General features: G+C 35.6%; 2 protein-coding genes and 3 pseudogenes across 2 annotated transcripts; all 5 read right to left on the reverse strand.

Annotated features, from left to right (window-relative positions):
• Nucleotides 1–170: 170 nt before the first annotated feature.
• On the reverse strand, nt 171–1,130 carry LOC101425253 (olfactory receptor 2T11-like). Its single transcript, XM_004481219.1, has one exon. The coding sequence runs from the start codon at nt 1,128–1,130 to the stop codon at nt 171–173; it is 960 nt and encodes a 319-aa protein (XP_004481276.1).
• Nucleotides 1,131–13,433: 12,303 nt separating this feature from the next.
• On the reverse strand, nt 13,434–69,194 carry LOC101424813 (olfactory receptor 2T2). Its single transcript, XM_004481218.3, has 3 exons — nt 69,104–69,194; nt 65,260–65,354; nt 13,434–14,483 (listed from the first exon to the last, which is right to left on the reverse strand). The coding sequence occupies exons 1-3, from the start codon at nt 69,192–69,194 to the stop codon at nt 13,497–13,499; spliced, it is 1,173 nt and encodes a 390-aa protein (XP_004481275.2). The 3' UTR covers nt 13,434–13,496.
• Nucleotides 69,195–79,079: 9,885 nt separating this feature from the next.
• On the reverse strand, nt 79,080–83,993 carry LOC139436173 (inhibitor of Bruton tyrosine kinase-like; annotated as a pseudogene).
• Nucleotides 83,994–84,040: 47 nt separating this feature from the next.
• On the reverse strand, nt 84,041–89,468 carry LOC101424363 (inhibitor of Bruton tyrosine kinase-like; annotated as a pseudogene).
• Nucleotides 89,469–102,975: 13,507 nt separating this feature from the next.
• Nucleotides 102,976–103,725, reverse strand: LOC101423917 (peptidyl-prolyl cis-trans isomerase A pseudogene; annotated as a pseudogene).
• Nucleotides 103,726–144,179: the final 40,454 nt, after the last annotated feature.

Below are 144,179 nucleotides of genomic sequence, written 5' to 3' on the forward strand. Positions count from 1 at the left end.
TGACCCATGCTCTGGAACAAGAATATATACAGAATGAACATTTTTGATTGCCTATTTTCAGTATTCTTTAATAGTTGACCAACTATTCTATAATGAAAACGGACACTCATGAGGTTCTTTGAGAAAATATTCATGGTGGAAAATTTCTCCATCACTTGCATAGTGGACTTCTAAGCAGCACTTGTTGCTTCTTTTTGAGTAGATGAGCATCGTGTGAATATCTTTTTAAATGCTCCCATGACATCCTTGTTTCTGAGGCTGTAGATGAGAGGATTCAGCATGGGTGTGATGATGGTATAGAATGCTGACACTACCTTGTCCTGCTCAGGGGTGTGGAAAGACTGGGGTAGAACATAAGTATAGAAAGCAGCTCCATAAAAGATGCTGACTACACTCAAGTGAGAGGAACATGTAGTCAAGGCCTTTTTCCGACCTTCGGCAGAGCGCATGCGGTGGACAGTCAACAGGATTAGAGTGTAGGAGGCTGAGATGATAGAGATGGGTATGAGCAACATGATTACACAGCAGATGTACATCAGGGTTTCATACAAGGATGTGTCTGAACAAGCCAATTTAAGAAGTGCAGGAATTTCACAGGAAAAATGATTGATATTGTGGGAGCCACAGTAGGGGACATTCATGGTGATGGGGGTAAGCAGAAATCCATCCAGGGAGCCGCCAAACCAGGCACCAACAGCCATAAGAAGACAGACCTTGTGGTTCATCAGGACTGGATACCTGAGAGGGTTACAGACGGCCACATAGCGGTCATAGGCCATGAGGCCCAGAAGAAAGAACTCTGAACCTATCATGGTCATGTAGAGGAAGATCTGGACACCACAGGCCACAAAGGAAATGGTCTTTTCTCCAGATACCATGCCAACCAGGAGCTTTGGGACAGTGGTACAGATAAAAAGGGTGTCCATGATGGACAACTGGCTGAGCAAGAAGTACATGGGAGTGTGGAGGCGGGAGTCCACCTGAATCAAAATTATCATGACCAAATTTGCAGTTACAGCCACCAAGAAGATAACAAGGATAACTGTGAAGACAATGCCCGTAACCCTGCTGTTCTGCAGAAGCCCCAGCAAGATAAAGCCTGAAGGTGAAGTTCTGTTTTTCATTGCCATTGCCTATGGCAGATCCAGGGAAGCAGGAAGCCACAGAGATGAAAAAGGGAAGTGTGAGATAGCACATTCAATATGGGAGAAACATATAAGGGAGACACCACCACAGAAGGTACTGTTCAGGATGAAATTTTCCAGGAAAGATTCCTGGAAGTAAAACAAACAGAGCTAAAACTAGTCACATCATAAAGCAGAGATGATGGTTCTAGCTTTCCCTTTGGCAAAACGTCCTTTTTTAATCTTCCTTCCAAATGTAGTTATGGTAATTGCATAATAATAATACATTTGGCATTTGCTGTAAAAGGAATAGGGTTTTCCCCCTATCCTTATGCTGTTTGCCCTGTATTTTTTTTAAATTGAGAAAAGCATGTTTTATTCAACTGTGTTTTTTTCTCTTTATTTTTTTAAATGTTACATTCAAAAAATATAAGAGGTCTCCATATACCTCCAGCCCTCTCACCCCACTCCTCCCACATTCTTTTAAGTATTTTTTCCCTACTCTAATCCATATTTTATTTTATTTTTAAATTGTCTTTTCTAATGTTAATAGAACACACAATAGGTTACATCAAAAAACATAAGAGGTTCCCATATTCCCCACTCCCCACCTTGCCCAACCAACAAATTAACTAAGTTAAGACTAGTTGGAGAAAAGGATCATTGATTTGTTGATTGACTGACTGAATGACTGGAGTTGAGCACAATGAGTAAACTAGGTAATGAAGTTTTCATACTTTGTTGGGTCTTCATGAACATTCCCTATCTCTCTTTTCTTTCTCATTGCTTCTGCTTAAATGTAGGTCTCTATGCATTTGCTTGAACTTCATTGTGATGCACCTAAAATTATTTCTTTTAATAGTTTCTTTATTCCTTAACTCCTCCTCAATAGAGTTTTAGGTTTAAAATCTGTAAACAACAAATTATGACAGTCAGTCCCTTCTTTAATTATGTAGCTCCACATTGCAACTCTGGATTTGTGGAAGAGGGTGACATGGTAAAAAGAAAATAACGGCAACTTGAAATCTTCTCACCAATAAACATGTAGGAGTAAATACTTAATCAAGCAAGATTCTTTCCATTTATTTTCCTATACTTTGAGGCCACAGTTAACTGCAGGATTAAGAAATTGTAGGACAGGTATATAAGAAGTAAAATTATATAAGAATATTACAGCAACAGGAAAAAACTTGGAAAAATAATTTATATCCTTAACTCAAACCAGATGAATTAAAATTTTAAATGTTAAAAAATAAGAGAAAATTCCATGGAAATGTTAAAGCACTTTCAAAAGGTAGACTTTAGTTTAGTGAGCATCTAAAACTCATCACTGTAAAAACCAAAGTTCAATTAAAAGTATAGCCCAGGCTTGCAATGCAATTTTCTTATTTGTGGCATTCCTTGGAATACTGACAGGTACCACAAGCCCTATTATCTAAGGTAGTCCATTTAGCAAGTAAATACTGGATGCCAGTTAAATGTGACTTTCAGAAAAATATGTGGTTTTTTTTTTGTATAAGCATGTCTCATACAATAATTATTATATTCTTTTAATAAAGAAATATTTGGATGTTTTTCTGTAATTCAAATTTATCTTTTATCATGAATAGTAATGATAAGGAAAAATGACCAATAGACTCAAAAAATATAACCAATAATTATCAGTACCTATCATTCAATTGATATAATAACTAACATCAAAAATAAATTGCCTCACTCTAGAAATCCCTCTGAATGATCTATCCAATACTCTGAAAATAGATCAAATCAATTGTCTAGTTTATCAGGCCTCTCAAAAATACCCATTGGATGAAACTCTAATATCTATTAGCAATGTGTTTATGCTCTTTATCTGACCTCAAGGTCTATTAACTTAAGTTCCATTCAACACCCCATGGACAAATGAGACAGTTTTCTAAAAATAAATTCATAGTTAATTTAAACTTCATGTTATTGTAGTCTCCCCAAACTTCTTAATAAAATAATCCATACCAAGGGAAATTTTCCCTTTATCAGGTAAAGTTTATTCAGACATTTTACACAAAAAGTGTAAAATCGTTCCAATTACATATATCCACATTTCTTACCACCTCCATGATTAGTAATATCAGGTTTAAGCCATTATTTTATTTTATTTCACTTAGGTTATTCCAGTAACTTCCCCACTATTTCCCAGCTTTTTATATATAATCTTTTAGTACTAACAAAACATTCAAAGTGGGCTTTAGAATCTTAGATCAGACCATGGCGATCTCTAAATTCCTGCAATAATGGTTTCATATCTTACTGTAAGTCCCTTTTTGTTTTAGTCGTTTACCCTATGGAATCATCCCATCCCCCTTCCATCCACTTGCCCCAGTGCTGTATCTCCAGCAGCCTCTTTGCTGATACTCTGATCCTTTTCCTCTGCTGCTCCCTCTGCTTGGGGTGTCCTCTCTATATCTGTTCATGGTTGCCCCTTCTGTCCTTCAGTGTTTGCTGAAAATCATCTTCTCATAGGGGGTTACTCTGTTCATTTCATTTAAAATAGCAACCTCAGTACATTTGACAATGTTTTAGATTAAATATTTCTTCAAATTTCTTAACATGACCTAGCATATATAAGTACATATGTGTTTGTCATCTGCCAATAAGAAGTAAGCTCTTGGTAAGCAAAGATTTATCTATTTAATTTAATATGTGTTCTCACCATCTTAAAGAATGTCTGGAACATAGTAAATATTTGTTGAATAATTAAAAGGAAGAGTTATTAAACAATAAACAATAGAAGCCACAAAAACTCAAATAGCTCAATATCTATACTTTTTAAGAAGATATACTTCTAGTAGAATTCCTATAAAGTATGTCTAGTTAGGTTCTATAAAATATGTAAAAAGGACACGCATTTCTTCTACAAAGGCCAGGCCTTTGTGCTTATCTAAATCCAAATAAATTGGCCATAAAATACTGTCCACTTAAATTTATCAATAGTAAACTTAATCTTAGGAAGTAGAAATATATCAAATATTTATAATATCAAATGGTAATACAATTTGTACATTTAATCACTGAGGCTTTATATCTACAATTTTAAGAGAATTACTAATCAAAAATTAAATGCAATATAGTACCTTGTAGAAAGTAATAAAAATCAGCATAATTTATAAAATAACAAAGGGTTCATTGCTTCCTTTTTCATCTGAATGTACCTTTGTTATGATAATTCTTCACCGAGTTCTTTTTTACAAGATACATGTAGCTTAAGCTATTGTTATCTATCTAGAAATTTTACTGAAAATTTTGATTAGTGTTACTATTAACAGATAAAAACAAAGAAAAGTATTTACTTAGCACTAAATATTCTTACTACATGAAATATTGCCTTTTATAGGCTTATTATTTCATGATTTTATAAAATTTAATATTTTTGTGTTAGGCTTGCCTTAGTGTTAAATTAAAAACACCGTGTTAGGCTGAATATTGGTTCCTCTAAGGTATCCATGTTCTAGTCCCTGATAACAATGACTATGTTCCCTTATATGGGTAAAAGGCATTGAAATATTTCATGGTGAAAAAGTTTGAAATGAGGAGATTATTACAGATTATCTAGATAGACCCAATGTAATCACATGATCCTGATTTAAGTAAAGAGAGAGGCAGAAAAAGAGATGTGATGATGGAGCAGAACTTGAAATTATGGGATTGCTGGAATGAGGCCATGAACCATGTAATGTGAACAGCTTCTAGAAGTGGAAGTGGCAAGGACTATATTATCCCCAAAAACTGTCATAGGGAATGCAGTCTTTAGGATATATTGATTTGTATCCAGTAAGACCCATATTGGACTTTTCACCTTTAGAACAGTAACATGATAAATTCGCATTTATTTAAGTCGCTAAAATTTAGGTAATTAGGCAGCAATAAGAAACTATGTATCAATAAATAGTTTTTTAAAATAATTGAAACAAGTTGCTAATAGTAAATCACACAGTACTCATGCGGTGCTTACTGTGTGCCAGGTTACCTTCTACATGCTCCAATATTTTGGCATAGTCACTCTTCAAAACACCCCTATCACCATTTATAGTAGGAGCTATTGAGGTATAAATAGGTGGATTGGGGGAGAGTTTAGCCTAGGCTCAAGGAATCTGATTTTGTCTTCCATGATTTCAGCCACTGTGCTCACTTACCCCATGAAGAAATGATGCTTCTTTAAGTATCAACTAACATTTCAATCAGCTGAGACAAGTAAAAGGAAATAAGGCATGAGGACATGATCACACTCCAGAAAAAATTTGCATATCTGATTAAAGTTGTTAAAAATTAATAAGATAACAAAATAAAGTTTGTTATTTCTATAAGCAACTCCAAATATTTCCTCACATTTGGGCAATCCTAGTTATCACATGCCAGCTGGAGCATGACTTCATATTGAGGTTCAAGGGAAAAAAAATCTCTCACTGAAGTTACATCGAAAAAATCTCTAAGAACACAGACACCACATCTGCTGAGGAATCAGGAAAGCCAGATCCAAAAATCCTATTGTTGAAAGTGCCACATCCACTCCCAATGGCAACTGCGTGTTATCCTAAACAGGCATAGGAATGTTCCAAACAATGTTCATGCCTCAATATCCTCACAGAGCTTCACCATTACATAACCAGCTCAGCAGAGGTGATACTCACATTCCTCTTGGAGATCTGATATTTGAAAGAAATACTCTTTCATGTGTGAGAGTTCATTAAAGAATAAATAGTCCTTAAGTACACAGCTATTATTTACAATAAGTGAACAATAGAAAACAATGATGTTTATAAAAACGGCCCAGGGGTGTGTACCCAATTTATATCCTCTTGGAATAAAGAGAAATGTCTCTAGACCAATCCTATCAACCATATACCAAACTAAAACTTTAAGAGTTAAATTATTATTATGTTTTGGTTAACATAATTGCCTTTCTTTACTATAGTTTACTAGATAGAGGTACTCCCAAATAGTTGAAGGAGTCGTTTTTTTAAAACAGTATTTTAAAACATGCCAATAAAATGTTCTCTCTGTAATTAGGCTTCCTTATCCTTATGCTTATTTTAATTTCTCATTGAAACACAGTATACCATGATTTATGGGAAATCATAAATATCCTAGGTCTCCTTTTTTACACTAGATGTTCTCCTCTTGAATTTCCTGGATGAATCCATGAAAATAACTCCATCTACATCCTCCACTGGGTATAGCTCCATCACTCCAAACTAGATGCCACATTCAACTAATTTTTGTACAATGTATGATGAAATGTGAAGGCATTGGTCTGATTGCATTTAGCTGGTAGCATTGTATGGCCAAAAGCCGAAGGTTAAAACGTAGTTTAAATTGAACATTTTTTCTCCCCTATAGTACAAAAATAATAAACTCTTCTCAACAGGCTTGATACTTGAGAGAATCATCACTTTTCTTCAGCAAAAGCCACATAGTGCAAAAATGGGTTTCAGCCAATCTTACTCAATTTGATTCTCTAGATGATTGCTGGGTTGTATCGATATTTGAGTATTTTGAATGCTTCTCAAAAATTACTGGTGGGAAAGGAAACAGGTATCTCTTTTATTTCAGAGAGAACCAAGACAATATCAAGAGCCTTAAAAAAATGTGTGCAAATTTCCATTCCTAGAAAATAACCAGAGGAATGGACAATTTTAATCTGCAAATCTTATTCATTGTTTGGAATGGTTAAAAAGCTGAGATTTCTAATTGGAGCATTTACTAATTGGAGACCCCATTGATACATTTAATAAAAATGGAATTACAATAAGTATTTGAAAAATAAGGTGGATTTATGTTCATTAATATATGATGCCAGTGTCATTGTACTCTTGAATGAAAGGTTTCACATTTCAGTTTCCTCATTATTAATTTAATATATATAAAGTGAAAATAATTATAAAGTTAATAAAACTTTTAATTGTTGGTGGTGTTTCAAGTGACATTCATTATTTTCTTGTCTATAATTTCTGTTTTTATAAATTTTTATAAATTTCATATTTAAAAATATTCAATTATTACAATCTTATTTTAGGCTATTAAAAACATGGAGAATAAAACATAATGCTTTCCACATTTCAATATTTCAACCTTTGGATGATGCCTGGGCTGGCAAGAATTTAAACCAGGAATCCCATTAAGGATTCACACTCAGAGACTCAGACAAATATTTCAGATTCCTTGAAGCATAATCTTTCTATGAAACATGCTGGAGCATTCTGTGATGAGAGAACATACCCTATTGCCCAGTTATGCACCTGTATCCCAGAGAATAATTCACTTGATTCTTCCCCAAACTATAAGCCTTATTGCACAAAACCTGAAATAAGTGTTTGAATTCTTAACTGATGGACTTTGGCCATTTTAGATGAGATGTCAATCAAAAAGTACCTTTACTCATGAACTAATAGAGTTACTCAGGAAGTATGAAATAAAATAGAAAAAATCAGATATAATAGAAATGTGAAATAATTCTTCACATTATTGTGAACTGGGGGAGAGTGTAAACTATAATGTGGACCATTGACCATGTGGTGCAGCAGTGCTCAGAGATATAGTCTCCAAGTGCGATGACTGTCCCATGATGATATAGGAGGTTGTAGTTGCAGGAGGAGTGGGGTGAGGGGGTGGGGGGTATATGGGGACCTCATATTTTTTTAATGTAACATTTAAAAAATAAAGAGAAAAAAAGAGAGAAGGGAAATGCATGCCAAAGAATTCCTTCAAACAGTGGAGAATTACCCCTTGGAATAAAGCAGTTCTAGGTGGTAAGTTAAATCTTCCAATTTTCTGCAGTATATTCACACTCTAAGGTATCACTTTACCCTTTACTCCTGAGGCAGTTCAGTGTGTTGCTAAAGTGCACAGAATCTGGACACAAAATTCCTGGAGTCTGCTGCTTATTAGTCATAAAACACTGTGCAGGTCAAGTCACTCCTCCATTTCCTAATTTGCAATGGGCACAACAGAACCTTCCTCAGTACCATTGTAAGGATTAAATGAAATAATCCATGTCATGCCTCTCAGAACAGTACCTGGCACGACATAATATTAAAGAAATGTAGGTTGTAATTTTTAAGATCTCCCTTCTTTTGCAATAAATATTTCTCCACTTTTATTAAACAATGGAAATACAAGAACCTGAAGTATAAGAAAAATTGAGTTAACTTCTGAATTCAAAACTGACGAGTATAGTATATATAAGTGTATTTTCATCATCTTAATGCCTTATCTAGCATTCCCAGTACATAAAGAAGGCGTCATAGGAAATATTATATGAAAAGATTATGAAATCATTCCTTGTCACACACACGCAAACACAAAGCAAACAAAACCCGGGTATTGGCCCAGTTCTCCTCCTTTAGATGGAAAGCCCCAACACTTGCACAGTATATGTAACATAATTGTTTCTAAAATCAACTTGAAGATAAAGATATTTTCAATCTTCCAAAGTCCCTTTCAAATAAGAAATTACCATGATTTGTAGTCAGTTTTGCCTTAGGTCAAAATAATATTATCCTATCTCTTTTAGAAGCTTGGTCTGGATGGGCAGTCAAGTAGTTGGTTCCATTTCTGTCTTCATTAGTTCTCAGACAGGTGAGGTCCAGAGATGTGGTTGTAGCTGTAGTCAAAATTTTCCTAGTGGCACCTTTCTAAATTTATTGGATAATGTATTAAAATCCCTAGTCATTTCAGTTAAGCGTTTTGGAAATTCAGGCAATGCATAGTTTTAGTGATGTAAACAGACTTATTTAATACTGGCTTTGTTCTCACATCCAAACTTTCTGTCAATATGGAAGAAGATATCATTCTTTTCACCACTAGAATAAGCAAATGCCTACATATTGGACTTACCTCATGCTTACAAAAGAGAAAGAATATTCAAGACGAATCTATCAAAAGCCAGAGACGTTTCTTCTCCTAAACAAAAGTTTTCCCATAATTAGTTGAAACTGGGATGAATTGGTGAGGTTGGAAAAAATTTAAGTACTGTTGTCTTACTCCTAAATCTCCCTTGCCTTGCAATTATGTCTGATCTTGTAAAACTCACCTAATTTCTTTGAACATCAGATTACACTGCAAATCTTACAACCTGGAATATGTAGAAAATTTAAAAAAAATACATAAATTTTTAAAAATTATATTTTATAGTGAAAAAAGACTTCTAAATTGAAATGACTTTTGTTCAATTATATAACTAATTATTCTTGAGCATGTACTATATATATCAGGCAGTCTTCTAGTTTCTTGGCAAGCATCATAGAACAAAATAAATCCCTACCTTGCTAAGGTGATGAATAAAATCTATTTAGTTAAGATTAAATTGCTAAGGAAAGTAAAATAAAATAATATATGTCAACCACATATGATTGTCCAGGCATTGGCACATCACATATATTCTTAGCAAATCGCAGAAATCCAATGAATGTAGTGGAGAAAGAAATATTTAAAATTCTCCTCATCTTTTAGTATTTGGGAGTTTGAAGGAAGCACACACACACAGATGTTTGATAAATGTGTGACAAGATCAAGATAGACATTCAGGTTTAAAAAAATATTAATGTCAACACAATCCCAAATGAATAGTGTTTTCAAAACTTCTGATCTTAGTCAATTATATATTTATGAATCAGTCTGTTTTTTTTCCCTGACAACCCTGTTCACTGCCATGAAATTATCTATTATTACAATTACTCTGCCATGTCTAAAAAGCTGCTCTATAACGTCAGAAATTGATGTTACACATATTTTGTTGTCACATTGTTTACAGATATTTTAGCAAGATTTGACTTCTCTCAAAGTATACAGAGGTTTGGAATGCAATCTCTTCTCCAAATAAAATAGTAGTCTAAATAGCTTCAATTTTACCTATCTTTTTTTTTCTGAAATCTTCCTGAGTATTTAATAAATTATATAAGTATGTTTTATGCTATACAGTATTATAAACTTTGTATTTTTATGAAATAAATGTGTAGCCACAAAGGATTAGCTAATGTAAGGTTCATATCCCTCACCTGAAGAAAGACCTCACTGGGGTCATCTGGCCACACCTTATCATGGAATATTAGGTACTTGGTAGACCAGCCAAGCTGGTGTCCTTCAGAAAATGAACATCAGCTTTATTTGTATTTACTCCCTCAGGAACACTCATCCTCAGGTCATTATTAGCATTAACAACCTGGCAGCTGTACGTTGTACAGCATCCTCCCTGCCTGTGGAAAACTTCTGTCAATTAATCGCAATGCTATGGTTTGGCACCTAATCACTGAATGAGGATAAGGATATGATTCTGATGCTCCCATTTGTCTGTTGCTTGGGAATTGTGCAATACCATGTAAGACTCTGTAAATATCAGAATCCAAGCCAGATAAAGTAGCTGAATATGCCATGAAAAATGAGGACAGTTTTCACACTATCTCTTGCCCAACTCTAGAAGTGTTTGGCATATTGTGGGTAAAATGAATATCATATTAATTTTATTAAAATTTATAATTTTCATAACCAAGTTAATGTTTCATATTATTTTTAATGAAGAAAAAAATCTATGGCCATAAAGTTCCATTTATATGAATTTAGTCAGAAGCCTGGGGGAACCTATCCTATATATAAGGAGGAGTAGGCATCCAGGATATATATGATGTCACTTTTTAATTTTAAATTATATTAAGATATAGCATAATAGAAGTGCACACTATCTAACTGTTGAGTGTAATAAAATATCATAAAATGAATGCACCATTTAAGCACCACTGAGGTCAAAGAATAGTCTGTTAATAACATCCCAGAAATTCCCTACATATAACTCCTATGATATTCCTCGGAACTCACCCAAATAAAACATCTTGCTTGATTTTTTCCAGGTATTTTGGAAATATTTATTAATGTTTGTGTTAAGTGCTTTAGTTAATTGTGCAATTTATATTGGGCATTTAAGAAGAAACTTATTTATATATATAGCAACTTGTCCTAAGTAGGATCCTGAGGAAACGGCAATAAAAGACAAAACAAAAAACAAAAAAAACCCAGAGTAGAGGGAAAATCTGCAGCGCAAAATTATTTTGTAGATGGAAAACCCAGGAGGGGCACCAGGTAGAGTGGGGTGTAAAAGAGAGTAGGGATTAGATCAAGTACAGAGAAAATGTGTTCACCAAATGTAATAAATGTGCCACAATGATGTAAGAGGTTGTTGATATGGGAAGAGTGGGGGGTGGGGGTATATGGGAACTTCTTATATTTTTTAATTTAACATTTTTTTGTGATCTATGTGCCTTCAAAAATACAATTAAAAATGATGGGGTTGGGGAGGTGGGGAATGGGGTATATGAGAACCTCTTATGTTTCTTAATGTACCACTTTGTATGATCTATTTACTTAAAAAAAGATAACTAAAAAATTAAATTAAATTAAAAAAAACAAAACTAACTGAAAAGAGAATTGCACTGAAATAATGTCACATTGAATTATTTTTGTAACTGAACACTGATCCATTTTTCCCGTTTAAGAAATTCAGACACCTGGACTTTTTTTTCCATCTCTTTCCTCTGCTGTTTTATTGTTGTTTGCTTGTTTTATTAAGAGGAAAGATTTAGTTATTAGAAACTTTCGAGATAAAACTAACCTTATAATTAGCATACTGAAGGGAATATTTTTAATCAACATCAGCAGTTACGGAGGAAATATTTTCTCTTCTAAATTTACAGTAGAAGAAATCTCTTTATTCCTAGAATAAATATTGCATGAATAATATTCCATAAAAAATTACTCAATTTGTCCACCATTTACTCTTTTCTAAGCCTTCCAATGATAAGGAAAATATACTACAGGTAAATAAAAACAATTTTATTCACAATATCAGAAACCCCTTACTAGAAAAAGATAGATAAGTTTAAGTAAATGGATAGTGTAAAGTTCAGTGTGTCCTCTGCTCAGGTTATATTTTAGGCCTTTGCATACAGATTCACAATTACTTTTAAAGCACCATGCCTAGGTTAAAAGGGAAATGTTTATCTACAAACATATGAAATGAGAAAGTTGAGATGATGAAAATTGAGCACCTTCACTCAAGGGTGTTAAATTAGTTAAGTGAATTTTCTTATTCTTTTCCTCCTACATTTATCTATTACCATTTATTAAAGTATACATGGAAAACTATTGCAGGTTGTAGCAACTTTATGATCTTAATTGAAGAAATCAAATTTCAATCAATCATAGAATGTTTGTTGACTGCAAAGCATGGATTAAGCTTTATTTGGGATAAAGTCCACTTTATACTATATTTTAATTTCAGTGGTAAGAGAATACATTTTATACATTTTAAATTCATTGGTAAGAAGAAAATGACTAAAAATAGAGTCCCAAAGTACAATCAAATCATATTTACAAAAGTTTCCCAAATAAATAACACTGTTAGGCTATTATCATCAGAAAGTATTTTACTTGTGCTGCCTTTTAAAAATTAGCTCATCAGTGACTCATGGCAAGTGTGCCTAGCCACTTTCCAGTGAACAGTAGATTAGCAATAGATACATGAAGGACACCTGAGCTCCCGTAATACAGTTTGGGTAATTGATGGTGATGACAGTAGCACAATTTTGTTAATACAATTAATGCCATTGAATTGAACATTTGAAAGTGATTAAAACAGAAAACTCTGAGTTGTATTTATGTTATTACATTGAAACCTTAAAAAAAAAAATTCCAAATGGTTGACAACATCAGAATTATTTAGGAACTATGTCAGTCAATCCATAAAGGCACATCTGAAATATTGAGTTACTTACTGCCCTCAGTTATAATTCTTATATGATGGAGGTAACCGAATGAATTTTTTCTGAGAATATCTCCAGATTACGAAAAAGATGATAAGCATTTTTCCAAAGCAAGAATATGTTTTCTTAAAAGACTATATATGTGGTGGTTTAGAGTCAACATCTTAAATTTAATCCATTCCTGTGACTGTGAGTCCCTTTTAAGTAGGACATTTTATGACGATACTTTAGTTAAGAATTCCTATGGCTGAAGTCCTTTGTAAGATGAATAAAAGTCACGTGGAGAGAGAAAGCCACAGAGGGAGCAGCCAGATGCTCAATATCAAAGAAAGAAACCAGGAGACTCCTCCATTTGCCAAGACAAATGGCAAGTTAAGGACCAAGGATCGCTGGCAAGCAGTCAGTGAATGCCAGTCTTTGGGGAAAAAGCATCGTCCTGATGGTGCCTTGATTTGAATTTTCTTTTAGTCATATGACTGTGAGAAAATAGATTCCCATTATTTAAGACAACTCATTGTATGGTATTTGCTTGAGGAGCCAAGAAATGAAAACAAGGTGGGCTGTTGGTACCCAGGGCCTGGAATCCCTACTATTTCCTGGTCACCTCACCTGCTCTGATTCTATGAGAGGAGCAACATTTCCCCATGACCTTTCTTAAAGCTGCTGCCACATCTTTATTCCTCAAACTGTAGATGAGTGGGTTGAGCATGGGGGTGAGGATGGTGTAGAAGGCAGACACTACCTTGTCTTTTTCTGGGGTGTGGTATGAATGGGGTAGAACATTGGTGTAGAAGGCTGCCCCATAGAAAATGCTCACCACCATGATATGGGAGGAACAGGTAGTAAAGGCTTTGCGCCGGCCCTCAGGAGAGTTCATGCGATGAACAGTTATCAAAATCCGTGTGTAGGAGACAGAGATGACAGATATGGGGATTAGCAACATCAGCACACAGCAGGCATACATCAGCGTCTCATAGAGGGAGGTGTCAACACATGACAGCTTCAGCACAGCTGGGATCTCACAGAAAAAGTGATTGATTTCTCGGGACCCACAGTAAGGGAAACTCATAGTGAAGGGAGTCAGCATAAAACCATCCAAGGAGCCACCCACCCAGGAGCCCACCACCATAAACAAGCAAATCCTGCGATTCATGAGGAGAGGGTATCGGAGGGGGTTGCAGACAGCTACAAACCGGTCATAGGCCATGAGGCCCAGCAAAAAGAATTCCCCTCCAATCAGGGTCAGGTAGAGGAATATCTGAACTGCACAGCCTAGGAAGGAGATGGTCTTTTCCTTGGACAGAAGGTCTTGCAGCATCTTGGGGACAGTGATGCAGATATACACTGTATCCATGATGGAGAGCTGACTGAGTAAGAAGTACATGGGTGTGTGGAGACGTGAGTCCATGTGTATGAGCAGGATCATGACCACATTGGCTGTTACAGCCACCACAAAGATGGAGAAAACCACTGCAAAGATAAGCCCAGGAAATACAGGATGGGTGATGAGTCCCAAGAGGATGAAGTCAGTGGAGTTCTTAATAATGGCTTCCATGTCTATTTCACATAACAGCTCCTAGGATTTTAAAGGCAGAAAGTTGTTTACTTAGCAATCCAGAGTCTAAGGAGGACCCACCATAAATAGTATTGGCAGAGCAGTGTGGACTAAAAGATAGAAGAGGGACTTCAGATTCATAATTTTGAATCTTAATTCCTAGATTAACTGTGTGTTACATGTTAGAGTGACTAATCCCAAAACAGTATCATCATCAGTGAAAAGTTCATATAAAGTATATATTGTTATCGGCTGGAAAAGAAATATAAATAAAAAATTCATAAAATACCAGTTTTAGAGTCTATTTTAGTTTTATTCTACCAGTATTTTCTAATGTATTTGCTTAGGTTGAACATTTTCTGAGATTGGTAGCTGTGAACATCCCCCATATTTCCTTGCAATCAGTATCCATATGGAAATTGAATTCAAATAGTTCTTCATTGTTAAGAGGATTATATTGTCAGGATCATTCCAAGTCATCAATTGGTGCTTTAATAAATTGATAGAAAAATAAATGAGGAACCAATCACTATCGGTAATTTTACCTTTTTTTTTTTTGCCTATTCTTATTTTTAAGTGTTGTGACTGTTTGAAACATCAAGAATTTACAAACAAGGACTGCTCACTTCATTTGAAGATCACGGGCCACTGCTGTTTAAGGTCAACTGCTGGGATTCAAAGGAAGCTTATGTTTTAAACCTGGATCACATTATTTAATTGATTATCTTTCCTAAAAGAATATCTTGAGTGTCATAAATTTTGAATGAGGACCTCAAGGAACTTTGTTCAACAAGCAGGTCTTAGAATTGATCATTGTGGAATGTATTCTGGTTAATAACCTGGAGCCTGCCTAAATTGTATGATTTACTACCACGTTATATCATTCAGTAATGGCCTAAACTTCATAAAGTATTGTTCTATCAAAAGCTTAGGACAATTTCTCTTAAAGAGTGGCATTCTGAACATATCACTATATAATATATTATCCTAGTAGTTCATTCTAAGTGATAATATCTTTCATTATATTTATTTTCTTACCACGGTGTCTATCCTTCATATTTGTAAGTAAAGGTAACTCTAGATGAAATGAAATTCTTCACTTAAGAGAACGTATTAGAGAATGGTGGAAAAAAAAATTGAAATGTGTTTTCTTTCATTTTTATCCTTGAGGAATATAAATGACCATATCTTTGATATATTTGGGAATATTGAGGGATAAATTGTCAGTTTTATTTCCATTCTGTCAGTACTTAACATAGTGTTGTTCTCAGAGTTTCAATGAGAGGATTACTGAAGAAGCCTATTTCTGTAAAATACATTAACCACAAAAAATGTGAATATTCCTGAATCCTTTGGTTCACAATAGACAAATGTACGGTCTCTGAGGGCTCCAGAAGGAATTCCCCTTTAAGTTGAAACTATAATTATGGAAAAATAAATGGACTTCTGCATCCCTTCTGAGTGTCAAAAATGAGTATGAATAATGTCATCTTTCCAAGCAAAAATGAAACAAAATATAAAATACAACTCCCCCAGGAAGCTCCAGTTTCTCTTGGTCTAAGCTCCAGTTTCTCTTGGTCTACGCTGAAATAGAATTGCTTCATCTCTTGCCAGTTGAAGAAAAAAAGAAAGAAAGAAAGAAATTTCTACATATCTAAGAAACCATTCCTAAATGTTAAAGATTAACATTTGATAAATTTGGTGAAAATCAGCAAATTTTGATTTCTTTAATGTATAAGAAATTTCCCCATAACAGCCACAGGTCTGAATCATAGGTCAAGAGACGGACTATAAAGTTTTACAACTAAACTTATGTTCAAGAGGGCTTCTGCAATAATTGCTTGAAAATTAAAATAATTTTTCCAGCAAGTAATATTTTATTTTGACATAAATCACTTAATTTTTTTCACTTAGATACATACACAGAATTTGTATATAACCTGATAGTGTCACATCAACTTCTAACCATCCATTCATAAGTACACATTGAAAAACAGAAATGGGCAAGAAAGTGACAAATCAATCAAGCTAAAATCACTTAAGAAAATTAACTATGTTGCTTGAAAATGAGCCAGTGAATTTTGTTTCATAAAACCATTCAGTTTGCACCCCATAGGGTTTCAAATGAGGAGGTAATATCTCATTACTTCATGTAATTTGTTTAAGTGATAAAAAGTTTTCCAATTCATAGATCCTATTTTAGAGTAGACTCTAAGTTAATGGAAAATTAAAAATTTGAAAACTGTAATTTAAGTCAACTAATTTACTTTTTTAAGACTCAGAGATGCAGAGAGTAAAATAACTACAAATTGGTTCCAGTTCATACATGTGTGTGCTCATATATGCTCATGTATGTGTGTGAAGGGAAAACACCATCCTAAAGGTAGAGCAACATACGAAACAGATGTAGAACAAAGAAGCATATTTTACTTTTCTCAGTGAATCAAATATATACAACAAAACACAGTAAAAGAGTCCTTCTGGTGAGGTCAGTTTACATTTTACCAGAAGAAAATGATCTGCCCAAGATCAAGATCTTCTTGACCAATGCTTTGTGAGACTTTTCTAAGGAATCTATCATGATTAACTTTGAGAAGAAAGTTGTCAGTGTACTTGTTGAACACTGTAGTAATAATGCTGTTAACCAGAAATGATTTCCTCCATCTCACACTTCCTTCAAATACTTACAATGCCTTCAAAAGGCATTTTTTCCATTCATTTCTTAGAGAGAAAAATGCCTCCAGGGTAAACACAATCTATATTCAAGGCACTGTTACAAGTATTGATTAACACCTCCCACTATGATTAAGGAGTATATTAAAGAATTGAGAAATACAACACACCTAAAATAATGGTTAAAAAGCTTATTATAAGCCTAAAAGGGAGATTTCTAGGGAGGACAAAAATACATTACACTGGGAAGATTTGAAGTCTTTTAGCAGAACTAACTAGTTTGGTAGCAACCCATTTAGCTACCTTTGTGGAACCATCTCATTAGACCCAGAGATGACATGCCCAAAGGTGCTAAAGCATTCTTTTGTCAAAGGCCCTACAGAAGCTGTTTACTTTTTACAAGCTGAATTACTTCTCCAGCTGTCTGCTCTCTGAAGGTATAAAGAAGGGATTACTCTGGCCAGCTAACAAGGAAGTGAAGGTCAACCACCACACCAGGGAGCCAAGAGTGCCTACAACTACAGGCAGGAGAATTTCATCCATCATCCATCATCCATGTGGAATCTAAGTCTCTTCTTTAAATAGAGGTGGAGTGGACATAACCATTCCAGGGTCCACAGGATGGAGAAATAGAGTATGAATTAAAGTGCCTACTGATATTCTACTATGGAACTATTGTGATTAGTAATGGAAAAAACTATAGCATTGATGTGAAGAAAGTGGCCACGGTAGCTACTGAGGGTAGAGAGAGGGAAGAAGAGATATGATGTAGGGGCGCTTTGAGGACTTGGAGTTGTCCTGGATAGTACTGCAGGGACAGATGCTGGACATTGTATGTCCTGCCATGGCCCACTGGGGGGCTGGGGAAAAGTGTAAACCACAATGTAGTTTACTATCCATGTGGTGCAGCAGTGCTCCAAAATGTATTCACCAAATGCAATGAATGTCCCACAATGATGAAAGAGGTTGTTGATGTGGGAGGAGTAGGGTGAGAGGAGTGGGGGGTATATGGGGACCTCATATTTTTTGAATGTAACATTTAAAAAAATGCAGAGATAAAAAATGGGTTTATACCATTAGTCAAAAATACCATACAGCTCAAACATTTAACAGTTTATTTGTTGCTGCATGAGGAAAATGTGGTCAAGGGATGTATACTGGGGCATATCTACTTTGGGATTATTTGTCATGAGAAGCCAAATATATATGTGGAAGGCATCAAGTGAGGTAGGAGGATAAAAAAGAGACTGTATTGTAACCAAACCCAGACAGAGCAAATAGAGCTTGCCTTGTACCAGTCAGATTTTACATATTTTCCAAGTACACAATTTTCAGAATAAACAATCATTTACCAAAAGACTTTGTGCTATGGACTGAGTAATTTATATCAGAGTCTTTACTTCAAGGAACATACATTATAGTTGGAAACTGAAATATACTGAAAGCATGGAACACTTAAAGAACACTTAAATGTTACCTGCTTGGGAAATAGTAGTGATACAATAAGAAACAAGACAAGACTGGGGTCAGCTTCATTAGAACAAAGACTATGAAGACAGAGATTAAAATTGTTCTGACTTTAAAATTTGAGATAAAAAAACCGGGAGGACAGAATCGTGGATGGTTTTAACCCATGTCAGGAAAACCTCTCAGGTAGAACTAGCAGGCCACATGTGTGGAGGCAGTGATGGAGGGTCTGGTCTATCTGAAGCAGAAAATTGCCTTGGAAAGATGATGTGTGCAGTGTAGGTTGAATTGAATCATAATGGGTTGGAAAAGTGAAGACAAGATTTTTGACCCAAAGAATCTGGAAATAGGATGAAATAATGAACTGTTTCAATAGGAAAATTACATGATGAAACCTTTGAAGAAATACATGACTAAAGATATAATTGGCAGTTTTAATCAGGGCAGTCTTTACAGCAAAATGATTAATATTAATTAGTATTAGTATTTTGTATTGATGCTACAATGGACTGCAATCACAGAGCTCCTTGTCTTTGTATTCCTTGTTTGTGTCTACAAAACCTGTAATTTATTTCTACTCTGATAAATCAGGAAAACATTTGAACATTGTTTCCCCTTCTCCCCATGGCAAATTGAAATTCAACTGATGTATTTTAGTTTTCATTGTCTCAAATCTCCATTATTATATATTTCCTTCGTCATCCCTTTCACCTGTTTTTTTCCTCCATTAGATTCCTTAAAAGTGCAATGGGAATGTATCTACTACTTCTTCCCATCAATTCTCTGTCAATTTGGGATTATTCAAAGTGGAAAATTAACATAAACCAGCAAAGATAAAAGAGCCTTCCCTTACTTTTAAAAACTAAAAATAATGGCATAATGGAATGTAGATATATTGAAAACTAACTGTATCATGAAGTAGTAATGTTAGAAAGACTTGAATTCAACTTCTGATAATTAATTTATCTCAAAAATAATGATAAGTATATTAGTATTGATATAAAAAAAGTACAGGTAGGCTCTTATAGTATTTGGTAAATGTTCTAAATTCCAAGCTCCACTGCCAGAAAGATAGCTACTATTTTTACCCACAGACATATCTTTCTGAGCAGTCCTGTCAGACAGTTTGTTTTGTGACAAATATTAATAATTTAGTCCACGTTCTAATACAATAGAAGAATAAGTGGAGACTGAAGAAAAGAGCAACTACCCAAGACCTGAATTAGTAGTGTGGTTATTGAGAGGACAAGACTTGCTACACTAAACATAGTAAATTCATTATGTCACCATATAATCTACTTATGTGATATATAAATAAACTAATTTCTTTCAATCAATCAGCCCAGGAGCCTTTTATATACCCAAGCTGGGATTATTTTCAGGGGAGTTCTTTAAGGACTATTACCTGTCTTTATATTTTTAAAAAGTTTGGTTTTTGATATTCTGATAGCATGTGTGAATGGGATAAGAAAAGAAGAACGTACTTAAAAATCAGAAGTATAAAAGAAAATATTCAATAATTTTTATCTACTTCAGAGCATGCAGAAAACCTTTACCATACAAAGACCATGACACTTGCCTTAAAACTATTTAGAGGAAATCCCAGGTTTCTCTCTTAATAATTCACATGCTTATACCCCACATATTAATATGTTAAAATTCCTTAAGCGGATACTGTGTATTTTTCCAAACAATAGCACTTGCTTTTCCTTGTCATTTCCAATAAATCCATGCCCTTACAAAGTATTACAAAATGTCCCTTAACTTTCTATGTTTCAATCTAAATTATCCCTTTTCCCATATTCAGGTTGTCAGAAAGTGAATGTATTTACTTATTTATCCATCTTATTCTTGAAGAGACTATTACCTCTGTAGTAAACAGATAAGGTCATAGCATGTTGAACTTTTTAATAGAGTGATGTCTAAAGAAAACATCCCCTCTTAGGGAGATGGACAATCTGGTTTCCACAAAAACTAAGATCCTACCTCAGATCAGCTGAGTCCAAGCCTTAGTCAGTGAAATTATAGACTTCTTAAGTACTTGATTATGGAGGAGCTGTTTGGTCAAAAGACTGATATTTCTTCCTCTCTCAGGAGGAAAACCCAAGTTAGCAATTAATTCAAGTTTTCTTGGTTTACCTTATGCCTTAGAGGAAGGTCAACCAAAATCTTTCCCCTTTTGTCAGAGGGAAAATTTTTTCCCAAGTGAAAGGCTGTAATTACTTCTTGATATTTCATCATATAACCGTTTGTCTAATTCTGATATCTCTCTGGAGTAATAAAAAATGTGATTTGGGAATGAGGGATAGGCACTGAAAAATACTGAACATTTCTAAGGGGGACTATGGCAATGAACTAAGAGTCTGTACCAAACTGATGTAAATTTCTCTTCCCTGTCATTGGCCTATATTGCTTGGGGAAAAACTTATTAAAGGATGTGTGTTTTACACTCATGGATGTTAAGCAGTTTTATACTTATTCATCAAATGGGTATCAGAGAAGAAATTCAAAATCAGCATAGAAGTCAAGAGACATGAGAATGAGAGAAGAGAAAAAGGAAATAGAGGAGAAAGAACAAATTAAAGTGTGGAGGGAGAAGGAAAGAGACAGGAAAAGAAAAAAAAGAAGTGATGGAGTAAAGTAGGAAAAAGTCATTTTTTTTCTGAAAATTCTTTTGCTTAGGTGTATTTGTCAGGGTTCTCTGGGGAAGCAGAACCTACCAGAGATATCTGTAAATAGTATGAGATTTTATAAAATTGCCTCATATAACCATTGGGATGCACAAGTCCAAATTCTGTAGGGCAAGCTGCAAACCAGGGGCTCCAAAGAATTTCCTTGATGAATTCCCCAGAAGACACTGACTGTCTGAATTAGAGATGTGATTTTCTCTGAATGGTGAAATCACTTCCCATTTTAAGGCCTTCAACTGATTGGATAAAACACCACTCATTGCAGAGGACAAGCTCCTCAGTTGATTGTAGTTGTTACCAGCCATCAATGCAATTAACTCACTGTTGATTAAAATGTAGAAAATGTCCTTGTATTACAATTAACCCAGTGCTTTCTTGACCAAACAACTAGGTGCCATTACCTGGCCTAATTGGTACGTTAGCTTAACCATCACAATAAGTATTATAAGATATTTAAATATGAAGGAAACTGAATTTTCTAATTCTTAAATACATTTTTATCTCTAAACAGTAAAAGAAAGAAGGAAGTGGTTGTGGATGAGGAGAGCAACTGAAGTAACAACACCTCAACAACAACATCATTGCCAACTGTTTCTCCTACATAGTCATGTTAACATGCACATTACTAATGTGATTTTTAAATATGCAAAACTATCAGATATAGGCCATATGCCTACTACAGTATAGATGAAGAGAGAACATATTTCCAAACATTACAAATGCTATTATGCAATGAATTCTTCCTATGTAATATTTATAGGAAGCATCAACAAATGCAATATTTCTTCAAGGAGATATTGATTCAATTTAAATATGTTTCCATCCAGGTTGAAGTGACTTACTACAGAGCCAGACAGGGGTTATAACCATATATTGACCTTTACAGACCTTAATTGGACTGGTAGAGCCTGAGATGGATAAAGGCACCAATGGGTTGGTTTTTGTGTCAGCAGCAACCTCTATTTATCCCAATGTCCCATATGATTACCATTGACTTTGGTTTCCATGCCATTTTGGATAATTGTAATGTGCTCCTATAACAATTAGATCAGGCTGCTATAATTATTATCAACAAGTTGGTTAAGGAAAATAGCTCAAATATAAATATTACATGGATCAGTCTATGTTTCTGATTCATATATTACTATTTTTTCTTACAAAGTTGAATTTAGCTAACTTGCTTGAAATTGAAAAGAGTCCAAATTATTTATAATATATAGATATTGTGTGACTCCTCAATCTGTTTTCCCATGGATCTCATTCATTTTCTTTTTAACCTCCTTCCTTGCCCTGCAGCTCTTCCATCACTTTTCCAGTTGTATTTAACATAATAGAGGTAGAAGTAGAAGTGATCCCTACAATCTAAAATGGTGTTTCCCAAAGTTTGGGAGGTTAGCTTATCAGTCTTTAGACTGATTTTAAATAATTTGGTTAGATTTTAAATAATTCTGTCTGAAAAGTGCAATTAATGAACTTTCCACAATTCAGAGTAAATAAATTCTCATTTGAAAAAGTCTGTTATTTATCACATTAAAATGTAAGTTAATTTTTACTAGAAAGTACTTTCTAAATTTTTAAAATGTATCTCTTTGCTCTTGTCCCAAGAAGAAAGAGACACATATCAATGGATCCCAGCTGGAGATGCAGACTTACAATAATAATGCAAAAGAAATGACAGAAAGATGGATGAAAACAAATCACAGCTGAAAGAATATTGAATCCAGAAGATACTTCTGAAGTTATATAAAGAAATCATCTACTTTTGGGGATTGCTAACAAGGCAGAACCACATTAGGAAAGTGCTAAGAGATTTACTGAACTTGGGATAATTATATCTGGGTTGCAGCTATAGGGGGTCATTTCTCTTCTATCTTTGGGCATAAAAAGCACATATTTTCCATGAGTTAAATAATGTTTCACACAGTCCTCTCTGAGGTTGATTCATGCTCCAGTATTCTATAAAGTTGAGTTTAAATGAGGTTTCCTTTATTCTTAATATCTTATTGTTTCATGATGATTACATAATATGAAGGAATCTTATTCCTGTTGCCAATGTGCACTTAAAATATTTATTCATTTAAAAAAATCCAGTGAAGGAAATCATGTTTATAATGTTTCTCTTGAAACTATAGAACGTGACTTGGAACACTACAAAAGACAGGAATCACTGAACTAAGAATCAGTATTGTAAGACAAATGATGTTGATATCAGCAGTGAAGTAACATGCATAAAAACCCAACAATTGAGTCTCCCCAAAGCACATGTGAAGTGATCAGACATCTGAAATAGAGAATGCTATCATGAGTTTGAATCAGGTGTGTGGCCCCATTTGAACAGAAAATTCTCCCCAGTATTCTTTTTTATGGAGCATTTAAAATCTGAATACTGGGGGAATTCCATGATATTTCAGATTAAAATTTATATCAGGATATTAGAAACAAAGTGACCTATTGAACATTAAAATGAGAAAGCAGCTATATCTTTTCCTACATTTTTCATTTTGCAAAATCTTCACTGGACCAGAACCTGAGTAGATATGTACTTCTGATCAAGAAAGACAAATTTACAATGAATAAGTTTCTGCTTTAACTCTCTCTAATTTGGCTCCATCTCCTTTACCTGTCACACCATTACAAATACAGAGTAGAAACCCATTTTAAAAGATGCCAAAATTTCCCTGTTCCTTGATATTCTGATAACTTAAAATAATGAACATTATCACTTAGCTCTGGGAAGAATATCACTACAGATCCATGAGTGGGTCCTGGAGCATAATCAAAGTAATAGAAAAGGAGGGAGTAGACAAACTGTGAGAGAAGAGGTGAGAAACAGAAATGAGAACAGAAGATTTGGAAGCAGAAGGTAAGTGTAATTAAACGGGAAAGAAAGAGGAATAGAAATAAGGGGAAGATAAAGAAGAATGGGAAGAAAGAAAGGCAGTTAAAAAAAATGGGCTAAACTGGGGAGTCATAGAGCCCACTAATGCACATGTGCAGTCTATTGCTAACACTACTCTAAAGATAGATAATATGCAGATGTTAAGGAAAATAGTGTTCCAGAATTTTATTTTTATTATATTCATTCTATTATATGAGAATCAAGTCTGTGCCAGAAACTTAAACAAATATGGAGGAAACATTAAGTCTGGAGGCATGTGATTACTTTTTTTGCACTGAGTTGGTGAGGGTGTGGGGGTGTAAGGCCAAATTTTACAGAGTTGGTTGAGGAGTTTCCTTGCAAGATAAATAATTCATATTATTGTGATTTGGCCTATTTTATTTAATTTCTGAAGTTAGGGTAAAATCAATGTCAAGTAACTTTGTGACTTTGCAGTCACCATTTAAATATTAGTGAGGTAATTATTATATTTATTCATTTGAAAAAAAAGTTGAAGTATATCATTCAATACATGAACAAACATATAGAATTATTTTATGGTTAACATAGTGAATTTACAAAACAAACAAGCATATCATCACACAGAACTCACATACATCACCCCACCACCAACATCTTTCATTGTTGTGAAACGTTTTTTACAAACTATGAAAGAGCATCATCAAAATGTCACAACTAACTATAGCCCATATCTTACAGTTGGCGTATTTCCCTCCAAATCACCCCATTTTTAACACCCTGAATTAGTATTATATATTTTTAATATAAAGAGTATGTTCCCTTTTTTTCTGTTAAAAATGCATTTCACCATAGGATTCACTGTGTTATATAGTCCCATGTTTTGTACAATCCAAAATGTACACTCAGTGGCCCTCATTTTCATCACAGAGTTGTGCTGTGATCACCTCAGTCAATTATAGAACTTTTTCCCATATCCCCATATACTTCCTATTGTTGTCTCTTAGAATATAATATCTTCTGTTCCATGGCTACAAAAATATTATAATATTACTGTTAACTATTGTTCATTAGTTACATTAGTTGTAATTATCCTGTGTATCACTGTATTCATAACACTATGTAAAAGAACATTCTTACATTTATACTATTAAACACGATCTACATCCACCTCCAAATCATTGTTATAGTTCTTAGATTATGCTTTAGCTTTCTTTCATTTGACATTTGCATGCACAGAATACCCCTTTCAGCCACAATCACATTTATAAATCAGAAGCGTTATTTATACTCACCATAATGTGTTATCATCAACTCTATTTATTTCCATACATTTAAAATAAGCCTACTTAAAATTTCTCAATCCACACTCTATAGCCTAGTAACTTATACTCCAGGATGTACCTGAGTTAACTCATTGTATTTTGTTCATCTTAATGCAACTATACAATATGTTTCTTTTGTGCCTGGCTAATTTCATTCAACACGAGTCCTCCAAGTTCATCCATCTTATAAAATGCATCCCAATTGTGTTTCTTCTTACAGCTGAATAGTAATCCATTGTATATCTATCTATCTATCTATCTATCTATCTATCTATCTATCTATCTATCTATCTATCTATCTATCTATATCTATCTATCTATCTATCTATCTCACATATTGTTTATCGATTCATCTGTTGATGGACACTTGGGTTGTTTCCACACTTTAGCAATTGTGAATAATGATGCTATAACTTGGGCTTGTAAATGTCATTTCACATACTTGCTTTCAGTTTTCCTGAATATGTTCCTTATAACAGGATTGCAGGATATTGCAGCAGCTCTACATTCAACTTCTTTAAGTACCATCAAACTGTCTTCCACAGAGGCTACACCCATCTACATTCCCACCAACTGTGTAGATATTGTTCTATTCCTCCACATCCTCTCAAGCAATTTCAATTTTCTTCATTTTAGTCTTGGTCATTTAATAATTGAAGTGATGTCTCATTGTAGTTTTGATCTGTATTTCACTAATAGCTAGTGCTGTAAACATTTTTTCATGTGCTCATTTGTATTTCCTCTTAGGAAAAATATATATTCAAATTTTGGTCTATCTCTAATTGGTTTGCTTATTTTTTGTTTAAATTATATGAATGCTTTACATAACATTGATATCAAACCATTATCAGATATATGGTCTACAAATATTTTCTCTCATTGAGTAAGTTGTCTTTTTAAATGTCTTAACAAAATATTTTAAAGAAAAAAATTGTTTAAATTTGTGTGGATCCCAATTCTGTAATTTTTTTTTTCATTTCTAGTGCTTTGGTGTAAGTTGCAGAAACTACTACCTACCACAATATTTGAAGGTTTCCCTCTAGGACTTTCATGATTTTAGCTTTATATTTAGATCCTTGATTCATTTTGTATTCATTTTTAGATAAGTTGTGAGAGAGGTGTCCTCTTCATTTTGAATATGGGTGTTCAGTTCTCCCAGCATCTTTTGTTGAATAGACTGTTCTACCCCAGCTTGATAGCTGTGTCAAAATCACTTAACTGCGTCTATGTCTGAGTTCTCTATTTGGTTCCATGTTCAAAATGTTAATCTTTTTGCCAGTGTCATTCTGTTTTTATCAGTGTATCTTTGATTTTAACTTTTTCATTTTTTTAAATGTAAACTTTCAGGGCTGTAAAGTTCCCTGTCACCACTGCTTTTGCTATATCCCATATATTTTGATATGTTGTTGCAGCAGCTTGAAATTATTTTATGAATACCAATAAGAGAATATTATGTTTTAAACTAATCCATTCCTATGGGTGTGAGAACAATTTGACTGTAATATGTCAATGAATTATGGCTCAGGGAAGTTTCTGCACCCTTGCTGGGTCTGATATAAATGGACTCACAAAGATACAGACAGGAAAATAAATCCAGCACATTTGATTCTGCAGGGTGAGAGAGAGGACTACAGGAAATGAAAAGTCCACAAGAGGCTGGAAGAAAGAAGGGGAGAGGGAGGAAGGCGGGGAGGAGAGAGAATGAGACTGAGAGAGAGAGAGAGAGAGAGAGAGAGAGAGAGAGAGAGAGAGCCATTTGCCTGATAGCTTACAATGGAAACTGCAAAAAAGTAGAGTAGTCAAGTCTGAGAGGAGTCCAGTAAGAAACAAGGCCTCTGATTGCCCTTAGCTGAGCTGCAGAAGTCAGTACAGCCCAGTGGGGAAGGCAGAGACCAGGCAGAGATTGTGCACCACATAGTTTCAACTTGTGGCAGCTGACTTTTTTGAGAAAGTACTTCTTTTGATACCTTGAGTTTGACTTTTGACAGCTTTGGAAATGTAAGTTTTACCCCAAATAAATACTCCTTATAAAAGCCAACACATTTCTGGTGCTTTATATTGGCAATCCTTTGTGATCTAAAGCAGTTGTGTTATCATTTTCGTTCAACATGAGATGTGATTTCTCTTGCAATTTTCTTCTTTGAACCATTGATTATTTAAAAGTTTTTTGTTTAATCCCATATATTTATGAACTTTCCCTTTTTCTTTCCATTGTTGATTTCCAGCTTCATTCCATTATGATCAAAGAAAGTCCTTTGTATCATTACAATCTTCTTAAATTTATTAAGGCTTGTCTTGATATGCACCATTTGATCTCTCATCAAAATGTATCCATGAGGACTTGAGAAGAATGGATATCCTGCTGTGTTGATGTGTAATGCTCTATAAATGTCTGCTAGGTCCAGTTCATTTATCATTTTATTTATGCTCCTTTTCTTATTCATGTTCTGTCCAGATTTTCTAGACAATCCTAGTTGTGGTGTATTGTGTATTGAAATATCCAAAAATTATTGTGGAGATGTCTATTTCTCCCTTCAGTTTTCCCAGGGTGTTCCTCATGTATCCTGGAACACACTGATGAGCTTCACAAATTTCATTATATTTATTTCTTCTTGGTGAATTGCCCTTTTAATTAATATATAATTAATTAACAGTTTTGAATTAAAAATCTATTTTGCCCACTATTAGTTTCACTACACTAGATCTTTTTTAGGTTACTGTTTGAATGGAATGTCTTTTTCCAACCCTTAACTTTCAAACTTATTTTGTCCTTATATCTGAAGTGATTTCCTTTTGGACAACATTTGGATGGCTCATTTATTATTTTTTTTTAAAATACATTCTCTTAGTCTATGTTTTTTGATTGGGAAGTTCCATCCATTAATATTCAATGTTATTACTGTAAAGGCATTACTTACTTCATCCAATTTATCTTTTGGTTTTCTGTTGACATAATCCACTGTTATCTTTCTTTTTAGTCTTTTAGTTACTCTTACCAGTAATCTTCATTCCTATGCACTTTTCTAAACCTCTCACACGTGTCTTTTCCTTTCAAACTGTAGCACTCCCTCATTATTTCTTATAAGCCCTATCTTTTGGTAACATATTCTCTCAATTTTTGTTTGACTGTGAACAATTTAAACTCATCCTCATTTTTGAATGACAATTTTCTTTGATACAGAATTCTTGGCTGGCAGTTTTTCTTGGTCAGTTCCTTAAATACATCATACACTTTCTTCTCTCCTCCATGGTTTCTGATGAAAGCTCAGCGCTTATTCTTATTGTTGTTCTCTTGCATGTGATGTGTTGTTTTTTGCTTGCTGCCTTCAGAACCTTCAGTTTATCTCTGGTATTTGTCATTCTGAGTAGTATATGTTTCAAAGTAGGTTTATATGGAATTACTCTGATTTGGGTGTGTTGTCAATTACAAATATTGATATGATTTTCATGAGGATTGTGAAGTTTTTGGTCATTATTTCCTCAAATATTCTTTCTGGCCACTTTCATTGTCTTTCCCTTTTTGAACCCTGATAAACCACATGATTGTGCATTTTATTAAATTCCCTGAGAGCCTGTTCCATTATTTTCATGTTTGTCTCTTTCTAATCAGCTACCTTTTCAACCTCAGATTGTGAGTTCTTCAGTTCACTAATTTTCTCCTCCATCAGTTCAAAATTTCTGTTACATGCTTCTTATATATATATTTGGGTTCCTAGACACTGGAGATTGAAGCTGGAATCTTTTATGTTTGAAGCTAGTACTCAACAACTGAAACACATTGGCCCACTGAATTGGTTTCCTCGTTTGTTTTGATGTTTTTTGTTGTTTTTTGCTTGTTTATTTTTTTTTATGAGATATCAGGAACGAAAAAAAGGTATTTCCCATATGGCAAGTGAGCTCTCAATCACTTGAACCACATTTGTTACCCTCTAATATATATATATTTTTCTTTTCCTTTTTTATTGTCTTTTTTAAAAGAAACATAGATCACAAAAAATGTTAAATTAAAAAATATAAGAGTTTCCCATATACCCCACTCTGCACACTCCTCCCACATCAACAACTTCTTTCTTCACTATGGCACAATCATTGCATTTGTGAATACATTTTTGAGCACTGCTGAACTGCATGGATTATAGTTTACATTGTAGGTTCCACTCTCCCCCAGCACATTCAGTGGGTTATGGCAGGATATATAATGACCAATATCTGTCTCTGCTATATCATTTAGAACAACCCCAAGTCCCCAAAATGACCCCACATCACATCTCTTCTTCCCTCTCCCTGCCCTCAGCAACTACTGTGGCCACTGTCTCTGCATCAATGATAGAATTTCTTCCATTGCTGGAGTCATAATAGTTCTATAGTAGAGTACCAGAAAATCCACTCTAATCCATATTTTATTCCTCCATCATATGGATCTTGGGATGGTGATGTCCACTGCATCTTGAAATCAAGAGGGGGCTTAGAACCCACATGGCTGATGGATGTGATTTTCCTGCTTGTAGTTGTAGGCACTCTCAATTCCCTAGTGTGGGCTTGACCAGCATCACCTCCTCATTAGCTGACCTGAGTAAGTGCAATGAACCATAGAGAAGGTTTTGCAACTCAGATGAGGCTCAGGTCCCAGGTGGCACATGGTCAGTTCTGAGATTCAAGTCTCCTGAGTATACACCAACCCCAGTGCCAATCACAGATTAAGTAAAAGTGACAGAAGAAGCATAGGTAAAAAGGTCACATCAGAATCCACTCCATCACACTCAGGAACGCAAATTTCAAAGTAGGGCCCACTGACAATACACTGAATTCCAGGGCTACCTGCCATGACTGTAGAACCTATGTCTCTGTAATGCTCAGGAGCACCAATACCTGGGGTTGTATCTAGTTTGGCTGTCTCCAGGATCCTGTTGAGTTGTGCATATGTGCAACCCCTCTGATGACCTCCTGATTCATTTTAAAGTCTCATAGCCATATAAACTCATTTGTCTTTACCATTTTTCCCTGTTTTTCATGAACTTTTTATAGTTGCATTAAAACCTGGTGATTGGTAGTAATCCCCTGGCACCAGGGAGGCTCATTCCCTGCAGTTATGTCCCACATGGCAGAAAGGTAATACATTTATGTGCTGAGTTTGGCTTAGAGATTAGCCATATTTGAGCAACATGGAGTATCTCAGGAGGTAACTCTTAGGCACCCTGCAACTCTAGGCCTAGTTCAAATTTCAGGCACACAGGTTCATGAGCATAGTTACCAGTATTATGGGCCCATCATTGGATCATCCATATTCACTGGTCTTTGCCCTTGCAAATAGGGACTTGTTGCTGTTCCTTTGGGGAATGTGACAGAGCTCCCTTGGCTAGAAACTCCACACTCCCTCAGTTGTTATTTGCAACTCTACCTACTATGACAATATCCAATGAATATCTGAACATTTTTAAATACCCTATGTACATGCTCTGGAGAACTCCCTCCCAACCATTTGCCCCCCATCAATAACATCTCACAACAGTGTTCCTCCCCTGCCATAGTTGTATCCCTCTGTGGTTCAAACTTCATAAAAAATGAAGCCTAATATATTGCCAAAATCAGTAGGAAAATGAAATAGTAATGATAGGATTAAAGATTAGAAATGGAACACATACTAATTAAGAAAAACTAAAATAAAGTAAAAAATAATTTGGGGTATTAAAAAAATAAAAAAATATCATAAAACTTTGTTTTTGACATTTTGTCTTTCATCTCTATAATAAGTGTTGCACTGTATGTATAGTGGCAAGGCAATCTCTTTCATTCCTTCCTCACAGTCTACATCATTTGTTAAAAATTTTAATATTTCTTCAAAAAAGTTTTAGATCACAATAATGGCACATATACAATATAGGGGACTCCCATATATCCAAAATCAAACCCTTTTCCCCCTTCCCCAGCAATGAATATTTTACATGTTCATGTTATATTTGTCACAGCTGATGTATAGATATTGATACATAGTTACTAACTATGGTTCCATTTTGATTTACATTATGGTTTATATAACAGACTGTACACTTTTCTAAATTTTTGGTTATATTATGGTTTACATTATAGTTTACATTTTAAACTATGCACTTTTATAAATTTTTGGTGAAATTTAACATGTCCTGTATCCATCATTGCATGATTTTTGGAACACTTCCATTGCCCCATTTACCCTCACTTCCATCTATTCTATTCCTCTCTCCACCTCCCCTCAGTGTATACAGTGACAATAAAGCTTCACAGCTTGAAGGACCAGATTTACAGATACTTGCGACAATGCTGAGGGCTAAACACACTAGATTGTCCTCCTCCATTGGGAGTCACTAATGCTCTCAAGAGACACCCTTCCCTCTCTTTGAGAACATCAGGCCTCCCCAGGATGGGAGTACACCTTCCCACTCACTGTACGGGTCTCCACCCAATGCTGTAACCCAATATGACAAGAGGAGCACTCACACACTCCCTAGAAGCCTGCACCTCTACCAGATGCCCCCCATTAAGCATCTTAAACAAGTAACGCTTCCTTATTATATTTTCTGATGAGTTTCCTCAACATTATAGTTTCAAAAATATACCCATCAATCTTCTATGTTCATCTCTTCTCCCCTAAACTCCCCTGAATTCCTTGGACCATCGGACCCATCCTTCCAAACCTAGCCACCCTCAAGCCTGTAAAGCTGCAGTGAATATTATCCCTATGCCCTCATCTTATACCCTCCCTGCACAACAATTTACCACCACTTTTTCATAGATTTCACCAATGTAGGCATCTGCTCACAATCTTCTTCCCCCCAATTTCCATTGTATGTATATACCACAATTTGTTAATCCATTCCTCTGTGGGTTTATTTCAACTTTTGGCAATAGTGAATAATGCTGCCATGAATTTTGGTGTGTATATATTGTTTTGTGTCCTATATTTCTGTACTTTTGTGTATATATCCAGCAGATGGATTACTGGGTCATATGGTAAATCTATAGCTAGTTTTTTGAGGAAATGCCAAATTGTCCTCCAGAATGAATGGTTCTTTCTGCATTCCCATCAGCAGTGGACGATTATTCCCATTCTGCCACATCCTCTCCAACACTTTTCATCTTCTGTTTTTTTAATAGCTACCAGTCTAATGGAAGTAAGTTGGTATCTCATTGTAACTTTGAATTGCATTTTCTAAAAGTTAGTGATTTTGATAATTTTTTATGTGGTTTTTACCCATTTGTATTTCTTCTTTAGAGAAGTGTCTGTTCAAATCTCTTGCCCATTTTTTTAAATGGGTTGTTTGTCTTTTTATTGTGGAGTATAGGATTTCTTTATATATGCAGGGTATTAATCTGCTATCAGATATATGGTTACCAAATATTTCTCCCACTGGGTAGGCTGTCTTTTCACTTTCTTGACAGACACTTTTGAGGTGCAGAAGGCTTTAATTTTGAGGAGGTCACATTTATCTATATGTTCTCTTGCTGCTCATGCTTTGTGAATTTCATGAAGCTATTTCCTATTACAATGACCTAAGATGCTTCCCTAATGTTTTTCTAATGTCTTTATGGTCTTCATTCTTATATTTAGGTGTTTGATGCATCTTGAGTTGATTTTTGCATAAGATGAGAGGAGATAATCCTCTTTCATTCTTCTGTATATGGATATCCAATTCCAAGAACCATTTGTTGAAGAGGCCATTCTCTCCTTGTTTAGTGGGCTTTGTGGCCCTGTCAAATATCAGATGACTGTATATGTGAGGATCTATATTAGAAGTCTCAGTTTGGTTCCATTGGTCAGTATGTCTATCCTTGTGCCAATATCATGCCATTTTGACCACTGTATCTTTGTAACATACTTGAAAGTCAGGTAGTGTGATTCCTTCAATTTCATTTTTCTTTTTCAGTATGTCTTTAGCTATTCAGAGTTTTCTTTCCCTTCCAAATAAAATTCATAGTTTTCTAGTTCATTTTAAAATATTGTGTTTATGTTTATTGGGATTGCATTAAATCTGCAGATCAGTTTGAGTAGGGTAGACATCATAATTATAATCTTCTTATCCATGAACAGGACATATTCTTCCATTTATTTAAGTTTTCTACAATTTCCTTTAACAGTTTTTGCTGTTTTCTGTGTATAATTGATTTACATCTTTAATTAAATTTATTCATAGGTATTTGATTTTTTATTTATTATTGGAAATGGTATTTGTTTCTTGATTTCCTCCTCAGATTGCTCATTATTGTTGTACAGAAATGCTACTGATTTTTGCACATTGATCTTATAACCTGTGATGTTACTAAACTCATTTATAAGTTCTAGAGTATTTGTGGCAGTTTTCTCAGGGTTTTCTATGTATATAATCATGCAATCTGCAAATAGTGAAATTTTTACTTCTTCCTTTCCATTTTGGATGCCTTTTACATCAGGTTCTTGCCTCAGTGCTTGAACAAGTACTTCTAACCCAATGTTAAATAAGGGTGGTGTTAGTTGGTTTCCTGTTCCTGACCTTAGAAGGAAAGATTTTAGGATTTCACTATTGTAAATGATGATAGCTATGGGTTTTTCATATATACCCTTTATCATGTTCAGAAATTTTCCTTCTAGTCCTATCTTTTGCAGTGTTTTTTATCATGAGATGGTGCTATATCTTGTCAAATGCTTTTTCTGCATCTTTAGATATGATCATGTGATTTTTTTCCTTTGATCTGTTTATATGTTGTATTTCATTGATTTATTTTCTTATTTTTAACCATCTTTGCACACCATGGATGAAACCCACTTAGTTATTGTGTATAATTCATTTGATATGTTGTTGAATATGATTAGCAATTATTTTCTTGAAGGTTTTAACATCGAGGTTCATTAGAGAGATTGGTGTGTAATTTTCCTTTCTTGTGGTGTTTTTGTTTGGCTTTGGTATTAGGGTAATGGTATCATAGAATGAGTTAGGAAATGCTCCTTCTATTTTGATTTTTTGAAATAGTTTAAGCAATTGGCGATAGGTCTTTCCAGAATGTTTGGTAGAATTCACCTATGAAGCTGTCTGGCCTAGTGCTCTTCTTAGTTGGAGGTTTTTAATAACTGATTCTATCTTTTTAATTGTGATTGGTTTGTTGGGGTCATCAATTTCTTTTTGTGTGTGTGTAGGTTGTTTATGTTTTTCTAGGAAATTGTCCATTTCCTCTAAATTGTCCTTCTCATTGGCATATAGTTTTGCAAAGTATCATCTTATGATAGACTTTATTTCTGTGGGGTCAGGGGTGATATCCCCTTTCTCATTTCTTATTTTGTATATTTGCATTTTTTCTCTTTTTTTCTTTGTTAGTCTAACTAAAGCTTTGTCAATTTTATTGATCTTCTCAAAGAACCAGCTCTTTGTTTTGTTGATTTTTTCTAGTTCTTTTTTATTTCCTATTTCATTAAGTTCTGCTCTTGTCTTTGTATTTCTTTCTTTCTTCTTCCTTTGGTGTTTTAATTTATTAATTTAATTTTTTCCCTAATTCATTAAATGTGTAGTTAGGTCTTCAATTTTATCTCTTTCTTCTTTTTTGACATATTAGTTTATGACTATGAAGCTCCCTCTCAGTACAACTTTTGCTACATTCCTTAAGTTTTGATATGTTGTGTTGTCATTTTCATTTGTTTCAAAGTAGTTACTGATTTATTTTGTGATTTCCTCCTTGACCCGCTTTTTATCTAAGAGTGTGTTGTTTAACTTCCATAATGCTAATGTGAGAATTAGATTAAAATATCATAATCTTATACATGGAGTAACAGGAGACAATGTTACATTATTTTGTTCAGTTTGACACAGTAAACTTATCTATAGTGAGATCTTAGTGATGAGAAAGTCTCTCTATAATGCTAGTCTAATTTTTTAATATCACATTGCTTTGTTATACAAAATCCATGTAAAAAGCTTAATCACTCTTTCTAAATCAGAAAATAACCAATAATTCTTTTCCTGATTGTATTCACTCTCCCCATGTCACAGATGGAAAAAAAAATACATCTCACAGAGGGTGAGTGATTTGGCTGAGGAATCCTGGGACATTAGGGAAGGACAGAGGCTTGACTCCCCAACTTCTGATTCCAAACTTGATAATATTGAGGGATAAAGGATCAGATGCCTATAATTAACAGTAAGAGGCAATGCTATCTTCAACCCTAAGTGCTCTTTGAAAATTCAGGATAGAAATATAATGTGCCTTTTAAAGCCATTTAGTAGAGAAATTGATTCTTTTCTTTTTTAATGTATAGAAGCTTTGGTTTTCCTGAAACATATGTTAATGCCTAGTTGAATCGTCCACCCATGTTTAAATCATGCAAATATATATACATTAGAAACTTATCTTGTGGCTAAGTTTATTTTGTTCTTTATAAAGTAAAATATTTCCATCTTGGATACTAAAATATAGGATAATTATGTTCCATGATGTTGAATTAGAGGAATGTAAAATTGTAGTCTTAAAATTGAGTATTAATGTAAAGAAGAGAAAGGAAAAGATGAGATAAAAGTAATTTTATCCAATATTGTAAAAATACTAGTTAATATACAACAAATTATTAACATTGTTATTTACATAGGCAAGAGTAAAATACAATACAAAATAGAAAACAGTGAGGAATGTGAATTAATATCCAAAAGAAAAAAAAACAAACTTTATCTTCAAGAGATTCCCATTCATTTTCAAGAATATATTCCAAAAATAAGCACAGTGAACTATCAGTCAATTTAAATTTATTGAAAAATATATCATTTGAAGCTGTCATGTGGATACTATTAAATGATAACATTAAGACATAAGTGGTTATAAGGGATAGAAAATGTAGGAATTATTATTTTTTTAACCAATGCTTTACAGTTACATTTTTTCCAAACATTAAGTTCATTGTTCTGAAATGATTTTTGTAAAATGTTTTAACAAAATAATGATAAAATTTTCACTGGTTTTCTCATTAAATGTTCTCATTACATGTTCTATCATGTAAGCAAGCTATGCCAATCAAATTAATCTAAGAAATTAATTGAATATAGACAGATCAATTTTTTCAACAATAATGATGCCAACAGTGATGTGGGCTATGGGTGGGAGGCTCATTGTCTCTTCAGAGATAACATAAGCTATCTGACTTGTGGGTGTGAGATGATAAGAGGCTGCAGTCATGCCTTTGGTAACAATGGCAATGACTCCAGTCCCAGGAAACTGTTTAACAATGCAAGGTCTATAAACTTTAAGTATTTAGGGGAAATGCAAACCAAATATGCTAAAAGCTTATCTAGAATGTATGAAGTTCATGCTAAAAGCTTACCTAAGATGTGAAAGATATATATGCTAATTGAAGCCTACTGAGAACTGAAACAAAGGGACCATTTGGCCTTTCCTCTCTGTATAAAAGGGATTCAAAAATCTTGTTCAGGGCTTGGGATTGAAACAGAAAGCTCCCGAGTCTGGCCAGCCATCAATAAACCATTTTTCCTTCTCAAAATCATTCCTGAGTTCTGGCCTCTCTATACACAAGTAATTGAACCTCTCTCAAATTCTATAACATTTTAGGTGACCCAGATGGGACTGCAAATGTAGGCCAGAGATGGTAGCATTTTGCTGCCCCTTCCAAATCCCCGAGGAAGCTGGCTGGGAGGACTCAGGTGAACCCCAAATCTGGGTGCCCCTGGATTAAATTTAATCCAGGAAAGATGTGGGCTCCACCAGAATCTTCCTGACAAAAATTGAGGGCAATGGAAAGTCTGAAGAGAAAGATTCTGGGAACGAAAAAGAACTCCGAACATGGAAGAAGGTAAAACTCCCTGGGTGAGCACAGTCTGGAAAGCCCTAGCTTTAATTGCTAGGAAGGGGAGGCTGATCACCTCCTGAGAGAACCCTAGTAGCCCCAGAAAACTGGGGGGAAGCGGTTCTCTCTAGGCCTGGGAAAAGGAGAAAAACTGGGGAAAAGCCCTGGTGTTTTAGGTTTGTCTAACTGCATGTTAAAAGCTGGTACTGGTCTCACATCCACTGAAAGAGTGGAGTCTTGATTTTAATAGGAAGGGCTATTTATAGGTTTGAGTCCTAATGTCCTGGAGAAAAACTGGGAAAAAGCCCTGGTGTTTTGGGTTTGTCTAACTGCATGTTGGAATCTGGTACTGGTCTTATATCCACTAAAGGAGTGCAGGCTTGATTTTAATAGGAAGGGCTGTTTATAGTTTGGAGCCCTAACATCCTGGAAATTGGTCTGGATTAAAAAAAAAATCAAAAAAAAAAAACTTGGTTACAGGAAAATGGATCAGCTTTTCTAGTGGAGCTTGGTCTGGGTGTAAAGTTAAACAGTGGAAAAAGCCCAGCTGAAATCTTTTGTTATGGTGCTAAATTGTGAATGAATTCACTTTATACCAAATGTTATGTGTTCCGAGGTTTGTGATGGCTGTGGGGGCAGCCATGCTGAAAATATATATATATAGATCTTGTGGTTCAGATTAGTGACCTTTGTGCTTCTGTCTGTGTCAGCTCAATGCTAGTGTTGGAGTTGTGTGGTTATGTAAAGTAGAATTCAATTCAGCTGGAGCTGTCCCTTGCCATTGGCAAGGGGGTGAAATGATTATGGGACAAAACTGAGGAGTCTGGATGTTTGTGGAGTCTAGATGTTCATGCATGCTCTGCTGTCTTGTCTCTGGTCTGTCCCTTTGCCAGGGCTTGGAAGCCATCTGTGTACGAGCCACACACCCAAGTTTGTTGGGGCTGCCCCAGTCAGGGTGGCTGGGTTCCTGGGAGAGTCGCCGAATTTGAGTAGGTTCTGTCTGCCCATTTTGGCTGAAAGCTGGAAAAAGGGGAGCGGCTTGCCCCTTTCCAGTGAGTCCACGCCTTCTATTCATAAGCCGCATTCCTGTTTGATTGTTGTGCACCCAACTGCCTAGAAGGAGGTGGAAGTTAAGGGGGTGAGAAGCAGAATCAGAATAAATGCAGTAAAGTTCCCTCCATAGGGTGTCAAAGCCAAAATACGTTTGGATCTGCCCAGGTTCTTAGAAGGTATTGTAGTACCTTTAAGTAAGAGAATGTGTTCTGTGAAGGTAAAATTTGCCTTAGAGGTATAAATAATTATAAAAGTTTAACAAAGCATTGTTTAAATTAAGTTATTTAAATTGCTAATTGCAGGAAGTCATTATTAAACAAAAACTGAATTGATAATAATAATAATAAAAGGTAATTTTGTAACAAGAAAACCTTTCTTTGGTAGCCAGCCTCCCCTGCCAACTTGCTTCCAAAAAACTGTTTCTGGTATTACATGCTACTAAGTATTTAAAGTGAAGAAAAGTTCATTATTTTAACAAGCTTGTTTAGTATTAATGGCAATTACATGTTGTAAGAAGTTTGCCTGGTAACTTAGTATGTGGGATATATGGAATGTGTTTTTATTAAGGAAACAGAAGATGATTTTGTCCTAAGATAAAATGATTGATTATTGGAAAGAGTAGAGTGTGGGAAAAAACCTGAAGGAATACTGAAAGTGTAGAAGGTTTGTGGAAGGAAAAATTTTATGATTAAAATTGAGTATAATCAGTATACAAAGAAAATCCGTTTTATCAAAAAAGCTTCTTGTGCCCTTTAACCTCATCATTTCCTCAGTGTTTGAAGAAGAGTCTTACCTCTTTTAAAAGAACATTATGTTCTAGAAATCAAATCCTGAAAAGTAGCTTTTTATTTCAAACTAACTGCAAGAGATTTATTCTTTTACCTTAAAAGAAAAAGTAATGGTTAAGTTCATTTAATAGGTTATAAGTCAAATGAAAGGTGTTTAAAAGTGTTATAAAATTAACAGGTTTTTAAAAAAATAATAAAAAGTGTAACTAAGTTAAAATCATTTATAAGTGCATTTATATTATACAACAGTGAAAAGATAATAACTGAAATTATAGCTGGGTGAATTTAGCATGAAACTATTATTTAAGTGTAAATTCTAAACTAAACTTTCCTTTTTTTATGGTTACTTCAAGCCTAACCTCACCCCTTGTCTTTGCCTATGGTTATTTCATAATAGCTTCTGCCCCTACAGGCCAGAGAAGAGCAGGGACATCACTTTCTCTTGTCCTGGTATTAGTAACCCTTTCTCTCATGAATTCAATTGTAAACTAAATAAATTGCTGCCTGACGGAATAAGGTTAAATGACCACTGGAGTTTTATTATCTCCAAAATCAAAAAGGAGGGTGGAGGGGGAGAAGTCTCCTGCCTTGAAGGTCAGTGTTCCTAAGAGTGGCAATTCATGACAGAAACCAGTCTGTCTCCCTGAGGCTTCAAATGGCCTCAGTAAATATATATAAAATTAATCTTGTTGCTTATCCAAAATTCTGCTAAATTCAAAGTAAAATATGAAGTTCTGAAACAACAAATAGTGCTAAAGCATTGAGAACATTTTGGTTACAATCCATTAATTAAGAAAGAAAATTCTTGTGTAAAACTGCATGGTCATAGTGTAAGACTGCACAGTCATAGTGCAAATTAAGAAAAGTTTCAGGAGTCTTTAAAATGTTTTGCAGTCACACTTGTTTTGTAAAAATTAGAAATTTAAAGTAACTAAAGTTATGTTTTTGTGTCAAACTTCATGTCTGCCTATTTGCTCAAATTGTTGAGGTTAAATATGCAGTTATATAAGTAATATATATTTCTGGACCCCAAATTAAGCTAAACAGTATATAAAATAATGCAAATTATAAGTAATATCAATGAGTTGTGTTTCTGTTTCTAACTCTTTGTGTCTGCCCATTTGCTCAATGTATGTCTTCATACATCAGGATAATAATATCAAATTAACAAATGAAAATTCTTAAAAGAGCTCTAATCAAATTGTTAAAAATTAAATATGAAGTTATATATGTAAATAAATATTCGTAAAGCCCAAATTAAACTAAGTAGGATGAAAAGGTTATATAGAAATCTGATTACAGAAACAATTGGGAAAGGGCCTCCTCTTTGCAAGAGCTTTAAAGGCAAGACTAGGTGTGGCAGATTAAACCTATCTATGAGGCTAGGGAATTAAGAATCAGTTTGCCCAGTAATTTCCCAGTTTAAACCTTTTCTCAGCTATAAAATGTAAAAAAAAAAAAACAAAGATTAGGTTAGTTTTCACATAAAGGAAAAAAATAAATTGATTGGTATAACTTGGCAGCCTGCTGCCTCAGTCTCCTACTCCTGGGTTGGACAGCAGTGGAGGAGACCAGCTTAGGCCAGTCCTATGGGCAGTGGAAGGATGCCCAAGAAGGTGCTAAAGTCGGTTCCATTTCAGCACTAAATTCTATTCCTTATTTGACAAAGGGGAGCAGGTAAAAACTAAAATGGTTGGAATGTGATAGAGGAAGCAGTTAAATCACAAACTTTTGCACGGGAAAGTTAGATCTCAGATAAGATGTAACTTCTTAAGTATCCAATCTATGGAAAAACAGAGGAAGAGCTTGTGTGATAGGCTTAGGGGTATAAATTGTGTCATTTTTCTTTGTTCAGGGCACCAGCCATATCTGCAGCCATATCTGGCTCTGCGCCCCTTATTGCAAGATTGAGAATAAATTCTTTTCTTCTCCACAATCTGGTGAGCCTTATTTTCTTCCAGAAGATTTCTTTCCAACAAAATAAAGGTAATTAGTGGCTCTATTAACAAACTTCAGTAAGTAAAGTCCATAAAAATTATGGAGAGATCTTTCTTGGGTTATGATTAAACAAATTAAGTAATTGTATAATGTGTTTTAAAACCTGGTAGTCAGTATGCTTTTAAATTATTCATTTCCATAACTTAAACAAAGAAAAGAAGTTTTTAGCTTCCTGTATGGGAAAAAGAGAACATTCCTTGCATAAACTATAATGGTTTCAATTTTATTTAACTTGAGTGTAATCTCCCATAGTTAATTTTTAAACTAAATTAACATTATATGTACAAAATCTTTAGAGTAATAAAAACTGTAAGTTCACATTGGTGAAATTAGGCTAAAGGAAAAAGATTGTAGATATGCTCTCTTAAATAAATAAATATCTTTGGTTGGTAATTGTAATTTAATATCTTTGGTTGGTAATTGTAATTTAATAAGTTTATTTAAACATGAGGTGGCTAATCAATGTGGTTATAGTCAATTATAAAGAGTTTGTAAAACATCTTTCAAACTGAAAACATTTAAATACTTCTAGTTCTAGAAGTCATTGTTAACTAAAAACTTAGATTGGTATTGGTAGCAGAAATAACTTTATAATAATAAAACCTGTCTGAAGGCCACTGCAAAAACATAATTAAGTAAATGGTAATAAAAAGTTATCTTGATTCTATTGGAAATGTTCTGTTTTCATTTTAACAATGAAAAATAATTTATTCCCTCTATTACTAAAGTACCTACTGTTATCTTCATAGTAAAATTGTGTAAGTAAATAGTCATTTGATATATGTGTTGCATTAAATTATTTAAAATATATATAAAAGCAAGGAATAAACTTTAACATTGTCAAACTCTTGTGCATTCAAACCAGGCTTTGAATACATTACAGGTGGCCTCTCCATGTGCGTTATTTGTTAGGCTGGTCACTGACCCCTCAATTAAAAATATTTGCTATATCAGCCTCTGGTTCTGCTCCTGAAGTTGATGGAAACTACGTTGCAGTTTCAATCTCCTGCAGCAGCCGATAATGACTTGGTATAGCCAAGTGTACAATGGATATCGCCTCCAGACTGGCACTGTTCCATAGTGCCAAAGAGCACTATGCACCAGGCTAGTAGAATACTGAAAAATCTCTCTAAGATCAAGGATGCTGTGACTTGCTCACTGCGTTGAAGAACATGCTAAGTGGAGCCATGATACCAGGATACTGTAAGTGAAATTTAAACACAATTGGCATTATGGCTTGCTCTCATGGAGAGATAACATGTAAAGTATTACAAACCTGAAATTTAACACTATTAATTGCAACTCTAAATCCTTTGCATTAAGTAATAATACATTTATTAATATTAAGTGCTGTACTCTTATCCTGTGCTAAATGTATGCCTAATAATTATAACGTTATCTTTTCTGTTTTGGATCAAGTGTGAAAGTATATTGGACATGTTAAATTCCTAGTGAATTCATTTTCTAAACAGTTAATAAACATGTCTGTAGAATGGGGTGGCAGTCTCAGCCAGGCTCAGTAAACTTACGATATTCTACTGTACTCTACTGTGTAGTAAGGGTGAGGCTTGCTTGCTGATGGTGAGTCACCTGTTGAACAAATCAAAATTGCTAGAAATTGTACAATTAAAACCAAGGTGTAAAAAAAACCTTTATTCTGTAGTTCTGATCACTCCCACAGCTGAAAACTAAGGGAATTTCCAACTTGGTATTCTAATCCTGAATGAAGCCCATTGCCCAGGGAGTGTCAGTTCACCAGGAGCATCTGACAGAGCGAATGAGTGCCAATCATTGAACAGCTTGGAATGTGTCTTCAGACAAAACTAAGTGTCTGTTGCAATTTCTCTCTAAAGATAAATAACTTAAAAAAGAATATATATGCTGTTCCCACCAGCTTTAAGAAGGAGTGCCATCTTTCTAATCACCTGGCCTTGTCTGCCTCTGTGGTCCAGTGTCCGCTCTTTTAGAAACAGGTATTCCAAATTTTTTATTAAGTTTGTTTCTTTCAGAATGAACATCTTATTAATCATATGAAGACTTCATCCAACTTCATACAGAATGCCAGATCCATCTTCCTCCAGTTAAAATAAAATAAGAGTTTTACACCTTATTAGGCAATGACTACAGCCCATGGCCAGCAGGAAGCAGTTACAGAAAAGAGATCATCTCCCTTCAGCACCCCTTTTAGATTAAAGGTGTAAACTCTTTAAGAGTAAAATAAAATTAATAGATGGATCTGGAATCTGACCGGAAATCCACATGAGCGCTGGTCGCCACAAGATGACTGCAGGAGGCCCCCGTCCCAGGATTCTGCTGTCCAGAATGAAAAGTTCTAAACTTCTAAAAACAGTCCTGGATGCTACACTAAAGATTGATAAATAATCAATCAAAACAACAGACAGCCATCCACCTCATAGCTCCAACAATAATTATGCCAAAGCTTAGCAAGTTAAACTTTGGCAAAGGGGGGAAATTATGTGGGCTGTGGTGGCAGGCTCTTTGTCTCTTCAGAGATAACATAAGCTATCTGACTTGTGGGTGTGAGATGATAAGAGGCTGCAGTCCTGCCTTTGGTAACAATGGCAATGACTCCAGTCCCAGGAAACTGTTTAACAATGCAAGGTCTATAAACTTTAAGTATTTAGGGGAAATGCAAACCAAATATGCTAAAAGCTTATCTAGAATGTATGAAGTTCATGCTAAAAGCTTACCTAAGATGTGAAAGATATATATGCTAATTGAAGCCTACTGAGAACTGAAGCAAAGGGACCATTTGGCCTTTCCTCTCTGTATAAAAGGGATTCAAAAATCTTGTTCAGGGCTCAGGATTGAAACAGAAAGCTCCTGAGTCTGGAAGGCTGTCAATAAACCATTTTCCCTTCTCAAAATCATTCCTGCATCTTGGCCTCTCTATATGCAAATAATTGAACCTCTCTCAAATTCTACAACACCAGTAGCTTGATTTAGTTAAATATGTCTGTCTATGGAAGACTTGTAGAAAAACCAAGTAGACATTGAAATAAAAGTTGAAGTTAAATGAAAATATTATTAGACAAGTAGATTTTAATAAGTTGACCAGAAAGCAATGTATAAGTTGAAAGATTAGTGAGAAGTTATAGGAACAACTAAAGTTGTTATTCTCTTAAATTGACCAAATATAGCTCAAAGCAAGAGTGCCAGAGGCTTCTGCATTGTTTCTAATTGAGTGTTTGCTTTGACAAAAGATGAACTGACTACTGAAACCCCAGCTTTATTCCCACTCCATCCAATGTTGCTCATTACACAGAAACTGAGTACCTTTCAAAAAATATCACATCATTCAAAATTTCACAGCCATCTTTCCAAATCCAGAGAATGTTGCACAATCCCTAGCATGTGGGTGACTTTTTAAATTTCTAGGAAGATATTACTTGAATTCGAAGTGATGATAGATTGCTGTTTCCTTATTTTCAACCCTCTTTTAGCTGTTATGTTCCTTACAATGCATTTACCTTCTTGGGAAGAAACATAAACCATGGAACCTTCTAGAGGACTTCGGTGACATGCTTACTCCTGAGGCAGTAGATGAATAGGAGGAACAGGTGAACCCCTGACAAAGTCAAGAGGAAAGGCAGCTGCCACAGCAAATGGCTAATTGTCCCACTAACTAGTCAACCAGCATTTTGAGCCTAATGGCACATATGTAAGTATGTCTCTCAGAGATATTTGGCTATTCCAGAAGTACATGGGGGTGTGGAGGTGGATGCCCACTTGGATGACAATGATGGTGTGGCTGTGATAGAACGCATAATAATTAGAAGGATAAGGGCAAAAAGGGTCCAGGAGAAGCAGGTTTTGCCAAACAAGATGAGGAGGACAAATTAAACATACCTGGAATAATTGACCCACTCCGTAACTCTTACATAAAATAAATAGTATTATGGTTGTTTGGAGCTGTGTACCCCAGGAAAAAAACATGTTCATAAATTTAATCCATTCCCCTCTGTGTGACCTCATTGTAAGTAGGGTCTTTCAATGAGGTTACTTCAGTTAAGGAGGTGTAGCAGTTTGATATCATTGATGAATTCCAAAAATAAATATTTGATTATACTTGTAAACTGATATTTTCCTCTGACCATATTAAATTATATTGGATTCAGAGGTTTACTTTATTAAATAATGATTAAGGTCTTGATTGGGCTGTGTTACTAGGATGTTGCATCCCTGTCCCCTTGGAGAATAGGGTCTCACAGAGAAAAGACATGGCAGATGGCAGAGTTGGAGTTTTGAAACTGGTTTTGAGCTGGAGTCTCAGGAAGTAAGGACACAGAGGAGCTTTGGAAAGAGAGACAGAGTCAATTACCTGATAGTCTACAGTTGACCTTTTGGAGAAATCAGATGCTGAGCCCAGGGAGAAATGGAGCCCTGGGAAGAAAGGAACCCAGGAAGCCTGAACACTTGGCAGACATTTGTAGCCATATTGGTCTAACACTTGGAATTAGACTTTGGTGAGTGAAGTAACTTATGCCTTATGGCCTGGTAACTGTAAGCTCATACTCTAAATAAATATCCTTCATAAAGGTCAACAGATTTCTGGTACTTTGCATCAGCACTCTTTGACTAATACAAAAATTGTACCCCTCTTCAGTCAGGATGTGTCTTAATCTTATTATTGGAGTCCTTTTATAAGTTGAGTGAAATTCATACATGAGAAAGAAAAAAAAACACAGGAAACAAGAACCTGGAAAACAATGGAAAACAAAAGAAAAGGAAGAGACCAGGAAACATTGTCATGTGCCTTGCCAAGGATTGTCAGAACCATACCCAGAATGCCAGTATTTTTTAATTTAAAAAACATTTATGGTAGTATAGTATTAATACATAAGATTGCATAAAATATAGGTGTATAGTAAAAGTTGTGAAATTACAAAACAAATATGTAAACCATCATACAGATCTCCCATAAATCACCCCACCAAATATATATTTCATTGCTGTGAAACATTTTGGAAAAATTATGAAAGAACATCATCAAAGTACTACTGCTAGTTATAGTCAAATCTTTCATTTCCTATTACTATTTTTATTTTGCCATAAACTACACACTTATACATTGTCTAAAGTATATAATCAATTGCATTTCATATAATCACTGACTTATGCATTCATCAATCAATATTATATTTTCACTACTCAAAAAAAATTTTTTTTAAACAACAGCATACCACTATCATACCCAGAGATTAGATCTAGAAATTTTTTTTAAAAATCTATGATGTGCTTTCACTATTCCTATCCATTTCAAACATATACAAACAATATTTTAACAATTGTGCACAGATTAAATCTCATGTTTCCATTCTCTAATGATATTTTCTCTGGTGACATACTTTAGCTATTAACTTCTTTAGTTTCCCCATTATATTTAGGTTATAAGAGCAAAGTCATTTAATATTTGTCCTTTTGTGCCTGGCTTGCTTCACTCAACATAATGTTCCCCAGGCTCATCCATATTGTCATAGGCTTAATGACTTCTTTTCCACTTATAGCTGAATAATATACCCTAGTATTTAAACACAAGTTTTTTGATTGATTCATCAGTTGATGGACCACTGGGTTATTTCCTTCTTTTGGCAAGTGTGAATATTATCACTATGAACATCAGTGTGCAGATGTCTGTTCATGTCATTTCTATCTGTTCCTCTGGGTACATACCTAGTAGCAGCTCTGCAGGGTCACATGGTAGATCTATATTTAACTTCCTTAGGAACTGCTAGACTCAAAAGTAGCTGTTCCAGTCTACATTCCTACCAGCAGGGAATAAACATTCCTGTCTTTCCTTGTCCTCTCCAATATTTGTGGTTTTCTGATTTGTTAATAGTCATCATTCTAAGTAGGTGTGAAATCATATCTCAATGCAGCTTTGATTTGCATTTCCCTAATAGCCAATGATGCTGACCATTTTTTCTTGTGTTTTTCCACTATTTTTATTTTTTATTTTTTTTAGAAAAATGCCTATTCAGGTCTTTTGCCCATTTTTTAATGGGTCCAGTTGTCTTTTAATTATTGAGTTCTAGTGTCTCTTTATAAATTGTGGATATTAGACCAATGTAAGATGTGTAATTTCCAGATATTTTCTCCCATTGTGTAGGTTTCCTTTTTACCCTCTTTACAAAGTCCTTTGATGTGTAGATGTGCTTAATTTTTCAGTCCACTAAAAACAATTTATTGGGAAATGGGGGGAAAGAACAGAGCTTGTGGATAAATGGGAGAGAAGGACAGCAATATACACCAAGATTTTGTATGGGTTTCTCTAGACACTCTGAGAGTGCAAGATCTGCCTGATGTGATTAGCTTTAAAGATTTTAATTAATCCTTCCCTGACTAATGCTAAGGGGAAGAGTCCCAGCTGTTTTTGGTTACCCAACTAAAATGCTGGGGGCAAATTGTGAGACATGTTTGGAAAATTCAGGACATCCCCTTCACCCCAGAAAGAGTCCCAACTGGGACCTCAAGTTTGAGGTCAAGATCTCAGCAGGGTGTTGCAGACATGTCTGTTGACCATGTCTGCTGGGACATGTTGTCTCTCAGTCATGTTGTCTGCTGGGTCAGATGCCTTCTCCTTTTAACTATACTAACCTTCATCAACTTCCCCCTCAGAAAGTTCATACCCTTATTCTTAAGGGAGTGCTGAGGGACCTCGTAGTTACTTCCTGATGGTTAAGGTGGTAGTTTCTGTCTGACAAGGTGTAAACCTCTTGGAATATTCTATTAAGGTTGAGGGATGACAGGTCTGGCACCTTGGTTGGAAATGCATGAAATTTTCACATGACTAAGGTGTTGATTCTTTAAGTAATAAACTTAATTAGAATTTTGAAGATACATGGTCCCACTAAAAAAGATAAAGAGGATGGTAGTGAGCAGGCCCCAAAAGGGGGCCAGCCATGATATACTGGACCATGAGAGTGAGAAAGGCCAGATGCCTTCAGAAGCAGCATCCTTACAAACTTGATGGACACAACATACTTCTTTGAGATCTTTTATGCTGTTGGTTAATTCTGGGGAGATATTGTGGTAGGCCTGCTTGGTTTCAGTATAAACTGTCAACTCCAATTCTCACAGCAGTGTTTATGCTTAGGACAGCTAGGAGAGGTATGAAGAGAGGCACTGCCCTAGATGTAAACTCACAGAGGCAGTATAGACAAGCATGTGGAAAGCAAAATAAAGGCAGTACTTAAGAGAGCCATTCTTTTGTCTTATATAGGCACAGTCATTAACTACTTAGAAAATGAGTTAAGTTGACCAGGTCTTTTAACATGTTCAATATCCCTCTGCATAAGATCTAGAATAGAAAAGATTTAATAATCACCAGGTATATAGATACAGCACTTAATATTAATCAATGCACAAGTTCCTCTTTGACTGGGAATTCATAGATCTAAGCTCCAGGTTTACAATTCAATCCATATTATCTCTCCATGGGAGCAGCCCATAATACTAATTGTGTTTAAGTTCTAGTTACATGACTTTAGTAATTGTTGCTCCACTTGGTATGTATGCACTTCACATAGACTGCTTGTTGCAGCACCATTGATCCTAGAGGGAAACTAGGAAGGTAACACTCCAGTATTTCACTGGCCTGGTGCAGAGCCCCCTTCAGCACTATACAACAGAGACAGTCTGGGGGCAATTTATTTTGCACATTTGGACAAATTGAGCCATTGCTAGCTGATACAGGAGTCTGAAGTGCAATGTACACTCCAGCCACTTCAGGAGAACAACTAGAGATGTAGTAGATACCATTATTGTTTTAAGAATCAGTGACCAACCTAGTCAATAATGCAAATGGAGAGACACAATGCCAAGTATTTGGGCCAGATTTGAATGCACAAGAGTACTTGAAAATACTGAAGTCTATTTTTTGGATTTTTATGCACTATCTAAACAATTCTAATGGAATGTATAACATATCAAATGACTTAACTTTTTAGCACTTTGCTTTATACTTCTATACCTTTACCATGATTATGTTAATAAGCAGGTATTTTGATGAAGTTCCATATATCATTTTGAATGCTTAAGAGACCTCTGCCTACTACAAGGTCTTGTAGATGTTTCCCTATTTATCGTTAGGAGTTTTATGGTCCTGGTTTTTATGTTAGGTCTTTGATCCATTTTGAGTGGTTCTTGTATATGGAGTGAGATAGGGGACTTCCCTCATTGTTTTGGTTATGAATATTCATGTTCTCCAACCACCATTTATCGAAGAGACTGTTCTGTCCCACAAAAAAAATGTGCTTTGTCAGTGTTTTGTTAAGGAAGAGGCAGGAACTCTAAATGTATGCAAAGGCAAGTTTATTCAATCAAATGAGTTTCAGGTTATATCAAATTTTTATATCAATTGACCAATCACAGCAAAGAAAAGTAAATAATTAAAGACATAGGACAGAATGAAAATACATACACTCACTCACCAAATTGAGGGAAAATGCAACATCTGATGTCTTACTAGGCTGGGAAGTTCCTTTGCAGCTGATCAGAGTCCCAATTGGAAAAATGGTCCAAGGAAGAGCATCCTCTTTGGTGAGACTACAACTGACAACACAGGGGCTATCCATTTTAAGGGGTTCCAAACCTCAGAACTCCAACGTGTCCTGCAACTGGTAAGGAATGACCTCATTTGAAAGTAATCAAATCCTTCTAGCAGGGGGTGGCCAGTCCTCAACAGGAGAGATATGTTGTCTCAAGGGGTCTTTTGTTCTATTCTGTTCATTGTACACTAAACAGGAACATGAATGTTTCAATACATATCAGCTTTAAGTTGATGTAACTTTACAGGGGATGCAAACAGAAAATGCAAATATCATGTCTAATAATTTCTTCCTTTTAAATATGTATATTTAATATATATGTATTGTATATATATAGAGAGAGAGAGCGAGTAGGAGAGAGAGAGAAAGAGAGAGAGAGAGAGAGAGAGAGAGTAATGGATCATGGAGTTGCCTGCTTAGCATTCCAAATATCAAAGGACAAGTTAATCATTCACAATTCTAGGCTGAAATAACAGAAAGTATTGATTAGAAAACTTGGGCATTCACAATTCTTAACAGTTTTTTTAAACTACTTAATAGGCTTATTGAAACTCAGTTGGCAATAGAGTTGAGAGCCTGCTTTTGAACTCTGAATGCAATTTTATTGAGAAATGTATCTATCTTTATCACAATATCGTGCTCTTTTGACCACTGTTGCTTTATAATACATTACAAGATTAGGGAGGCTGAGCCCTCTGACATCAATCTCTTTTTTTAGGATGCTTTTCACTATTCAGGTACCTTTACCTTCCAAAAGAATTCAGTAATAGACTTTTCTATTTCTGTAAAGTAGGCTGTTGGATTTTTACAAATTTTTTAGATGGATTTGCTTTTTTTTATACCCCCTGAGATGGCTCCCACGTCTGTTTGCTCATTGTTTTTGCTTGTTGTCTGCTCATTGTTTACTGCTCATTTTCTGTTTATTGTCTTTTTGTTTTTTCTTTAGGAGGAACCAGGAACTGAATTCAGGACTTCCCATTTGGGAAGCAGGTGTCAACCCTCTGAGCCACATCTTATTCCTGCTTATCTTCTTATTCTAATTATCAGCTCATTTTTTTCCTCATTGTCTTCTTTGTTTTTGTTCATTGCTCATTGCTCTTGCTTGATGACTGCTCCTTTCCTCCTCCTTGTTTGACTTCTTTAGGAAACACCAGGAACCAAGCACAGGGTATCTAATATAAGAGGGGGGCTCTCAACTGCTTGAGCCACATCCATTTCCTACTGCAAATTTGATTAATAAAAATTGAATCTATAAATAAATATGGGGTGAATTGACATAATCACAATGCTTATTCTAACAATCCATGAACACAGAATATCCTTCAATGAGTTTATCTTCTTTGAGTTCTTTAAGCACTATTTTGTAGTTTTCTGAATACAAATCATTTGCATTTCTGGTTAAATTAATTCTTAGATATTTGAGTCCTTTTATTGCTATTGTAATTGATTTTTTCTTGATTTCCTCCTCAACTTGCTCATTACTAGTGTATAAATACCCTACTAAATTTTGCTTGCTCACCTTGTATCCTGCCGCATTGCTGAACTCATTTTTTAATTCTAATAGTTGTAGACATTTTGGCATTTTCTAAGTATAGGATTGTGTCATCTGCAAATGGTGACATTTTATGTTTTCTCCAAATTTGTAACCATTTTTCCCTTGCTTATTTGCTCTAGCTAGAACTTCTAGCACAATACTGAATAATATTGGTCACAGTGGACATCTTTGTCTGGTTCCTGTTCTTAGTGGGAAAGCTTATAACCTCTTTCCATGGAGTAGAATGCTGATGGAGGGACTTTGCTAGATGCCCTTTATTATGTCAAAGAACATTTCTTCTATTCATATCTTTTGAAGCATTATTATTAAGTAAGATATTCTAATATGGAACCATTTCTCCCTTACATGAAAGGGAGAAAAAAAAAAAAGACACTGAGACTCATCAGAGTTGTGCAGTAAACCCAGATTATGGTCAGAAGGTCATGAAGGGCATACCAGGGTATAGAAGGGGCATTAGTGGTAGAAATGCAACAACATATTAGAATGTACTTCCCCCTAAGAGGAGAGCAGCTCCTCACAAGGGTGAACTGCTCTGGAAAGTCTGATAGACAATGAGGACTGTCTCATTATTCTGCAATCAGCAGAATCAGCAGAGAAAACTGTGAAGACAGCAAGTAGGTGATAGGAAGTGGCTAACAGAGTTGTGCTGTCAAATAGTGGTGGAGTGGACATCACCATCCCAGGGTCCACAGGATGGAGGAAAAAAAATGTGGATTAGAGTGGACTTACTGATATTCTACTGTAGAACTATTGTGGCTAGTAATGGAAGAAACAGTAGCATTGATCTGGAGAAAGTGGCCATGGTAGTTGCTGAGGGCAGGGAGAAGGAAGAAGAGATGTGATGTGGGGGCATGTTTTGGGCTTGTAGTTGTCCTAAATGGTATTGTAGGGACAAATGCTGGACATTATATACCATTCCATAACCCACCGAATGTACTGGGGAAGAATGTAAACTACAATGTAAATTATTATTCATGCGGTGCAGCAGTGCTCCAAAATGTATTCACCAAATCCAATGAATGTGCCACATGATGAAAGAGGTTGTTTATGTGGGAGGAGTGTGGTGAGGGGAGGATTGGGGTTATATTGGAATCTCATATTTTTTTGAGTGTAACTTTTTTTGTGATCTATGTGTCTTCAAAATATACAATTAAAATTGATGGGGGTGGAGGGGTGGGGAGTGTGGTATATGGAAACCTCTTATGTTTTTTAATGGAACATTTTGTGTGATCTATTAACTTTAAAAAAAGATAATTAATAAAGAAAAAAGAAAAAAGGATGCTGAAATTTGTCAAATGCCTTTTCTACATCAAATGAGATGATAGTGTGTTTTTCTACCCTCGTTTTGTTATTGTGGTGTATAATATTGATTGATTTTCATATGTTAAACCGTCCATGTGTACCAAGGATAAAACACACTTCATCATGATGTATAATTCTTTTGCTATTCTGTTGGATTTTATTTGCAAGTATTTTGTTCAGAATTTTTGCATCTATTTTCATTAGACAAATTAATCTGTAATTTTCCTTTCTTGTAGTATTTTAATCTGGCTTTGGTATTAGGATGATTTTGGCTTCATAATATGTGTTGGGTAATTTTTCCCTCTTTTCATTTTTATTTGGAGAAATTAAATGGATTGGTATTAATTTTTCTTGAAGTATTTCACAAAATTCACCTGGGAAGCCATCTCATCCAAGACTTTTTTCATTACAGAAAGTCTTGATGAGTGATTCAACCTCTTTGCTTCTGATTGGTTTGTTTAGTTTCTGTGTAACCTGGAGTGTCAATTTAAGTTGTTTGTGGATTTCTAGGAATTTGTCCACTTCATTTAGGTTACTGAAATTGTTCACTTAAAGTTATTTATTCTCATATGGCCCTTTTTATTTCTGTGGGGCCAGTCATCCTTTTCTTCCTGATTTTATTTATATCTCTTTTTTTTTCATTGTTAGTCTTGATGTTCGTTGATTGTTGATTTTATCAAGGAACCATCTTTTGGTTTTGTTGATTTTCTTTATTTTATTTTTCTCAACTTCATTTATTTATCCTCAAATCATTGTTATTTCTCTATGCTTGCTTTAGAATTGGTTTGCTGTTATTTTTCTAGTTTCTCCCATTATTCAATCACTTCTTAATTTTAGCTCTTTCTTCTTTTTAATAAAGGCCTTCAAGGCTACAAATATTTCCTCAGCACTGACTTTATGGTACTCATAAGTATTTTTTAAACAAATCAACTTTACTGATACATATTAATAAAGCATACAATTCATCCAAAGTGTACGATTAATGGCATTTGGTATAATCACATATTTGCAAGTTCATAACTTCATTATTAGAGCAAAATGTGTAGTCAATGGCTTTTAGTATAATCACAATATACATTCATCTCAAAATTTTAGAGCAATTTTATTACTCCAAAAAGAAAGGCTCCACACCCCTTAGCATTCTTTCTCCAGATCTACATAAACACTAATCTCCTTTCATATTTATAAATTGATTTATATTTCATATAAATAGAATCACACAATATGTAATAATCTGTTCTTATCTCCTTCACTTAGTATAATGTGTTTTCTTTTTGTTCTGTTATTAACATATTGTAGTATTATATTATGCTTGTTCATCTTCAAAGAAGAATGTTCTTATATATCCAACTCTACCTATTTCATATTTCACAAAATATATTTATATTTCACATAATATATTTAGTTCATAATAGGGCAATCATAAACTATTTGTCCTTTTGTGTCTGTCTTGTTTCACTCAATATAATGTCCCTTATGTCCATACATATCGTCATATGTTCCATGACTTCATTTCTTCTTACTGCTGAATATTCCATCATGTTTTTACTCCAGAATTTGTTTATCTTTTCATCAGTTGGTGGACACCATGAATGTTTCCAGCTTTTAGCTATCATGGATAATGCTGCTATGAACATCAGTATGCAGATATCTATTCATCTCATTGTTCTCAGTTTTTCTGGGTATATATCTCATATAGTACTGCTAGGTCCCATGGCAAGTCTATGTTCAATTCCTTAGCAAATGCCAAGCAATCCACAACAGTATCTGTAACATTCTAAATTCCCACCAAAATTGAATAAACATTTCTATCTAACCATATCCTCTCAAATATTTTTAATAGTGATGTATCTAATAGATTTGAAATGATATCTCATTATAGTTTTGATTTTCATTTCCATAATCACTAGTGATGTTTAACTTTTTTTTTTCATGTGTTTCTTCATCATTTGTATTTCTTCCTTGGACAGCTGTCTTTTCAAGTATTTTGCCCTTTTTTAAATTGGATTTCTTGTCTTTTTAATTGTTGAGTTGTATGATCACTTACATATCATGGATATTAAACCTTTATCAGATATGCAATTGCCAAATATTTTCTCCCATTGAGTCAGCTGCATGTTCACCATTTTGACAAAGTCAATAGCATTGCAAAAGTTTTGAGTTTTGGGGAGATACCATTTATCTATTTTTTCATTTGTTGCTAATACTTTGTGCTAAAGGTTTAAGAAACTACCACCTACAATAAGATCTTGAAGATGCTTTCCCATAGTTGCTTCTAGGAGTTTTATGGTTGTTTTAATATTTAAGCCCATGTTCCATTTTGAGTTAATTTTTGTATAAGTTGTGAGGTAAGGGTCTTCTTTCTTTCTTTTAAATATGGCTATCCAGTTCTCCCAGCATAATTTTTTGAATAGACTATTCATGCCCAACTGGGAGGACTTAACAGCCTCCCAGACTGTAGATGTAGATGTGAGGGTCTACATCTGTAGATGTGAGGGTCAATTTCTGAGTTCTCAATTTGGTTCCATTGGCAACTCTGTCTGTCCTTATACCAGTACCATGTTGTTTTTTTACCCCTGTAGCTAGGTAATATTACTCTAATGTTAAGTTCCTCTCTCTTGCCTAGGGGTTTCATATTAAATAGCTATATACTACCACTTTTCTTTGACTCTTGGTTCGACTTATTCTAGATACTTATGATTGCCCCCATTTAACTGCTCAGACCAGTACTAAAGGCCCAGTAATGGAGTGTGGGCCCATTTCCAAGAGTCTTGAAGAATGTGGCGGCAAAGGCACCTGCTTGTCTCTTTTATTTATTTATTATTATTTTTACTTTTTGCACTTTTCTGATCTGGTCAGCAGATGTTGATACTTTAGAGATGTCTCAGCACAAACCCCAGATACTAGGGGGAATACATTCAATGTAACTCTGTGGGCAGGCAAGCTATGCAGAAGCAATGTGCCCAGGCTGGCCAAAATTCACAAACTTTCCCAAAGGTTGTTCTTCACGCTTTGGCTGACCATACCCTTTTTCCCTCTCCTCTTCTGCAGACAGCTCTTGGCAGCAGGGACTAATGAGAAGACAAATTATCTTTAGCTGCCTGCTGACTCTCAGGGCAAACAGTGTCATGGCCCCACCCAGCCTGAACTGTGGGATACCTCCAAGGCAGCAGACTAAATTCACTGGGAAAAATCTGCATTTGTTGTAGGCTTTGTGTCCCCCTCTCCCCTTCCTTGGGGAAGAGTCCCTGGCAAGCCCCTCTGTCTACAGCAGTCCACAGCATCTGAAGCTGTTCATTATTATTTACTCCATAGCTGGGGTGAAGGGGAACTGCTGTGGCTTTTGCATCTCTACTCACTGGACTTTTCAACCAGTTGAGACTCCTTCCTTTGTCCTTTTCACTTCTCAGTGCTTTCTTGTCACCGCCTGATGAACTGAAACCCAGAGCAGGCTTCCAGACAATCTCTGACTGTCCTTTATTTTTGGGAGGAGATCAGTGATCCATCAACTTTTATATTCCTCCATCTTCCCATAATTCCTGCTTAGGGAGAAAACATCAACTTGAGGATGTCTTGATTTCAACTTTCTTTTAGTCTCAAAACTGAAAGCTAATAAATTCCAATTGCTTAAACTGGTGCATTTCATTGTATTGGTTGAGCTGCTTAGAAAATTAAAACCAATATGATAGACTAAGTTTACTTTAGGAGGAAAGAAAATTATTGGCCTTTCACAAATATCTATGATTCAGTCATGAGAAAATAATTTTCCAAATATAATCATGTCTATTGTTTTTTCTTCCCTTTTTTATACTTTTCCATTTTCTCAAATGAATTCAATCAACATGTTTATCGATTTTAATTAATGGGTTTTTTAAAGAGATTAATATTTACTTTTGAATCCTAAGAACCACTCACATTTGTGAATTTCAAAAGTTTTCTGTTTCTTGGAAGAAGAGCCTGAACAGGATTCTGTTTCTTCACATCGCATCCTTCATTAAAGGAAGATATGCTTGAATTTTGACTACTACTTCTTATAATTTATGATGAAGTAATTTATGTCATTTGGCTATTTGATATTCTAATTTTTTTAGTGTAAACTCTTTGTTCAGCATAATCTTGCACTAAAGACAATATACACAAAAGAGATAAAAGCAGATCCAGGCTGATTGAATTGTAAGAGGAGGCGTAAAGAGGGAGTATGTCAATTTCATCCTACTTTGCCTCTATGGGGCTCCTCCAGGCAGAGAGAAATTTTCTTGTGAGGTTTTATTAATCTATTAATTATTCCTCCCATTGCTGATGTTCTGATCTTATCCCACCAATCAGTTCCCCAGAGGGTCCAATGTTGAGGCCCCTTTAAGGTATCTGGGGTTTCTGCTTGACCATGAATGAAATCTTGTTCCAAATGGGGTTATCATGGGATATTTCCAGCATCTTCTTTGTGGCAATCTCTCCATCAGGGGGTTTCCAGGTGGAGTTCCAGGGCCACATGTTTTACAGCCATGTTTTTCTGCCAGGTCTTAAACTCATCTTCCCTTTCCCTGAACTAGTCTGCCTCACTATTTCTTGTGGTTGTTTCTGGTGCCCAGGTGTAATTACAGCTTTAAGGAACATTGTTGCCTGAGGCTTTGCATTCTTTGGCAGTTTGTGGTATCTGGTTCAGGTTTGAATAAGTGTAACCTCCTGAATGTCCTCCCAACTCCATTTTAAATCTCTAGGTTAGGCTCTGTTCATTTATCTTTATTCTTTTTTCTTTCTGCTCCTTAAACTGAACAATTAGTTTACTATCTTTAAGATTTGTTCTGCTAAATACAATACTTTGGTAATGGGCTTGCTATATTTATATAAATATATATGTTATAGATTGATATGATGACTTAACTCTAACATAAGGAAGCAATACACAGACATATTTATTTACTTCATTAAACTTCTTTTAATAATTGGATAATATGAAATTACAAAGGATTGTCTACAAACAGAGGTCCAAATGCAGTTTCATAATCCTTAATGATATACATAAATATAGATATAAGCTCACCAAACGATGGGGCACACCAATGTTCCTGGCCCACATTGTCCAGAGTCCCAATTGGATGCAATATATATATATAAACAAATATATATATAGTTAGTAAACCTTTGTTAATAATTGAAAGATCATGAAATAAGAAAAGGATTATTTATGAACAGGGAGTGTAACTGCAATATCACCATCCCTTATGATATGCCAACATAGAGATATAACATCACCAAACTGGAGAACACACCAATGTTCCTGGCCCATGTCTGGCTAGAGTCCTATTATGTGCAATATAAATAAATATATATGTTGCAGAAAAGGGGGCACTCATTGGGACATGGAGACTGTCCACAGAAAGTTTATTGGGAAGCTCTCCCAATGGAGGGGTTTTGAAGAATAGATTTCAGCCTCCTCACTGTCATGGGAGGGGTCTGAAGAGAGAATTCAGCCCACTTTTGGAAAGGGGTGATTTGAATTTATACAGTGCATTCCTAGGTGGGGAAAGGATAATCAGTGGGAGGGGGTTGAGTGTCTGGGTGAGGTGCAGGAGCAAATAGGAAGTCTTAGTGGCAAAAGTTTTCCCTTGTAGGGCAAGAGGGTAGTGGATTAGGGAGTTATGTTTTCTTGGAATGCTGGAGGAACAGGTGTTCCTTTTGATTTGCTGTGTGTGAATGTTTCTATCTCCCTTTACTCCCATTTTCACATGGTTTCTTTTTTTAACCTTTGGGGAAGTGCCATGTTTTAGACACATAGGCTCATGGAGGGGTTTGTCTCTCCTCAATGCATGTCAGGGGTAACTGAGTCAAAGTTTGTGAATTATTGCAAACCTAGTGAGAGGGATCCTCTAGCAATATATATTTATATACATGTAGCTTAATAAGTTTATATTATTAGGGTGAACAATAAGAATAACATAATCAGTGAGATTAAATCTTTTGTGAACAGAGTCACAAAATGTAAGAAAATTAGAACAGTCTTGTATACAAACTCACCAATATCTAGCTCATGGCTCAGAAGTCCTGAATCAGTAGCCAGTGCCAGAGTCTTGATTGAAAGCAACATCTGTGCAGAGCAACCTCTCCCAGGATGAGAGTTCAACTGGCCTGGCCAAGGACAGCCATTTTACTGAGCTCATTACTATAGATGCCGACTTGTGAGCAATTTGTTGATTCCTGAGGCAGTGGCCAGCCTTCTCTAGAAAGAACACAGCACTGCCCAGGCAATACATTCCATGGTCTATATGTCACTGCCTGAGAAAGTGGTCATCTTTCCCAGATAGGAACACAATACTCCCTGGAATGCATCCTATCTGTTATTTGTTACAAAACATTCCCTATGTGCCCTTTATTCTAGTTCTCATCATTCCTCTTAAAATATGAAAAGTGGCAACCATTTAAACATTGCAGATTGACAAAGCTTCTGGCATGATGTTTCAATTTTAGGCTTGAACAATACAATTTTTTTTTTCCCAATACAAGGCTACAGATTTTTTCTTCTGCCATCTACAAACTTTGACTCCCATCTGGGACTTTATAAAAATATTTAGATGCTGTGATCTTTGGCTTCATATGGTTATTTTTCATAGTTTCTTTGGCTTTATTGTTAAGCTCTTCACATTGATAAATTGTCTTCCTGTTTTCCTTTAGTTCTTCATCAATTTTCTCTACAGATCTTTGAACATATTTAGGACCATTTTTAAAAGTGTTTGTCATGTCCAAGCTCTGGTCTTCCTTACTGATGTTTTTTAATGTATTATCCTGTTCTTTTCACAAATCATCACTTCCTATTTTGTGCAAGTTTGTTACCTTTTTTGCAACCTAGACATTTTGATATTGTAATGTGTAATCTCTGAAATTTAGACATTGTCGCTTCTCTTCCATAAGATTCTACATAGGTTTACTTGAACACCAGGACAAAAGAAAAAAGAAGGAAATGAAAAAGACCCACCTTCCTCAAGCTTTTTGTTGTAATCTCTGTGATTGTAGTCTTTCAGAGATTAGCTGCCTTAATAATAATTTAGAGAATATCCCAGGGAAAATTAAGGCCTCCCTGGACTTTCCTGTGCATATATTTAATCTTGGGATTATGTACATGAACTTAAGAATTCTGCCAGATCTTTTTCCTTACATCCCACAGCACTGTACTCTAAAATCCCACAGCCCAAAGACCTTTGCCCCAAGAAGCTGTACTTTGACTATTCTACAGGGTTCTCTAAGAGAGTTCTTTGACTGCCCTCTGCATGCAGGGAAAGATGTGGGATGGTAAGCTTGAGGCAAGTGTCTTGGTTCAGTCATTTAGGCTGCTGCCAGCCTGATTGGCATAGACATATATAACAAACATGGAGATTCAATTTCCAGTAAAGTCATTATTCCTTAATTTTCTTTAGAGGAATGTTTAAATTATTAATTTAATCTGTTATAAATCTGAAGTAATTTACTATATCTTTTTTAATCAATGTAAGTAAATTTGTTTGTTTTCAGGAATTTGTAAATATTATCTATGTCTCATTTGTTGTACAATTTTTCTAAGCATTGTTTCATAATCTTTTTTATTTCTGTAAAATCAGGGATGATGTCATCATTTACTTTCCTTCTATTAGTTATTTTTGTCTTTCTTCTTTCCTTTGTCAGTCTATGTAATGGTTTATTAACTTCACTATTGTTTTCAAAGAATCAACTTTTAGTTTTATTAATTCTCTCAATTATTTTTCTATTCCTATTTCATTTATCTCCACTCTAATCTTAATTCCTTCCTTTTTTCTACTAACATTTGTCTTATATTGATCTTTTTGTAGTCCATCAAGATGTGAGTTAGATTAATTTGAAATATTTTTTTCTTTTTTTTAATTATCAATATATATCTACACATTTACTTTGCTTCAGCAGAAATTCCCTTTGCTGCATTCCAGAAAGTTGGTACTTTGTGTTCCCATTTTCATTTGTCTCTAAGTAATTTCTAATTTCCCTTGAGATTTCTTTTCTTACTCACTGGGGAAAGGGACTATTACCTGAAAAATAAGTACTAAATAATTATTAACTCTCCCTTTATTATAATTTTTTTCCCTTCTTCAATCTTAAGAGGTTTGGATCAAGGTCTACTTTGACTGTTTCAGGCTGAGAATGAATAAAGATGTTATGAGACAGAAGAATGGAATTGATTTGCTTGCATTTGAAGATATTCCTTGTTTTTGAGGTGGATCTGGTCCATCCTGATTTTTTGTTAGTTATCAAGCACATCTGAAGAACTGGATAGTAGGAGTTGATCACATATTGGCTGTGTTTCAGATCACAACCATCATATGAAAAATCTCAAGACTCTAAGCCTCTGAGAAATATTCTTAAGAGGTAAATTAAATATTATATGTTTGGATAAAAAGTAGATGAATATGATTAGGGAATTTATAAATGAGTATTCTTATGTTATATTGGGGAAATATATTTACATATAATTTGGATAGGACCCACAGAGAGAGTGATGATTTCATAAGGTTGTGTGGCTTGTCTGTGGCATCCAGGTCTCCCTCGGCCCTCAGGAACACTTGTGTTTGAGCCTTTGATTACTGTGGCAGTTTGTGAAATCTGACTGAGATCTGCATAAGCATAACCTCCTGGATGACATCCAACACACTTAGAAATTGTTTAGCCATAAAAACTCTACTTTATTTAATAGTTCCCCTTTTTGGTCAAGGTCTTTCTCTAATTCCATGATAACGTTAATTCATGGCAATCATCTCTTTTTTTCCCCATAATGTATGTTTTTTATTTGTGCCAAGGTTTTTTAGAAGAAATTTCACCCTTAATTTTCAGTTCATAGGTCATATTTGCCATGTTTACCATTATTTTCTGATTTTATTTCCTTTTTTTCTTCTATATTTTCTTTTAAATGTTACTTTCAAAAAATATGAGGTCCCCATATACTCTCCACCCCACCACCCCAACCCTCCCACATAAACAACCTCTTCCATCATTGCAGCACACCCGCGACACCTGGTGAATACACTCTGGAGCACAACTGAACCACAGTGACAGTGGTCCACACTCTAGTCCACACTCTCCCCCAGTCCTCCCAGTGCGCCATGATAGGACACACAAAATCCAGGATCCATACCTGTAGCACCATCTAGGACAACTCCAAATCCTGAAAATGCCCCCACACCATATCTCTTCTGTCTCCCAACCATCAGTAACTACTGTGGCCACCCTCTCCATATCACTATAACAATTTTTTCCCTTACTAATCACAATAGTTCCCCAGCAGAACACCAGTAAGTCCACTCTAATCCATACTCTATTCCTCCATCCTGTGGACCCTGGGATGGTTATGTCCAGTCCCCCTCTACATCCAGAGGAGGTTTAGTTCCACATGGATGATGGATGCAATTCTCCTGCTTGCATCTGTAGGCACACTTGGACTCCTGGTGTGGTGGTTGACCCTCTTCACCTCCCTGTCAGCTGGCCTTGGTAAGTCCAAGAAACCAGAGGGTAGGAGCCACAAGTCTGCTGAGGCCCAGGGCCTGGCTATCACATGGACAGGCCAGAGATTCAGGTCTCCTGAATATACACCAACCCAAATGCCAACCACAGGTCTGGTAAAAGTAACAGAAGTGGCATGTGTAAAAGGTTTTATCTGAGTCCAACTCCATCACACTCAGGAACAAAAACTCCAAAGTAAGGCCAACTGACATGGCCCTGAACTCCAGAGCCATTGGCAATACCATAGAACCTGTGGGTCGCTGCACCCCTCAGGAGAACCAGCACCTGGGTTTCCATCTATCTTGGCTGCCTCTGGTACCCTGCTGAGGCATGCATAAGCATCACCCCTCTGATGACGTCTCAACTCACTTGTCCTTTCCATTTCCCCCTTTTATCCAAAGTCAAAAAGCAGTTTTTAACTCCTGATATTACATGTAGACTGACATATTCTGCCAGTCTGAGTTGACTTCTTTATTCAAAGTCTTTTTCTAGTTCCATCATCAGCTGGTGCTTGGTAGTAATCCCTCAGCACCAGGGAGGTTCATTCCTGGGAGTCATGTCCCACACTGGGGGGAAGGCAATGCGTTTACATGCTGAGTTTGGCTTAGAGTGTGGTTATATTTGAGCAACATGGAAGTTCTTGGGAGGTAACTCTTAGGCACCCCATAGCTCTAGGCCTAGTTCATATTTCAAGCACACATGGTAACCATCAATTGATGGCAGGAGCTTCATTCCTTAGAGTCAGTTTCCACTTGGGGGGAAAAGTTGTGAGTTTATTTGCAGGGCTTGCCTCATAGAGAGTCCATATTTGAGAAATGAGATTTGAAGGAGGAAACTCTTGGGTGTTAATTATACATAGAGGTAATTTCATTATTGCAAGGATAAGGTTCATAAATGCAAGCTTTAAGATTGACAGCTTGTCTGTCTTACTGACCTGGACCTGTTTTCTTTTTTAGAACAAGAGCTATATAAAACAAAGTGTTATTATGTGAGCCTCTATCTATCTAGAAAACAATCCTATGGCAACCAGGATACCTTTATATTCCATAGAAGTATCTAGCTATGTAACTTTCAAGATGTTCAAAAATCTATGTGCATAAGAAACCTCACCTTATCCCAACTTTATCTTCTTATCAAGGTTATTTTAGTTTATATATAGAGCTTAAATTATATATTGGCCTTGCTATTCATGGAAAATTATTCACACATGCTTTCAGAGAAGACTCATAGTAAAAGTTTAACTGGTAAGGAAATTAGATTCTTTCTGTTATATATAGCATTTTGTAAATAATAAAATATACAATATTCCCATAACCATCTCCATTTTATATATTAAAGAAGTTCATAGCTTATAAAACAATCATGTATATTATACAGGATTACAGCATTTTCACTGCCAACAACTTGCATTGTTGTGAAACATTTGTCACAAATGATATAAGAACATCATCAAAATATTACTGCTAACTACAGTCCATAGTTTACATTTGGTGTATTTTTACAAAAGATACTCTTTTTATTTATATCACATATTAGTATTGTATACATTTTATAGTTCATGTGGGAACATTTTAAAAATTATGCTATTAATTATAGTCCATTATCCACCATGGGGTTTACTGTGTCATATAATCCTATATCTCATACTAAAATCCAAAGCGTATACTTAGTGGCTTTCAGTTTCACCACCCCAGTCAATTTTAGAATGTTTTCATACCTGAAAAGAGTTAAAATCCCATATTCCCTTATACATCCTATTTTTGACCCTTTACATTGATATAGTACTATATTTGCCATTGTTACAAAGATGTATAATATCTCTATTAACTATCAACCATGTTACATTAATTTTATTTCCCTTGCATCATCATATCTTTAACCACCTCTAATATTAATGTACATTTGTTCTAGTTCATAGAAGAAAATTCTTGTAATTGTAATATTAACCACAACCTTTATCCACCACTGAATTTTCTATGTTTACAGTCTCTAGAGTATTCTCTAGCTTTCTTTCAATTGACATTAACATCCCTAGACTACCCACGAAGCTACCATTATATTTATACATCAGTAATATTGTCTAAGGATGGTAGGTAAGTTTAAGTTTCTAAAGTAGAAGAGAGACACAACTCACAGGTGGGCACATCAGTGCCCAAAATCCCTAGAGTGACATTGGGAACAGCTTATATTCACTACAACATAAAACTTGCTATCACAGAAATGTTGAATCATTACTGGAGTTCAAATAGGGCACACACTGCATAAATGTCATGGTAGATTAAGGTATAGTTGTTATCACAGGAAGAATTAATAAAGTCAAGACCTTAACAAAGTCAAACATGCATGATATTTAAAGAATATCAACTAGATAGAACAGGTTGTGCAAAGGAATGAATTAAGGTGCTTCACCCCAAAACAGTTTCCAACTGGAAAAATCTATCATATTCAAGATTAAATGATAGAATAGCAAGATTAAAGCATCTACAACAACACAGTATAATTCTGCAACTGAGAGAAACATAAATTCCCTGTTTTCTAAAAATTTTAATAATGAATATTGCATTCATCTTCACAGAGAATGTGGGAGTAGGTTGTCCAGAAGGACTGACTTTATGAAAATTAATCAAGCTGAACTCTTATTTGTAGTATTTTCTGTATATTTAGAACCTGTGGATACATTACCACAAAATTTGTTTTGCCTAATCACCTATCCACACTCTATTTCAAATTTTAAACTTAAAAAATATTATTATCTAAAGATGGCAATGAAATTTTTCTTAATATTTGCATAGCTTCAATTATAAGTACATAAAATAATATTTTATCTGCACACTGTTGGTAGATCTTTGCATTTCTTAAAGTGGACAGTATATTATTTGATTCAAACTGAACATACATGAGTTTAGATTAGTTCAAATTTTTAGGGTGCTTGATACAAAGATTTATGAATTAATTTATATTCTCCTGACAATATAGGGGAGTGTTAATTTCTTTACACTCTAGTTAATGGGGAGTTTACCCAAATGATATTTAAACTACTGCTACTCAATGTCATTTCAATTTGTATTCATTTTATGTTTTTTTTTTGAAAAGTGAAACTTCTCTCCTTGATTAATAGCACTGCAAAAACCCAACTGCATGACTAACTGCATTTTACATATCTAGTTGTAATTTTATCCTTTCCCTTTCTCCCCTATATCACTCTTTCCTCCACTTATCCAAGTAAAACCTACCTTGTGATGTACCTGATTATCTTTAACTTCTTTGTCTTCACCTAACAGCCCCAAGCCATTTAAAGACTGCCACATTTGAGTCTGATCACACACTCCTGAATATGACACAAGAAAAACAAAATTTTGCTAAATGTCCTCACTTTAAATTCATAACACCTAACTTCAAATGGACTTCTAAACCTCCAAAAATTTAAATATCTAGTGTCTATTCACTATCCCTGTTTCTAGATGACTATATTATACTTTCTCAATTTTCTTGGATCTTCCAGTTCCTCCTTTCCACACATCTATGCCAATTCATGAATAAGACACTTCACTCCCATTTCCTATTTTCTGAAAATATTGAAGCATTCAGAAGAAAACTTCAATTTAAACTGTTGTTATTTCCCCCACTTATATGAAAATTTTCTCAGGTCCTCAAGTTCTCATTCTCACTTTTAAAGTGTGGAGGTAAAGTGCCTAGTGCAAGTGAAGTTCAAAATTTTCACATATACAATAGATTTCCACCCAGTTCAGCATCTCAGGGATATAGTTCCAGCTTTTCTTCTCCATCCTTCCTATACTACAACTTTCATTAGGTTATTTCCATCAGCATGCAAAAGATGTAATTTTATCCCACTAATGTATCTCATTTTCACAACTCCCAACTCCTATTTACATAAAAATTTGAAAATCTTGTATGTATTTATTATTCCTAATTGCTGTCCTTCACAGGAAAGTCAAATTCTCTTAACCCGAATAAATATTCAAAGCCACTCTTGTTATTATTATCAATTGTCAATGACATTTATCTTGTTAAATCCAGAATTAAATTTTCAATCTTTATAGTACAAACAGCAACATTTGACACATCATATCAAATTCTCTTTCATGATGCAGAATTTTACTTGGTTTGTATGGCCTTGGGTTTTTCTTTTATTTACCTTCTTTTTCATTGATTTTTCCTTCTTAATCTTTTCCAAATTTCCCCATCTTCATTTTTATCAATTTTATTGAAATGTATTTGTAAACCATACAATCCCTCAAAAGAATACAACCAATGACATTTGGCATAACCACAAAGTCATGCATTCATCATAGCAAGCATTAGAACATTTTCATTACTCCAAAAGAGAATCATCCTTCTCCTTTAGTAATTACCTCTCAATCCCTATAAACATCATTTGCCATATATAATGCTAACCTATATCTGTCTTTATAAATTTATTTTTATTTATATTTTGTATAGCTGAAGTTAAACGATATGTAGTAGTTTGTGTCTAGACTCTGCTTAGCATAATTCTTTGTCTAGTATTGAAGGAAGGATATTAATGAATTACAATGCTCTGTAGTCCCTAGTTTGCATTGGTTGTATTTTTATCTATATATTATACAATTATTAACATCCTGTAAAATTACAGCACATTTGTCCAGTTGCAGAAAAAACATTCATATAGGTGAAAGTAAGTCTCTCTTTTATGAATTTTCATAAAGGCAGTATCAACCCTCATGCTAATCCATTGCATATGCATTTACTAGTAATTTAGAACTATTGGAATTTTCTTTTCTCTCACTGTTGATAAGAATTTTGTGTATAAAAGACTGCTTAGAAATATTTTTATTTTTATTTCATAATGACAGCCAACCCATTAACATAGCTAAATTTTTACTGAGAGTGTAGGAGATTTTAAACCATAACTTACACATCTGTTGAGGGGTAAAGACAGCTACTAAGCTGACAAGTCTAACAGACCCTGTGACTTAGGGATCAAAGTGATGATCTGTTCAGCAGAGTGGCTGTATAGACATATTTTTAGTACTCTGTTATTTCCTCTTCCCCTTGTCAGACAGATAGACTGAATTTTATTTATTACTTACTTTAGAAAAGGCCCAGGGAAGGGACAGGAGAAAGAATAACTGAGCATAATTATAAAAAATAAGAAAGAAACCACTTAGCAAATGTAGCAATTTGATATATTTATGAATTCCAAAAATAGATATTGGACTATGTTACTGATCTGACCTGTACCTGGGCATGATTGAGTTATGATTAGGGCATTACCAAGGTGTGGGGAGTCACAGATAAAAGGCATGGCAAAGAACAGAATTTAGGGTTTCTGATGTTGGAGTTTTGATGTTGGAGTTTGATGCTGAAGACTTAAACTGGAGCCCTGGGAAGATCACAGAGGAAAGAGAAGCCAGAAAGGAACCTTGAACCCAGAGAAAAGCAAGCCCAGGAATATAGGAACCCAGGAAGCCTGATCCTTTGCAGACATTGGCAGCCATCTTGCTCCAAATAAACTTTGGTGAGGGAAGTAACATGCTTTATGGCCTGGTATCTGTAAGCTCTTACTCCAAATAAATACCCTTTATTAAAACCAAGCAATTTCTGGTATTTTGCATCAACACCCCTTTGGCTGACTAGTATTGAAAATATTGTATATAATCTGGAAAAAGTAGGTAGAGAGAAACAGAAATTTTAGTCATAAGTTTCACTGTTAACACAATTTCTTATGAATGGTATTTTATGAGACAAAGTAAGAAAAGGGAGGGAAATAAAAGGCATGTAACTCTCTTTTCTTCATTATGTCAAGGGATGTGGATAAATTACAGGGTACAAAATATATACTGTTTGGGAAAAAAAAGAGATAGAAGGAAAATCAGCAAGAGGGTGGTAGCTTAAGGAGCTCCTAGAGTCATCTCCTGCTACAGGGTAGTTAGTAAACACCCAGAGCTTTCTGGAGCTACTTGAAGCACCTGTTTGGGGCTTCAAGAGGTCAGAAGAGCATCCTGCCATATACTTGAAGTAATGGGAGGAGGAAAGTGCACATCATCAAATAAGATTCATAAGTAGAGCACTGCATACCACGGAGGCTGGTGCCCATCCTCCAGTGGAGGCACAAGCCACCTGGGGAGCTGTTCTGTGGCTGAATTGAAAGCTCCACTTCCCCCAAATGGGGAGGAAGAGATGGTTGGGCACCAACTTCAGTTACTGATGAGTAAATTCAGTTGGCTAAAATATAATCCTAAGAACAGCTAAAGTTTGAGCATGTTTAAGTCAGAAAGTGGCCAATAACCACCATCTTAACTCTGTGCCAGTTACAGGGGGAAGTAGGCAGACTGAAATTCACAGTGCTAGTAGGTGCTGACTTTTTTCATCCATATCAGATTGCAGCTCTAGCCTAAGCCCCAACCCCACGTCCAGCAGGGAGGATGCTGGTGGGATCTGTGTCACTCTATTCATGAAATTATTGGCCAAGCCATGGAAGCCATTTGTTGTCCTACTCTGGTGGTGCAAGCTGCCCCAGGAACTGTTCAGTGGCTATAATTGGAAGTTCCATTTCCCAAAATGAGGGTAGGAGATGGTTGGCTACTGATTTCAGCTACTGATTAGTAGACTTGGCTAGCTAAGGTAAAACCCTAGGAACAGCAAGGGTGTGAATCTGTCCAAGTAAGAAAAAAGACAATGACCACCATTTTGACTCCACCCCCAGCATGAGGGGAAGCCAGGCTGACCAAAAGTCACAGTGCTGGTAGGAACTGGTTTGTTTGACCCAGATCAGCCTGCAGCCCTAGACTAGGCTTCTGTCCCACCTCTGGCAAGGAAAAGTCTGTCATGCCCTGCACCAGCCTATCCAGGTAACTGTATATACCTTTGGCTGGCACAGAATGAATAATTGGAAGGCTACCAGGGTAACTGCAGCCATTTTGGGCTCATACTGCATAGATTGCTGCCCACACTTGCATCTCCATTCCCACAGAGGCAGGAAGAAAGGGGTAAAATCTTTGTCAGTCTCTCTGCACAACTATAGTCTAAGTCTGCATGACTTGGATTATTCCATGCAGCTCTGAGTCTGTCCCTAACCCAGATAAAGGGGAATGATGGGAGAAGCTTCATTGGTCCCTGGGGCAATGAGAGTAGCTTGAGCTTCCACAGCTTTTAGCACCAAGTACATCCTTGAATATTATTGTACAACCAGCAAGAGAGAAAGGACAGGAAGTCCTAAACTAAAGAGAAAATTTGTACCCAGAAAAAACACTCTAGGAAATCAGATGCCAAGACATCAACAAAAAATTATACTCCACTCCAAGAAACAGGAAGATATGGCCCAGTTAAAGGAAGAAGATAAGCTTCCAGAAGAAATAAAGGAGTTGAGACAACTAATCATAGATGTTCAAGCAAATCTTCTTAGTGAATTCAATAAGCTGGCAAAGGAGATTGAGGATATTAAGAAGACATTGGATGGCAACAAAGAAGAATTTGAAAGCAGATCAAATAGCAGATCTTATGGGAATAAATGGTGTAATAAATGAATTTTTTAAAAAAACATTGGAATCATACAAGAAGAGGCAGAAGAAAGGATTCATGAGCTTGAAGAATTGGCCTCTGAAAGTGAAAATGCCAAACAACAAATGAAGAAAAGAATGGAAAAAATTGAACAAGGTCTCAGGGAATTAAATGACAGCAAAACACATGTAAACATACATGTCATGGGTGTCCCAGAAGGAGAAGAGAAGGGAAAAGGAGCAGAAGGAATATCTGAAGAAATAATGGTAGAAAATTTCCCAACCCTATTGAAGGACATAGATATCAATGTCCAAGAAGCACAATGTACACCCATCCAAAAATAATGAAGAGACAGACCAACTACATGACACATACTAATCAGAATGTCAAATGCCAAAAACAAAGAGAGAATTCTGAGAACAGCAAGAGAAAAGCAATGCATAACATATAAGGGATACCCAATCAGATTAAGTGCTGATTTCTCACCAGAAAGCATGGAAGCAAGAAGACAGTTGTCTGATATATTTAAAATACTACAGGAGAAAAATTTCCAGCCAAGAATCTTATATCCAGCAAAACTGTCTTTCAAAAGTGAGGGCAAGGTTAGAATAGTCACAGATAAACAGAAACAGAATTTCTCAGCAAGAGACCAGATTTCCAGGAATACTAATGGGTGTGCTAGAGCCTGAAAAGAAAAGACAGGAGAGAGGCCTGAAAGAGAGTCTAGAAATGAGGATTATATTAATAACAATAGCTGAAACAGTCACGAGAGTTGTGAAAATAATATATGACAGATACAACTCAAATAGTTAGGAATAAACTTAACCAATGATTTAGAGCGCTTTTATTCAGAAAACTGCAACTCAATGTTAAAAGAAATAATAAAAGGACTAAATAACTGGAAGAACATTCCACGTTCATGGATTGGAAGACTAAATATCATTAAGAAGTCAATTCTACTCAAATTTGTGTACTGTTTCAATGCAATCCCAATAAAAATACCATCAGCACTTAAAAAAATTGTGAAAACACAGTTATCAAAAATGTTTGGAGGGGTAAGCATTCCTGAATAGCCAGAAACATATAAAGGAAAACTGAGCTCTCATCTCCATACTTTAAATTATATTACCTACCTATAGTGGTAAAAACAACATGGTACTGACATAGAGTCAGACACATAGACCAATGGAACCAAATTAATGGTTCAGAAACAGACCTTCACATGTTTGGTCAAGTGATGTTTGACTAGGCTGTCAAACACACACGGTTCGGATAGAACAGTCCATTCAACAAATGGTGCTGAAAGATTGGATATCCATAGCCAAAAGAACAGATGTCTCCTATCTCACACCTTATCCAAAAACTAACTCAAAATGGTTCAGAAGGAAGAAGCATAAAACTTCTAGAAGCAGTATTCTAGAATTGTAGAATTGTAGGGAAATATCTTCAAGACCAGGTGGTCGGTTGTTGGAAAATAAGGCATAATGATCTCATATGGAAAGACATGCGTTTCCCTGGTAATGCTTGAAATGTAAGAAGTTTGGCAGCTGGGAGTGTTGGGCAAGAACACTCAAGTGGGATGAAGCTGTCATGGGCTACAAGAATTATGAACATATTTACTTGGTAGTTATAAGGAATATCTAGACTTTGTACTCCAAGATAAGACCTGTTAGTTCCTTGGGACGGATGGGTAACTTTAGACAATAGTTGATTGAATTTCGTAGGTTATAGGTAATATCAATGTTGAACTACATGTAGCTGCTTGTTTGCATGTATGCTGGGGTATATATGGAAGCCCCTCTGAGGCAATACATTTGTCTGATGAGTCTCTACTCACAGACCCCCTGATCCCAGCTATCTTTCTTTCTCTTTGTTTCATTCTCCCCCTTCTTTTTCATTCCCAATACAGAAGTTTACAACTTATGTCACAAAAAATATGTTTAAAGGATAATAATACAGTAGGCTGGGGGAAAAACACACCAAATATAAGAGAAGGACTATAATTAATAGTAAGATTTTGACAATATTATTTCATAAATTTTAACAAATGTCTCACAACAATGAAAGGTGTTGGTGAAGGAGTGATGTATGGGACCCCTGTATGATGTTATGCAAGTTTGCTTTGTAAGTTAACAACTTTTACCATATTCTTTATTGTTTATGTGTGTTCATATATAAATATATAAAGATAATAATAATAGGGTGGATTGGGGGAAATTTTTTTGGTTAGTAGTAATATTTTGACAATGTTGTTTAATCATTAGTTAAAAAGTTTTAACAACAATGCAAGATATTGGTGGTAGGGTGAGTTATGAAAGTCCTGTATGATGCTATATATGTTTGTTTTGTGAGTTCACAACTATTACTACATATTTCATGTTTATGTATGTTTATGTATGAGTGATATACTTCACTAAAATATTTTTTAAAAAGAGATGGGTCTATAAATTTTCTTCCTTTCCAATCCTTGATATGAATTAACAAATCAAAATGCTGCAGAAATATTCCAACTCGTGTGATTTGTCAATGTTTGTTGACAGCGTATCCTGTTATTATGGTGTGTTTACTAAGATTTCTCATGGCCCTCATTGGCAATCTCCTTATAATTATACCATCCATCATTGACCAACATATACAAATTCCCTTGTACTTCTTCTCAAATATTGTTCCTCTTAGACCTCTGCTATGTCTCAGTTACTATCTCCAAGACCTTCACTGGCAATTTGATTAACAGTAGCTCTCTCTTTTGGGGTGCATCTTTCTAGTCTTCCTCATGGTTTCCTTGAATAGTACATAGATGATCTCACTCATATTGATGTCCTGTGACCACTCTTTCACTCTTTTGCCATCTGCCACCCTCTGAACTATGAGGGTATTATGAAAAAGGATACTTGCTTAAATATGTCCACTAACACTTAATTCTGTGTTGGCATGTCTGCACACAACTACAATCTTCTCCTTGCCTCTCAGGGCATCCAATCTCATATATAAACTCTTTTGTGAAATCCCTCAGTTACTCAGAACCACTTGCTCAAATGAGTACTTGGATGAAGTTGGAGCAGCTGTTGTTACCTCCTCATTGATATTTGGCTATTTGTGTCCATTGCTCTCACACATATTCATCTTTCCTACAATATTGGAGTTCCAGCAACTGTATGTCAATGCAAAGCCTCCTCCACCTACAATCTTCACTTGGTTGTTTTGACTTTTCCCCTTAGTGCTGTTGCAGTGCCATATTTGAAACTATCCACAGATATTCCCAGTGTTTATGACCTATTGGTGTCTTTGTTCTATACAGTATTTTTCCAAAACTGAATACTATTATATTTGGTCTAAGATATAAGGATATTAAGGCTGCTTTGTAGAAAAATTTATGATATTTATTTAGGTTCTGTCACTGGTAAATAAGTGAAAGCTAAGAGAAGCCATATCAAAAGTCTGGATAAAATGCTTAATTAGCTGATATGTATAACTACATTATTCTATGAATCACTTTTGTTAATTTTCTTAACACTCTTGTTACTTCCATAATTCTTATTGTTTTCCAATTGCCTCACTTTTCCTCCTTTACCTTTCCCCCAATTCTTTCATACTTTCATCTCCTCCCACCCTATATTAAATGGAAAATAAATATGATTAAATTTATGGCCATTTTTTTCCAAATCTATAAAATTGTACAATGCAAAGTGTAACCATAATGTAACTATATACCATGATTAGTAGCAATATTTCAATATGTGCTCATCAGTTGTAATAAATGTACCACACTAATGAAAAGTGTTATTAATGGGGAAAATGTGGGAAATAGAGTGAGTTATATAGAAATTCCATATATTTTATAGGTAACATTTATGTAATCTAAAAGTTATTTAAAAAAAAATAAAAAAGAAAATATATATACCTTTCTTTGACCTTGATGATCTCAATCACCTATTTGTTCAACAAATATGTATGGATAAACTCTTCTTGCTTTTTAAAAATTTAATTGTCCTTTCTTTAAAGGTACATATATCACAAAAAATGTTACATTAAAAAATATAAGGGACTCCCATATACCTCACACACCCTCCCCCATTCCTCCCACATCAACAATCTCTTTCATCATCATGGCCCATTCATTTCATTTGGTGAATACATTTTGAAGTACTGCTACACAGATCAGATTATAGTTTATTTTGTAGTTTACACTCTCCCCAAGTCCATTCAGTGGGTTATGGCAGGATATATAACATCCTGCATCTGTTCCTGCAATGTCATTCAGGACAATTCCAAGTCCCCAAAATGCCCCTGCATCACACCTATTCTTCCCTCTCCTTGCCCTCAGCAATTCCCATGGCCACTATCTCCATATCAGTGATACAATTTCTTCCATTGCCAGAGTCACTAACTTTTACTTTCCAGGTTTTATTTATGGTAATTGGGATATATTAATAAAGCACACAGCAAGATCCTTATTCCAGCAGAGCTGAAATTCCAGCAGGGGAAGCATAAAATAAATGGGGATACATGGTTTGCTAAAAATAATACATAATGTGGAAGGAACACAAACCATAAAATTGATACCAGAAAGGGTTTTAAGAATTCTGAAGTACTGCAATTTCAGAATAGTCAGCCCTCCACACATGATGACTTTCTAGTAATGGTTGATGGAAATAAGGAATTTAACTATATAGGTATCACTGGAAAGTGCACTCTGAACAAAGAGAACAGTCAGAGCCAACACCTTAAATTAGGATTTCCTCATTTTTGTGAGGGCAGCAAAGAAGCAGTAGGGAAATGTGGACTGATCCAGGGAAGAACAGTAGACAATGAGTTGAAAGAATTAATGAACAAATGTGAATGTATTTTTCAGGACTTTATATACAATTGTGAAAACTCTAAATATAAAAGGATTCTCTGTAGAGTGGTGAACATAGATGAAATGTCCTGTCAAGATTTGAATTGACTATATTTTATGCTGTGTTTTTAATTTTTAGGAAGGGAATATGAATCTAAAGATCAGAAATGAGAGAGTTTCCAACAAATTACATAGGTGAGCAATGTTTGTGCTGGATAAGTTAAGGAAACCACTCTTGGAAATTTGAGATCCTTATTAGACATCCAATTATAGAATTAAATTAGATGATTGGATACATAAAGCTTGACATAAGAAAGATAATGAGATATAGAAATTAAATGGTTAGACTTGATGGAATAATGATGAAAGAAAAGCAGAGAAACTGTTAACCAACAGTTAGTCCAGAAAGAACAAATAACAAAAAGGAGTCCTGAGAATATCCAAAGTAAAGAAGGAAATGGATAGAAATGTTGGAATTATATTGAAGTGTTTGTAAATATCAGTGATAAAATTTGAGTAGGGTGATGGTTGAAACAGAAAGTATAAGGTCATGTATATATCTAGAAAGAAAACTAAAAAGTGAAGCCTGAGGCTGTAGAACATAGTGAACCCTGGTGCAGAAAATGATGTTTGTACATATACTGTATTTCCAACTTTCAAGACTAAAAATATCTGACCTGCTAAAGAAACAACAAAGTGACACATTAAAAACACTTTGAATATAACAGTCCGAAAAAGAAGGAAAGGTGCTAAAGATGATAAAGTAATCAAATGGGGATAACTACATTCTCTTTCTTTAGCACTTGAGCAGACCCTGATGACCACTTTTCAAGGAATTTCTTTTTTAAGGTACTTAGATTAAATAAACATTACTTAAAAATATAGGGGATCCCAATATGGCCCAATTCCCACAACTCCCACATTTTCCCACATTAACAACATCCTTCACTAGTGTAGTATATTAATTGCAAACTTTTAACATATTTTGGAACATTGCCATTGAGCATGTATTAGAATTTACATTGTAGCTTTCACTCTCTCCTACACAATACTGTAGGTTATGGCCAGATGTATGATGGCCTGTATCTGTCACTGCAATATCATGAATGATGATTCCCAAGTCCCCAGAATGCCCCCATATTACACCTGTTTTTCTCTCTCACTGCCTTCAGAACCCCCAGTAGCCACTGTCTCCACATAATTATATAATTTCTTCCATTGGTAGTATTATAAGCCTATAGTAAAATATCAGTAAGTCTACTTTAGTCCATAGTTCATTCCCCAATCCTGGGTTTTCAGAGATGAAAATGTCCACTCCACATCTAATTAAGAGGGGGCTTCAAACCCACATGGCTAATGAATGGGACTTTCTTGCTTGAAGTTATAGGCTTTCCTGGTTCCTTGGTATGGTGGTTGCCCATCTTCTCCTCCTTGTTAGTTTTCCTGTATGAGTCCAATGAACTGGAGAGTAGGTGTTGCAACTCAGTTGAGATTAAGGGCCCCATCTGGCACATGGACAGCCAAATATTTAAGTCTCTTGGATGTGCATCTATCACCTCTAGTATTAATTATAAGTTCAAAGAGAAGGGAGAATAAAATGTGTAGGGAAACCACAACTGAATCCAATGATGTCACATGGGGAGCATAAATTCCAAAGTAGGGCTCACAGGCAACACACAAAACTCCTGAGTTATCTGCCCTGACTATGATGTCTGGATGTCTCCACAGTCCTTAGGAGCCCCACTATTTGGGGTAATATCTACTTTGGCATTCAATAAGATTCTGCTGAGATGTGCATAATTGCAACCTCTGGAATGACCTCCTAAGTCATTTTGAAGTCTCTTAGCCATATAAACTCATTTGTCTGTACCTTTTCCCCATTTGATCAAGGTCTTTTTCCAGTTGCATTGATAGTTGGTTCTTTGTAATAATCCCTGAGGCCAGATAGGCTCATTCCAGGGAGTCATATCCCATGCTGGAAGGAAGTTATTGCATTTATGTGCTGAGATCAGCTTAGAGAGAGGTCACATATGAGCAAAAAAAAAAAAAAAAAAAAGGCTCCCAGGAGGTAACTCTTAGATATTCTATAATACTAGGCTTAGTTTCAATTTCAAGAGTAAGGCTTCACAAGGGCAGTCATCAATATCAAGGGCCCATCCATGAACCATTCTCCTTCACGTGTCATTGCCCCTGTACTTAGGGGATTCTTGCCACTCCATCAGATAATGTGGCAGAACTCCCCAGGATGGGAATTTGATATTCATTTGGTTTTGTGTGAATCTCCACCTAACCTGACAATGCCCTATGAATGTTTGAATATATTTATAGGCCTTATATATATGCCCAGGTGAACTTCTCCTTTATCCCCATCACTGATACTCTACACCAATGATCCTCTGCTGCTGCAATTGTAAACCTTCTGTAGTTCAAATCTTCTTCCAAAATGAAGCCAATTAAACTAATAAAGTTAATAATAAAATAAATTAATAATAATAGTTTTAAAAATAAGAAATGCAATGCAAAAATTTTGAAAAAAAACTTTGGGACAGCAAAAAAATAATGAAAACATTTTAAAAATTTTTTTTTACATTTTTGCTTTCATCAATGTAAGATCTGTTGGTCTGTATGTACTGTAACTTTTTCTTTCACTCATTCACCCAATGTCTTGCTTTATTCATTTTGTTTTCAAAGAAGTTTTAGGTTATAGGAAAGTCACATAGAGAACACAGGGTACTCCCATATACCCAACATCCTCCCCCTTATCCTGCTTCCACTATTAATAACATTTTATTTGTGGATGGTACATTTGTTACAATGGATGAACAGATATTGAAACATAACTAGTATCCATGGTCAATGGTTTACATTACATTATGGTTTATATTTTGGACTTGGACCATACATTTTATAAATTTTGATGGAATTTAACATGGCCTGTATCCATCATTGCAAGATTATGTAGAAAACTTCCATTGCCCACAAAATACTCACAGCTCCATCTATTCTATTCTCACTCCTCTTCCCCTTGGGATCCTTGGCAACAACCAGACTTCACTTCTTGAAAGATAAGATTCATGGATACTTGCAAGAACATTGAAGCCTAGTCACACTGGTCTGTACTCGTCTATTAGGCACCACACTAGTTATTGAGAGGCTCCTGCCTCTCTGAGAACATAGCGGGCCTATCCAGGATGGGAGTCCAACACGCAGTGATATAATGTGGGTCTCCATGCAGTGATATAATGAAAAATGACAAGAAGAACACACACAAACTACCTAGAAGCCTGCCCCAGGTGTGCCCTGTCCCAAAGCACCCCTTTATTCAACACCCTAAATCAGTAACCCTTCCTTGCCATATTACAAAAAGAGCATTCCCAACACTGTAATTTCAACCACTTACTCACCAATTGCGACTTACATATATTGAGTGATATACATATTGATCATCAGAAAAGCAAATTTTAAACAATAGGAAAGCTCATGGATGAGCTGTAAACTATGCCACTTCTCACAGGCTTTTACATTGAATAATTTTTTTCCAGGAGTACTTTCCTTAATGCAGAGGGAAATAGTAACACTTGAAATGAAGTGTAAGCACAAGGTCTAAGGGACGAATCCAATAGTAAAAGAGTTACATAAGGTAAAAAACTCCTCTCCTCAATCAAAATTTCCAAAGATGAGAGATCCAAGCTTCATTTCCACTTCTTTCTCTTCTAATGTTTGTAACAAAAATTAAGGAAAGATATAAGAACATGACTTTGCAACTGAGTGTAAATAAAGGCTTTTAGAGCTATGCAGAGGGCACAGAAGGGCAGATTGCTGATTAGCCACAGAAGATTATTGAAGGAGAGAATGAGTGCAATTGCTTACAGCAATAATTGAATTATCCCAGAGCTTTTGATTATAGCTAGAACTCAGATTATTATACTCTTGGACCCTTAGAACCCCAAGTTTGTCATTTTAGGGAGGGTTCATTCATTTAACTACACAGAACTCTTCAATCAGGGCATTAACTTTAAATGTTGTCTTAGTGGATATTAAAACTGGTTTCATCAGCCTCCTTTTAAAAAATCTCATTTCAGTCCAAATGATCAAATAATGATAATAAAAATAACATGGAAAATAATGCAGGAAACATTACAAAAGAAAAGGATCTCCTAAAATAATAAAACAAAAAGTGTCAAAACTAAGAACATGTTAATCTATTATATCAATAATAATTAATGGATCATTTTACCCATAAATACCTATCATAGAAAAACTAAAACACTGTTACAATATATACTTTATATATGTATGAATTATATATATATACATATATATATATCTTGATTCAGAATGTTGAAAATAAAAAAGAAAATAAGTGACAGTAGATATTTGGCAAAATCTTCTAATTATTTATCCCAAATTCTCAAAAATTTTAATGCATCATTCTTAAATCACTTATGTTATCTTAGTAAGTTTATTCAGAGCAAATAATTCTATTGAAAATTAACCTAATGAGTATTTCCTCAAATATACTTCTACAAAAATGTTCCTAATATCACAATTTTGATGAATTTATTTTGAGTTATTTAAGCATTCTATGCTTAAGCTGCAATAAAGAAATTAGATCTTTTCTTATTCTCTCTAGAATGATTTCTTGCCAAACTTTAAGAACTTTTCCCCATAGATTTTAAAAAATATTATAAACATCACAGTTATGAAAAATGCATTTCAACTCCACAATGGAATACATCCATGCTCATTTTGCATAGATAATTCTATCTGTCCCTACAGCTACTTTTCAACAGTAACATACTCATCAGGGTGGTCAAATGCCTCATAGAGAACCAATAAATCTTGTATAGCATGCTTCTCAACCAAAATCAGAGCCATGGGATATACTCAATTTCTGATAAATGCTGCTTGCTGTCTTTCTTTTATGAAGATGTGAAATGACTGGGGCTTCTGTGAAAGACACAGTCAATGAAGAAGTTAGGAAAGGATTGAGATTGTCAAAAAGTGGTAAATCTGAAATGTGGTTGTCTTCTGGTCCTGGGGCACAATGAGTGGACAATCTTACAACTATTGAGACTGGGAATTTTCAATTCCTTTAAAAATCTATTTTGAAGTTATCTCCTGAACTATGGCACATAATAGTTGTTTTTGTTTTTTGTTTTTTCATCTAGGAAAAAATCTCAGAATGACTTCAATGAATCAGAAAGAAAAAAAGATGCCCATACATTCACTGATTTGGGGACTTTTGAAGATACAGTTAAACCTGTTTCCAAGGTGTTCCTTTATAAATTGTACTCTTTGGCAGTCAATACAATCATTTTTTCATTGCTTCTGTGAAAATTTAATTCCATGAGAAATCATTTTACCCAAATTGTCTTTGGTGTAGCTCCACATTTCTGTATAGCTTCTTCAATTTCTGTGATCATTCTTGGATTATAGGAGGGATGACAAGACTGAAAGAGCCAGCAACCCAACCAGAAGAGTTGTTATTATCAATTCTGTTACTGGAAAGAGGGCATTGGAGCAGTTACATTAATTGCTCAGGATTTTTTTTCTTGTTTTTAAATCTTCCTAGAATATACAAAATGTATGCCATTAATATATGGTTTAACTTTTCCCTCAGGTTTAACTGAATGGATTCCTGTAGTGAAATCAGGTAACTGTAAATCTCTAGATCTACCCACTCCTGTATATCTTCCTTTAGAGTCTGATGGCAACAGTTCTGGAAGAGATTCTACAGAATTGATCCTACTGTGTTTAATGATCTTGTAGGTGATGGACTCTGAAAAATATCCAAGGCTTTGTTAAGTTCTAGTACTATCTGAAAACTTATATGGATTCTCTGTGCTTTTGTTACTGCTTTCTTTATTTTATTTTTAAAGGTACCTAGATTACACAAATATCATATAAATAATATAGGGGATTCCCATATGCCCTGCTCCCTACACTTCTCAGATTTCCCCATATTAACAACACCCTTCTTAGTGAGTTACATTCATTGCCATTGATGAACACATTTTGGAACATTGCCACTAAGTGTGTATTATAGTTTGCATTATAACTTATTCTCTCACCCACCCAATTCTGTAGGTTATTGCAAGACATATAATGGCCTGCATCTGTCATTACAATGCCATTTAGGACAATTCTCAAGTCCTGAACTTGCCTTTGCATTGCACCTGTTTTTTCCTTTCACTGATCTCAGAACTTCCAGTGGTCACTATCTCCACATCAGTGATATAATTTCTTCCATTCGTAGAATTACAATATGTCTATAGTAAAATACCAGTAAGTCTACTTTATTCCAGAGTTCATTCCCCAATTCTGAGGCTTCTTCAATGGTGATATTCACTCCATGTCTAATTGAGGGGAACTTGAAATCCCATATGGCCACTGGATGGGACTTTCTTGCTTGCCAGTTGTAAACTCTCTTGGTTCCTTGGTATGGTAGTTGTCCATCATCACTTCCTTGTTATTTGTCCTGGATGAGACCAATGAACTGGAGAATAAGTGTTGCAACTTTGTGGAGACTAAGGACTTAGCAGACACATGGAGAGCCAAAGACTTAAGTAACTTTGACAGACACATACCAAGTCTAATACTACTTTTACGTTAAAATATGACAGAAGAGTCATGTGTAGGGAAACCACAACTGAGTCCAACTCTGTCACACTGGAGATAATGAATATCAAAGTAGGGCCAAATCCCAAGTACCAAACTCCTGTGCTATCTGCCCTGACTAAAGTTTCTGGATGTCTCCAGAACCCTAAGAAGTCTGGCTATTTGAGGTAGTATCTACTTTATCAGTCAATGAAATTCTGCTGAAAGTGGATAAGTGTAACCTCTGGAATGACTTCCCAAATCACTTTGAAGTCTTTTAGCCATTCAGACTCATTTGTCTTTAACTTTTCCCTCTTTGGGTCAAGTTCTTTTTCAGTTGTATTTTCAGTTGGTGCTTGGTAGTCATTTCTCAGTGCCAGGGAGGCTAATACCATGCTGGGGGGAAGGTAATGTATTTATATACTGATTTCAGTCTAGAGAGAGGCCACATTTGAGCAAAAGGGAGATTCCCAGAGGCAACTCTTATGCACGCTATGACACTACGCTAATTTTCAATTTCAAGAGCAAAGGTTCACATGCACAGTCATTAATATCAAGGACCTGTCAATAAACCATATTCCTTCACTAGTCATTGCCTCTGTACTTGGGGGATTCCTGCTGATCCACTACAGGATGTAGCAGAGCTCCCAGGATGAGAATTTGATATTAATTTGATTTCTGTGTGAATCACCACCCACTATGACAATACCCCATGAATATCTGAACACCTTTAGATGCCTTATATGTATGCCCAGGTGAGCTTTCTCCCATGTATCGTACATCACTGTCACTCTGCACCAATGATTCTCCCCTGATACAGTTGTAACCATTCAGTGATCCAAAACTTCAAAAATAAAGCGAATAAATTAACCAAATACAATTAATAAGACAATGAAAAATGACTGTTTTAAAAATGAGTTAAATTCCAAAAAAAATTTAAAAATAAAAACATAAAAATTTTGCAGAGTAAAAAATAATGGGAAATATTTTTTTTTAATTTTGACATTTTGCCTTTCATTACAGTATGATCTCTTGTTCTATATGTACAGTGATATTGTCTTCCATTTATTGTCTCCATGTCTTTTTTTTTTCATTTTGTCCTCAAAGAAATTTTAGGTTATAGAAAAATCATTTTTTGAATGCAGAGGATTCCCATATATCCAACATCCTCCCCCTTTTCTCTATCCTTATATTAATAGCATTTTATATGTGGGTGGTGTTTGTTACAATTGATAAACAAATATTGAAACATACCTACCAACAATGGTCAATGGCTTACTTTATGGTTTATATTTTGGACCATATACTTTTATAAAATTTGATACAATATGACATGGCCTGTACCCATCATAGTGAGATCATGTAAAACATTTCCATCATCACTAAAATGTCCCTAGTTCCATTTATCCTATTCCTCCCTCTACTGCCCTTGGAACACATGGTAAACATCAGGCTTCACTCCTTGAAGGACAGTATTCATAGTTACTTGCAACAATACTGAGGGCTTGATACACTGTTCTGTCCTCTCTTACTGAGCACCACCTCTGCTCTTGATAGACACCCACTTGTCTCTCTGAGAACATAGCAGGTTGTCCCAAGCTGGGAGTTCACCACCCTGCCACTCATGATGTGTGTCTCCATCCACTGATATAACACACTATGGCAAGGTGAACACTCACACCCTCCCTTGAAGCCTGTCAAGGTGTGCCCTCTACTGAATGCCCAGATATTCAAAACTCCAAACTAGCAACCCTCACTTGCCATGTTGCCAGATATTCAAGGGGGGTAGTTCTGACTAAACTTACCACTAAGAAATCACTTTCCACCTTCCCAGACCCCTGTTCCTCACAGGACACCTGCCATCATACTCCTGTTTGGAGCAGGGACCCAATGGTTACACCTCAGTTATCCACCTAGAGGTTGGGATATGTATGCCACTTTTTAAAAAAGTATTATATATCTTTATTTTTATTTTTATTTTTTTGGTTCTATGATCTCTTTTTTTTTATTGTTACATTCAAAAAATATAAGAGGTATCCATATACCTATCACTCCCCTCACCTCACCTCCCATCTCCCACATCAATAACCTCTTTCATCATTGTGGCACATTCAGTGCATTTGGTGAATACATTTTGGAGCTCTGCTGCCCCACATGGATAATAGCTTTCATTGTAGTTTACATTCTCCCCTAGTACATTCAGTGGGTTATGGCAGGTTATATAATGTCCAGCAACTGTCTCTGCACTATCATTTAGGACAACAACTCCAAGTTCCAAAAATGCCCCCACATAACATCTCTTCTTCTCTCTCCCTGCCCTCAGCAACTACCATGGCCACTTTCTCCACTTCAGTGCTACAATTTTTTCTATTACTAGTCACAATACTTCCATAGCAGAGTATCAGTAAGTCCATTCTAATCCATATTTTATTCCTCAATCCTGTGGACCCTGGGATGGTGATGTCCACTCCACCTCTATATTGAGAGTGGGCTTAGATTCCATATGGATGATGGATACAATTCTCCTGCTTGTAGTTGTAAGCACTCTTGGTTCCCTGGCATGGTGGTTGACCATTTTCACCTCCCTGTTAACTGACCTGGGTAAGTCCAATGAACCAGAGAGTATAAGTTGGAACTCTGCTGAGGCTCAGGGCCCAGCCAGGTGTGCCATTCTTAACCACTGAGGCAATCAACCCATGATTTTACCCTGGCTTCCCTATCTGTCCTGTATTGTCATAGATGACTCTGAGTCTCTTCCCATTCTATATATATACAAAGGATCTGGCATGGTGGAAGACATCTGCCCTCCTCTCAGCTAGATACAATTCACCATGAATTTTAGCCTCACTTAATATCTCTGGGGTGGGGGAAAGGCACCCTTCCCAGGGGCTGAGAGGTTTAATAAATCTTGAATCATTGTTTTGACTTTATCATCTCTCTGACCCTCACTCTTCTGGGAGTTGTGAAGCATCACCTGGCTTTCTGTACTCCAAAGCAGATTCCCAAGGCAGCCTCTGGCTCTTTCTCCATTGTTTTAGTGAGAGCTGAGCCTTATCTGCCTAACCCACTGGCCTTGCTCAACCTGTTATTGTTTTCTTGAAAATAGATTCCATATAATTTTGTTCCATTCTTATTTCTTATTTAAAATAGATATCTCCATCTTCCACTTCCAAACAGCAAATATGTAGCCCATCTTGCTACTTCTATCATTGAAATCATTTTTAATCAAACACAGAAAGATCCTTCAATTGAGCCTCACTGCAAACATCAAGTTACCTTGCTTCAAGTAAAGCTGTTATAGTAGTCATATAAACTCCAAACAAGACAGTTTAGACTGTTCAACATAAGATATTGCTGCAAATTCAAGTAGTACATGGCATCCTTAAGGATAATTTTTTCAGATAATGCTACTTCACAGATCTTTTTCAATTAAGATATAGGAAATTGTTCAGCCACCTCAAGTACACTGCAATTAAAAATCCATATTTTGAGATACTTTTATCACCACAGCCTTTTTAGTATAGAGGTAGTCTAAAATAACATGGAGTATGTCAGAATTAATTGGCATTTCCAGAGGTGCAAGCTGGAAGTCTCAATCCACTAGCTACTCAGTATACTATGAAAATATTTGTGTGGCATAAAGAACATTTTTATGACAAGGAAGTTCTATTCAATCCACTGACTTCCACTGACGTCATGGTAACATGACATAGAAATGAACGTTTTTTCCTGTTTGAAGTTTGGTTTATCACCAATTTTCTTGTGATAACATTAAGTTTTTTTTTTTCATTTTCAAATCTGACTCCAACAGAGAACAGTGACTAGTAAAGGAGGATGGAATATTGATAGGCCTTTGATAGTGAGAACTCTTCCTATGAACCTTTGTCTTTGAAAATTGCAACTTAGCCTAATATTATATGGTGCTAAGAGTTACTTCTTGAGAGCCTTTTTGTTGCTCAAATGTGGCCTTTCTCTAAGCAAAACTCAGCACATGAATGTATTAACCTCCCCTTATCATGGGACATGACTCCCTGGAATAAGCCTCCCTAACATCAAGTGATTACTACCAAGAATCAACTAGCAATACAACTGGAAAAATAAACCTTGTTTCAAAGGCAGAAATGGTAAAGACAAATGAGTTTATATACCTAAGAGACTTGCAAGTGAGTTGGGAGATCATTCCAGAAGTTATGCTTAGGTACATCTCAGGAGGATCTCATTGCCTGCCAAATTAAATATTGCCTCAAATAGCAAGGCTTCTGAGGGTCCGGAAGATAGGCAGAGCATATTGGTCAGGAGTTTGGTACACTGCCAGTAGTCACAACTTTGGTGTGTGACAGAGTTTGACTAAGTTGTCATTTCCCTGCACATGGCTCTTCTTCACCTTCTATTTGAACGTATAGCTATTACTAGAGCTGATAAGTGTATGCCCAAAGATAGGGTTTTCCATGTGTCAGTTGAATCCTGAACTTCAACAGCATAGCAAAACCTGCTATCCATTTCATTGGATTCACCCAGGAAAATAACAAGATTATGATGGATAATAAACATCAGAAGGAACAGAGAAAGTTTGCAACTACAAGTAAGATAGTCCCATCCATCTGTTCAATGGGATCTATGCCCCCTCTCAATTAGGGGAAGAAAAGTCTTCAGCATCTCAGAATCCTCAGGACTGGGGAATGAGTAATAGATTAGAGTAGCTTTACCTTTATTCTGCTATAGACTTATAGTGATTCTAGCAGTGGAAGAAATTTTATCATTGATGTGGAGGCAATGGTCACCAGAGGTTCTGAAGGAAGGGAGAGGGGAAAATAGGTGTAATATCAGAGCATTTTGGGGACATTGAAATTGTTTTAAATAGCATTGCAATAACATTTAAAGACCATTTTATATCTTACTATAACTTACAAAATTGTGCTTGAGAAAGTGCAAACTTCAACATAAACTCTAATCCACATTTAGTAGCAATGCTATGAAATTTGATCCTCAAGTTTTGAGAATTTAACTTACTAACCAAGGATGTTGCTGATGTATGAAAATATGGGAGGGATAGGGAGCAGGGCATATGGGAATTCCCTACATTTTTCCATGCAACATTTATGTAATCTAAGATCATTAACTAAATGGTATAAAAATCTGACTCCATCTAACTTATTAATCAAATTACTGAAGAAAAAATATTTTACATGATTTTGTAACACTCTTACGGGATCATCATCCCCAATACTTTTTCCTTTTTTGGAAGATTTGGATTTATTTTTCTACCTTTCATTAATTATAGGTGTTCGATTACTTTTATAAACTTTAAATGTTGGCTTCTGATTATTTTCTTCATAGCAGTTCAATTTATACAAATTAGATTTTGGAGTGCCCAGACTTTCTTCAGTGTTTGTTTAAATTTATTCTTGGTTTAGAGCCATGATTTAAAATTCACAACTGTCTGTATATATAAATTGGTAAAAGTATTATAACAACACAAGAAATCCTGTACCACAAATAAATGACATCCTGCAGAATCTTTATTTTTCTGTTAAATATCTGTAAAGTCTAAAGTAGTCCCATCTGAATTTTTTTTTTAAATCTAAAAAAATGACAAAATGCACTGCCTAAATTTATTCATGTGCAGGGAAAATTCTATTCCCAGTTAGAAATGTCAAATTGTGGATGTTGTGCATTTTGTTCTTTAACTCAACACTTTGACAAAATTTTCAAAAAGGGATGATAAGGTCACAGTGGGAATTTCATAAAGACTTATTTAAGTATCTGACTGTAGGGTTGCAAAGCTGGATCCACTTGGATCTGCACTGACATTAAAAGCTATAGGGTTCAAAAAAGAGTCAGGATGTCATCAGCAAGATCCAAGAGATAGCCAAGTAGATACAAACCCAGTTCTTGTTCTCTAGAGGGTAATGGAGACAAACAGGTTCATGGCAGTGGGCTCTGGATTTCAGTGCCTTGTCAGTGAGCCCTACTTTGAAATTTGTGTTGTTGAGTGTGATGGAGTTGGACTCAGATGTGAACATTCTACACATGCCTTTTCTGTCACTCTTACTGAACCTGTGGTTGGTGTATACCCAGGAGACTTCAATCTCTGGACTGGCCATGTGCTAACTGGGCCCTGAGCCTCAGCAAAGTTGCAGCTCTTACTCTCCAGTTTGTTGGACTTCCACAGGTCAGCTACCAGTGAGGTGAAAATGATCAACTTACCAGGGAACTGAGTGCATACAACTCCAAGCAGGAGAATCATATCCATCAGTGATGTGGGATCAATGCCCCCTCTTGAAATAAAGGAGGAGGGGACATCACCACCCCAAGTCCACAGGATGGAGGAATAAAATATGGATTAGAGTGAACTTACTGGTATTCTACTATAGAACTATTATGATTAGTAATGCAAGAAACTGTAGCATTGATCTAGAGAATGTGGCCATGGTAGTTGCTGAGGGCAGGGAGCTGAAAGAAGAGATGAGATGTGAGGGCATTTTCAGGACTTGGAATTGTCCTAAATGCTATTGCAGGGACAGATGTTGGACATTATATATCCTGTCATAACCCACTGAATGTTCTGGGTGAGAATGTAAATTACAATGTAAATTATAGTCTATGTGGTACAGCAGTGCTCCAAAATGTATTCACCAAATGCAATGAATGTGCCACAATAATGAAAGAGGTTATTAATGGTTATTGATGTGGGAGGAATGGTGGAGTGTGGTAACATTTTTTGTCATCTATGTATTTTGAAAAAAAGGCAATTTAATAAAAATACTTAACAACAAGGCAATGTTTTGATGGTAGGTTAATGTATGAGGGTAATATATGATGTGTATGATGCTATATATGTGTGTTTTGTAAGTTCACATATATTACTGTAAAATTATTGTTTATGTATGTTTGTGTATGAATGTTATAATTTAATAAATTTAAAAATGAGAACAATAAAAAAATAAAATAAATTTGAGATTAAAAAAAAACTATGGGGCAAAACATAAGCTTACCAAGCTTAAATCTTTTATATATGGTTGGTATTTATTTCAGAGACAAAAGAAACATATGATGGGTAATTTATGAAGGACTGAAAAATGTCTGCTTTTCTTTCCAAATTGTTTTCTTTATCCTTCAAACCATTACCCTCTAAATCCTTTCATCTTTAATGGCAAAGACATTTTCATTTCTATTTAAAGCAATATCAGAAAGGAAGACCTGGCATGGATAGTTCCTTTGACATTGTTTTACACAGCTGCTGAATTATTTCCATGAATTCCCTCCCAGCTTCATCCAGTACAATAATGCAATTTATTACTCTTATTTTCTTTTAAATATTCAGGATGAACCTTATGCTACATATTCCCCTCCAGACACAAGTAATTTTTTCAAGTTTATTTATTTATAGACAATTTTCTTGTACTTATTATCTGCAATTAAGTAAATATCTCCTTGTTGTAACACAGACTGTGTCCCCAACACTTGGAGCAAAAAAAAGGAGTGTGATGCTTTTATGATGCAGAGAAGTGGCAAGGAGCAGTTGCATGATTTTCTCCATTAGGATCTAGTAAAAAAACAAATTGTACACTATTTGGTCCCATCGCGTGAATCACTTATCTAGTCCACAGCCATGAATGAAACCTGCCTGCTGTGACTCCAATGACTTTTCTCCCTTTCAGATATTTTTCCTGCATCTGTCTCAGTACAGTAAATCTGGAGGATAATGGAGGAATAATTCCTAACTGATGAAAATTATTTAATCCAAATCTTTAAAGATAATGACCTTCAGATAATTCAATGGTAGAGTCCTAAGTAGCTGCCACTTTGGAACAATTATGGCTGCTCAGTCTTTCCACAAGCCTGGAGACCAAGCATATCTCTTCACATTTCTATGTCTTTTACATCCACCAGGTCCATGACTACAGATATAAACATGCCATTTTTGAGACAGAAGCACTGAGTGAAATTTATAAAATTCTCCCTCCTTGATACAAACCCTACTTTTGGAGAACAGAACCACTAATTTTGGACAACCTTTGCTATCATGTCTACCATGACCAAAGGAGAAATTTATATTTTCTCAAGCATAGTGATCTGTAGAATCAGTATTCTTGAATACTACATGACTTGGTCTCTGTTCATTACAAGATCTAAAGTTGAAAATTCTTTTCCTTGAATATATAGATTAAAACCTTGTATTCATAGAAACTTAACACAATAAATATGTCCATAAAATATCCTTCTGTGCAAAGTAGGCCACCTGAATCCTTGTCTTTCCCCAGTGAAACAACTATTTTCTCCATAACCCAATCTAACAACTTTTTCTTTCCATAAGAGGAAACAAGGTGGAGGGCATTCCTAATGAAGGCATCCTTAAGAGTTACAGCATTGTAACAATGAACGGAGAGGGAAAAAAAAACAATTCTAGGTTTCACTTCCATTTGTTATCACTGAAAGGACATCAAAAGCATGCTTCAGGGATGGACATTTTAATGTGCAGTCAGGGATGGAAGAATTAATCATAATGTATTTATACTGCTGAATTATTTAGCATGGTCAGCTAAGACTAATAAAATAAAAAGCCAAACACAAGAGTATATTCAGGATGAATTACAGAAAATAAATAGTCACTTCTAGTTTAAAATTTTAATATGGTTTTATGTATTTATTTTATGTACTTTTTAAAAAAGATTCTTAGAATACATGAATGTTACATAAAAATATAGTATAATTCCCATACGACCCACTCCTTACTTCTCCCACATTTTCCCACAAAAACAACATCCTTCATTAGTGTGGTACACTTGTTACAATTGATGAGCACTTATTGGAGCATTGCCACTAAGCATGGACTATAGTTTAAGTTATAGTTTATGCTCTCTCCCACATAATTTTTTAAGTTATGACAAGGTTTATAATAACATGTATCTGTCATTGCAATATCATTCAGAACAATCTCAATGTCCTAAAATGCCCCCATAATACATTCATTTTCCCCACTCCCTTCCTCAGAATCTCGGGTGACCACTGCCTCCACATCAATGATAAAATTTCTTCCATTGCTAGAATAACTGTAAGTCTATAGCAGAATAAGAGTAAGTCTACTCTAATCCATCATTCATTCCCCAATACTGAGGATTGTGAGATGGTGATGACCTTTCTGCCTCTAATTGAGGGTATTGTTAGATCACATGGGGCAGATGGATGGGACTATCTGACTTGTAGTTGCAGACTTTCTCTGTTCATAGGGATGGTGGCTGTCTATCATCACCACCATGTTATTTGTCCAGGGTGAATTCACTGAACTGTTGTGTAGGTGTTGCAATTCTTTTATGATTCCCAGCTCAGTTGGCACATGGGCAGCTGAAAGATTGAAGTCTCTTGGACACTTACCTATCAACTCTATCACTAACTATAGATTTAAAAAGAAGATGTGGAAAGGCCATACATATGGAAACTATAAAGTAGTCCAAGTCTGTCACACTGAAGAGCACAAATTCCAAAGTAGGGCCCATTGAAAGGACACCATACTCCTGAGCTGTCTCCTCTGCCTGCGGTGTTTGGATGTCTCCAGAACCATCAAGAGCCCTGTTATTTGAGGCAATATATACTGTGGTAGTCAATGAGATCCTTCTGAGATGTGCGTTAGCATAACCTCTAGAATGACTTCCTGACTCACTTTAAAATTGCTTAACCTTATAAACTCATTTATTTTTACCCATTATCACTTTTGGTCATAGTCTTTTGCCAATTGCATTGCTGCTTGGTTCATGATAATTATCTGTCAGTACCATGGATGCTCATCCCTGGGAGTCATGTCCCATGTCAGGAGCATAGGCATTACCTAATATAGGAAAACTGACCAGTATATCAATCCTTCGATGTTGTTGCAAGTAACTTTGAATTTTGTTCTTTAAGGAGTGAAACTTAGTTGTTCCCATGGGTTTTTAGGGGAGGTGAAATGAGGAATAAAATAGATGGATCATGGGGCATTCTTGGGATTTTGGATTTGTTTAAAAGGAACTTGCAATGATGGATACAGGCCGTGCTAAATTTTGTCAAAATGTATAGAAGTGTATGATCCATGAATTGTGGGGACATGGCAACAGAGAAAACTGAAAAAGCTCTGTCCCACAAAAACAATAGAGAAGCAGCCAAAGGTTGCCTGAAGGACATGTTTTGAGGTGTCAGCACATCAGGACAGGGCTTTACAACTCCCTGAAGGTAAGTGACAGAGAGATGAAGAAGCCAAAAAATACTGTGAGTTATTAACACTCTGAGCCACAAGGAAGAGTTCACCTCCTGCATCAACAAGATATTCAGTGGGGGTAAAACCCCTACTCATTTCAGCTGACTGAAAAGGGAGCAGTGGTCTTCCTCCCTGTCACATTACAAGGGAAAAGGGAAGGGATTCTTGGGGCTTTTCTACAGTGGTTTTGGCTGACAGATTCCACTTTGAATCTCAGCCTTGGCCAGACAAAAACAAAGGAAACCTGAGAGATACACTTTTCTAGGAAAGGTGCATCAACAAGCGCCACCTGCTGGCAAATCTGAAAATTACATGGACAAAAGCTCCTTTTATTTTATTTTTATATTAAAGAAAAATTTTATATAAGGATTTATTTTTATTGTATTTTTGAAGATACATAGATTGCAAAAAATTTACATTAAAAAATAAGAGGTTCCCACATACTTCACACCCCACCCTCCATATCAACAACCTCCTTCATCATTGTGGCACATCCATTTCATTTGGTGAATACAGCTTGGAGCACTGTTGTAATACATACATTATAGTTTACATTGTAGTTTACACTCTCCCCACGTACATTCAGTGGGGTACTGCAGGATATATAATGTCCAGCATCTGTCCCTGCAATATCATTTAGAACAACTCCAAGTCCCCCAAATCCCCAACATTTCATTCCTTCTTTCCTCTTCCTGCCCTCAGTAACTACGATGGCCACTGTCTCCACATAAATGCTGGAGTTTCTTCTTGCTAGTTAAAATAGTTCTATAATAGAATACAAGTAAGGGCAAAGATCAGTGAAGAGGATGGTCCAATGATGAGTCCTTGATACTGATGACTATGTTTATGAGCCTTTGTCTTGAAATTTGAACTAGGCCTAGAGCTGCAGGGTGCCTAAGAGTTACCTCCTGAAAACCTCTATGTTGCTCAAATGTGGCCACTCTCTAAGCCAAACTCAGCATGTAAATGCATTATCTTCCCCCCAGCATGGGCCACTAATTCTGGGGTAAGTCTCCCTGGTGATGAAGGATTACTATCATTCAATAACTGGTTATTCAACTAAAAAAATACCTTGAATAAAAAGAGGAAATGGTAAAGACAAAAGATTTTATATGGCTAAGAATCTTCAAAAAAGAGTCAGGAGGTGATCTGTGGGGTCATGCTTATAGATACAACCCCAGGTACTGGTGCTCCTGAAGGCTAGGGAAACAAACAGGTTCTACATTCATGTCAGTTGGCTCTGGAGTTCAGTGCCTTGTCAGTGGGCCCCACTTTGGAATTTGTGTTCCTGAGTGTGATCGAGTTGCACTCAGATGTGACCTTTCTACACCTGCCTCTTCTGTCACTTTTACTGAACCTGTGGTTGATGCTGGAGTTTGTGTATACCCAGGAGAAACTGCTTTTAGTGTCTCTATAACCCAACACTGGGAGAAAGTCTATGACTTATTAGTGAGTCCTTGTCACAATTTTGGAAATTTGAGCTGGGTGATTTAAAGATTTAGGATAAGTTGAACCAAAGAACTGTGAAAAATAATAATAATTTGCAAAAAAAAAAAGAGAGAAATTGGCCCTCCGAATAAATTCACCAACATATCAGATGCCTAGACATCAGCAAGAACATATATATATGTCATACTAGATAATAAGAAGAGATGGCTCAGCCAAAAATCAAAACAACTATCTTGAAGAGATTCAGGATTTGAGAAAATTAATCAATTGATAACCACATAACTCTACAAGATCTTTTTAAAGAATTGAAAGAATATATTACTAAAGTGATAAAGGATATTAAGAAGACCTTGTGAGCATAAGGAACAATATGAAAGTCTGCAAAATAAAGTAACTGACCTTATGGCTATGAAATGCACAATGAGTGGGATTAAAAATACATTAGAGGCACATATCAACATTTTTTATTGCTTCAAGACAAAATTAGTGGTTTTAAAAACAGAACATTTGACCTAGAAAAATAGTACCAGAAAAAAAGAAATTGGAAAAGTGGAACAGTGTCTCAGGAAATTGAATGACAGCATGGGATGCAAAAACATATGCATTTCATCATTGCAGAAGTAAAAGACAATGGAAAGGGGAAGAAAGAATATTTGAGGAAATAATGACTGAAAACTTCCCTAACCTTATGAAAATCTTAAATGTTAGTATCTAAGAAGGACAACATACCCCAAAAAGAATAAACACAAATGGATCTACTCTGATACACCTACTATACTATTCAGAATGGCAAATATCAGAGATGAAGTGAAGATTGTGAAAGCAGCAAGAGAAAAGTAAAGCATCACATATAAGGGAAACTTGAAAAGATTAAGTGTTGACCTCTCATGGGAGGAGTGGGGTGAGGTGGGTGGGGGGTATATGGCAACCTCATATTTTTTTAATGTTACATTTAAAAAAGGGAAAAAAATTAAATTAAATAAAAAAAGAAAACATATAACTAGTAAAAAAAAAAAAAAAGAGAAAGAAACCATGGAGGAGAGAAAAGTAAGTGGTATGACGTATTTAAGGTTTTGAAAGAGAAAAACCACAAGCCAAGAAATCTGTGCCCAGCAACCTGTCCTTCAAAAAGAAGGAGGGGGGGTGGTTCAAAGTATTCACTGAAAAGCAAAAATTGATAGAATATATTACCAAAACACCAGAATTACAAGAGATTCTAAAGGGAGTGCTGCAGGCTGAAAGGAAAAAACTAAACCAAACAAGGGTGAGAGACTTGAAGAGGAGTGTAGAAATAGAGAATATTAGAAAGGATAAAAATATAAACTATAGTATGATATGACAACAAAAAGCCAGAGGTCAAAATGGATTAAGTAATGCCTTTACATTTATAATATTGAAAGTTAATTGCTTGAATTCTCCAATGAAAAGATACAGAGTGATAGAATGGATTAAAAATATGACCCATCAATTTTTTGCCTACAAGAGCCTCATATCAGATGTAAGGACACAACCAGGTTAAAACAAGTTTGGAAAAAGTTATTCCATGCAGAAAGTAACCAAAAATGAGCTGGAGTAGTGATACTAATATGGACAAAATAGATGTTAAGTGCAAAGCTGCTATAAGTGATGAGAAAGGTCATTATATATTAATAAAAGTGTCAATTGAACCAGAAGAGGTAAGTATGTTAAATATTTATGCATGTAACTTGAGTGCCCCAAGATGAATGAGGTGCATGCACACACTGGCAAAGTTAATGGGAAAATTAGATGTCCCTTCAGTACTAGTTGGAGATTTCAATACACCACTCTCAGTATTGGATAGAACATCTGGACAGAGGGTAAATAAAGAAAAAGAGAACTTTAATGATACAATAAATGAACTAGACCTAACAGACGTTTATGCACTATTCCACCCTAAACAGCAAGATACACATTATTTTCAAGTGCTCACGGATCTTTTCCAAGGTAGACTATATGTTGGGCCACAAGAAAAGACTCATTAAATTTAAAATGATTGAAATTATACAAAACACGTTCTCTCATTATAAGGTAATGAAGCTGGAAATCAATAATGGACATAAAAATGGAAAATTCATTAATATTGGAGATTAAACAACACAATCAAACAATAAGTGGGTCAAAGAGAAATTGGAAGAGAATTCAGTAAATATTTTGAGATGAATAAAAATGAGAGTACAACATATCAAAACCTATTGTATACCTGTAAAAGCAGTGCTGACAGGAAATTTATAGACCTGAATGCTTATATTTCAAAAGAGAGAGATAAAATTGATGATCTAACAGCACATGTGGAAAAACTAGAAAAAGAAGAGTAACTTAATCCTAAAATAAGCCAAAGGGAAGAAATAGTAAAGATCAGAGCAGAAATAAAAGAAATTGAGGAAATAAAACAGTAGTAAATCAACAAAACAAAAATTTTGTTCTTTGAGAAGATAAAAAAATGATAAACACTTACCTAGACAAAACAAAAGATGGAGAAGACACTAATAAATAATATTGGAAGTAAGAGGGGGGACATTACCACTGATGCTGTAGAAACAAGAGAGATCACAAGAGTATAATATGAACAACTCTATGCAAAAAATATAGACAATGTAGAAGAGATGGATAAATTCCTGTAAACACATGAGCCACCTACACTGACTTTAGAAGAAATAAGACACCTCAACAAATCAATCACAAGTGAAAAAATTGAAAGAGTAATCAAAAACCTCCCGAAGATGAAAAGTACAGGACCAGATGGTTTTATAGGTTAATAATACCAATCATTCAAAGATGAACAAATATTGATTTTCCCAAGCTCTTCAAAAAATAAAATTGAACAGGAAAGAATGCTGCCAAACTCATTCTATGAAGTGAACATCAGACTAATTCCAACACCAGAGAAAGATACTACAAAAAAAAAAAAAGAAAATTATGCACCGATATATCTAATGAATATAGATGTAAAATCTCCAACAAAATACTTGAAAAGAGAATGAAATAGCACATTAAAAGTATGATACACCAAGAGTAAGTGAGTTTTACCTCTGGTATGTAAGTGTGGTTCAGCACTATAAAATCAACTAGTGTAATAAACCAGATTAATAAGTTGCAGAAGAAAAATCATATGATCCTCTTAATTGATGCAGAAGGCATTTCATAGTATAGAACACTATTTCTTGATAAAAAATAACTCCTATTGTCTTTTTTAAAAGATACATAAAATACACAAAATTTTATATTTAAAAAAACATGGGCTTCACATATACCCCACTCCCCAACCCCCCCTCCTACCACATCAACATCTTTTATCAGTGTGGCACATTCATTGCATTTGATGAATACATTTTGGAGCAATGTTACACTGCAATGATTATAGTTTACATGGTAGTTTACACTCTCCCCCAGTCCATTCAGTGGGTTATGGTGGGATATATATTGTTCAGCATCTGTCCCTGCAATAGCATTCAGGACAATTCCAAGTCCAGAAAATGCCCCCATATCACACCTCTTCTTCCCTCTCCCTACCCTCAGCAACTCCCATGTCCACTTTTTCCATATCAGTGATACAGTTCCTCCCATTGCTACAGTCACAATAGTTCTATAGTAGAATACCAGTAAATTCACTCTAATCCGTATTTTATTCCACCATCTTGTGAAACCTATGATGGTGATGTCCACTCCACCTCTAAATCAAGAGGGGGGTTAGATCCCATGTGGTTGATGGATGCAATTCTCCTTCTTGCAGTTGTAGACTTTCTGTTCCCTTGTGTGGTGGTTGACCATCCTCACCTCCCTGCTAACTGACCTGGGTAAATCCAAGGAACTGGAGTGTAGGAGTTGCCACTCTGCTGGGGCTCAGAGCCCAGCTTTCACATGGCCAGTCCAGAAACTCAAGTCTCATGAGTATATTGCTAGAGAAGAAAAAAAATTACCAACATTAATATTCTCTATTTTGTTCCCATGCTAATTCTACTTAGATCTGGATAGCCATATTAATACAATTGGTGCTCTTAAAGTCCAATAACTTTTAAACTGGACAACTATATGAAAGTAAAAGAAAAAAGATATGCTTGCATATAACAAATTTAATGATTATTCTGACAAGTTTATTTAATTTTTGGTAATTGTATGCTGTAAGAGGCTTGCTTGGAGATATTTTTGAAAATCAATTTGGTAACAATACTGAAAGATATAAAGAATGTTGTTTTTCTTTTTATTAAGGAAAAAGAAAGTAATCTTGTTCTAAGATAAAATGACTGGTTATTAAGTAAAAGGAAAAGATGGGACAATATTTAAATGAATGTAGAATATGCAGGTGTATGGAATATGAATTTTTGTAGGCTTATCTATAAAGTTTTAAAAGCCTTAATATCAGGTATTGCAATGATTCAAAACTAAAATTTTATTCTCTGTTAAAATGACAAAGATTCTTAAATCATTAGTCTCTTTCAGAGAAAGGTTAAAAATTTTTCCTCCTGAAAAATCAATATTAAAAAAAGGAAGTCTATTATATCAAAATAGCTTCTTGTAATTTAACCTTATCATGTCCTTGATTGTTTAGGAAAAACAATTCTTCTCACTTTTAAAAGAATTTAATGTTCAAACCTAATAATATTTGACATTTTGCTTTCTTAAAGTCAGCCTCTCTTGAACATCTAAACCAGGTCTGAATCCCATGTATGTTGTCTCGTCATTTGTGTTATTGGCTAGGTCAGCCATTATGACCCTTAAAACACTAAAATTGTCTGCCATATCTGGTCATTCTCCTGATGTATATTGACATACATTGCTGCTTCAGATGCCTGTGGTTCTGTCAGCCAGCAAGGCCTCAATGTTACCTCCTGACCAGATCTATTTCATAGTACCAGTGAGAACTATGCACCAGACTTGTGGAATCCTGTAGCCTCTTGAGTATGTTAGTTGTGTAAAGATCTTACCAAATGGAGAAATAATCACCAGAGTAATGTGAACAAAACTGTAAAAAAAAAAAAAGATTTAGCATTACTACCTGCTGCTATGGAGGGAAGACTTGTATGGTATTGCAAAACTTTGTTGGTTTATATCTAAACCATCCTCCAAAATGGTATAAGAAATTTTTTCTCCCCTTACCAGCAGGAAGTAACTGCAGAAGACAAAAGTTTCACCCATTTCTTCATATTGTTGTAAATGTCTAGAGGTTCAATTATTTGCATATAGAAAGGCCAGAACTCAGGAATAATTTTTGGAAGGAAAAATGATTTACTTATGACCAGCCAGGCTCAGAGCTTCTTATTCCAAAATCAGAGCCCTGAACAATATTTTTGAGGTCCTTTTATACAGAGGAAGGGCTCAATGGGTCTTTGTTTCAGTGCTCAATAGGCTTGAATTAGCATATATCTTCCACAGCTTGGTAAGCTTTTAGCATGGACTTCATACATTCTAGACAAGTATTAAGCATGTTTGGTTTGCATTTTCCCTGAATATTTAAAGTTTATAGAGATTGCATTGCTAAATTACCTCCCGAGACTGGAGTCATTGCCATGGTCACCAAGGGCAGGGCTGCAGCCTCTCACTGTCCCACACCCACAAGTCAGGACACATACAGCTTAGGTTATCTATGAAGAGATCAACAGCCTCCCACCCATACCCCACATCAATATAAGGAATACTTATAAAACCTATCTTCTTAAGAACAAGAAGAGTATAAACACAAGGGGGAATTTGATAGCTGGAAAATGTGCTTATTGAAATTTCTTCACTTAAGCTTAAAAATATTAACCAGGAGTTCTCAGTTTTTGCTTACAGGAAATGGATAATATTTCAAAGCATAAAGAAATAGAGAGGTGTAAATCTGATACTTTTCCCAAACCAAATTTTGATATCCTTGAGTGGTTGCCTGAGAAAGAGCCCATGCATGTCTTGCACCTGCATAATTATATCTAAACTGTGTTTTATTAGCCACTGAAATGAATGACAAATTACATGTGCTTGATACACAGAGCTGAAAATTTGCATATATCCTCCTCATAAGACCCCAGGCATCATCTGTTTCTTTTTTTCTATTTGCTTTATTTATTTATTTTTAATTATAATATTTTTTCATTTTTTTCTTTATTTTCTTTTAAATGTAACATTCAAAAAATATGAGGTCCCCATATACCCCCCCACCCCACCCACGCCACCCCTTCCACATCAACAAACTCTTCCATCATTGTGGCACATCCACTGCATTCAGTGAATACAATCTGGAGAGCTGCTGCAGCACATGGACAGTGGTCCACATTGTAGTCCACACTCTCCCCCACTCCAGCCAGTGGGCCAAGACAGGACATACAACATCCAGCATCCATCCCTTCAGCACCACTTGGGACAACTCCAAATCCTGAAAATGCCCCCACATCATAACTCTTCTTTCCTCTCCTGACCATCAGCAGCCACTGTAGCCACCTAAAATCCCTAGCTATTAGGGAACTGCAAATCAAAACAACAATGAGATACCATCTTACTCCCATAAGACTGGCAGCTATAAAAAAATCAGAAGTCTACAATTGTTGGAGAGGATATGGAGGAATGGGAACACTCATCTACTGCTGGAACGTAGAAGGATCCAGCCATTCTGGAGGACAGTTTGGCTCTTTCTCAAAAAACTAGCTATAGGTTTGCCATATGATCCAGCATTTCCACTGCTGGGTACATACCCAGAAGATCTGAAAACAAAGACACAAACTGATATGTGTACAACAATGTTCACAGCAGCACTATCCACTATTGCCAAAAGTTGGAATCAACCCAAATGCCCATCAACAGATGAATGGATAAATAAAATGTGGTATATACATACAGTGGAATACTACTCAGCTATAAGAACAAAGAGAGTCTGGAGGCTGTCAGAAGGATTGCCCTTATGCACAACTGAGCAGAATTTAAGAGACAGATGAAGTAGATACAACCCCAGGTATTGGTTCCTTTGAGGGCTAAAGAGACCCACGGTCTATATGGTCATGGCAGATGGGGTTCACTGCCATGTCAGATGGCCCTTCTTTGGAGCTGGTGTTTCTGCGTGATGAAACTGGATTCAGATGGAATCTCTTTTCATTAGACTTTCATGCTACTTTACTGGAATTGTAGTTGGGGTTGGGGTTTAAGATATATTTAGGGGATTTGAATCTCTGGACTGACAATATGATAGCCAGGCCCTGAGCCTCAACAGACTTCAGCTCCTACAATCTGATTTATTGGACTCACCTCACTCAGCTAAGATGGAGTTGAAGAAGGACAACAACCACACCATGGAGCCTAGAGTGCCTACAACTGAAAGCAGGAGGATTGCATCCAGTATTCATGTGGAATCTGAGCCTCCTCTTGACATAGAGATGCCACGGACATAACCAATCCAAGGTCCACAGAGAAAAGGTGGCATTGGAGTGGAGTGGGAAAAGTGGACATGGTGGCTGATGGGTATGGGGAATAGCAGGAAGAGATGAGATGTGGAGGCGCCTTTGGGACTTAGAGTTGCCCTGGATGGTGCTGCAGGGGCAATCACTGGACATTGTAAATCCTCCCAGGGCCCACTGGATGGAATGTGGGAGAGTATGGGCCATGATGTGGACCATTGACCATGAGATGCAGAGATGCCCAGAGATGTACTTACCAAATGCAATGGATGTATCATGATGATGGATGATGGGAGTGAGTGTTGCTGGGGGGTGGGGGGGAAGGGTGAGGTGGGGGTTGTGGGGTTGAATGGCACCTCATATTGTTTTTTTAATGTAATATTTTTACAAAATCAATAAAAAATAAATAACCCGCCCCCCCCAAAAAAGAACAAATACAGCGCAAACAAATGTGATAACATGGATGAATCTTGAGAACCTTATGTTTAGTGAAGCAACCCAGGCATTGAAGGACAAATACTACATGACCTCTCTGATATGAAATAAGTAAACCAAGCTGTCTCAGAGAGCTAGAGACTGGATGATAAATGCTCAGGTAGTTGGAAGGTAGAGGATGGTTGTGAGCTGACAGCTACTTGGGTGAAATCTATGGTAAGCTGGAGGTAAGTATTTGTACAGGGAAAAGATAAATTGGGGCATTGAGCTAACTTAGGGTGGGGCTGTGTGGGCTTTAGGGGTGCTAAGGATGGCAGGATGGGTAAGATTCCCCAAGAAATTGGGGAGAGGGTAAGGGGAACATTTGATCATGGGAGATTGTCAGGTATGTTGTTGAAATTGCGGTGCAGAGAAAACTCTTTAGAAAATGTAATATGGAAGTTTGCATGTTTGGGGTGCTTAAAGGGGGCCTCTGACACAGGGCAAGCTTCTGGGGAGTGTGTGAGTGATCATTTTGTCATAGTGGATTGTATCATTGGGTGGAGACCCATACAATGAGAGTGAAGGTTTACCCACATCCTGGGGAGGACTGATGTTCTCAAATAGAGGGAATTTTATCTCTTTAGAGAATCAGTTGCTCCCAATGGGTTATGGCAGTCAAGCATGTCATTTGTTTCTTTCTTGACTTGTTTTTATTCTAAACTACCCCTTTTCTTTTTTTTCCTATATTAAAACCCTAGCTTCCATTTTCACTTTGAACTGGTTTTGGGAAGATTACCATAGGTGCTTGCTTATGAACTCAAACTAAGTCAATTTTTAAATTGTCTAGGTTTAATTATTTTCTCTATCACTTAGATGGGTGAGTTGTAAAAGATATGTAGCATTCCCTTTCATCATCATTATTTGAAAAGGCGGGATGCAATTCTTTTGCAGTACCCATTCTGTTCTAAGCACTTTAATTGTGTCAACTCAATTAATATTTAAAGACTTCTAAGAAGCTGATGTAAGTATTACATCAATTGTACAGAGGAAGATGGTGCTGTGCAGATGAGTTAATTTGCCCAGTATTAGAGAATAAGTGAATGATGAAGGTGGAGTGTGCATCTCTACATTCCATTCTGAAGCTGGTGTAGTCACACAGTACAGAATTAAGTCTCTCAAGAAGCATGAATAGAGCTAAAAATGATCTTTCTCAGACAGTGGTTCTTTAAGATCTTTGTTCCCTGGTTCCCTCTGCCAGTCAGGTGAAAACCATGGATCCCTTAGTAATTCCCCACTATACTGTGTATTGTTTAATCACACATCATTTAAACAGACTCTATCAGAAAAGGTGTCAATGCTGAGTCTGGATCTATCTCTGAGTCTCTCCACTATACCTCAGCTAAACCCTCTCAAGGAAGAAAGGGAAAAGCTGTACATGGAATCAACCTTGCAGACATAGTTTAAGAGATGGGGATTAATTTAATATTTATTTATCATTTTTTAATTTATTATTTATTTATAAGATACATAAATTACATAAATGTTATATTAAAAATATAGGGGATTTCCATAATTCTGGCTCCCCACACCTCCCACATTTTCCCACATTAACAATTTCCTTCATTAGTGTGGTACCTTCTTTGCAATTGATGGACACATTTTGGAACATTGCCACTAGGCCTTGATTATAGTTTACATCACAGATTATGCTCTCTCCCCCACAATTCTGTAGGTTATGGGAAGATAGAAAATGTCTGCATTTGTCATTGCAATGTCATTCAGGACAATTCCCAAGCCCTGAAAATGCCCACATATTAAACTTGTTTTTCCTGCTCCCTGCCCCCAAAACTCCAGTGACCACTGCCTCCACAAAAATGATATAATTTATTCCATTGTTAAAATCACAACAAGTCTATAGAATACTAGTAAGTCTACTTTAATCCATAGTTCATTCCCCAGTCCTGAGGATTCTGAGCTGGTGATGCCCACTCCACCTCTAGCTGGGAGGAGGCTTCAAATCCATACAGCTGATGGAAGGGACTAGCTCACAGTTGTAGACTTTCTTGGTTCTTTGGTATGGTGGTTTTCCATCTCCCTGTTATGTTTCCTGGGTGAGTCCAATTAATTGGAGAGTAGGTATTTCAAATCTGTTGAGATTCAAGACCCAGCAGGCACATGTACAGCCCAAAGATTTAGATCTCTTGGACATACACCTATCAATTCTAGTACTAATAAAAGGGACATTAGTGTCATGTGTAGGGAAACAGCAAATGAGTACAACTCTTCCACACTGGGGAGCGTAAGTTCCAAAGTATGGCCACTGGCAAGGCACAAACTCCTGAGATATCTACCCTGAATTTAGTGTCTGGGTGTCTCTAGAGCCCCAATATTTGGGGCAGTATTTACTTTGACTGTCAATGACATCCTGCTGAGACATGCTTAATTGTAATCTCCCGAATGACCTCTTAAAAGACTTTCAAGTCTCTTAGCCATATAAACTTATTATTATTTACCTTTTCCTGTGTTGGTCAAGGACTTTTTTTTTTTTTTTTTTTTTGGTTGTTTAAGGTTTTTATTTCATAATCATAAATTTAACTCTGCAATCCAGCTATACCTGGAAGGAAGGGGAGGATGACTGGAACCCGAAGAACTGCAGCAACAGCACAAAGATGATAGGATACTGAGAGCAGCCCAGGGGTGGTAGGCGCTCTCCTGAGCTACAGAAGGAATGGTCTGGTGGGTAAGACAGAAGCCAAATCAATTAGACTTGTCCACAGTCAGCAATGGTGATCTTCTTGCTGGTCTTGCCGTTCCTGGACCCAAAGCGCTCCATGGCTTCCACAATATTCATGCCCTCTTTCACCTTGCCGAAGACCACGTGCTTGCCATCCAACCACTCAGTCTTAGCAGTGCAGATGAAAAACTGGGAACCATTTGTGTTGGGTCCGGCATTGGCCATGGACAAGATGCCAGGTCCTGTGTGCTTCAGGATGAAGTTCTCATCATCAAACTTCTCCCCGTATATGGACTTGCCACCAGTGCCATTATGGCGTGTGAAGTCACCACCCTGGCACATAAACCCGGGAATAGTTCTGTGAAAGCAGGAACCCTTATAACCAAATCCTTTCTCCCCAGTGCTCAGGGCACGGAAATTTTCTGCTGTCTTTGGAACTTTGTCTGCAAACAGCTCGAGACAGATGCGGCCCAGGGGCTCGTCGTCGACGGCGATGTCGAAGAACACGATGGGGTTGACCATGGCTGCGCAAAGGACTGCGGTGGCGACGGCGTCTGCCGGTCAAGGACTTTTTTTCAGTTGCATTCCTTTTTGCTGCTTGGTAGTTATCCCTCATTGTCAGGAAGGCTTATCCCCAGGAGTCATGTCCCATGCTGGGGGGAAGAGAATGCATGTATAGGTTGAGCTTGGCTTAAAGAGAGGCCACATTTGAGCAACATGGAGGCTCCTAGGAGGTAACTCTTAGGTACCCTATAATGCTAGATTGTTTCAATTTGAAGAATAAAGGTTCTTAAGCAGTCATCACTATTAAGGGCCCTTCAATGGGCCATTCTCCTTCACTAGCCATTGCCCCTGTTACTTGGAGAGTCTTGCTGTTCTATTAGAGAAGGTGACAGAGCTCCCTGGAATAGGAATTTGATATTATTTCAGTAATTGTGTGAATCTCAACCCACTATGACAATGCACCATGAATGTTTGAGCACATTTATATTCCCTGTACATATTCCCTAGTGAAATTCCTCCCACATATCCCCCATCACTGACAGTCCACACCAATTATCTTATCTTGTCACAGTTGTAATACTTCTGTGATCCAAAACTCTTAAAAAATAAAGCAATAAATAACCAAATACTATTAATTAGAAAATGAAATGCTAGTGATAGTTCTAAAAATAATAATATACCAAAACATTTCAAAAAATAAATGCAAAAAATATTCAGCTTAATGAAAAATAATGAAAAATATATTTTTACAATATTTTTGACATTTTGTCTATCTTCATTTTAATATCTGTTGTCCTGTATGTACAGTGACATTTTCTTACCATTATTCATCCAGTGTCTTGCTGTTATCTTTTTGTCTTGAAAGTAGTTTCAGTTTTTAGAAAAGCCATGAGCCAAATACAGGAAACTACAATATGCCCAACATCCTCCCCCTTTCCCTGTTCCCCTATTAATAACTTTTATACGTGGATGATATATTTGTTAAAACTGATGCACATGTATTGAAACATAGCTACTAACAATGATTAATGGTTTACATTATGGTTTACATCTTGCACCATATACTTTAAACAAACTTGATGAAATTTAACATAGCCTGTATCCATCATGTCAAGAGAATGTAGAACACTTTTATCATTCCCCAAATGCTCTCTGCTCCATCCATTCTACTCATCACTCTCCATTCCCTTGAGACACACTGAAACCACCAGAGTTCACTCCTTGAAGGACAAGATTAATAGTTACCTGAAACAGTACTGAAGGCTTGACACACTTGTCTTTCCTCTCCTATTAGACACAACCCATGCTCTTGAGAGACTCCCATCCCTCTATTTCAAAACATAGCAAACCTTCCCAGGATGGGAGTCCAACAGCTTCTTGCTCATAATGTAGGTTTCCACAAACTGATACAACACATTATGACAATATGAACACCTATACTCGACCCAGGTGTACACTGTCCTGAATATCCCCCACATCCAACTCCCTATTGCAGTAACCCTACCTTGCTATATTGCCAAAAGAGCATTCCCAACATGTAGTTTCAACCAGGTACCCACCAGTCACCAGTGTTCACTTCCTTCCTTCCTCAACCCTCCCACCAGCCCCAAGGACAGTCCACCCCACCCTCCCCACCCTAACAACCTTAAAAACTTGCACTGTCCTACCCAATAATACACTGCACTATGGTCATGCCCCTCCATTGCAAAACTACACACTTCCAACTTTCATAGATACTGCCCATATGGATATTGGCCCACAACTTTCTCCTCCCTTTCTATTTCCTATAAACCTGTCTTTCAGACTCTTGTTCAATGAGATTGCTCAGTTGTTTAATTCATATCAGTGAGGTCATGTAATATTTGTCTTTCAGTACCTGGTTTGCTTCACTCAACATCACATTCGCAAAAGTCATCCATGTTTTTTCATGTGTTAATACTGTATTCCTTCAAACAGCTAATATTCCATTGTATGCATATACCATCATTTTTTTTTAGCTTTTATTTATTTATTTATTTATCTCCTCCCCACCCCTCCCACCCCGATTGTTCTCTGTGTCTATTTGCTGCATGTTCTGTTGTCCACTTCTGTTGATGTCAGTGGCACGGGAATCTGTGTCTTTTTTTGTTACATCATCTTGCTGCGTCAGCTCTCTGTGTGTGCAGCGCCATTCCTGGGCAGGCTGAAATTTATTTCATGCTGTGCGGCTCTCCTTACAGGGTGCACTCCTTGCCCGTGGGGCTCCCCTACACGGGGGACACCCCTGCAAGCACGGCACTCCTTGTGCGCATCAGCACTGCGCATGGGCCAGCTCCACACAGGTCAAGGAGACCCGGGGTTTGAAAGGTGGACCTCCCATGTGGTAGACAGATGCCCTAACCACTGGGCCAAGTCCACTTCCCCACCATAATTTTTTTTATCCATTCATCTGTTGAAGGGTATTTGGGTTGATTCCAACTTTTAAAAATAGTGAATCATGCTTTTATGAACATTGGTGTGCTTATATGTGATTATGACCTTGTTTTCAATTCCTCTGGGTATATACACAGCCATAGAAATACTGGATCATATGGCAGTTCTATATTTAGTTTTCCGAGGAACCACCAAGCTGTCCTCCACAGTGATTGCACCATTCTACATTCTCACCAGCAGTGGATGAGAGTTCTTAATTTCACAACATGCTCTCCGACCCTTGTAGTCCTCTGGGTTTTTTTAAGTCACAAGTATAACAAGGGTAAGATGATATCTCATTGTAGTTTTGATTTTCACTTTCCTATTACCTAGTGATGTTGAGCATATTTTCATAAACTTTTTACCATTTGTATTTCTTCTTTGGAGAAGTTTCTTTTCAAATCAGTTCCCCATTTTTTTAATTTGTTTTTTTTTTTTCTCTTTCTATTTTTGCAGTGTAGGATTTCTTTATACATGCTGGATCTTAGTTTCCTATCAGATATATGGTTATCATATGTTTTCTCAAATTGAGTATGTTGCTTATTCACTTTCTTGAAAAACACATTTGAGGTGCAAAACCTTTAATTTTGAGGAGATCCCATTCACCTATTTTGTCTTTCATTGTTTGTGCTTTGGGTGTAAATTTCATGAAACCATTTCCTAATAAAGATCCTTCTCAATGTTTTCTTCAAATGTCTTTATGCTCATGGGTCTTATATTTAGATCTTTGATCTATCTTGAATGAATTTTTGTGTAAGGTAAGGGGTGATTTTCCTCTCACATTCTTTTGGATATGAATATTCTGTTCTCCAAGCACTATTTTTTGAAAAGGCCATTCTCTCCCAGTTGAAAGGGCTTGGTATCCCTTTCAAATATCAGGTGACTATAAATGCAAAGACCTATATTAGAACTCTCAATTTGATTTTGTTGGTCAGTTTATCTATCTTTGTGCCAATACTTTGGAATTTTGACCACTGTAGCTTTGTAGTATGTTTTACAGTCAGGTGGTATGATTCCTGCAATTTTCTTTTTCTTTTTCAATATGACTTTGACTATTTTGGACCACTTTCCCTTCCAAATAAATTTCATATTTTATCCAACTCAGTACAAAATGTGGTGGTGATTTTTAATTGGGATTGCATTAAATTTGTAGATCAGTTTGGGTAGGATAGACCTCTTAATGATATTTAGTCTTCATACCCATGAACAGGGAATATTCTCCCATGTATTTAAGTCTTCTTTGATTTTTGTTAGTAGTGCTGTGCAGTTTTCTGCATACAAGTCATTTACATCTTTAGTTAAATTTATTCCTAGGTATTTGATTTTTTAAAAAATTGTTATTGTAACTGGGATATTTTATTTTATTTTTTTATTTTTGTCTTTATTTGTTTTTTATAATGTTACATTAAAAAAATATGAGGACCCCATATACCCCCACCCCCCTCATTCCACTCCTCCACCCAAGCAACAGCCTCCTCCATCATGAGACATTCATTGCATTTGGTGAATACATCTCTGAGCACCGCTGCACCTCATGGTCAATGGTCCACATTATGGCCCACACTCTCCCACAGTCCATCCAGTGGGCCATGGAAGGACATGCAATGTCCAGTAACTGTCCCTGCAGCACCACCCAGGACAACTTCAACCCCCGAAAATGCCCTCACATCACATCTCTTCCACCCACTCCCTACCCCCAGCAGCCACCATGGACACATTCTCCATACCAATGCTACATTTTCTTCAATTACTAATCACGATAGTTGATGACTAGAATATCAGTAAGTCCACTCTAATCCATACTCTATTCCTCCATCCTGTGGACCTTAGAATGGTTGTGTCCACTCCACATTTATATCAAGAGGGGGCTTAGATTCCACCTGGATCCTGGATGCAATCCTCCTGCTTTCAGTTGTAGGCACTCTTGGCTCCCTGGTGTGGGTGGCTGACATTCTTCAACTCCATGTTAGCTGAGTGGGGTAAGTCCAATAAACCAGAAGGTAGGAGTTGCAAGTCTGTTGTGGCTCAGGGCCTGGCTATCACATGGTCAGTCCAGAGATTCAGGTCCCCTGGGTATACATTAAACCCCAGCACCAACTATAGTTCCAGTAAAAGTAACAAGGGAGGCTTGTGGACACAGATCACATCTGAGTCCAGCTCCATCACACAGAAACCCAAACTCCAAAGTAGGGCCAACTGACATGGCACTGAACACCATTTGCCATGACCATAGAACCTGTGGGTCTCTGTAGCCCACAGAAGAACCAATGCCTGGGGTTGTATCTACTTTATCTGTCTCTAGGACTCTGCTCAGGTGTGCATAGTGGCAACCCCTCTGATAACTTCCCGGCTCTTTTTGGAGACTCATAGCCATATAAACTCATTTGTCCTTTCCATTTCCCCCTTGATTCAGGTCAAAAAATATTTTCAACTCCTGGTATTATATGTAGACTGAGATATTCTGTTGGTCCAAGTTGACCCTTTTATTCAAGGTCATTTTCTAGTTACATCATCAGCTGGTACTTGGTAGTAACCCTCAGCACCAGGAAGGTCATCTCCGGGAGTCATGTCTCATGCTGGGGGGAAGGCAATGCATTTACATGCTGAGTTTGGCTTTGAGACTGGCCACATTTGAGCAAAATGGAGGTTCTCAGGAGGTAACTTTTAGACACCCTGCAGCTCTAGGCCTTGTTCTTATTTCAGGTGCACAGGCTTACAAGCATAGTCATTAGTATCAAAGGCAGAATATTTTTTATTTCCTCCTCAAATTACTCATCATTGTTGTACAGAAATTTTACTGGTTTTTACACATTGATCTTATAACCTGTGACTTTACTGAACTCATTTATAGTTTTAGAAACTTTTTTGTAGGTTTTTCAGGACTTTCTATGCATAGGATCATGTCATCTGTAAATAGTGAAATTTTTAATTCTTTCTTTCCAATTTGGATGACTTGTATATCTTTTTCTTGCCTAAGTTCTCAAGCAAGTATTTCTAACAAATGTTAAATAGGAGCAATGAAAATGGGCATCCTTGTCTTATTCCTGATCTTGGAGGGAAAGCTTTAAGTATTTCACCATTGAATATGATGTTAGCTGCAGGTTTATCATCTATACCTTTTAATATGTTGAGGAAGTACCCTTCTATTCTTATGTTGTGTAATGATTTTATCAAGAAAGTCTGCTGTATTCTGTCAAATGCTTTTTCTACATTTATAGAGATGATAATGTGTTTCTTCTTCTTTTGATATGTTTATGTGGTGTGTTATTTGATTTGTTATTTTTTATGGTGAACCCTCATTGCATACCAGGGAAGAAAACCACTTGGTCATGTTTTATAAACCACTTGATGTGTTGTTGTATGTGATTAGCAAGTATTTTGTTGAGAATTATAGCATATAGATTACTTAGATTGGCCTATAGTTGTCCCTTCTTGTGGCATATTTGTTTGGCTTTTGTATTAGGGTGATGTTGGCAGCATAGCATGAGTTAAATAAATTTCCCTCACTTCTAATAATATTTTTAGAAGAGTTCAAGCAGGATTGGTGTTAGTTTTTTCTGGAATGTTTAGTAGAATTCACCTCTGAAGCAGTCTAGTTCTGTGCTCTTCTTAGTTGGGAGGTTTTGGATGACTGATTCTACCTCATTTGTTGTGATTGGTCTGCTGAGTTTATCCACTTTTTCTTTAATCAATATAGGCTGCTTGTGTATTTCTAGGAATTTTTCCATTTTCTTTAAGGCATCCATCCTGTTGGCATATACTTTTTCCAAAGTGTCCCCTTATGATATTTTTCATTTCTGTGCGTTCAGTGGTGATATACTCTTCCTCATTTCATATTTTGCAGTTTTATATCTTCTCTCTTTTTTCTTTGTTAGTCTAGCTAAGGATTTGTCATTTTTTAAAAATTTCCTTGAAGAATGAGCTTTTGGTTTTATTTTTTTCTAGACCTTTCTTATTTTTAATTTCATTTAATTCTGTTCTAATCCTTATTATTTCCTTCTTTTTTTCTTCCTTTGAGTTTAGTTTGCTGTTCTTTTTCTAACTCCACCAAATGTGCACTTAGGTTTTGATTTTAGCTTTTTCTTTTTTTAATATAGGCTTTCATGGCTATGAATTTCAATCTCAGTACAGCTTTTCCTGCATTCCATACATTTTGATATTTTGTGTTGTCATTTTCATTCATTTCAAGGTAGTTGCTGATTTCTCTTGACATTTCCTCCTTGACACCATAAACTTCCACATTTTTGTGACTAATCTGATTCTCTGTCCATTACTGATTTCTAGTTTCATTTCATTGTAGTAAAAAAAATTACTTTGTGTTCTTTTATTTCAAAATTTCTGAATTATTTGAGAATTATTCTGTGCACTAGCATGTTGTCAGTCCTAGAGAAAGATCCATGTGCACTTGAGAAGAATGTATCCCACTCTATTTTACTCTAATGTTCTCTTTATGTCTATGATACTATGGTCCTCTAATGTATTATTCAAAGTCTTTCTTTCTTTCTTGATTCTCTTTCAAGATGTTCTGTCTAATGGTGATAATGTTGTATTAAAGTCCTCCAGTATAATTGTAGAGGCATCTATTTTTCCACCTAGTTTTTCTAGTGTATGGCTCATATATTTTGAGGCATCCTGGTTAGTTTCATGAATGTTTAGGATTGTTTGTTCTTCCTGATAGATTACCCCTTTTATTAATATATCATACTCATCTTTGTCTCTTACAATAGCTGAATTTAAAGTATACTTTGATATTAGTTTATCTACTCCCACTATTTTTGATTATTGCTTTTTTGTAAAATTGTTTTCCAAATATTCACTTTCAGTCTCCTTGAATCCTTGTTCTAAGGTGGGTTTCATGTAGACAGCATAGAGATAGCTCATATTTCCTTATTCATTCTGCCAATCTGTGTCCCTTGTCTGTGAGTTTAGTTCCTTACATTTAATGTTAATACTGTAAAGAATTACTTATCTTACCCATGTTTTGTTTGGGTTTATGTATGCTATATGTTGTTTTTACTTCCCTTGTTATTTTTCAGTTGTTCTTACATCCTCCTCGAAATCTGTCTCTCCTGTTGCTTCTTTTGGCCTGCATAACTCCCTTTAGTATTTCTTAAAGTACAGGTTACTTACGGCTGTACTCTATTAATTTCTGTTTATCTCTGAAGTTTTTGAATGCTCCATCACATCTGAATGCCAGCTTGCTGGATAAAGAATTATTGCCCAGAAGTTTTTCTTTCTTTTAGCACCTTAACTATGTCATACCACTGCCTTCTTGCCTGCATGGTTTCAGATGAGAAAACTTGACTTAATCTTATTGAGCTTCCCTTGTATGTAAAGGTTCTCTTGCTGCTTTCACTATTCTTTTTGTCTTGAGCATTGGTCTATTTGACAAGTATATATCTTAGAATCAGTGTATTGAGATTTATACTATTTGGAGTCCACCACATTTCTGGAAATGTATATCCATCTCCTCAGTAGGGTTGTGAAGTTTTCAGCCATTATATCCGCCAACACTCTTTGTGCCCTCTTTCCCTTATTTTCTCCCCCTGGGTTACCTATAATGTGTATATTTGTGCATTTTGTGTTGTCCTTCAAATCTCTAAGTCCTTGATTGCTTTTTTCTATCTTTTTATTTATTGGTACTGCTATGTTCGATTTCAGATATACTATCTTTCACATTGTTGATTCTTTCCTCTGCCTGCCCATATCTGCTGTTATGTGCTTTCAGGGTATTTTTTTATTTCTGGATTGTGCCATTTTGTCACTCATGATCACCATTGCACCTTTAATCTTTTTATGTATCTTATAATTTCTCCAGTATGTTCTCATAGTGTCGTCTTAATATCCTTAATCTCTTCCTTCACTTTGTTTAGTTTATTTATGATATTTGTTTGTTCACCTCATTAATTTTTTGATGTTTTTCATCTCCTCCTGGTTTTTTGTTTGCTCACTGGAGGGCCATATCTTCCTGTTTCTTAGTATGGCTTGTAATTTTTTTAGTGTTTAAGCATTGTTTATTTTGATGGGCTTATTCAGTTGATTAGCTTCTCTCTCTAAACTATGGTTTTATTTTGTTGATTTTGAGAGTGGTAAGGTTTCAATTTGACATTTCACTCCTTTCATTCTATTTCCTGTTTTCTATGTTCCCTTGAAAAAATTAGGACCAGAGAAAAAGAAAGAAATAGGAAGAGAATAATAGTAATAATAATAGTAAAATTTAGAAGAGGAACCATACAATAACTAGGAAGTTGAATAATTAACGAGTTAGAATTACAGTGGAATAAGTTTAGAAAAGTGGAATAGAAACAATGAAACATGAAAAAAGTTAGAGAAAATGTATATATATATATATAATGTATTAAAGGACCAGAATGATGAGAAGAGAGAAAAGAAAAAAGAAAAGAGAGAAAAATAAGTTAAAATGTAAATAAATGGAAAACAGAAAAAAGGTGAAAGGAAAAAAACTAGAAAAATTGATGACCAAAAAAAAAGGGGAGGGGGGAATGAAACAAAAGCAAAAGAAAACAAAAGTGTAAAGATGACAGAGAGAATAGAAATTGCATAAAGAAAATTGGTAAATAAAAGGAAGAAAAGAAAAAAGCAAACTGAGAAAAATGGAAGGGAAAACACAGCAACCAAGAAACAAGACAACAGCAACTCATTTTAAAAAGAGAAAGAGGAAAAAAAGATCAAGTAAACAAAAATAAACATGGGAAAACAACCTTAGCTCTTAAACCCCTAATGATCTTCTCAGACTGCTGCTATTAATCAATCCATTACCCTACAACCTCCCTTCTACAGGTTTTTAACTGGGATTTTATGAGAAAATAAGAAAAACAAAAAGGAAAGTTTTTTTTTTTTCTAAATAAGATATCCAACAAAAGTTTATTCAAAGAGAATGTCAATATGTTCCCTGTCTTAAACTTAAAACTGGATGTCTGATAACCTGGTGGATAACTTCTCTAAGAAGAACTGGGAAATGAACCAGGAACCTAATTTATGCTCGACAGGAATTCTTCCACAGAACTAACCTGTCTCCTTAGGCTAGTTTCCCTTTCAAAAGGCTATCTGCCTCTTTTCCCTTGGGCAGCTTGGATTCCCGGCAATTCACTGATGTCCTGCTGATCAGTTGCCTGTCTGTCTCTGCTTCCTCTCTGATGTAATTCCTCTCCTTATCTAGGCACCTGAGCATGACAACCTGCCTGAGGAGCTACTGCTCTTATTCCTGTTAAACTGAGGACACTTCTAATATAATTCCTCTCTTTATCTAGGCACCTGAGCATGACAACCTGCCTAAGGAGCTACTGCTCTTATTCCTGTTAAACTGAGGACACTTCCAATATTCAAGAGGGGCTTGACTGGCTAAATTTATTGCAAAGAAATCTCTCTGCACCCTCCCAGACTCCTCTTCCTCCCAGAGACATTGCCGTCATGGCACTCTGTTCAGAGCATGGAGCCAGAAATTCCATCTAGGCTGTTTGTCCTGAGGGTAGGGTATAAGTGCCATTTCCAGCTACAGTTTCAAGAAACTCATGATATTCCTTCTGCCTCTTCATCCCCTTAGCACACTACTGAATGTCCCATTTTAAATATATCCAAAGGAGCTGACAGAGAAGAAGACCCGTTCTCTCTCAAACACAATTCACCAGGAGTTTTACCCTTACTTAATATCTGGAATAGAAGACAGAGCCCTTCCTGATAGCCAGGAGTTTCAACAACTCACAGCTTATTGTTTTGGGCTCTCCATCCCTCCATACCCCACTCTCCTGGGAGTTGTGAAACTGTGTCCTGGTCTGCTGTAAACCAAAGAAGGCCACCAAGTCATCCCAAGGGTATTTCTCCACCATTTTAGTGAGAGCTGAGCCCAATCTCCCCCAGCCATTGGTCATGTTCCCACTATAATAACCTATTTAGATCTTTAGCATTTAGAATAATCTTTTCCCTTAGTCAAGATAAAGTTTCAGTCTCTGTGTCCACACATGCTCAGAACCAAGGATGTTCATAAATATTTTCTTCTGGGTTTTGGTGGGATTGTAGTGAAGAAAAGAGTAATAAAATTTATGTGCATGTGTATATGTGTGCTTTGAATGGTGTCATTGATATTGTAGGAAAAGGATATCTACTCTAACATTTTTTATAATGAAATCAGAATAAGGAAGCAGAAAATTTTGAGCCAGTTAAACACACTGCCATAAGTTCAACATGTACTCTACACTGACTTTGTACAAATTACTCAACATCTATGATTGAATTCCCTGCATTTTCATAAAGATGAGAATTATAGTTCTAGGGAATTTGTAGGTAAAATAAGTTGACTGAATAAACCATCTCACAGGTGTCCAATAAATATTAGTTACCTGGGAAGCTGGAGTCAATTGTATCCTGTTGAGTCTCCTGCAGGGCCAATTTTCTGAAAATTGAGTCTGTGGGAAGCTCTTAACTTAATGCTTATTCAGTGTATCTTTATGAAGTTCTTGTCCTTGTGTCTATCTGTTTTATCAAAGTCTTCATGTTTCCCTTGAGACACACAAGGTATTTGGGTAACATATGGATTTTGGAAAAAGAGATAACCCTGCATTGTCTTGTATTAGGTATTACAGCATCCATTTGTCTCTTTTGCTTCAGTCAATGGAGATGAAATTTCCTCTGACATAAGGTACACACAAATCCCAGGGCTAACTCTGTGGTATCTGAAAACTTGGGTCACCCCAACATTGACCCATTGTGGAATGCTATAAAGTCCTATAGCTTACAACACTTTGGAAAGAACAAAGATCATTTTAAATTTTGGGTACATTAGGGAAGTTCTAAGCAGAAGAATAACCATGTCAATTTTATTATTTTCCAGGAAAAATCCTGAGCCCCCAGGCTAAATATTTCCAGTGTGATGGTTTAAATGACTTTTGGTGTCATGGTCCTGAAGGTTGTGTTCTTGTTGCAGTTGGGAGATAATATTATGGGAAACAGTTTCCTGCTCTACATTTTCTGGTTGTCCTTTCTCATTGGGCACAGACTGAAGCCTACAGACATTACCCTCAGCCAATTAGCTGTAACCAATCCTTTTGTTCTTCTCTGCAAGGAGACACATCCAATAATGCTGATTAGAGACTGTCTCATCCCCTAGAAAATACTGCATGTGAATTAATGAATGACTTCCCCATGGTGTCCAATGATATTTCTCTGTGAACTAGAGGTTAATAAATTGCATTCAGGCAGCTATAGTCAGTCCCTGGAAGGAGATTTGGGCCATCATCAAAAGCAGGATATTAAAGAATGTGGGTCTCCCTGCCTCCTTTGCTGAATCTTCAATCTGGAAATCAGCACCATCTTTCCTGTTAAAATAAGAGTCTCTTTGAACAATAACAGTGGTTCTGTGATAAGAAATTACATTTTTTCCAATGCAAATACTCCAAGACTGTAATATCTAAGATCTCAGTGTTCTTTCTGGGTGCTGGATTAATGATTGCATGGTCTCAGCTTGCATCAACATTGTGTGTTTCCGGTGTATAGTCACAGAGTTTTAATGTGATAAATATCACCCACATAATCTTGCTCATGAAAGTCAAACTCATTCCTGTTTATTTTTTTAGCTCTACGTATGTATTTTATAAGATACCTCATCTTGTGTACCTACTTGTGACTGCAGCATATCCTCAAGATTTTTGGTGCAATTTTTCCATTTACCAGCTACTTAGTGCTGATTTAGCTGCAGGAATGTCTTACCTGATCACTGATATATGGCTGGGAAGGTCTTTTCTCTCACATGAATATCTTCCTTCTTTCCTCTAATGGGCAGTTTATGAAAACTTCCTTTAAGGCTATGGGCAAATACAGATGCTTAACTCCAGTGCCTTGTCATGAGGACTTCACAAACATATCAAGACAGACCCTCAAAGCAGTAAATACAGAACATTTTAAAGCATTTTAAATTATATATGAGAAAATAATAAGTTATCTTCCTTATTTTAATACTGATGTTTTGTCTTGATCATAACTCTTTAAGGCTATGCAATTTTATGCATTCATTTTAACCATTTTAAGTTTCAGTATTCTTTTATGGCATAGAAATTTAGTAAAAATAAGAGACGATATTTTAAAATAGTGCCTGGGTATCAATATCTACTAAGTAATTATAATTTCTATAACTGATTATCAAAATATTATTATTGAATATAATATTTTTCAATAAAGATGACATTCAAGACTATTGTAACTACATTTCATTTAAGGTAATTCTTAATTTATTATTAATAAAAAATGACATAATTTATATTAATATTCAATCTAACAAATATTCCGATACAGATTCTATATAGAGTGTCTATGTTTAGCTTAACTGTGTCATATCTATGGTATTTATTACCATTTTCCATGTGAATTATATGAGTCCAGTAGCATTCTCAATGGGATGCTTGCACCTACACCCCAAGTTCAGTTGGTAGGTAAAGGAAGGAAAATTTTACATATTCTGAAACTTTTGTATTTTGAAATAATTTTAAAAATACATGACAATTGCAAAAATATTACAAAACCAAAAATGAACTCCTACATATACTACAAGAGAAAATATTTTAAACTCAATGTGTTATGATATAGCTACTATTCTCTACAAAAACAGAGACCTACCCAAAATATTGTACTGAGTTTAAGACAAAATAAACATAACTAAATTCCATTTAACTCCCTTTAAATGGAATAATATATATTATTAATGGAATTAAATATTGTGATGTTTATGAATCAATATCTAGTATATGTTAATTGCATAGAAAATACTCCTATCCCTCTCTCAATTATCAGGAAGTCCACTGAAGGACCTTATATTAGACTACAGCAAGGGGCTGTTAGATGATTATATTGTACCTATACAGACATGACTCAAATGAATCCTTGTTAATATTATACTTGTAGAAGTATTATCTTTAAATGTATTATTTCCTTGGTAACCAGTGGAAATATTTGTTCCAGGGAAGAGAAGAACAAAGCAATCCTGAATCAAAACAATACTTTGGCTTTCTAAAATAACATTTAAAGAGCTATTCAGAGATAATATTTCTGAAAGTCAAGGATTCTTTGATGGTATTGTTTGAGTTTGAAGTAAATTATTGAGTGAGGTCTTAAATATTGACTTTGATTTGCCTTGATTTGAGTAGTTTCACAAAGTTGGAGAAATGATCTATAAACTGAAATCAGCAATGGAAATAACGAAGTAACTTGCTGCTTTTATGAGTGTATTGGAACCAGGGGTTCAAATGCTCCCTTAAATTATTTTCCATTCCTTTGTACAATGTATCATTACAAAACATTTAACTATTTTTTTCCAAAATAAAATTCTTTGGAAAAGTAAAAAGAAAATCACTCTAATGCATTCCTCAGTAAAACAGGCAAAACTGGTGAAAACTTTATACTAAATATAAACAAAACTTTGAAAAACTTTGAAGGTTTCTGAAAATTGTCCTCACTGCACAGAGCAATTGAAGAAAGATTTATTCAAAATCCTTTTAAGAAGAGTGAGGTTCTGTACCAATTCAACCATGGCCCTAATAATTTCATGAAGTGCCAGTCCAGGTTGGTATGGGTAGGAAGATGGTGCCCACTCACCTTCCAAGCCCCAGTCAAAGAATATGGTCCATGTACCAGAAGCTAATTTCTAGTTCATTGCATGCAAGAGCCCAAAGGCTTCCTTCTTCCACTCACTCAGCCCTAATTCACAAGACTCAACTTCCACCCCTGCTGCAGTAAGGTGATGATACTGAGGCCCCAAATTATTTCACTCCATTTCAAACACTGATGGAGATTTCCACCCACACTCAACACCTTACCTGTAAAACATAGCTGTCACTTGAGAAAATGGGTAAGTATCCCAGACTCATCTCCAGAGATGTGGCAAAGAGATTTTGCCCAGGAGAATGGTAAATGGACAGACATTTCTAAACACGCCCTGAAGAAAGTGACATTATTTAGAATGGTGTGGAGAAGATTAAGACTAAGGGTATTGTTGATAATATTGGAGATTTCAGTTATGCAAATCATAAAAATAATAGAGATTATTAATAACAAAAGGCAGACAGAAAGCATGAATAAAAATATTGAAAAGAACCTCAGAAATAGGATACATCTTTAAGGATCGTGTATAATGGAAGAACAAGAAGAAGAGTGTGCAGATAAAAAGAGCAGGAAAATTGTCTTAATAAATAATACTGAAAATATTTGAAATTTGATGAATAGCATCAATTGACACATTGGAAAATCTCAAATTAACTTAAAGTAGTATAAATGCATAGATATCAGACTGAGACACATTCAACATCTTGAAAGCTATGAAAGAAAAATGACTCATCCTCTTAAAATATAAACCAGTTAATTCACAGCTAACTTCTCATAAGAAAATTAGAGACAGGAAGGTAGTAGCAAGGACATATGCAAACTACTGTAATAAAAACTAACAATCAAATATCTTATACACAGCAAAACCGTCCTAAGAAAAGAAGGTGAAACTGAGTTATTCTCGAATAAATGAATAAAAACAAAGACACAATAACCAACATATATTGAAATCCCCTCCTGCAGAATTCTGCTATATTATCTGTTAGGATTGCAAGAATACTCAAAGTAAAATAGCAGTATCTAGAGAAGGAAAACAGACCATTTTAGCAGCCCTTGATATTGATGACTGTACTAATGAATCTTTCCTTAAGAAATTGAAACTTAGCCTAATATTTTTTATTGCCTGATAATAATCTCCTGAAAGCCTTCTTGTTGCTCAAGTGTGGTGTCTTCCTAAGACAACCTCAGCATAGAAATGCATTACATCCACCAAGTGTATGACATGACTGCCAGGGATAAGCTTCCCTGACACTGACAGATTATTATCAAGAGCAGACTAGTGATTCATCTGGATAAAGACCATGACCAAAATGGGGAAATATTAAATACAAATGAGTTTTTATGGCTAAGAAATTTCAAAGTGACTTGGGAGATCTATCCAGAGTTTTGACTTATGCATGTCTTGACAGAATATCATTGACTGCCACAGTAAACAATGCCTCAAACAGTGGGGCTCTTGTGGACTTTAGAGATACCTATACATTATAAGCAGGGCAGAAAATCTCAGAAATTTGGCACCCTATAAGGTGGGCTTTACTTTGGAGCATATGCTTCTCAATGTATTAAAGTTAGACTCACTTATAATTTCTCTACATATGGCTCTTTTAAATCAATTTTATTGAAATATATTCATTAACCATATAATTCATCTAAAATATATAGTCAATGGCATTTGGAATAATCACATATTTGTACATTTATCACTTCAATCAATATTAGGGCCTTTTCATTACACACACACACACACAAAATGGAAAAAAATAAACTAATGAGTACCAAAAAAAACAACAACAAAACAGAGTCACCTCTTTGTACCTCTCCTGCCATACATGACAGCTAATAAATTTCCATCTATGTAAACACACTACCTTCTTTCCCAGCATGAAACATGACTCTGGGGATGAGAATCCCTAGCAAAGAGAGATTATTACCAAGCAACAAATACCAATGTATCTGGAAAAAGACCTTGACCAAAAGGGGAAAATATTAAAATACATCTGAGAAGTTATGAACATCTAAGCATGATGTCTTTGACTGCCACAGTAAACAGTGCCTCAAATAGTAAGGCTAATGAGGGCTCTAGAGACATGGAGACAATATCAATAGGGCATACAAGCTCAGTAATTCTGCACCCAGGGTAACAGAGTTAGACTCATTCATAGTTTCTCTGCATATGGCTCTTCTGCCTCTTTTATTGATCCTATAATTAGCACTATACTTGCTAAATATATGTCCCAGAGACTTAAATCTTTGGTTGATACATGTGCCCACTGAGCCCTGAATCTCAGCAGAGTTGCCACACCTACACTCCAGATCCTTGGACTCATCCAGGACAACTAAGAAGAATATTATGATTGACAATGCCCACCCCAAGGAACAGAGAGTGTCTGCAACTGCAAGCAAGGTAGTTCTATCCATCTGCTCCATGGTATCTAAGCCACCTCTCAATCAGAAATAGAGTAGACATCACCATCCCCAAATCCTCAAGAACCTGGAAAGAACAATGGACTAAATTAGAATTATTATTCTATTATAGACATATTCTTTTTCCTGCAATGGAAAAAATGTATCATTGTTATAAAGGCATTGGCTACCAGATGTTCTAAGGGGAGGGAGAGGGAAGAATAGGTAATATATGGGAATTTTGGGGGGATAATGAGTTTGTTCTACATGACATTCCAATGATGGATACAGGCTAGTATATATTTTGTTATAACCTACAAAATTGTGTGGGACAGACTGTAAATTATAATATAACCTATAGTCCACAGTTAGTAGCAAGTTCTTCAATATGTGTTTATCAATTGTAACAAATGTGCCACACTAATGAAGGATGTGGTTAATGTGGGAAAGTGTGGAAGCGGGAGGGGTGGGACATACGGGATTCCCCAATATTTTTATATAACAACTGTGTAATCTAAAGTGTCTTTGAAAATAAAAAATTAAGAAAGAGTATCAGCAATGGTAATTATGCAAATGAAAGTATAGTATTGATATAAATACATATACCATCTACATTCTTCTCAAACTGATCACAAAACCAGTTGTTCAAAACTAAGTTATATTGTATTGTTGGGACTGTAACATATAGAAATGTAACATTTGACTGAAACAGTGAACAAAGGTTGGTAGGGAAAAAAACTCTATGGGAATAAGGATATCACAGCATAAGTTAAAGTGAATCCATGAAAACAAATGAATAAAGCTAGAAATGCTAAATAAGAAGGCTGATATAACAATATCTATGAATATACATGTGGTCTTCTTAATTTGCTCAGCTCATTTAAATCACACAAAAGTATATGAAGAAATAATAAAGTATTGTTTAATTTGTGACATAAATATTTAATATGTATAGCGATAATAACAAAAAAGGAAAAGAAAAATTATCTGTATAGGAATATGCTAACTTTAACTCAAATAATGAAGTAAAATTTTTAAAATCTGGGCAGATTTTTATATTTTAATATTTGTTAACTCAAAATTCATCTACTAAATCACAAAGAAAATAACTTTACAAAATTTAAATATCACTAAATAAATAAATTTATAATACTAGAAAATATTCACTTAGTATAAATAAAAGCAGTGAAGAACAGAGGATAAAAAATATGAAACATATAAAAAGGGAAATGCCAGACACTTATTAAACTATATAAATAATATTAACAGTTAAAGATTTAAACAATCCAAAGATAGAGATTAAAGACAGGAAAATAATACAAGATCCTTTTACATGCTCTCCAAAGGAGAAAATACAAATTGGTTGAAAGTAAAAGGTTGCAAAAATATGCCATGTAGGCATCAAACATTAAAAATAGAAGAAAATTCTCAAATCAATAGTGAGCCTTCCACATTACGCACATGTGTTAGTCAGCAAAAGGGGTGCTGATGCAAAATACCAGAAGTGTGTTGATTTTTATAAAATGTATTTATTTGGTGTAGAAGCATTAAATTACCAGCCATAGAGCATAAGTTACTTTCCTCACCAAAGTCTGTTACCACATATTGGAGCAAGGTGACTGCTGACATTGGCCAAGAGTTCAGGCTTTCTGGATTCATGTCATATCAGGGCTCATTTCTCTTTGGGCTCAGTTGCTGTGCTCTTTTTACAAGATCAGTTGCAGACTATCAGGCAAACAGCTCTCTCTCTCTTCCCAGGGTTTCTGTCCTGTGTAAGGAACCATTTCTATTCCTCTGTTTTCTTCTCCTGTGAGTTTATTTCCCAGTCTCCATATCAAAACACCAAACTCCCTTGTCTGTGGTGCAGTTTCTCTGAGTCTCCACCCACCAAGGAGGCAGGGACTCAATGTCTCACTGATATTGATTAATCAAAGCATTAATCACTATTTAATCATGTAAAATTGAAAATTCTGAATCCAAAATATTCTGATATGCTAGAGGGACTGACCAGTTTACAACCATAATCTAATTTCTATTTTTGGAATCCATGAACAGTATCAAACTGCCACAGCACTGTTTAAGGAAGTGTTAAATAAAGCTACAAAAGCAAAATAAATGATATGGATTATTATAATGCTGAAGATAATGAAATGGAGACTATAAAACAGTATAGAATATAAGCTTATATAAAGTTAGGTACTTTGAAAATACTGACAATGCTTGAGCTGACTGACCAAAAAATGTAATTAAATTGTAGGAACAAACTAAAAGATTCAAATATATAAAAACAGTATAAAACTAGCACTATTAACAGAAATAAAAGAAATATAAGTGATAGTATGAACAATTGTATGCCAACAAACTATAGAACATATGTGAGGTAGGCAAATTCTTAGGAAAACACAAATTAGCCAGATTTGGATAGGAAGAAATAGAAAATATGAATAGTTCTATAGCAATTAAAGGGATTTAGTTAGTAACTGCAACTTATTACAAAAAGAAGACAAGGACCATAATGCTTCAAGAGTGAAATCTACCAAGCATTTAATAAAGAAGAAGCAAGAATATAAATTAAAAAGTGAAAAAGAGATAATTTCAGGCTAATATCTTTCACGAAAATATGCAAAAAAAAATCAAAGAAAAAAATTATCAAGAATAGTCCAGCCTTGCATTGTGTTATACAACATGATCTACTGCTATTTATTCCAAGAAGAAAGGTTAATAAAACATTGCAAAATAAATCAAAATAACTCACATTAACATAAAATTCCTCATCTTATAAATGCAGAAAAACTTTTAATGAAATTCAGTAGTCATTTATGGTAAACACCCTTAGATTATAATAATACTAATAGGGAAACAGACTTTGGCCCAGTGGTTAGGGCGTCCGTCTACCATATGGGAGGTCCGCGGTTCAAACCCCGGGCCTCCTTGACCCGTGTGGAGCTGGCCATGCGCAGTGCTGATGCGCGCAAGGAGTGTCGTGCCACGCAAGGGTGTCCCCCGCGTGGGGAAGCCCCACGCGCAAGGAGTGCGCTCGTGAGGAGAGCCGCCCAGAGTGAAAAGAAAGAGCAGCCTGCCCAGGAATGGCGCCGCCCACACTTCCCGTGTCGCTGACGACAACAGAAGCGGACAAAGAAACAAGACGCAGCAAATAGACACCAAGAACAGACAACCAGGGGAGGGGGGGATATTAAATAAATAAATAAATCTTTTTTAAAAAATAATAATCAATAATAATAATAAATGTATTTAAGCTGATAAAAGTTACCTATGAATGTAATTACATCTATAATATATTTAATCTTGAAATTGTCACCCATTTTCCTCAGAGGGTGAGTACAAGCCAAAGATGACTATTTCTAATTAGCACTTCTTCCTTTGAAGGAAAAATTACAATAAAATCATAGGTTTTTAACATTGGAGAAGAACTAAATGGTCAATATATACAGAAAACATTATTGTGGGTAAATGAAATCACAAGCATCCACAAAATCACTATTAGAAATAATGAGTCAATTTTGAAAGTTACAGAAAAATGGGCAAAAGGAAAATTAATTGTATTTCTATAAATTATAAACAAAATAATTAGAATATGAAATAAAGTGGTAATTTACAATTTCTCAAAATTATCAAAGGCTTAGGAATAAATTTAACAAAAGATATTCATTAAAATATCTATAAAAATTACATAAGGAAATTATAGAAGACTAAAATTATAGAAGTATAACATCTTACCATGGATCAGAAGACTCAATATTTTTGAAATGTCAATTCTCCTCAATTTAATGAAAAGATTTCATGAAATTCCAATAAAATTATTAGCATTTGTGTGAAACTTTACCAAGTGTTAACTAATGAATTATAAATGAAGTAAAAGGTCAGTACAAGAATATTTGACAATTATAAATATAAATTCAAATAACAGCAAGTAGAAACATTATGTGAAGCAAACCTTGACAGAATTAAAAGGAAAAATAATCATAAAATAATATATGGAGATTTTAATATGCCACTTTAGTAGTAGATATACATATAACAGAATTCCAGTAAGGAAACAGTGGACATAAAATACATTATAAAACAATGAGAAGTAACAGATAGATATAGAACACTTCATTCAACATCAGAATATTATTTTCAAATGCACACGAGATATTCCCTTGGGTAGACCATAAGTTAGGTCACAAGAGAAGTCTTAAAATTACAACTTAATAAAATCAGGCTAAATACATAGACCACAAAGGACGGTGCTAGAAAGGAAAACAAAAAATAACTGAAAATGTATAAATACATATAAATTAAACAACCAATAAAATAAAGATATTACACAGAAAATTGCAAAATAGAGACAAATTAAAATATAGACAAAAATAAAACAGTGAGGGAAGTGGACTTGGCCCAATGGATAGGGTGACTGCCTATCACGTGGGAGGTCCACAGTTCAAACTCTGGGCCTCCTTGACCCGTGTAGAGCTGGCCCATGTGCAGTGCTGATGCATACAAGGATTGCCGTGCCACCCAGGGATGTCCCCCGCATAGGGGAACCCCATGCACAAGGAGTGTGCCCCATAAGGAGAGCCACCCAGCACGAAAGCAAGTGCAGCCTACCCAAGAATGGCACCACACACACAGAGAGCTGACACAACAAGATGACGCAACAAAAAGAAACCCAGATTCCCGGTGCTGCTGATAAGGATAGAAGCAGTCACAGAAGAACACACAGCGAATGTATGAGAGAGCAGACAACTGGGGGAGGGCAGTGGGGAAGGGGATAGAAATAAAAAAAAAAATAGCACAGTGTTTTAGTTTGCTAAAGACTGCTGATGAAAATAAGTAACAGAAATGGGTTAGTTATATACTGAGAATTTATTAGGGCAAAATCTTTCAGTTCTAAAAATGTGAAAATGTTCAAATCAAAGCATTATCAGAGATGCCATCCCACAATGTTTGGGTGACCTTGGACTCCTGCCCAAGGAGCCCAATGGCTGTTGGATCATACTTACTCTTCTAGGCTCACTTTGTCCCCTAGCTCAGCTGTGAGTAATCAGATATATGGCTAGTGACTCCCTGGGTTTCATCACTTCAGTTTTGGACTGCTTGCCTGAGTCTAACCTCCAGCCTTTCTCTCAGTTTTTCAGGGTATCTGTATTTCCATGGCTGTTGGATATCCTGAAATCCTCTCTCGCAGGGTAAAATTAGCTGCTTTCCTAATCTCTTCTCCACTTTTATATTGCTCTAGTAATAAGATTACAGCATACTCTGGGCTCTTCAATCTAACCTAAGGCCCTTAACTGAATTAACTGAAGGGATCTAATCAAAGGTGAGCTAATCTATAGATTCCTTAACTAGATCTAACCAAAAAGTCCCACATAAGATAGATCGATATGAATAAGAATGGGTTAGCTTGAGAACATAATTATCAGGGGTCCACAAAAGATGCAAATAATTTTTATAAATATTAAACACTCTTGTGTATGAAGAAAGCAAAAAAAAAATACAATGGGAGAAAATAGTTGCACATCTTTTATTGGAAAAGGATTTAATAAGCAGAATATATATAGAACACTTATAATGCAACAAAAGACGACTTTCAACCCAATTGAAAATGTGCAAAGGATTTAGATATTTTTCCAAGTAATGTATACAATTTGCCCATAAACTCATGGAAAAATGCTCATCCTCATTAGCCATTAGGTAAATGCAAATCAAAGACACAATTTGAGAAAACAACTGGTATTGATGGCAGAGTGGGAAGCTACAGGACACACAGCTCCTATTAAAACACTTGTTGGACAGGCAGAAACTTTCTGAAACAATAGTTCTGGTGCACCAAGGCGCAGGATGGGAAGACTGTGAAGGTGCAGTCAAAAAAAAAAATTACTGTGAATGAATTACTCCCACAGCAGTTGATGGTTCCCATCCCCCACACTGGAGTCTTAACTCAGGTACAGTCTGTGGCTAGCTTCCACGGATGGAGAGGAGAATGTAGCCCTTCCTCCCCAGGAACAGTGGGTGGCACAGACAAGTACTGAGTGTGGCTTTTTTTTTTTTTTTAAGATTTATTTATTTATTTATTTCCCCCCCTCCACCTGTTGTCTGTTCTCTGTGTCTATTTGCTGCGTCTTGTTTCTTTGTCCGCTTCTGTTGTTGTCAGCAGCACAGGAAGTGTGGGCAGCGCCATTCCTGGGCAGGCTGCACTTTCTTTCATGCTGGGCGGCTCTCCTTACCGGGTGCACTCTTTGTACGTGGGGCTCCCCTACGTGGGGGACACCCCTGCATGGCACGGCACTCGTTGTGCGCATCAGCACTGCACATGGGCCAGCTCCACACAGGTCAAGGAGGCCCGGGGTTTGAACCGCGGACCTCCCATGTGGTAGACAAACGCCCTAACCACTGGGCCAAGTCCGTTTCCTGAATGTGGCTTCTGATCAGAGATTTGGACTGCTATGTTCTTGCTCTGAATCATGGTTCTGGGCTCCTTGGAATAGGGATCACTGGTTGTAACGCCAACCAGTGGGTGTTAGAAAAATGCAATACTCATTAGTGGTGTGGGGAAATGTTTGCCGATAAGCACCATCTTTTGGGAACTCCAGTAAAGTGCACCTTTGACAATCTGAAAATAAATGGCTTTTTGGCATCAATCCTCACACTCTTGCCATGACCCTTTGGATCTGTTATTAACCTCCTTCATGAATTGCTATCCCTAGTTTATTTTTTTTCTGTTAAACTTGTGAAATTCTAAAGATCTAGAGTAAATTGAACCAAATGTCAAAGAAGATACAACACAAAGCCAATCAACAATAAAACCTTAGGCAAGCTAAAGAACTGACCATCAGAGCAAACTCATCAAGATGTTCAGATGCCTAGATATTAGCAAAAAATCACATGTCATACAAAGGAACAGGAAGATATAGTCCAGTCCAAAAAAAAAATAAACTAAACAAATTGGAAAAAACTAATTAAAGATATTCAAACAAATCTCCTAAATCAATTAAAGGAGATGAAGGAAAATATTTTAAAGAGATAAAGGACATGATTGAGCATGAAAAAGAATTTGAAAGTATGCAAAGAAAAATAACAGAACTGATAATTATAAATAATCAGTACTATTATAAAAAGCTACTGTCATCAATTGCAACCAATACCCCAGATCAATGGAATATATTGGTGGTAGGGTGATGGAAGAGAATCCTGTGTTTTATGCATGATTGATCTGTAAACCCATAAAACCTGTGGTATGTTTAAACTCTGTCATTACCAACAATTTCAAGTATGTAAACTATAAGTAGGGAATGGTGTGATCTCTTTGGAGAGCAGTTAGGAAAGAACAAGCAAGAATTAGAAATTCCATTCTTCATCCTAAAGAACTCCCAAAAATAAACCTCAGAATATATTAAAAATAGTGTTCTTTGCTGCACAACTTTTAAAGAGAAAAAATACAAACAACCAAATACCATTTGTAGGGGAATTGCTAATGTATATAATATAATATGAAATGGTAGGATATGTCATGATATGACATGACATTGCGTGATATTACATTATGTTATATTATGCTACATTGAATTATATCATACTGAAGTTATAGACAACAATGAAAATGAATGAAATAGCTTAAGCAGGTGTTGACAAAGTACAGCTCATTGTCCAAATTTGGCCAACTTTTTTTTTCTCGTTTGTTTTGGGTTTTTTTATTCCTTTGTTTTCTCTTTTTTTGTGTGGAATAATAAAAATCCTCTAACATTGATTTAATGATGAATCGCCACTGCATTTTTTTTGGTAAATAAATTATATTAGAACATAGCCACGGCCATTCATTTAGATATTGTTAGGGTTGTACTTGCATTAAAAAGGACCAATCTTAGTAATTGATTCGAGAGTATGTAGCTTGTGAAGTTATAAATATTTACTATGTAACACTTTACCAAAAATTTTGGCTTGAAATAAAAAGAGGCCTAACATAACAATTGTCAGGAAGATATGGAGTAATGGGTTCTCATTCATTGCTAGTGGAAGAGAGTATAGGCATTAACAGTTTTGAAATCAGGCATTAGTTTCTGAAGTCAAACATATGCCTATTTTTGTTCTAGCCAGCACAATCATGAATATATATTCAAGAGAAATGAGTGCATGTTCCCATAATACATACAGAAAAATGTTTACAGCAGCTTTATTCATAACAATATAAAACTGAATTATGGCCTAATATGTATTAATTCTAAGTGGTTGAGTAAATGTTTCATATTCATACAACCATATGATATATAGCAATGACAAAAAAAAAAACAACACTGTTAAATGCAACAACCTTGATGAATCCCACTGAAGAATACATGCTGTATGACTCAAATTATATGCAGAACTAATACAATGAAATTTCATTTATGGTGCTAGAAGTCAGATTGATGTTTGCCTCTGAGAAGCATGAACTGGGAGAGGTCATAAAAGAAAACAGTTGATTACTGAAAATAGTCTCCATCTTTATTTTGGTGGAGGTTACTTAGCTGTGCACTAGATGTCTTCTCTTCAATGAATATGTATAATATCTTGATAAAAAAGGAAAGGATGGACGAGATAGAACAAAGGAATTCAGTCTGGAATGTCTCTAGGATTCTCTTGAGAAAAAAGAATGCAAGAACACTTCTTGTAGTTATTTTTTTATCTTGTTTACAGTAATATTACAACAAGGGCACCCCATTTCCAAACTGGAGTTGATGCTACCCTCAAATGTCTCCCCTTTGTGTGACTCCATTTGACAGGGTGAAGAGTTACAAGTTTATCAAGCAATTTATGAATTGAGGAGCATTACACCTAGAAATTAGATGAGAGATCCTAAAAGGGACAGAAAGGTCAGTGGTTGTATAGATAGGCTTACCAACAAATTGGCTTTATCAAGATATTATTCTTATGTGGCTAACATGAATTCAGAGGGACTCAGATACACAAATGTGAGAGGAACTATTGGATTAATATTTATTGTCCTATATTATGGGTTCTGGTAGAGTCAAGTGCACATAAGAAATAGTAACTAAGTTAAGTTTCAGTTCACTGACATGGGGATTAGCATGATAAGTTACTTATTGTGCCTATGTGCATTATTTAACAGTATGAACCAAGAGATATTTAAAGCTGTGCAACTAGAATAAAATATAGAACTGGATTGCTGATAAAAATGTGAAATTAGTACTGACATCCATCAAAACTAACTTTTGATGTGTGCTTATCAGAAGACATTTATTGTCCCCGCTAATTTATTTTAATTTTCATACATAAATTACTTAACAATAATTATTATTTTAAACATATTTCAAAATGTGGAGAATAATTTGCAAATATATACTCCAATTTTAACAAAGAGTGACATTTGATAATATTTTCTTAATTCTTATTTTTAAATCATGTTTTTGCAGTTACTTCCAATCCTATCCCCAGAAGTAACTACTATTCTGAAGTTCATTGACATTTATCTTTTCCTTTTTAAATTTTTTTTCACAGATATGTAATCCCTAAGCAAAAATATATGATATTATATATTTAAATTTTTAACAATTTCATAAATCATATACTGATCATATCCTACTTCATCTTCCATTCTTTTTTAAAAAAATATTTGTGAATTTTATTGCATTATTGTATTAAATAAAGAATGTCTTTCTCTAGAAGTAACACAAGGGAGCCAAATTTGACATCATATACTATTTTAAAAATAAATTTAAATTCTAATGTCTAAAATATTTTGAAGAAGAAAATCAGATATCTTGTTTTACACAGGGCAATATATGCTTTTTCATTGATTTTGATGGAAAACAAAAACTTATCCACATAGCACTGCTATATATTCAGTATATTGGAAAAATATATCTGGATTCACCAATTTTTGGTGAAGATGTAGAGTACAGGACATGTGGAAATATTTCATGTTTATGCATAATTTGGTATAGTGCCTTGGAAAAGCATTTGATACAGTATTAGCAAGCTAAGACAAATTAGACCTGCTTGGAGGAGGGATGGAAACCATCTACTCTGAACATTACCTAGCCCATATTATCTTTAAATGTCTAAGGTCAATGATGTAGACCACCATGTTGACACATTGGCTGGAATTATGTAGAGAGATGGCCAGTTATCTTGATTTAAATGTTGACAGAGGAAGGAATTGTTCTGGTTTGTAGCTCTGGCAAGATCTATAACACTGGGACCCATTAGTGACCTGGTTGTTCATCACTGAGAGATAGCCCAGGGAGAAAGACAACCTTCCTGACTCTCCTGTCCTTTCATTACAGAGGAAAACATGCTCTTGCCCAACAAGTTGAAGTAAGGATTTCCAGGTATGTACACCCAGACTGTCCAAGGTATGAGATTACAACCTTTGTGAGAACCCATTGTACTATCATTTAACTAAGTATTTTTGGCTCTCATCATCCATTCCAGGGAAACAGAGCACATACTGAACAAATTTGACATACTTGTGCATGCTGTGACCTGTACATAAGGGATATGTTTCCCAGGAATAACCAGTGGAATCCTGATGCTTCATTGTTTTGTCCCCTAGTAACTTCTATCTATTACTTTAATGTCACCATCTGGAGGCATTAAAATATATGCTAACACTGAACAAACAGGCAAATGCAAAAACAATTATAACACATGAACAGAAACATAAAGTTTACAATTTGACTCATAATTCTAGCTCTAGAGTTCCCATAATTCAAAATCCAATGTTCCCTCATTGGGAAAGTACGTACAAAAGTTTGTACTATTTGAAGCAATGTAATAATTTGTTCTTTCACTTTACAATTAGCTGCTTTCAAAAACTGTAGAGTGAGGAGATAGATCTCCTGTTGCTTTGATAGTGTATTTTCCATGTTATACTAACGTCTGTGTCCGGTTTACTGCTCTCGGGGTACCTGATGTCCTGTATGTGCAGGATGTGTAGTCTGGACCAATCTTACATTCCTGGGGGCCCTTCAAAAATTTTTCTCTCAGTTAGGGGTAAAATCAGCTGCCCCACATTGGGCACCTATTGCTGAGAGAATGAAAGATTTGCACACCAAAACTCATATGCAGGGAGGGCTCCATCCAGTTTATTTCTCGTGCTTATATATCATATATTTTTGGATTTGGCTAAGGACTGTGATTAAAATTAAATTTCTCAAGGATGTTTTGTATTGGAACAAGAAACCTTGTCTCCAGACTCACATCCTATATAGTGGAAGAAAGGCAAGAAGAAGCCTTTTTCAAACTTCAAGTGAAAAGAGATAGCTTGTGCAGAGAGAAGCAAGGACAGAGCTATTTTTGCTCTGATGCAAGAATAAATGAGCTTTAATAAATCATTTAATCATGTCCTTGCTGAGATGGTGGAACTAATCTCCACACCTAATACCCTGACTAAATTACTATTTCACTCTATTACTAACCAAATACCTATTAAGTTAAAACCACCTGATGGAAGTATAGAACCATTGCAGTTAGCTTTCATAGTCAAAAACAAATTTGAGAGCCATAATTACAGTTTCCTAAGACTATGGAAGGCACTCAGAAAGTCTATGAAGAATTTATAATGTTCATTGGGACCTATGATCCTGGGTTCCTGGGATTTATCATTTGATTATGTGTTAGTGGTCAAGGAGAAGCTAAAAAATTAGATGCATGAAGCGGAATGGCATACCATGGAGATGATGATACTCAGGATGCCATGACCCCAACATATGGCCAGGACTTGAAAAACCTAAAAGTTAGTCATTGAACTCTATTCACATGATTTACCTTGCCCATATGGATTAATTAGCATTTAATTCAAACATACAAACTAAAGAAAGATAAGTCTGTTGTGCATTTTAAATCTGGTTTAGAAATTTTTTTCCTGAGACACTATAGACTTCATGCAATAACTCTTAGTGCTCAACCTGATCTAGTAGTTTTATTTGTAAAAGAACCATTCCCTGAATTAGAAGGACTTATCAGAAGACAGAGAATGGGATGGAAGTTTGTTGCTTTAACTATATTTATGATCATAGATCCTTCTGAATGAAAATTATTACAAGACCATAAGCAAAAACTACTAAGATAATGTCCATGGGGATGCAGCACTTACACAACAAAACTTTTAGGATTTGGATAACAGGATAGTCCTTGATTACTTGTTAGTTAACAAGGAGGCATTTATACTTTGGTCAACACAACCTGTTGTACTAGGGTAAACACTTTTAGGGGAAGTAATTACATAAGTACATGAAATAGGCCACATGGTTTAGACAGGTAAGTCTTTCCACAGGGTGATATTTTTTCACTCTTGGATATCACAGATTTGGAACATGAGGGACATTGTTTTAGTTGCATACTTCAAACATTGAATGTTTTACCTCTCAGAATGATCATTATAGTCTTCCTGGTGTTCTGTCTTCTCTGAAGATTGTATATGGGTTCACTCATCTGTCTTCCTAGAATGACAAAAAAAAAAAAAATAGATGAACACAAAGGTAACACTGACATCGCAAATATTTATAAGCCCTGTACCATGACCTGTGAATACCATTCAGAGACTCCAAGTGGTAACTGAGCATGGCATTCATGTCTTGAATTTTTATTACAACTCTCAGTGTCTGAGCCCAGTAAAAGAGTATAAATTTTTAAATAAGGCTAACAGGCCAAAGATGGAGCCACTCAAGTTAAGTTTCACATCAGCAAACTGAAACTTTACTTATTACTGTTTCTTATGAGCACTCAGCTCTCACAGAACCTGAAACCTAACATAGCCTACCAGATATTTAATTTGTGTGTCCCAGTCCCTGAGTCTTGACATTAGCCAAATAAGGATACTATCACAGATATTTTTAATGGAGTCAATTATATTGTAAACTTCATTGCTGTTCATATAGCCTGGATATTAAACCCTGTCCATTCTACACTCTTTGAAGGTGCTTTCTGATTTCTAGATGGGATGCTGCCCATTTCATGAATCATTTCAATAAAGTTGTGAGATATTAACTGTCAAGTTGTTAAAAAGATTTTCTTATATTAATACAAAGAAATAAACGTAATAGAAACCATCTTTAAAAACTTGCCTTGTAATCTTCTTACACTTTTCAATGAAACTGGTCTAGAAGCTTGAAAGCAATGTAATAAAAATTTTCTGCTACAAAGTTAAATTATTAATAATATCTAAACAGTACTCATATTCTTCAACTGATTAAATATCAGTGGGGTCAATTAAGGGTTCTTCTGCCAAATTTACCATCATTATGAAGCAAAATTACTTTTCAATTAAACTTTTTATTCTAATGTATTGTTTAATGATGCTGTTAAAATATGTTACTTTGGAGATTTTATGTCAGATATAATGCAAAACTTGAAATCAGAATTATTATAATCCAGGCTTAATTTGAATTTTACCGAATCTTAAACTGTTAATACAACAGTTTAAATTTTGAAACTGTGATATACACCCACTCTATTCCAGTTTGTAAAAATATTAGCAAGGTATTCATTTTTAATTTTATAAGATCATTAGCTAATAATAGGTTTTCTTTTAGTATATAGAGAAAGAAAATATCTTTACTTGCTTAAATATTCATAGCAACATCTTACTTAGCCTTTAGAAGTAAAAAGAAATTTCTGATCTCACTGTTCATATTACACAATAAATTTAAAATATCTCACAAGATTGCATCATGAATATTGCACCTTAGCGTCATTGAAATGGCATATTCAATGTATTTTGCAAAGCTGTATTCATAATGGCTAATACATGGCATGTATATAATTTAATGATACCTTATTCCTAGCACAGGTACAATTTCATAGATGTCACTACTCCCCCACTTTTCCCACAACATTGTTTTTTCACCATTTCTATGTCACCACTACATATTGTCCACTTCTTTCAAAGCATGGTTACAATATATAATTTGATATTTTTTTCTGAATACATATAAGGGAATGGAATTTAATGGGTATATATGGTGGGTTCTGAATTCTGACCAACTGTAGTTGGATTCAAGATTTTCCATTTGTTCCTTCTCTGAGCTTGGGAAATTCTTTAATCTTTCTAAGTTTCATTTTTCTGTTTTTAAAATGGAGAAAATAATGCCTACCTTCAGGGGTCATTGTCAGGCTACATGAGTTAATTCATGTTAAATGCTGAGCAGTGTAGGCACATGGTAAATCCTCAGTAAATGATAGTTTTCATTATTATTATTAGTTGCTAAAAGAAGCACCATCTTATTTCTGGTTCTGATCTACTATAAAGATCATACATAACATTCTAACACCAATCAATTTGAATTCATCCATTCTCTCAACAACTAAGCATTTACTCTCTGAATAAGAGAGATCAGAGTCTTACATTTCTGGATTCCTCTCTGGGCTGAATTATTTGGCAATAGTTCTACTTGCCCTTTCAAAATGGCCTGATCATTCAATGTTTTTTGGCCTGCTACTAATACCTCTTATTTATAATAGCTTGATGTTTCCTAAGTTTTCCCTCAGTTTTACATGATTCTTTTTCACATGCAGTGTGTTATTTTTGTGTGGCACTGGAAATATAGTTTCATAACCATTCTTCTTTGAATTTACATTCAATGACATTATTTTTTTTATTTTCCATGGAAAGAAACTTAAATCCATATTTTCATACTCCAATGAATTATTCCAAAATAGCATTGCAGGTTGGCCGGGTCCATAAACTCACTTTGCAAAATGTAATACACAAAATCTATTGAGGAATTTTGGAATTTCTATTGTCACAAAAGATGGCTCACCCAAACAACTAAATATCATCATTCTTCTCATTTCCAATTATAACTGTTATTTTTCAAGCTATGTACAGTGAAGCTGATATTTTTCAAAATCAGTTTGAGGTAGGATATATGTCTGAAACAGCACAACCATCATTAAATTTTCATCTTAAATGTCCAGTTTTCAATAGTAAATGTCATCTTTAGTTTTAACAGCAAATATCTAAAAGCGCTTGAAAAAGAAAAAATGCATAATATACATTAGCTATTTAGAGTCTTATATTTACTATCGCAAATAGTAAAATGCCTTAATGGGTTATTGAGGAATTGAGGGTCTGACTATTGAATTATGATGAGCAATTTAGCCTACTGGTCACCAATATGTTCCCGTTTGTCATTACTACAAATCTGGATGTGGATACTATTCTTTGAGTTTAAATGCACCTAAAAATACCCATTTTTACTGACTATTATGCCACAGGATCTTGCTTATGTATGGAAATTTGCATTTATTTAGCAGGCACTCACAGCCTTGCCTATTTCCCCTCAATTCACAGAGAATATCTCCTTCCTCTTCACTGGGTAGTTTCCTTACATGTTGGAAGCTTTTGTCTTCAAGCATATTTGTTCCTCCATCTGAGGAATTTCTCAGAGTGATGAAGCATGCTTGTGAATTTATAGCCCCTAGAGACACCCACAACCAATGAGAGATGGGAGTTTGTAAATAAATTCACTAGCCTCCATTTCCTTTGTGGTGACAATTCTGAGGAATTTTATACAAGTCTCTTCCAGGGTATCAAGCTGTAGTTGCTCAAAGTGCTAACTTACTCATTAGCACATCTTCATTGTTTTCTCCATTTCCTGTCCCACTTACCTATTTTCTCACCATTCTAATTCTGATCCTGTCTGAAATTAATTGTTTGCAACTAAGTCATGGATTTATGTATTCTCTGGAGGTACCTAGGCTAATATACTATATAATATATTTGTACAAAAGCTTATAAAATTATATAGATGCATTCTCACCTAACTAGTAATGATTTAGTTTCTACAAATTGAAATGGTTTTCCAGGTCATAATAGTTTCCCATTTGCCATTTCTATGCTACCACTCTCCTTTTGAAGAACTGTTCCCCTCCAAAAAGGGAACTGCCTCCTTGGAAATAGTGAGTGGTTGGCATTTCTACTGTAACTGATTCATGTAGCAACTGCAATCCAAACTTGTATAAGATTAATTTTTCCCAGGGAATTTTCTAACTGGTCCTATAAGAAGAATCTCTCTTTTCTTTCAGTGTAGTGAAATCATGAGCCAATAGCTGACCTCAACAATATTTCTCATTGCACAGAGAAGACTATTCTCAATGGGAGGAAATCCAGTCAATTTTAAGAACAAGGCAGAGAGATGAAGAAAAGAATTTTCATGACATCTGAATCTCTAGAGCATTTGTTCCTAAACTAGTTCCATACTTTCATAAACCATCTTTACTTTTTCTCTTCCAATAATTTTTATTCCATAGAATCCCTTATCCATCACACCTTTGCATAACCTAGCTAGAGTATGATTCATGATCACTCACAACCAAGAAGACCTTCTACATATGTTTAAGCCTGACATAGAGGGTTGGACTCAAAATAAGGGTGTGAAATAGGAGGATCACATTTAGAGATGTAATTTTGACTTCTGAAATTTCCTTTGGTTCTTTTTTCACAGTTTCTAATCTCTCCAGAACTTCAGTTATCTTCATGTAGTTTATGTAAATTGAAACTTTTACATGTTTTTCAAACTTATTTTGAAGTCTTAGTTTATGTGTGTATTTAGACTGGGTGATTTTCTTTTGCTTGTGGACCACTTTTTCCTGTTTCTTCACATATATAGTGATTTTTATATATTAAGTATTTTGAATAAGAAACTGCAGAGACGGAACTATGCTATCTTTCACTGAAGACAGTTTCTTTCATGTATGCAGTAAAACTTCTGGTTTGGGGAGGAAGGGGCTATTTTGGTTTTCCCCTTGGTCTTAGGGTGAATGTCTTAGTTTGGGACATATTATATGCTCTTACAGGACATGCTTATTATTGTTATAATAGAAAAACCTAATCTGTTCACTGTGGCAGTTTGAAACTATTTTGTGAATCCCACAGAAGAGAAAGATTTTGTTTGTGGATTGGTCCACTCCTGTGAGCATAAGACATTTTTCAACTGACTACCTTAATGAGGTGTGACTCAAGTTGAGTCTCTGCCCTCTGACTGGGCCTGATAAAAAGTGCAGACACTCAGAAAAAGAGCGCTTCCATTTTTTTTCCTGCAATGTTACAGAAAAGACAGATTGAAGAGCTGAGGCCCCAGGGAGAGGTGAGCCATATGTGCCTTATAGCTTCCAGCTGAAATGGGGAAGAAAGTATCGCCTTTGAGCCTGAGTTAAGAGGCCCAGAGGGGAAGGCAGAAAGTTGGCAGAGATCACCCATCATCTTGCTTCAACATATGGCAACTGGCTTGGGTGAGAAAGTACCTCTCAGGGTTCTTGAATTTGGCATCTTCACCACCTTGAAACTGTGAGATTTACTCCAAATAAATACCTTTTACAAAAGCCAACACACAGATATTTTGCATTGGCATGACTTTGGAAAACTAACACATTCATGAATCCTGTCTAACATGGTTAGAAGGTCATCTCCAAAACCTGTCTACAATGTAATGAGCAAATCCTGAAATCTTTTCTCTTCTCATTTTGCTTCCAGCTATTTCTTTCCCCTTTGACTCTTACATAAACATGTGCAATGTGAGTCTTCCCCTTACGGGCCTCTCTCTTTTAAGGAATTTTCCCCTCAACTTTCAGCCACCCCATTGCAAACTCCTTATTTGTATCCTCAGTACAGTAACACTTTGGTTTACTTGCCTCTCAACCAGACCTACCCTGTGCAAGCTGACCTTGCAAGACACTTAGATCAGTGATTATCCTAGTGTGTTCCCAGGATTAGCAGCATTAGAATCACCTGAGTACTTGTTAAACACACAAATGTTTGGTCCCCACTCCAAACCCAGTGAATGAGAAAGGAGGTTGAAGTCCAACAATCCATTTTAACAAGAGCTTTAGAAATTTTAATGAACATCACATTTTGAGAAACTTTTGCTTAGAGGAAATCCATAGATATGTGGATTCACCAGGCATGGTTCCATTTTTCAAGGACAAATCTCCCTCCATTACTATCTGGTTGATTTCCATGACTTCATATATCTATTGTTGTGGGTTATTTTTTGTTGTTTGTTTTGTTTTATTTTTTACTTTCTTTTGTTTCTGAGGGATAATCTTCAGCCAAACATTGTTATATCTCTATGTTAAATGTTGTATCTCTATGGTAACACAATCTCTATGCCATCTTACTCTGTCAACTTTATTCATTTATCTTCAGCTCTGGCCCACATAGGGGCATTAACAGCCCCTGATGTAAAGTTTCACAATCTTCTTTTTTACTAATATAAAGGTTGTTGATGTGGGAGTTGTGGGAGTGTGGGGAATGGTGTATATAGGAACCTCATATTCGTTAATGTAACATTTTGTGTGATCTATGTATCTTTAAATAAGACAATAAAATTTGTTAAAAAAAGAAAATGAATATCAAGGTACAAATACCTTTTCAAAGCACTTATCTTGTTTTTCTACCACTATTTCATTAATTTTCAAAATGAAGTGATCTGTGATTACTCTATAAATATACAATGCACATTACTATTATATAAGAAAATAATTTTAATTAGTCAAATTAAAACATTTTTATACATTTGTTTTGATATACTTGTCCTGATAATTCTAATATACATGTTAGTAGACACAAATAAGGCAGAATATAAAAATAAACTAAAAATTTTCAGGAAAAGAGAATGGGTATAAGAAATATCTCTACTATTAATCTACTATACACTAAAACTGATAAATTCATTTTTTTCTTTTAAAATGGATAAAATAAAAATTAAAAATGCACATGTAAAAATTTAAAACTTACCCAACTTATTTGTTGTCATACCTAACATAACACAGTTTTTTTTTAATTTGAAAACCTCTTTGAAATATACGCAAGCAAGATTTAATTTGCAAGCAGAGATTCCACTCCAAATTACCTTTAAAGGAAACTTTTAATTAAACTCTCAATTTATTTTATTGATACTGAGAGGACCCTTAAAAAAAGATCTTTTAAAAAATAGCTGTATTTTTAAGAATGCTATAATATTAAATATGTAATTTTACATTTTCACTCTACAACTACACTTAGAAAAAATACATCAAAACAATGTTAAAATATTTTTTGTTTTGTTAATGGGACTACAAGCAATTTATTGTCAATCTTACTTTTTTTACATTTTCATATATATCATTATCATGTATTTCTTTTATGGAATAAAGAGTTGAAATAAAGGAAATAAAAATGGTTATATACTACAAAAAAAAAAAAAGAAAAGGAAAACTATCAAACAGCAACATCAAAAATATTCTAAAGGGGACAATTTATTCTGCCATCCTTTTCTAGGGTTTGATTTCAATCAATCCTGCACTAGAATAAACAGAGACATATAATTAATGAATATAGCGATAATTATACATTCAAATAAAGGGATAGAAGAATCACAAGTAAGTAATTTTTAAATGAGTCTATCTCCATTATATTGAGGAAATAGAGTATAACATATTCTCAAGTATGTTCTGCTGAAGGGGTATTGGTGTTATGAAGTTCTGTATCCTTGCCTATACTGTCCAGATGATCCTAGAGTCACTGGTAATATGTTTTTATTTTTTGAGTTACAAAGTGTTTTTCTTTTTTTTTTTTTAAATGTTACATTCAAAAACTATGAGGTCCCCATATACCCCACACCCCCTCACCCCACTCCTCCCATATCAACAACCTCTTTCATCATCATAGGACATTTGTTGCATTTGGTGAATACATTTTGGAGCACTACCAAACCACATGGATAATGGTTTACATTATAGTTTACTCTTTCCCCCAGTCCACCCAGTGGACCATGGCAGGACATACAATGTCCAGCAACTGCAACTGTCCCTGTAATACCACTCAGGACAACTCCAAGTCCTGAAAATGCCCCCACATATCTCTTCTTCCCTTTCACTACCCTCAGCATCACAATAGTTCCATAGTAGAATATCAGTAAGTTCACTCTAATTCATACTCTATTCCTCCATCCTGTGGACCCTGAGATGGTGATGTCCACTCCACCTCTGTACTGAGAGGGGGCTTAGATTCCACATGGATGATGGATGCAATTATTCTGCTTACAGTTGTAGGCACTCTTGCCTCCCTGGTGTGGTGGTTGACCTTTTTCACCTCCCTGTTAGCTGGCTGGGGTAAGTCCAATAAACCAGAAGGTAGGAGTTGCAAGTCTACTGAGGCTCAGGGCCTGGCTATTACATTGACAATCCAGGATTCAGGTCCCCTGAATATACAGCAACCCCAGAACCAACCACAGGTCCAGTAAAAATAACAGAAGTGACATGTTTAGTAAGATCACATCTGAGTCCAACTCCATCATACTCAGGAACACAAACTCCAAAGTAGGGCCAACTGACATGGCACTGAACTCCAAAGCCATCTGCCATTACCATAGAACCTGTGGGTCTCTGTAGTCCTCAGAAGAACCAATACCTGTGCTTGTATCTACTTTGGCTATCTCTGAGACCCTGCTGAGGAATTCATAGGCATGACCCCTGTGATGACCTCCCAGTTCTTTTTTGGAGACTCATAGTCACATAAACTCATTTGTCTTTTCAATTTCCCCCTTTTATTCAAGGTCAAAAAGCAGTTTTTAACACCTGATATTACTTGTAGGCTGAGATAATCTGCTGGTCTGAGTTGACCCTTTTATTCAAGGTCTTTTTCTAGTTCCATCATCAACTGGTGCTTGATAGTAATCCCTCAGCACTGGGGAGGCTCATCTCTGGGAGTCATGTACCATGCTGGGGGGAAGGTAATGCATTTACGTACTGAGTTTGGCTTAGAGAGTGGCCACATTTGAGCAACATGGTCGCTCTCAGGAGGTAACTCATAGGCATGCTGCAGCTCTAGGCCCAGTTCTTATTCAGGCACTCAGGCTCATAAGCATAGTCATTAGTATCAAGGGCTCAGTATTGGACCATCCTTCTTTAATGGTCTTTGCCAGTGCACTTTGGGGGATTGTTACTGTTCCACTGGAGAATATGATAGAGCTCCCCTGGCTAGGAAATCAGTACTCCCTCAGTTGTCATTTTTAACTGTCACCCTTGTATCTCGCAAGAGAATTGGTGGTTCCCAATGGGTTAGGGCAGTCGAGCATGTCAAGTCCTCAACATTATTGCAAGTATCTCTGAATATGGTCCTTCAAGTAATGAAGAGTGATTCTTACTGTGGGCCCTGAGGGGAGGGAGAAAGAGGTATTGAATAAATGGAATCAGTGTGACTGTGGGGCAATGGAAATGTTCCACAAGATGATGCAAAGATGGATATAGGACATGTTAAATTACACCAAAAATGTATAAAAGCCTATAGGCTAAAATGTAAGCCATAACATAAAACATAAGATAACTAAAATTTTAGAAAACTGTATAGTCCAAAATATAAACCATAATGTAAACCTAGTGGAACCATGTTTGAAAGATATTGTTTCAGTATCTGTATATCAGCTGCAGCAAATAAAATGTGAACATGTAAAAAGATCATTGCTGGGGAAGGGACAAAGTGTTTGATGTTGGATATGTAGGAGTACCACATATTGTATATATGAGTTACTGTGATCTAAAACTTTTGTGAAGACAAACTTAATAATTAGGGAAAAAAAGAAAAAGAAAGATGTAGACACTGAGGAAGAAATGGAAGAACTTGCCTTGCCACTGTTCATACATGTCAACACTTATTGCAGTGATGAAAGGCAAAACATCCAAAATAAAGCCTTTTCATTTATTGATACCCTAATTTATTTTTACTTTATTTAATTTTTCTAAATTAGTATGTATTCTATATCTTATCTTTAAACTCATCACTATATTCCATTTTACTATTAATGGAACCTGGAAATATATTAGGCTTCATTTTTTAAAAAGTTTTGGACCAGAGAAAGGTTCAACTATGGCAGGGGAGGAACACTGGTGTGGGGAGTTATTGATAGGGAGCACATGGTTGGGAGGGAATTCTCCAGGACATGTATACAGGGTATTGGTAATACTTTTGTTTTAGGTTTTGTTCACTGTGGCAGTTAGTGAAATATTCCTGAAACATGCATAAATGTATCCTCCAGAATGACCTCCCAACTCCCTTTGAAATCTCTCAATCATAAAACCTCTTTTTACTTTGTTTCCTCCTTTTTGTCAAGGTGATTTGCACATGAATCAATGGTTGGTACTTTGTAATAATCTTTTCATGCCAGGGATACTCATCCCTGGGAGTCATGTCCCATGTTGAAGTGATGGTAGTGGGTTTATTTGCTGAGTTTGGCATAGAGAGAGACTACATTTTACTAATAAGCAGGTATTCAAGATATAATTCTTAGGCATTAATTCTAATTAGGCTAAGTTTGATTTTTTATAGGAATACGTTTCCTAAGTAGAAGCATTAAGATTAAGGACATGGCATATTGGCCTGTTTTCTTTTATTAGGCACTGCCTGTAGGTTCCAGTGCAAAATATTTAATTTTGAAGAGGTCCAATTTATCTAATTTTTTTTCTTTTGTTGTTCTTGCTTTGGTTTAAGAAACTACTGCTTATAACAAGTCTTGAAAGCATTTTCCTACATTTCTTCTAGGAATTTATGGTTGTTTCTTTTATATTTAGGTCTTTAATCCATTTTGAGTTAATTTTTGTATAAGGTGTGAGATGAGTCTACTTTCTATCTTTTGGATATGGATATCCAGTTCTTCCAGCATCATTTTTTTAACAGAATGTTCTGACTCATCAGGGCAAGTCAGACTGCCTTGTGAAAAATAACTTGACTGTAGATGTGAAGGTCTAATTCTGAGTCCTTGAATCAGTTACATTGTTCAATGCATCTGTCTTTATGCTAGTACCATGCTTTTTTAAAAAATCACTGGTAATAAGTAATGTTCTTTAATGTCAGTAAGTGAGTCCTCCAACTTCATTCTTTTTAAAGACGTTTTTTGGATACTCATGGTCCTCTACCTTACAAAATTGTGATTATTATTATTCAAATGTATGCAAAATCTTGAGATTTTTATTAGGATTGCATTTAACTCCAACTCAGTTTGGGTATTAGTGGTACCTTAAAAATATATAGTCTTTCAATCCATTAACATAAATTTCCTTCCATTTATTTAATTCTTCTATTTCGTCTTTCGGCAATGTTTTGTAGTTTTCTGAATACAGGTCCTTTATGTCTTCGGTTAAGTTTATATCTAAGTATTTGATTGTTTTAGTTGTCTATAAATAGAATATTTTCCTGATTTCCTCTTCAGATTGAACGTCTGTAGTCTATAGAAGTGCAATTGATTTTTAAATATTAATCTTGTGTCCCTCCACTTTGCTTAATGTGTCTATTATTTCTAGTATCTTTGTTGAGGATATTTCAGGATTTTCTAGATATAAAAACATGTTATCAGCAAATAGTGAAAGTTTTATTACTTCCTTTAGTATTTGGGTTCCTTTTCTTTCTTTATCTACCCTAATTGCTCTAGCTAGATCTTATAGCACATTATTTAATAATAATGGTGACAGTAGGAATCCTCATTTTTTTCCTGAACTCAGCAAGAAAGTTTCAGACTTCCACCATTGAGTACAAATGTTAGCTGTAGGTTTTTAATATATACATTTACCAAACTGAGCAAGTTTCCTTCTATTCCAATATTTTTATTGTTTTTTTTCTGACCAAGAAATGGTGTTGTATTTTGCCAAAAACTTTTTCTTCATCAGTAGAAAATCTCATGTGATTTTCTTCTTCTTCAATTTATAAATGAATCAATTTAATTGATTTACTTTTGTTGAACTACCTTTGCATACTTTGGATAAAGCCCACTTGATTGTTGCATAATTCTTTTAATGTGCATTTGGATTAGTTTGCAAGTATTTTGCTGAGAATTTTTGCACCTATATTCATTGGACACATTAGCCTATAATTTTATTCTTTTGTAGTGTTGTTAACTGGTTTTGCATTAGGGTAATGTTGGTTTTTGAATGAGTTTGGTAGCATTTTATCTTATTCAACTTTTCAGAAGAGCTTGAGAAAGGTTTGTGTTAGTGCATCTTCGAATGATTGGTAGGATTCACCTCTGAATACATCTGGTCCTGGGGTTTGATCTTTAGGAGGTTTTTCA

This window comes from Dasypus novemcinctus, chromosome 16 (genome assembly GCF_030445035.2).
Source record: "Dasypus novemcinctus isolate mDasNov1 chromosome 16, mDasNov1.1.hap2, whole genome shotgun sequence".
Lineage (NCBI taxonomy): Eukaryota > Metazoa > Chordata > Mammalia > Cingulata > Dasypodidae > Dasypus > Dasypus novemcinctus.

Coding starts and splice junctions, on each gene's coding strand:
- LOC101425253 (XM_004481219.1), bottom strand. CDS start 1,130: ATGGCAATGAAAAACAGAACTTCACCTTCAGGCTTTATCTTGCTGGGG.
- LOC101424813 (XM_004481218.3), bottom strand. CDS start 69,194: ATGTACTTGGTGCTAAAAGCTGTGGAAGCTCAAGCTACTCTCATTGCC. Junction 65,355..69,103: donor CATCATTCCCCTTTATCTGG/GTTAGGGACAGA, acceptor TGTCATATTCAG/GAGTGTGTGATCAGACTCAA. Junction 14,484..65,259: donor ATAATCAGGTACATCACAAG/GTAGGTTTTACT, acceptor TTAAAATCCTAG/GAGCTGTTATGTGAAATAGA.